Source organism: Phaseolus vulgaris, chromosome 8, assembly GCF_051622355.1.
Source record: "Phaseolus vulgaris cultivar YP4 chromosome 8, ASM5162235v1, whole genome shotgun sequence".
Classification (NCBI taxonomy): domain Eukaryota; kingdom Viridiplantae; phylum Streptophyta; class Magnoliopsida; order Fabales; family Fabaceae; genus Phaseolus; species Phaseolus vulgaris.
The window spans coordinates 6,188,541-6,294,455 of NC_143505.1; the positions used below are offsets into that span (position 1 = coordinate 6,188,541).

The 105,915-nt window shown below is 32.1% G+C and overlaps 10 protein-coding genes and 2 pseudogenes across 13 annotated transcripts; 7 read left to right on the forward strand and 5 right to left on the reverse strand.

The window, feature by feature from the left end:
• Window positions 1-15,937: 15,937 nt before the first annotated feature.
• LOC137823356 (AT-hook motif nuclear-localized protein 9) lies at window positions 15,938-22,268 on the forward strand. 2 transcript variants are annotated; one of them, XM_068628457.1, is made up of 6 exons: window positions 15,938-16,471; window positions 17,317-17,819; window positions 19,116-19,183; window positions 19,742-19,873; window positions 21,151-21,312; window positions 21,712-22,268. In XM_068628457.1, exons 2-6 carry the CDS (start codon window positions 17,399-17,401, stop codon window positions 21,952-21,954), a joined length of 1,026 nt encoding a protein of 341 aa, XP_068484558.1. In that variant the 5' UTR covers window positions 15,938-16,471; window positions 17,317-17,398; the 3' UTR covers window positions 21,955-22,268. The 2 variants fall into 2 exon arrangements, with proteins under 2 accessions (XP_068484558.1, XP_068484559.1); XM_068628458.2 differs by lacking the exon at window positions 15,938-16,471 and adding an exon at window positions 16,477-16,588.
• A 4,176-nt stretch (window positions 22,269-26,444) lies between these two features.
• LOC137827124 (kiwellin-1) lies at window positions 26,445-27,204 on the reverse strand. The gene has a single exon (XM_068633340.2). The coding sequence runs from the start codon at window positions 27,161-27,163 to the stop codon at window positions 26,597-26,599; it is 567 nt and encodes a 188-aa protein (XP_068489441.2). The 5' UTR covers window positions 27,164-27,204; the 3' UTR covers window positions 26,445-26,596.
• A 1,521-nt stretch (window positions 27,205-28,725) lies between these two features.
• Window positions 28,726-29,767, reverse strand: LOC150025360 (putative ripening-related protein 1). The gene has a single exon (XM_090293642.1). It carries the CDS (start codon window positions 29,459-29,461, stop codon window positions 28,895-28,897), a length of 567 nt encoding a protein of 188 aa, XP_090149768.1. The 5' UTR covers window positions 29,462-29,767; the 3' UTR covers window positions 28,726-28,894.
• A 1,498-nt stretch (window positions 29,768-31,265) lies between these two features.
• On the reverse strand, window positions 31,266-36,979 carry LOC137827125 (Ribosomal protein S5 domain 2-like superfamily protein). The gene is made up of 7 exons (XM_068633341.2): window positions 36,514-36,979; window positions 36,335-36,435; window positions 36,044-36,064; window positions 35,087-35,159; window positions 34,931-34,998; window positions 33,940-34,072; window positions 31,266-31,707 (listed from the first exon to the last, which is right to left on the reverse strand). Exons 1-7 carry the CDS (start codon window positions 36,731-36,733, stop codon window positions 31,601-31,603), a joined length of 723 nt encoding a protein of 240 aa, XP_068489442.1. The 5' UTR covers window positions 36,734-36,979; the 3' UTR covers window positions 31,266-31,600.
• Window positions 36,980-39,013: 2,034 nt separating this feature from the next.
• On the reverse strand, window positions 39,014-43,894 carry LOC137825515 (multiple C2 domain and transmembrane region protein 5). 2 transcript variants are annotated; one of them, XM_068631196.1, is made up of 2 exons: window positions 43,611-43,894; window positions 39,014-42,328 (listed from the first exon to the last, which is right to left on the reverse strand). In XM_068631196.1, exon 2 carries the CDS (start codon window positions 42,280-42,282, stop codon window positions 39,244-39,246), a length of 3,039 nt encoding a protein of 1,012 aa, XP_068487297.1. In that variant the 5' UTR covers window positions 42,283-42,328; window positions 43,611-43,894; the 3' UTR covers window positions 39,014-39,243. The 2 variants fall into 2 exon arrangements, with proteins under 2 accessions (XP_068487297.1, XP_068487298.1); XM_068631197.1 differs by having other exon boundaries at window positions 39,014-42,309; window positions 43,611-43,883.
• Window positions 43,895-54,432: 10,538 nt separating this feature from the next.
• Window positions 54,433-61,183, forward strand: LOC137827205 (DEAD-box ATP-dependent RNA helicase 8). Its single transcript, XM_068633436.1, has 10 exons — window positions 54,433-55,404; window positions 56,479-56,539; window positions 57,213-57,447; window positions 58,319-58,557; window positions 59,057-59,308; window positions 59,386-59,566; window positions 59,932-60,020; window positions 60,092-60,165; window positions 60,241-60,355; window positions 60,824-61,183. Exons 1-9 carry the CDS (start codon window positions 55,076-55,078, stop codon window positions 60,317-60,319), a joined length of 1,539 nt encoding a protein of 512 aa, XP_068489537.1. The 5' UTR covers window positions 54,433-55,075; the 3' UTR covers window positions 60,320-60,355; window positions 60,824-61,183.
• Window positions 61,184-63,768: 2,585 nt separating this feature from the next.
• On the forward strand, window positions 63,769-65,538 carry LOC137823607 (uncharacterized; annotated as a pseudogene).
• Window positions 65,539-77,526: 11,988 nt separating this feature from the next.
• Window positions 77,527-79,356, forward strand: LOC137823610 (disease resistance RPP13-like protein 4). Its single transcript, XM_068628817.2, has 2 exons — window positions 77,527-77,647; window positions 77,733-79,356. The coding sequence occupies exon 2, from the start codon at window positions 77,737-77,739 to the stop codon at window positions 79,354-79,356; it is 1,620 nt and encodes a 539-aa protein (XP_068484918.1). The 5' UTR covers window positions 77,527-77,647; window positions 77,733-77,736.
• A 3,673-nt stretch (window positions 79,357-83,029) lies between these two features.
• Window positions 83,030-84,778, forward strand: LOC137823613 (disease resistance RPP13-like protein 4). Its single transcript, XM_068628820.2, is given in 1 exon segment — window positions 83,030-84,778. A coding segment is annotated over 1 exon segment (1,692 nt). The 5' UTR covers window positions 83,030-83,086.
• A 2,298-nt stretch (window positions 84,779-87,076) lies between these two features.
• Window positions 87,077-88,903, forward strand: LOC137823619 (disease resistance RPP13-like protein 4). The gene is given in 3 exon segments (XM_090293617.1): window positions 87,077-87,802; window positions 87,804-88,730; window positions 88,732-88,903. Coding segments are annotated over 3 exon segments (1,659 nt in total). The 5' UTR covers window positions 87,077-87,242.
• Window positions 88,904-90,448: 1,545 nt separating this feature from the next.
• On the forward strand, window positions 90,449-92,152 carry LOC137823625 (disease resistance RPP13-like protein 4). Its single transcript, XM_090293618.1, is given in 4 exon segments — window positions 90,449-90,611; window positions 90,614-91,234; window positions 91,237-91,602; window positions 91,605-92,152. Coding segments are annotated over 4 exon segments (1,698 nt in total).
• A 10,960-nt stretch (window positions 92,153-103,112) lies between these two features.
• On the reverse strand, window positions 103,113-104,973 carry LOC150025361 (uncharacterized; annotated as a pseudogene). Its single transcript, XR_016514558.1, has 2 exons — window positions 103,533-104,973; window positions 103,113-103,251 (listed from the first exon to the last, which is right to left on the reverse strand). The product of XR_016514558.1 is annotated as an uncharacterized LOC150025361 (transcript).
• Between the last annotated feature and the right edge of the window lie 942 nt (window positions 104,974-105,915).

Below are 105,915 nucleotides of genomic sequence, written 5' to 3' on the forward strand. Positions count from 1 at the left end.
TGATTAAGTTAAATTTGACTCAATCCAAACAAACTCATTCTTATATAAATTGGGTGAGTAATGAATTTAGTATGGGTAATCCAATATTCAATTTTATACTTGTCTCACACTCACTCCCACCTAGTATAACCTTAGGCAAACTTAAAATTCTCACATCAACGTGATGTATCTTCCGATATTTTATCTCAATCATTCACGTTTTTAGGTAAGAAATGATTTTTATACTTTTTTTTAAAATTCAAAATTAATGTTAAATGCATAGTTAGATGCAACTATGGCAATAGGATAGGTCAATGAATGTTGGTCATTATTTTTTGTTAAACACCGACTATTATCCTTCCACCACTCTAATACATCTATTTTCTCCACACAAAAAATCAAAATCCAAGACTGATTCATCTAACTATTTGTGTAAAGTATAAACCTTCCTATATTATTAGCAACATGAAGCTGACATATTTTTAGTTAACAACACAAAGGAGAAGTTTAAAAACTAAAAAAAATAATAATAATTTAACTAGACTAAAGTAAGCAATAACACATACAATATCCACATTCGTATACCATATCCAAATTCTAGCAATAACATACCAATAAATACTACAAACTTGTAAGGAAAAGATAAGGGGAAAAAAGCATGCGCTAAGAGAAGAAAATCTAATAGCAAAAGAGAGGATTGTCAGTGTTGTGTATGTGAGGCACCTTGTCCCTATGTTGTTGACAATCTTATTTTGCAAGTTTGAGGGAGGAGGTGAGATAACTTTGTGATCACAAAAGAAAAAATACTAAGTTGAGGAGATATTTGAGATGAGATTAATTGTTTGTGAGTAGGTAGGATGTTGGTTACAATCGTTTTTGCATTGTGAGCTTGATGGAGGAAATGAAATGGTGAGTTTGTTGCGACAAAGAGGAGAAAACATAAGGTGTGGAAATGAGAGTTGTTCATGTGTGAGTCATTTGTCAATCATCGTCATCATCATGTCGCGATATTGAGGGAGTAGATGAGATGATCATCATGTGGTGGGAGGAATGAGAAAGTTTGAACCTTCGTTTGCATGAATGAGTGAATATGTTATGCGTTGTCGATGCCTCTGTATTTACAAGTCCAAAGAGAGTATATGTGAGAGTGAGGTGTCATAATGTGGTATTTTTATTCTTATGTATGCCACATGTCTTATACGGACTGGTAGGTCAGTTTGTCTTAGCCATTTTTAGTCTGCACGAGTTATAGATAATATTAGACAAACTTAAGTAAATCACATATTAAAATACTTATAATAAATCACATATTAAAATGCTTATAATGTTGTCATTTCAAAATCAAACAACTAACAAAACTAAGGAAAAAGAAAGTAGTAAGTAATACATTGCTTTAAATCAAGAGAAGTTAATAAGAAAACAAAACAAATACAAAAATAATTGAATACTAAAGGGGGAAGAGAAAAAATAAAATAAAAAATATATACACATTAAAAAAATATATTTATGACAACGGTAGATGGAAAAAATGAAGACATGTATGAAAATAGTAGAATAAATTTGGAGAGACAAAAAGAAGAGAAAAAAAGAGAAGAAAAATAAACAAATCTATCAACTAAAAATAATATTTTTGATGATAACCAATACAAAAGATACTGGGATATATAAAAAAAAATTAAAAAAAGAGACAATTAGATATTTAAGAAAAAAAAATCTAATATGAAATCTGTAGGACAAAAATAATATAAATAAATAATTTCAACAATAAATAAAAACGGTAAATGGTAAAGTACATTTAAGACAAGTTCGTCCTAACCTGTGTTTATATTTTTACCAATTTATGTTTATTTAAAGTTTTACTTTAATTTTTACCTTTAAATAATACTAATTAGATAAATTAGAATATTAAAAAAATATTAACTAATGATTTATTAACATATGTCACGGCACTCTAATTCTATTTTGCTGTCATTGAAAAAATAAGTAAAAGAAAATTAAAATCGCCTAATTTTAAAATTTAGAATAATATTTTATGAATTTATTAAAGGGAATTAAAATTAATTTTAATCGAAATCACCGAAGCATATATATATATATATATATATATATATATATATATATATTGTAATTGTGGCGATGATATTTTATGCGTGCTTGTTGAGTGATTAATTAGTATAAACCATTGAAGTTATAAATTTTCATATTCATAAAATATTAGTATTTTGAGAAAATTATTTTGAATAAAAAAAGTGTTAACTATGTTTTGTAATTAAAGTGCTTTAAAAATGTATAAATATGGTCTTCATAGGTTTTGCTGTTTGCACCCTGGTGCAGCTTTTTTTCCTGGGCTTTTTCTTGGTGCTCTCCTGCTAATTACTTGGAACACCAACTTTCACAGCATAGCCCAAATTTCCCTAATTTACCTAACTTCTCACCACAGACTGTTTCTTCCTGCACCTCCATAGGTTCTTCTGCCACCCCCCATACACAACATGAAAAATACCTTTTTAACCTTCTTGTGCCACCCCCATAAAATAGCTTCCGGATTATGTAATCCATACATGCATTTAAAAGAGACTTCCGGATTATGTAATCTGGAAGCTAAAAAAAACTTTCGGATTACATAATTTGAAAACTAATCATGCATCTGAAAAAAAAGTTCCGGATTATGTAATCCGGAAGTTAATTATGAATTTAAAAAAAGACTTACGGATTACGTAATCCTGAATATTACAGAGGGGTATTTTTGGAAATATGAAAATGTATGGAGGTGGGAGAAGAATATATGGAGGTGCAGGAAGAAACAGCCCTCACCACAGCACACTTGCTGCAGAATTTTCTTTCCTCTTATCTTTTGGACCACTATGCCATTTTCTCTCATTCCTTTTTACTTTTCTCTCGTTCCTTTTTACTAAGTGTAACACTTGTTATGGGTAGAGGGGTTACCTAAATCTTAAAATGTACCAATAATTTAAACAGTTAGTTCCCAAAAGATAAATGGTTTGCAATGACATAAATTGAGATATTAGAATACGTGATAAATTAGTTTCCAAAAGTTAAAACACATTAAATTATAAAATCAATAAAAATATTAGAATATGAGATAATGTAAAGACTAAATTAATTGAAGTATTTAATAATGTAAAGACTAAATTAAATCAATTATAGATGAAATTTATTAAAGTAGTTTGGTATAGGTTGAATGTTCAAATAATAAAGAATGATTTGAAATCGAAGTGATACTATAATCATTAAAAAGATTAATCCAATTAAGCCTGTCAACATTGCTTGTTGTTATGGCTACTCTCTCTTCTTCCAATATAATAAAATTATTCTTTACTAAAAAAACTATTTAATTCTTTTACTTTTATAGACTAATGTAATAAAATATTATACTTCAACTATTTTCTTAACATACTTACATCTAAAAGCCATCTATGCTATATAGTAAAAAACTTATCTATGTCAAAACAAATGCAAAATCAAATTTAACAAAAATAAAACGATGCATATATATAAATTTGGTATCTTTTATTATTTTATTAAAATTATTTAAAATTAAAAAATATTATTTAATTTAGGTGTAATATAAATGTACTCAATGTGATTTTATATTATATAATTTATTCAATTTTATTATTTTATTATTATAAATTTTCATTAATTCTGTCATTTTTTTTAATTATTATCAATTTGATTTATTTCGTTCATATTGTTAGATAATGTGGTTTGTACCACTGACGGAAGGAGATGCTAATGTAAATATTAAGAAACTTACTTAGAATTTTTAATAACAGAATAATTAAATTAATAAAGTTTATAAATATAGAGACTAAAGAATAAATTTATGCTAAAAAGTATTAGTAAAACAAAATTATACTTTTGTATTTCTTGTTATGCATTAAAAAAAATTCTCATACAAATATCTTCTTTGATAACAAAATTTTCATATTCATTGTACTATGTTTTTACAAGAGAACTTTAATAAATTTATTCAAATCTATAATAATGTAGTTGAAAGTATCTTTTACTTCATGTCTTTCTATTCTTTGACTTTATTTTCTTAATATTTGTGACAAGTAATAGAACATTCTTAATCAATTTGAGGGTTACTTTATTCATTCACTTTTTTCTGTCAAAATTAGCCATGGACATTAATGAGAGTCAACTTCTTTTCTGATATATTGAGTTACCTTTTCTTCAAGTACTTCTTTTTTAATGCCAAAAATTTCATTAACAAGAATAAAGAGAAACTTATAATAACTTAAAAACAATTTCTAATACCATAGTAATATCTCAAAAAATTGTATTACTAATTTTTTTTATTAAAATCCTTCCATAAACTATGAGAGTTCATATTAAATTAACATACTATATAACTTTATATCTACAAGTAAGTTTATAAACCATTACAATATAGATATATAGTTTAAAAAAATACATTGATACGTTGACTAATTTAGGATTTATTTATAGAAAATCCTTTTATTGGTATAATAAGTTTTCATATAGTTTGTTCTTAGAATTCTTTATTAATATGTATAGTCTACCTATATTTCGTTTTTGTTAACATATGAGTTTTGGTCTAGTCTTCCCATATTTTTTTTTCTTTTTTTAATAATATTTTTTTTATGTGATGGCAAATGATTGTTGTTACTCCAGGTGTCAGTCTAGCTGAGATGTTAAGTAGTATAGTGATGCCTATCAAAAAAAATTTATAATAATAAAAAAAAAAAACACATTGAAAGATTTGTGATAAAAGAATGATTAAAACTTGTGATGCTAAGAATCAAATTACATGCTTATGGTTATCATTAGGGCAATGAATAAGAATTCATGTAAGAACAACACAAACACATTAGGTATGAGGGTGAATTATTTTGGTGTGTGGGAAGTTAGATTGTTTGTGGAAGAGGGAAATGTTTTGTTGTGTGAGTGAAAAGATTGTTGAATCATGTGTGTTGTTTGGTGGTTTAATGACCAATTCAGTGCAGTCACATCACATCAAAGGCACATGCTATTGTTTTCTTTTTCAGTATAGTCTTCTTTCACTCCTACATGCAAGAAAACACATTTTACTATTCACCAACATCAATGCAATGAAAAGTTCAAAACTAACTCTTCATAGCTTATAACAAAAATAATACTTTCACACCTAAAACATGGCAAATGTAATAGTATCTTAGTGTATAAATAGATGATTAATAAGTTAAATAAAGTTTTTATCTAGTTATATATTTTAAAAAGTTGTCTATATATTATTTCTATAAAAATAATTTTTTATCTTAGAACTAGTGTGAAACTGATCTTGATGAAGAAAATAAGATTTTTATTCTCTCTATCTTTTTCATTTATATATTTTCAACACCATTGTATCTTTGAGAAATATATTTAACAGCTGGATAAAATATCTGTTTTTTCGACTATTTCAATTTTTTAATTTTAATTTTAATTTAAAAAATAATATACCAAAAGATATTATTTATAATAAATTAAAATATAATTATAAATTTTAAAATGTCTTTATTAAAAGTTTATTGTATAGAAAAATATTTGTTATATATATTATGCATAAAGTATCATAAACAAAAATAAATTTGGCTTTTTTTATGAGATGTGATTTATAACTATCAAGTCGTCAGAGAGAACCAAGTTTCATATCATCTTGTACTTGAATTGCTTTCTAATACTATGAATACTTTTCATCCCAATGCCACCTATTTGTACAAGTACAAGTATACATTTTTATTTTATTAATATAAGATTTTTCAATATGTTTTTTAAAATATGTTAAAATATTTATATCAATTATATATCCTTAGTATTTTTAAAAAACTTTACTTAAAACGTTGTGGTATATTTATGATGGATAGAAGGTTTAATTATCTCATTTTTATCTCCATCGACAAATGAGTATACATATATCATTGTTTGTAATCGATTTTTTACTGTTTTAGTATTACTTAAAAAGTAAAAAATCATAATAAAAAATAATGATATTATCAAGTATTTAATGTTAAAAAAATATTTAATTTTTTTAATATAAATATCAAGAAAAAATTTAAAAGTTATATAAATATCAAGTATCAAACAATAGTTAGAGATAAAGATTAAATAATTATAGAAAATAGTAAAAATTCAGTATTATTAAAAATAAGTTATAAAACTAAGAATCAAATAAAAAGTTAATAAATTTTATAAATAAATTAAAGATGTTTTAGTAATTAAAAAAAATAGTATAAAAATGAATATGAATAATGGAACGAAAATGAGGATGATATGTATATATTTAATTACCCACACTCATACTGAGAACTAATCAATAGGAAAATTCTCAATCAAAATTGGGACGGATTCCAACAATGGTGGGAGGACTCCCTAAGTATATATATTCACTTTCCTTTTTATTTATTTTTTCTTTGTTTTGTTTTTGTTGATTAAATTTCCTTTAAGATGATAAATACACAAAAATAAATTTATGTTGGTGATATAATATCTTTAAAAGGAAATAATATTAAATTATATTATAAATATTAAAATTATTTTTTAATAATTTTCGTAAATTATATAAATTATTTTTGTAACTAATATAAAGATAATTGATGTAAAATTTCTTATATCAAGATATCAATTGAGGCATTCTTTTCTAATTTATTTGCTTCCACTTTCATCTCCTCGTTGTCTCTTCCTATTGTCACTGCATTTTTCATTCCTCTCAAACACTGCACTTTTTTCCTCTTTCTTCTTCCTCATACTACCATTCATCTTCTTGCATTGCATATATTCTTCTCATATACACACGTCTTTAATTATTCCAAATCTATTATGTGCATTTCAATTTTTAGTTTTCTACTATTTTAAATATATATATCGTACTTTAAGTTTTGAGATCTCAACAATTTTCATATCAATTAATCTTGTAGATTCCACGTCGACTAGAGATTAAAGTCTTTCATTGTATATAAATGGGTGCAAACCTCAACCCTTTGAACCGGTTTTATGGAGTTGAGTTAGGTTTAAAGTCCACTTCGTAATATGGTATCAGAGTTATTTCGAACTTATCCTAACGAGTATTTGTTGGGCTTATTAGGCCACTCGCTATTGTACCACCCATAATATCTTATATTATATTAGTAAAAAAGCTTCAATTATGAATCGAGTTAGATTTAAATTTTATTTGTTTATATTTTCCGTTCTGAATACAACTAATTTTTTTAAATAGTCTTAGCTTAATGAGAAATTTGAATATAATGAATTAAATTTGAAGTTCAGAGTTAAACTTTATAATTGTTGGTTAAACAGGATGTACAAATTCAAAATCCCAATCTTTAAACCTTATTAAATCAATATTTGAAAGATGAATGATGAGTTACATAAACATGGCAAGTTATTGGTACGTAAACATAACATCAATGTTTATTTATGTGGTACAATATGCATTTACAAGATGTGGTTGTTATTGTTGTGGTCATAAAGAATGAGGACAATATAGTACAACAAATACTGTAGCCACCTGCTAACCTAGGTTCACTTTGCAGACCACTAAATAGGTACACAAACCTCTTACTCACCTTCAACTACTTTACTTTCTCTTTCTTTTTACTTAATTGTTTTAGAGGTACTAATCTTTCATAATTACTCATAAACACAAATATAGTGATGGTAGGGATAACAACCCAAAGATGTTGTAGAAGAAATGGAAATTTTAGCTCATTTATATTTTATATTTTTTTCTTTCAAATTGAGAATATTTAATAACAATTTCAATTAAAGAAATATTTTTTTAATTTCAATTCATATTGATGTGATCCGTCTAATCCGTCAACCTGATAGATCATGGGTGGGACGGAGCCGACTAACCTGTCTTCTTTATTTTTTACTCTTTTAAAGAAAAATAACATACTTTTAGAATTAAAATTAGTGGTAGTCAATATTTTATACAAAATTTTACTTACATTTTTTTATATATAGTTTTACTAATTGAATTGTTGATATTTACTTTATTTTATTAGATATTAAACATTCTTTAATTAGAATATTAAAGTTTAATTTAATTTTGTTGTTATTCCTTACATTTTTATTTACAATTAACATATGATTATTTTGAAAAGTTATAACATCCATATAAAAATCAAAATAAAAAAGTTATTCTTTTGAATAAATAAATAGAATAATCTATGACAAGAAAAAAAATCAATCAATAGCCAAAAGGGAGAATGGAGCAAAAGTTTGTAGAGCAGCATGGGGATGAAACTAAGAGATAGGGACAACTAAATAAAAAAGTCAGTAAGAGAATCTTGTGAAAAAGTTTACATGACAAAGATTCTAAAATTACCATGCTACTTCACCATACAAATTAGTTAAAATATTTAATTTTATAATGATAAAAATAAATTTGTTTCACTCAATTCGACAATGGGTGGTCCGTTTCGATAACGGGTGATATGATAGGCTCAACAAACACTCATTAGGATAGATTTTAAATGACTCTGATATCATATTACAAAGTGGACTTTAAGCTTAATTCAATTCCATAAAATCAACTTATGAGATGAGATTTACGTTCACTTATATATCATGTCTTTAGTCGACGTGGGAGATGTAGAAGAAACAATAAACTAAAACTAGCATTTGTTTTTGGGAATGTTTTGAGTAGAGGCATAATTAAAGTGCAGCTATAATTATATCATGATTTCTTAGACGAGTACATGTAGCCATATTCATCAGACATAACTACTACTTTGAGAAAGTCAATCACTTTCTTCCTTTGCTTTATACATGACTTTAATTTAATTATAGTTATAATAATTTGTAGCATATTATGTAGTTGTATTTCCATTGCCTTTTAAAGATTGGGTGATTATTTAATTACTGGTAATAGTGGATTTCTTTTGTTTAGTTATTATTAGCAAAGTCAAATTTGGATGGAATTCCTAATAAACAACAGCTCACTCAACCAAGTACTCATATTTGTAGAAACTTTTTCTTTATTGTGCATAATCACACTTTATTAATGCTAACCATTTCAACACCTTTCTTTTTGTTTCTTCTCTATATTTCCCATTACTCAAAATAGGTGAATGATAACTTTTCAAAACTTTGAATTTTATCTTCTAAAATATTGTGTACATTCATTTTTAATCCTGGACTATTTTTTGAAATATACAACTTTTACTCTTTTAAACTATTTAAATAACACTTTATATAAATTCACGGTTACATACACACTTTTTTTTTACTTTAAGATTTTTTTATATGTGAGTCAAATATTAATGTAGAGTTAGATCATTTTCTTAAGAGTCAAAATCAATATATAATTTAAATATCTTAATATAGTATTTTTTTTAAAAAAAATAACTATGTCTATAACATATCATGAATTGTATCACAACCAAATCATCACAAAATTTTATTTATACATATACATTTAATTCAGTTTAAATACTAATAAATTAAAATTTATCATTCATTATATTATAATAATGTTCAAATACAATATATTAGTACAATATAAGAATATAGTAAAGATAAACCAATTTTAGCATTTAGAGATATTTAAAAAACATGTTTCTTCAAGGATCAGAAACCCTCTTGCCATGAGCACTTGACTCGCCCAACGAATTAAGCACATGTTGTAATTTGTTCGGTCACCATTTTTTTCGTCTAACCAAAGGCATTAGTAAAACCAATCACTTTTAGTGGCCTAACGAACCAAACGTTCATCCACTAACTACTACACTGGGATTTTTTCATAAAAGCATTTCGCCCAACAACAATATGCTCGCCTAACGACCAAAACATTAAGAGTTTTTATTTAAAAGACTCGCCCAACAACCAAAACTCTCAGATTTTTCATAAATTGAATTTCACTGAACGAGCAATAGTTGCAAAATTTAAGCATATAACCAAATTGGTTCAAAATGAGTTTTTCCTACATCATTATTCATAACATATTACAAAGTGGACTTTAAGCCTAACCCAACCCCATAAAACTGACTCATGAGGTTGAGGTTTGCACCACTTATATACAATGAATTGTCCTCATCTCTAGTCGATGTGGGATCTCCAACACCCCCCCCTCACGTCGAGAGTGACAACAGCTCGTGCGTGGGATAACATATTATGGGTGGTGGCCTGATAAACCCAATAAATACTCGCTAGGATAGGATCAAACTCGGCTCTAATACCATATTACAAAGTGAACTTTAAGCCTAACTCGACCCCATAAAACCGACTCATGAGGTTGAGGTTTGCACCCACTTATATACAATGAATTGTCCTAATCTCTAGTCGATGTGGGATCTCCAACACACCCCCCTCACGCTGAGAGTGACAGCAGCTCGTGCGTGGGATAACATATTATGGGTGGTGCGATAGCCGCTCGATAGCGGGTGACACGATAGGCCCAACACAATTACAATTATGTAATCAATTACAATACCTCAATTCAAGGTGAAATAATTTGAATCACAAATCAGTTTACTACACCAATTCAATGTAATCTCATTTAAGTCAAAATCGACCAATACAAATATTTCAGGTCACAATTCATTTCAAAACCAAATCAAGATAAACTCATTTAAATCACAACTAAACTAACACACCAATTCCTGCAAGAATTTCAATAGTAGTGGAACCACATCACATTCTCATCCAAATCATTTGATCTAAGATACTAATTCAAATTAAACTAACTTCCCTTACTTGTTTAAGTTGCTAAACACAAGACCAAAAGCTCAAACTCCACATAGCTCACAGACATGTTAAACATGTACATAGAAAGTCCTGATCAACGACCTGAACATACCCATATCATCATTAACTAATAGAGACTCATCTTGACCCTATAAACTCTACATGCATTTAAATTTTTCTTAGACATGCAAAACCTCTCAAAATTGACTAAAAAAAGGAAATGAAAAAAAAAATTACTATAATGAAAATTCTGATTAAATAATGTTACGTTATTCTTCAACACGAATTCTAGTATATGTTCTGATATTACAAAAGATGAACATATTGATCAAAATTTAAAGAAGTTAAATGAAAAAAAAAGAGTGAAAAGAGTTTTAAAAAAATTGTGTTTTATTAAATGAAACTTAAATAACTAATTTTTTTATTTATAAATTTTTCACTTTAATATTAAAATATTTGTGTTTAATTTCAGTTATACTACTTTTATTCTCAAACAAATTTTCAAATCCTTATAAATTCTATATTTAAAAATGTAGAGACTTAAAATTGAAAATAATGAAACACTAAAACTAAACTTCATATATTTAAGAGAAAAGAAAATATAATAATAATAAAAAATAAATAAATAAATGAAGATATATACCTGATCCAAAGTCACTCCCTCTTAGTTATTGTCACAAAGATGTAATAATTTTGTCATATTGAATCGCATATTCTCAAATACATCTACCCAAAATATGGTATTGGTTTTGCAGTTCCTTCATTGATCTTAGTGAGTAATTTTGATATTTGAGTTATAGTTAAACCAAAAGTTCAATAATATTATGATATGAAGATTTATTGTATTTCCATTAAGTTGGTCGATCTATGAGAAAGAAAGTTGTGGGAAATATGGAAGATTAATTGTTGAAATCATAGCTAATAAAAAGGTTGGTTTGACCTAAATAAAGGCATAATAAGGATGGGAACTTGGAAAGTCAATTATGGAAGTATGGTTGGTTGGAGGGTGGGGTGAAGGCTTGGGATGCTCAGTCAAATCAATAAACTTTGGAATTCTATTATTTAGAAAATAATTCACTAAGGAATAAAATAAGATTTCCTTATTTTACAAAATGTTTAAATGCTTTTTCTTTAAGTTTCTCAAATATGGAAATTATCTGATTATGATTTCTTTTAATATAACGTGAGATTATTAAATATCGATAATGTGACAACTTACATGTTCTTATATATATTATTTCTGATCTCTCAAGTATTATTATAACTCTGAGGAATATATATATAGCACAAATTCAGATTGTCTTCTCTAATGAATAAAAGATCATTATTTATTCATAATATGAAATGAATGTGTATGATTTTTCTTTATTTTAATTATTTTTAATAAATATTTATAATTAGCTCAGTAGAATGTTATCAATTTATTAGTTATTTTTTAGAAAACACACAAATTTCTTTTACACAACCCTTATTCCTATTCCATAAAAAAATTGAAGTAAAAGGAATCATTTCCATTCACTAGGGAATATTGAAGTCCAACAATAAGCATAATGGCTTCACATTTATTATGCACCATTTACGGAAATCACATTTATGTCACTATTTCTATTCTTTGACTTTTAACAAAAAGTTGTTTCTAACTCCACCGACTAATTAACACTTTTTTTCCCTTGCAAATTGGAGGGTATGATAAAAAAATTTGATGCGTAAGAACTTCTAATAATTTTGTTTTCTTTTTAAATGAAACACCTTTACGTTCCATCAAGTATTATTTGTAACTTTCTAAAATATTATTTAACAAATTAAATAAATAACCCAAATCACTTGATAATATATTAATTTTATTTATGTTTTAAATTAATTAACTTTAATAAAGAGTGCCCATTATTAATGAATAAAACTTAATTGAAATCTTAAAAACATTAAGGACTCCAGCATTAGTCTCCTAGTTATAAAAACTACTCACCGAAAACACTTTAAGGATCATTAAATTTTGAACTTTTTTAAAGAAATTTGTTGGTTGTCACATTAAATCAGTTCGAATAAAGAAAACTGATTACTTTTTTAGGAATATATAATTATAAAACAAAAACCTTGTCATTTGCCAAAAGGAGTGATAAAAAAAATTAATAAGGACAACATTGGATTTGGTCAGGGACAAGTTCTTCCAATACCATGTAAACACATAAAAAAATGTGTTTGGAAGTTGTAATGTTATTATATTATAAACGGATAATTAGAACTATATCCTAAAATATATTATATATCTTGAAACTATACTATAAACATGGACAACGACTTCATATATTTGCCACAATAGTAAAAAAAGAGAAAAGAGAAAAGAATTCAAAAGTACTAATAAAGACAACCTTAGATTTGCTCGTGGACAAGTTAAGTTATTGAATGCAATATAAAAAAAACATTAAAGATGTCTTTCGAAGTTTGGAAATTATTATATTCATAAACTGAGAATTCGAGTAATTCCATATTTGGATGAGCCAGGAATATGATCCACGTGGGTCAAATCAATAATTTTTTTTAATTATATCTTCACTTTATAGTAGTGATTGAGATCTTGTTATTATTTATATTTTCATTTAATTGAACTCAGAAAAGGTATATACAATGAGACCAAATTATGGTCCAATCTTATAGTATATAATATCTCTTGTATGATTTTACTTTTTGAGTTCTTGAACGATAGTAACATATCACAGTCTCCTTCAACCCAACCACTAACCCTGTCGTAAGTGACAAAATTTTAGTTTCAAATAATTAATGTCAATATTTTTTATATTTAAAGTTAAATTAAATAATTTTATATCAAATTCTACTTAATGGAGTGACTGCATTTGCCTTCACATATTATACAAAATCATCTATTTATTTAAGGAGGAAAAACCGTTAAATAAACATTGATAGTTAATGAAAATGATTAGTTTCTGATTCAACAAACTAGGCAAAGTTCTTAATAGAAGGAAAAAACACTGCTAGAATAAACCACGATAATGTTTTAAGAAATAAGATCTATACCATATACAATGTCTAAAGAAAACGGTAAATAAATTAAATATTTTTCAGAAAAGAATTATATAATTAACCATTATGAAATTATACTTAAATTTATTTGTTATATTTTGTAACAATGATTCGTATTTTAAACTATAAAATACATTGTTATACTACTTGTTATACTACGTATATACACGTCTTATATTGATTAAAAACGATATATTTTATTAATTAGTAATCCAATCTTACATAAACGAGTTATTATTTCCTAGTAAGAACATCTTAAATTTATAGAAATATTATAGTATTGCACAAGTGGAATAACAAAAAATTAAAAAAAAATTACTATTAAGTTTAATTTCAATTCAATCTTATAAAATTTATCTATAAAATAATATTTATATATTATAAATTAATCTTATTTTTTTAAAAATGTGAAATCTATAATAATTATTACAAGAAAAATTTGAGATACTGAAAAAGTAAAAAGGAAAAGCTAGAACTACATAAGAACCAACATTATTTAGATTGATTATTATATAATAACATACTACATATTATATTATATACATAATTTATTTTAGATTGATTATTATATAACAACATACTTACATATTATATCGATTCTTATAAAACCAATATGAAATGTAGTATATTACGTAATTTTTACAAGAATAAATATGAGATGTAATTTTATACAATATGCACAATGCTTTCAAAACATTAAAAAACACCAATTTTTTTAATTTTTAAATATATTTTGTGTTGAGGATTTTTTTATATATTAGTGATAGAAAAATGTATTTGATTTAAAAAAGAGTTGATGGTGTATAATGATTTGATATAATTTAAAAAAATGAAAAAGTAGGTATTAGGGTAGAGTAAGATGAAGATGAGAGAAAGTGCATGCATAGGGTTGAGTGGAGAAGAGATGAGATGATATGAAGAGAGATTCTTTGTGGAAGAGTTTGTGTGATGGAGGGAGCGTTTGGGAGAGGTGGGTGAAGAGTTATGGTTCCTTTAGACAGATATTTTAGGGTTGATGGGGCCATTGCCATAATATGGAAAGGAAAAGAAAGAAGAGAGCCTCACATGCAACACACACAAAGTCTCACCCATGTTCCTTCCTTCTGCTTCTCGCCCAAACAACCCCTTCAAACTCTCACGCGCTCTATCTCTTCTCTTCTTTCAATACTAAGACATTTTTTTTTTTTTATTCTTTATTTACAAATCTTATACTTATAATACGTCTCATTAATTCAAATATAGACTTATTTATTGAATGTCTATTATAAAAATATAAACAAAACATAATTTATCAAAAACATAAAGAAATAAGTGATGCCTTTAAAACTTAAGACATCTGTTATCTATAACAATAATAAAAAATGAATGCATATATACAATTTTTTCTTTCGCAGTTACTTCCAATTATTACTGTTTTTTTTTCCACATAAAAGACTTTATATTTAGATAACTATATAAATATCTAATTAATTTTTAGACTAAATAATTAATTTCACACCTTCTTAATTTTAAACACATAAATTTATACCAAGTAAAGTCTCTCAGTACAGTTCAGTTCACTAGTAACACACTTTTTAATATATTATCTTCAAAGCATTCTGTCATTAGTTAAAACTACCAACAACTATATAAAATTAGAAGATAATAATTATTCAAAAAAGTAAGATCTCAAAAATTAAAATATATTTCAAAGACTGCATTACCTTCTTTATTATTTATCATATAATAATAAATAAATTTTAATTATACATCAATATTTAATATTTTTTTTCTGTTTTTCTTTATATTTGTCTAGATGTCATTATTACTCATCAAACTGATAAAAAAATAATAATAGTAAGTAATGCTAAACTATTTTTAGAGATGAATTTAAAAATAAAAAATAAAAAATAAAAACCGAATTAATATAAGTATTGAAAAATGCAGAGAAAGAATATAGATTCTGAAAAGTTGGATAGATATTTTGCATGATGTTGGGTGAAGGCATTGGGGAACAGGAGGATCTGAGTGGGAGTGATGCAGCAGATTATAAGCTGGGCGCGTGGATAGAGATAGACACTCTTTTCTCTTCACAATCCCTATGGACCCAAACTTCCCCACCACTGTCCCTATTTAAATCTCAAATCTTCACTATTTTTTATTTTTATTCTTCAAATAAATAAATTAATAAATAAATAAATAAATAAACTGTTTTATTAATTTAAAATAAATAAAATATTTCATTGTTATCCAAAACACGAACTGCTTTTTCTGCTGAACTTTGTTTTCTTCCCAACCCCTCTCTTAAATCTCAGAACCATCACTCCCACACAGCATCGTCATCATCATATCACAACTCAAACAGGAGAGAGAAAGTGAAAAAACAAAGAAACTTTTTTAGAGAGAGAAAGAGAGGGTAGCCCTAGAAAAATATGCAAACAGATAAGGACTTTTGCAGCTGAGACACTGCAGAAGAGTTAGAGAGAGAGAGAAACTTAGTCTCTTTTTTCTTCCAATTTTCATGATTTTTTTTTATTTGTTTTAAGCTTTTTTTTTTTTTTTCATTGTTGATAAGTATTTTGCTTCTTTGCACTGACACCGTGGTTCTCTCACCTCTTTTTCTCTGTGTAACTCTGCCACCACACTCTTCATTTTCCCGAGAGAAAGAGAAAGGAAAAAACTGTACAACTTTTTTCTTTTGATTCAATCACTAGCTTCCATTTCTTCACAGGTGGAACTGTGAATGTGCACCACAGCTTTTTGATCCTGTTCTTAAAACGTTAGTATGATTCCTTTTCCCTTTTATTTGTATCTGCACGTTGAAACCCATGTTACATTCTCGCTCTTGTGTTTCCAGGGGTTGAATCTGTCCTACTTATAGACTCAATTTTCCGAAGTTTGTAATTTTTTCCTTAGCAAAATCGTTGTGGTTGATAATTTACTCGTTTTTACTGTGACTTTGCGCTCCCTTTGGTGTGATATTGCATTTTCTGCCCTCTTTCCAAACTGGGTTTGGAAGCTTTTTTATTGCATTTACCTTAGAGTAATTCTTTCATTTTGTTTTTTTTTTCACTTGTTTTTCCTGGGTGTTGGCACTTTAATTGCTTGGTTTTAAAGATTTATGATGGGTGTTGGTTGGAGTGGATCCTTTTTCATGTTCTTCTGGTCCTGTATCTTGAACATGAAGTCTTTTTTGTTGTTTCTCGTAGTTTGGTAAGCTGTAAATAGCTTCTTTTATTTTTATTTTTGTCTTCTCTTAGACAAGTCCATACTGCTGTTAGAGAGTAGTTCTCGTTTGTGTTGATGCCTTCTTGGCTTTCCATCTTTTCATCTGATCTATCTTCTACTTTATGCTTTGTCTTGTACATGTGTGGATGCATTTATGTATTTTATAGAATGATGCCATCAATGAGAAATGTTATTTGTTGGAAACTTAACTATTTTGATATTGAGGACTTATTTTTGTTCTTCTCAAGCTACAGTTACTTACGGCTAATGTAATTTAAGAAGTTTTTTGACACTCTTGTTGGTCATTGCTAATTGGATTTCATTCTTTTTATGGTATTCTGATGTGATGGTGTTTTTTTCCTCCAAAATTTGTCGCTACACTCTATTTTGGAACAGAGCTAGGTGATAATTTTCGGTGTATTGAATATTGGGGTGAAAGTTTCTTGTGAAAGATTCTGAAGGCAATTGAAGTAAATGCATGGATCGTGGGGACCAAATGGCGTTATCCGGGTCTTACTATATGCAGCAAAGAGGAATTCCTGGATCTGGAGCACAACCTGAGTTACATATGTCACCTAACATTCGACCACTCTCTAATCCGAATCTACCATTTCAATCCAGCATTGGTAGTGGTTCCATTGGATCCACATTGCCATTGGAGTCTTCTTCAATTTCGGCTCATGGTGTCAATATGGGAGCTCCTCCTGGGGTACCTCCAGGGGAACCTGTTAAAAGGAAGAGGGGAAGGCCTAGGAAATATGGCACTGATGGAACTGTGTCATTGGCATTGACTCCAACTCCAACATCATCTGGTCATCCTGGATCCTTGACACAGAGCCAGAAACGTGGCAGAGGGCGACCACCCGGGACTGGGAAAAAACAGCAGTTGGCTTCTCTTGGTAAATCTCTTTTGCAATGCAACTCTTTTAGTTTTTCCTTTTGTTACTGATGATACTTATTGAAGAAGCTGAAAGGTTGATGAGTTCGGAATTTTGCAAATCCTTCTCCAAGTGTTATTTGGTCGAAAGCTGTTTTTAGCTGAATATTTGTTTATTGATTTTATATGTTGACATGCTATTATCATCATGATTACCTGAATGAACAATGGCAGAATGGCTTTACATCCCAACATAGTTTTCTATATATTATTAATTTCCTTGTTTTTAATTTGGGTTCTCAAGAGAGATGCATCTTCTTTTAATTTCTTTCCACTATTTTTGTAGAATTGTTATAGAAAACAAATGTGTGTTTTATTTTGCTTATGCTGGAGAATTAATTATTTTTTCCAGGTTAAAAATTATCATTTTCACACAAGTAATCATTCCAAATAATACACTGTAGCCTTAATCACTGCCTCAGATTGTAATAACTAAGCTATTTAAAGAATAAATTTACAACATTCACAAATTAAAAGTTTGTAACCAAGTACACACACATGATTGGTTGCATGTGAGATAAATTATCTGAACTGTATGTTACAATAATTACAGTATAAGAGGTTGAGCATGGGACACAATACAAGCTCATAGAACTGTAGCTTATAATGAGAAGATTTCTAGGGGGGGCTAATATGCACGTCAAATAAAAAATGTTTCTGTTCTCATTTTTTAATTTTAATTTTATTTGCAAAAATTTGACAGTATTTTTCTATGTTTTCAAAGGTTTGCACAGAAAACAGTGAAAACAATTGAAGTTGTTTTTACTATTTCTTATACAAAATTTGAAAACAGAAAATGAAATGGAAACAATGTGACATTTTTGTAATTAAAATTGAAAACAAGAAATGAAAACAGAAAATATTTTCTCAAAATAAAAGGCCATTGGTTTTCTATCTCCTTCTGCAGTTGGATTCTTGAGGTCTTTGTACGCCTCATATTCCTTATATAGATTGTATTTCTTTTGATGAAGATTACAGCTTTTTTTTTGTAGGCCTAATTCCCACTTGTGGGCTACTGGGTGGGTTCCCTAATGTATTCTGAAATTAAAGCTGATTTAGAATTTAATAATATTTGGTGACACTTACATTTAGTTAGAATAACGGTTCATAAGTTTGCTTTGTTCTCCATTTGCACCCTCTAATCTTGTGAGTGTCTTATGCAACCCCCACCTTAGATTTGTCTGTAAAGACTGATTCACCCTAGATTATTGATTTATATACTTTTGTTTTTGATGTTTTGAGCGGTTATTGTTGCCAGGTGAATTGATGTCTGGTTCTGCTGGGATGGGATTCACTCCTCATATCATCAACATTGCAAGTGGAGAAGTATGTGAATTTTTTTTATGAATTTAAATCAAAAATAAATCTCTCTGTTTTGGTGGTGTATGTTAGAGGGAAAGTAGATGAAAAAGAGAGAAGGGAGAAATGTGACTCTGAATGCGGTGATCACTGGCCTAATAAACCTATTTATACTAATTATTATTTGTCAAGTATTAATGCCTATATTAGTGAGATAATAAGATTCATAAAACTATATGGTTCGTAATATATTTTATTTTTTTTGCATTTAGACTAACATTACTCTGTGATTTCTGTCAGTATTTTTGTTCTATGATTTACGTGAAACTATTTATGCACGTGTTTAATTATTTATGCAACCAAGTTTTGGTATCTTTGGCCCAAGAAAGTGACACTGTCTCTCGAAATAATGATAACTTAAATGGTAAATAAATACTAAACAGCCATTCATGTTTGTACTATTTTTCTCTTAAAAGGAAAAGTAGACTTAGTAATGCCAAAACCATGTCGGTTGAATTTGTGCCATATCTTCTTGTATTTATATAAATATTAATAAATTAATCTTCAAAAAAATTTCCCCTGTAGGACATTGCAACAAAAATCATGGCATTTTCTCAGCAGGGACCTAGAGCTGTATGTATTTTGTCAGCCAATGGCGCTGTCTCAACTGTCACACTTCGGCAGCCATCAACTTCAGGCGGCACTGTCACATACGAGGTTTGGCACTTTCTCAGTATTATGTATTTGTTGAAGAAGATACAGATAGAGCATGTTTGGAATATACATATTTATGGTCAAAAGTTACTTAAGAATAGTAAACTTCATACATATTTTTTCTTATCTAGAAAGCTGATTTTCTAAATGTATTCAAAAGAAATTAATTATATAAACTATTCTTTTTAGTAAACTTACCAACTAAAACTATTGTTATAATCGGTTGAACATATGATTGGTTACTAAAATAATCTATTTTTGCAACTGTCTTCTGCACACTCTTATAGGTTCATATGGAACTGTGATCACATAAAGGCACGTTAATACATTTATGCATGCGGCCATGCATCACACTTCACGTAATTAAATGGCAATCCTTTATATGGAAATACTATGATTGATTGATTAAAAATTTGCGTTTGTAATGTTAGAAGAAAGCCTTAAGAACACTTTTCGTGCATGCAAAGAAAAAACTGACTGTAACAGATTTTTTAAACTTGAAGCATGATATTTGTTGGACAAATAATTCATAAATAAATACATTAGAATGTATGTTCATTCATGCATGTATACAAAATGGCTTAGTGGTACCAACAAACTTCAGTCTCTCGGACTATTGAAACAAAAGAATCTTTTGACCTTGAGTTACCATGCCATTTTTGGTTGGTGGGTACTTAATTCCAAGGGAGAAAATGCAGGCTTCAAACAGGGTCGACCTAAGATTTATTTATGCATAAAGCAAACTTTAAGATGGAACTTTTTAAGTCTATAAAAATACGATTGAAATTATTATAATTTTTTTAACATTTATCTGTCAAACATTTTAAAATGCAATTATGGTAATCATTTCCATTTAATTTTTCATTTTTAATCTTAATGAGCAAGATGCAAGCTTTTTACCCAACAGAGGAAAAGATTGAAAAAAAAAACCCCACTGCATGTAAGGAAAGAGAAAATGGCTTTAACTAATGGAGAGAATGAACATATATGTGTCTCTTTATATGGGAAAAGAGAGATACCAAGTAATTACTATTTTCTTAAAATGTTATTTTTAATTAAATGTTACCAGAGATACCAACCATTTTTGACTATCCTACCTATATACTCAAATTTTGATTGAGAAGTATCTGTAGTTGTTAGCCATCCCAGTGAAAATCATAGATTCAAACCTTTGTATTAATGAGTATCTTTATATTTGTATCTTTACACAGTCATCTCTACTATGAGAATGTTTATCTCCATATGTATATTTGATTGCTGGTGGACTTCTGATTTGATAGGGGCGGTTCGAGATAGTGTGCCTGTCAGGGTCGTACTTGGTCACTGATAGTGGTGGCTCACGCAATCGAACTGGTGGACTGAGTGTGTCCCTTGCTAGTCCTGATGGTCGTGTCATTGGTGGAGGAGTTGGTGGAGTTCTCATTGCGTCAAGTCCTGTTCAGGTAACACCATCTTAGTGCTGCCATCAAATCTTACAAAGATAATATCTTGAATTCATTTCTCTGATTCCCACATGTTAAAAGTAAAATCTTTCCTGCTACTCAATCTGAAAGTTATGGACCCATTTGCAACAGTTTTTTTTGTTTTGTTTCGTAAAAGAAATCACTTCTTAAAAGATAATTACCTTTTGAAAGTTTTTCATGTGTTTGTTTCAAGATTTCAAACTTACCAAAAGCTATTCTGAATAGCTTCTCATAAAATCAGCTGTTTCTTGAAAAGAGTTTTTGTTTTTAATTGCAAACAAACATATAAGGTAGATTTCAGATCAGAATCATCTTGGAACTGATTCTATGACCCCAGTTTTCTTTCGGATGGCTAGACTGAATTAGTGTTGGCTATAGGTTGTAGTTGGGAGTTTTCAATGGGGTGGATCAAAGACAAAGAACAAGAAGAAGGAAAGCTCGGAAGGTGCAGAAGTTGCTGTGGAGTCAGACCATCAGGGAGTTCATAATCCAGTGGCACTGAACAGCATCTCACCAAATCAAAACCTTTCTCCAACCCCTTCATCTTTAAGTCCGTGGTCACAATCGCGACCGTTGGACATGCGTAATTCCCATGTGGACATTGATTTGATGCGTGGGTGACAGTTGATTATCAATACACACTAGTGCTGTGTATATATATTTCAGATTCATGGTCACTCATCTAATTTTGTTGTAGTAGTAATGACAGAATGGGAAGTACCAACAACAGAGTAGAGCCAGCTGACTTTTGCAATTGATAAATCTCACCTATCCCTACACCCATGATTATTCACTTGGGGTTGTACTCATATTTTTGTAGCTGTGAGGAATTTTAATTTCAAGATTGTATGTTCTTCTTCTTGATTGGTAATGATACAATTTATGTCCTATTTGGAGAAATAATTCACATTGGGGTAGATGTTTTATGTGGTTAAGGAGCATCGATTGTGACAACAGTATCTATCATGTGATTTTTATCGTAGAACCGTCTTCTAGAAGGCAAAGACAAGAGAAACAAGGAGATTTGTTGCTGTGAATGCATGGTGTGAAAGCGTTTTGTTTGGTAATGTTGTGGGGTAGTGAAGTTGTAGATTCTCTTGTAGCTCAACACATGCATTGTACACTCCATGATCAACCTGCAACCATTCCTAAAAGATGGTGCTAATGAAAAGGTAAAAGGTAAGAAAGGAAAATAGAAGGGTATTGTGATCATGAGTTCCTTTCTGGCTTTTGGGAATACCCGTGTTTGAAAATTAGGCCAAACTGGTTGGTTGAACAGATGGATAGGTCAAGTGTTTGGAAAATCAGATAAATATTGATAAAAGTTGGTCAAAAAATGATTCAAAACAATTTATATATATATATATTACTTTGGACTTTAGCATGTCTAATGTTTAAATTCATTCTATTTATAATTATATTTATTTTTCTCTTACAAAAACTGAAAACTCATATTTTTATTTTTTTCTTAAAAAGTGAAACAAATCATCTTGTTTTGTATAATTGAAATTTGAATTTGAATGCTAGGATGCATTTGTTTTTGTGTATTTTGAATGTTAAAAATTTACCGAATTTTTTAAATTTGGTTTCTAATATTATAAAATTATGAAATTATTTTTTGTATTATTTAAAAACTTTGGACAATATCACTTTTCGACTACGATTTGTGGAGGACATAATATTCAATGAACTTTTTCTGTGTTATGGTTGTTTATTGTGAAGAATGTCGTTAGTAATAACAGATAAGGGTTCTAGATATGCTTGTTAATTAAGTTGACTAAGAGGCAGTGTTTGGTTCAACTTTTTTTTTTATTTCTTTAAAATGAGTTGTTAAAATATAATTTCTATAAAAGTTCTAAAAAAGGAGTTTTGTTTCGAAGAAAACATAAAGAAAATGTTTTATGCAAGTTAGTTTTAGGATTTCACTCCTTCAAATCTCAAGATGCAAAAAGATTTGCTAAACTAGCTAATTCTAACTTAAAAACTCGGAAAGAGAAATTAATTATTGGTACTGAAATTGAGCTTTTGAAAATTTAGTTATGTTAAAAGTTTAAAGATATGGTGTAGTTAGGCATAGTTCTAAATGTAGGTTTCTTTTTGGGTGAAACAATGATTTCTGAATTGTCTTTTTTTGTGTGTGTGGAAATTACAAGCGCAACGTTCTTAAAAATTCCAGTAACTCAAATTTCAATTCCAATCATGCAAACAAACATTTTTGCCCTTGTCAATAAACAAGTTATACTTAGGTAATCTCATACATTTTAAAATTTCAATCTTTTTTATTGTGTTACACAACCAGTTTGTTGATCTGATTTCTGAACGACATTACTTAAAAGGTTGGTCTAAATTAACTATTTTTTTAAAGGATAAAAAGCCTTATATATGTCGACAACATATTTTCCATGGCATCAACAAATAGTCTTATACCTCTCTCATTATCCTTGTGCTAAGATGACTCATAAATCCTCTGCAATTGCAGAGGTAAGATAGATTAAAGATTTTCTGTTATCAGTTGTGCCATAGCCATGCGAAAGTTCCTGACCTTGAAATTTTTGTCTTGTTGTAAGATTCCTTCTTCCGATTTTCCATTCCCCCACAAAAGACCCATGGGCTAGGGTCAATCCATGGCCACTTTTTATAGTAAAAAAAGTTATTTAAAAATAAAAATGAAAAAATATTAAAAAAATCTTTATACACATTCAAACTGTTTATTGAATCTAAATCCAAATCCAAGTTAGGATGGGTAGGGTTATGTGAGACTAAGTTAAGTCAGACCATGTCAAATTGGTCCAAATGAGTTTAAATTTGCTTGAGCTGGTTCGAGACCATGTTAAACTGGTCAAGATTGGTTTAGGTCAGCCTACATTTAGGTCAAGCCATGTCAGGTTGAACCTAAGTCTGATTGAGTTCTCAAAATTGTTCTGAGTTGAGTTAGGATTGGGTTAAGTTAGGTTGGGTTGAGTCCAATTTGCACCAAGTCGGGTCGGATTGATATGAGTCTATCTCAAGTTGAGACAAGTTAGGTTGGACTATGTATGGTCAAATTAGATTGAGCTTAGGTTAAGTCAAGTTAGATTGAGCCCATATTAGATTGAGAGTACCTTATGTCAATATAGACAAACTTGAGTCGGACCCAACTCAAGTAAGGCCAGGTCTAGACCATGTCAAGCTGGTTGGACTAGGCCCAAATCTAAGTTAGGTTAGGTTTTTGTCAAGTAACGTTAGGTTAGACCCATATTATGTTGAGTCGAGTCCATGTTGGGTTAGGTCTAAATCGAGCCATGTTATGTTGGGCTAAGATAAGTCTAGCCTTGGTTCACCTAGTCAAGCAGGTTCTAGGTCAAGTTAAGTTGGGTCGGACCTGTTGAATAATATGTTTTGATGATTTTTAAATCCAGCTTGAAGACTTGAAGAATTTGTTGTTGTGTGTAGTTAGGTAGATTTTGATTTACACTTAGTTATGATTCAAGTTCGTATGATTTGAAATCTGTGTTAATTTTAGTTAGTTGTTTTGTTTTTTAAATCAGCTAAAAACGTTTATGTTCAAGTCTGGTGACTACAACAAGTTTTTCAACATCTTGATTTATCGCAACAACTGATTGAATTACCCTTAAGGTTTTTAAAAAGATCTAAGAATGATTTTTTTTTTTGTATTTTCTAACAAAATCAATTAGTTATTTCGATAAATAAACTTACTTTTGAAGTTAAGGTTCTTAAAAAAAACAGTTTGTTTTAAAAATCAATTAAGTGATTTTAACATAATTCTGTTATGATTTTCAAATGATTTTTAAATGCTTTCAAAAAAAATTATTTAAGGATCAAATTGTTCTAACCATCTTTTAAAGACTATAGACTATATAATCTATTATTCTGAAATATATTATGGATAAAATTTCAATTTAACCTGTTCAAATTTAAGTAAAATATAATGCTAGATTTTCTAAAATTACACTAACATAATGATTTTATAAAAAAAAATCTTGTTCTTGATATTTTTTCTTCTTCTCCTTGAATCTTCTTAATCTTGTATCTTTTGACGACTCGTCTGAGGAGGATGACAAGAGTAGTGAAATGCTGCACTCAATGCTACACAACAACCAGTTAGTGCAGTCTCAAGATCTCAATCTGACACAAGACTTGCTAGAATATCCACGACGAGGTTTCTTGTTGTCTCTCTCAATTTTCCCTTAAGGTGTTGTTATAAAGAAAAGAGAAACAATTTATTGGTGGATTGGAGAGGGTCTTGTTACAATTACAGGAGTGAAAACAGCAGAGGAAGTGTGGAAGATGTGATTGATGAGCTTCTGCAATTAAATGTTATTGTAGAAACACTCCATACAGAATATTCAACCGATTCAATACAAATGTGGGTCATATTTGTGAAGAAACATTGCGACATAAAACATTAAAACTCACCATGTTCTAGACACAGATTAAAAAAAACTGGGGTGTTCAGTTTGCAAATCTCACCATTGATATACATTTTTTGGTACTTTATATACTTAATTTAACAAATATTAAAATTAATTAATGGTTTAGATTTAAAATAGTTCCAACAGTTCTTTTTCCAATTTTTCTTGAGTCTGATCTCTGCAGTTCCTTGATGATCAACTACAGGGCTGTGTACATTTGTCTTTATGAAAGCTATGTGACAACTTTGTCAAAAGAAGCATTAGATATACTGTTTTGCTTCAGAAGTATTTATCAAAAATTTCAGTTACTTTCTAATGAAACTTTGTGCAAAAGAAAGCTTGATGGTTTGGATTTTCTTTTTTGGTCACATTGACATTCCTGCAACTTCGATGAACCTTCAACCTCAATTTTACCATTCTTCATTTTCATCAGATAAACATAACGACTTTTGAATATAAATTCTATTTGTTGGAACTATTAGAGCCTTTCATTGTATATAAGTGGGTGCAAACCTCAATCCTATGAGCCGGTTTTATGGGGTTGACTTAGGCTTAAAGTTCACTTTATAATATGGTATCAGAGCTATTTCGAGCCTATCCTAGTGAGTGTCTATTGAGTACAAACTTCAACCTTATGAGCCGGTTTTATGGGCTTAAATTAAGCTTAAAGTCCACTTTATAATACTATTTAACCAAGCGATGCATAAAAGTTAATATAATACATTAGGATGATAACCTCACACTAACACTCTCACTGCATATACATGATAGATGATACACATAGAATGCAAACTAAAGATCTTACCCAATACACAAACATAGACATTCACTTAAACATTACACTTACAATATCAAGCATCAGACCATGTAATATCCAAGCCACCCCATTCATTTGGGGGCACTCCCAATGCTTTCCAGACAGCTCTGGAAGCATCAACAGTGTTGTTGGGACATGGAGGTTGATAGTCATGGTCTGCATCACATCCCTTAGTTGAGTCACATTCATCAACCACCATAGCCACCACACTTCTGCCATTCCCACTGATGGTGATGTTGTGGAGGCACCTGCTTTTGTGGTTGAACCACCCTGTGGACAGTGCAACGACGGGTGTGTCATCAGAATGGTATTGGTTGTCACATTCTGAAGGGCCACCACCATCTCCACCCTTCTGAAAACTGTTAAGAGTGAGGTAAGCGTTGGTGTGGGTGGACAAAGGTGGTGAACATTCATATGCTGTGTAGAGTTTGCCTTCTTTGCAACAGTCAGAATCATTCTCTTGGTTGCACTGTCCTGGAGGGGCTTTCTTTCCTCTAATTCTCCCACTTGGTCGACACTTTTGAGCCTCAGACTCAAAACAACTTGTTAAGATGAGAGTGGCTAATAGAATGAAGGATGCGTTTGAGCAAAACCTCTTCATTTTATCTATGAGCTTCTCTGTTTCTACTCTTTGTTGTTCTTTTCAGTGTTTGATGCTTGAATATGAAGATTTCCATTTATAGAGGCCTCTTGATGAGGTACATGAGTTTGCTTCGACATATAGGTTTCTTTCTTGGGTCAAGCAATGATTTGTAAGCTGTCTTGTATTGTCAAAATTACAAGCGTAACGTTCTTAAAAAATCCAGTAACTCAAATTTCAATCCAATCATGCAAGTTAGAGTTACATTTTGAACATATATTTGTCCTAGTTACAACAAACAATTTAATTATTCTCAAATATTATGAAATTTCGGTGTATATAAGTTAATTCTGAGGGTAGATGCTCTTCTGGATTGGAAAATTGCACTAAAAGATAGTGGTGAAAAGAAATCGTAAAGTGACTTAGTCTCACCCACTTATATACTATTAAATATTTTTATCTCTTCTCAATATCAAAATTTATGCGTAAGACTATATGTTTATAGATTATAAATGACTCTAATACCAAACTCTCGATAGAATAGACTATAAATGACCCTTATACCAAACTCTCGATAGAATAGATTATAAATGATTCTGATACTATATTAAGTATATTAAGAAGTGAACTTTAAATTTAACTTAAATATTATAAAATCAATTTATAGAATAAAATTTATACTCACTTATATATACTATTAAATATTCTTATTTTTAATCTTTATTTATACTATTAAATGTTATTATTTTTAATGGATGTAGAATTTCAATGAACCACAGAAATTGAAATAATTATTATGGTGCTGACTTTGAAGGTAATAATGTTTAGAAACTAAAAGTTTGTTGTTTGTTATTTGGATGATGACATGTGAAACATTGTTGTTGTAGGAAAAAAATGATTTCTTGATTTTGAATAACGCCAAGAAGTTAGTCTTACTAATAATGAATAAATGACTTTATAGAAAAAGAGAAAAGCCTTCAAAGAAGCAAGATTGATAAACGTAAAACTATGCAGTCTCTATAAGAAAACAAATAAAATAGTCCCACCGTATCTGCGAACTAAGTTTTTATTTTTTTATTTGTGTATGAGTTTATGTTAAGGAAGTATTCTTTAAAAATTGGATCTCATATGTTATACATCACTTGCTACTAAGATAATTTGTCTTTATGTTAAAATTTATGCAACATTTTCAAATAGTATTTTTTAGTTTTTTTTAATCTCTTTAGGGAATGAATTCCAATGTTAACCAATTATCTCAGAATCCTTCTATTCATTACTCTAAATTTATCGACTCAGCTACATTAAAAATTCTATAAATTCACTCTCAATCACCCAATACTTTATTTATTCATAAATAAAGGGAACCATGGTATTTGTAGTTTTTGTATATTTGTGATGTCTATTTTTAGTTCCCACTAAGAGTTTTCTAGTTTTTCTATTTAAGTTTTGGTTGAAAAATTATGAATTATACAAAATCTAAGTACAAAATTAGAATATACAATATATTAGTTTTCACTGGCCATGATTTGTTAAGCTAAAAGATGAATAAGAAAGAATATAAAATCTGAACCATAATTCAAAAGTAAGCTAAAATTTGAATATACTATCAACAAATGAAAGGTTTACATTTTACAGAAAATGATAACAAGATCATATACACATACAAGTATGCAAACTTGTAAATAAACTAAGTTATAGAAGAAGAAATATTACACACACAAAAAATGAAATAGAAAATTGTGCAATCAAGATTTAAGCATGAGACCATGTAATATCCATCCCTCCCCATTGGGTCATGGGAATGCCTAAGGCTTTCCACACAGCCATTGAGGCATCAACAATGTTGTTGGCACAAGGAGGTTGATAGCCACCATGTTTATCACATCCCTTTGATGAGTCACATTCATCAACCACCATGGCCACCACACTTCTGCCATTACCACTGATGGTGATGTTGTGGAGGCACATGCTCCTGTGGTTGAACCATCCACTGGAAAGTGCCACCACAGGTGTGTAATCAGAATGATATTGGTTGTCACATTTTGAAGGGCTGTCACCATCTCCACCCTTCTCAAAGCTGTTAAGAGTGAGATATGCTTTGGTGTGACTAGACACTGGTGGTGAACATGTGTATGTGGGATATATTTTTCCAGGCACACAACATAAATCACCCTCTTCATTGCACTGCCCTGAAGGGATCTTTCCACCTTTAACTCTGCCACTGGGGTGACATTTTTCAGCTCCAATGTTCAAACAGTTTGATAGGAAGAGAAAGACCAAAAGAACAAAGGTTGCTTTTGAGAGGAAATTAATCTTCATTTTCTATGCAGATTGTTTGGTTCTACTTTGTGTTCTTTTTAGTGCATTGATGCAACAAGGAGAAGTTTATTTAAAGAGAGTTATGTTTAAACTATATGACAATTAACAGAATCCTGTAGTTGATTGTTATAGGAAGTGATGCTTTAGAAAAATGTTGGAAATAACTATGTTCTGCTTTGTTCCTTCACAAAATGACAATTAACAGTGTCCAAAAGTTTGATTATGTTTCTCACTGCACTCAATAGGTTGAGGAAACAACTAAAGGATATGTCAAAGTTTTTGTAATAATAGTAACTTGTTTTTCTAAAATTAATTTTTTACTTATGAATAATTTGTGATCCTATTCCATTTTCATGAATTTTATTGATAATAAAAATAGAAAAATTATTTTTATTTTGAATTTTTTATTTAATGACATTTTTATTATTAAACTTTAATTTATTATCGTTAAAATAAAGTAAGAAATAAATATAAACATTAAATTTAAATTTTATTTAAAATATGTTAATTTTAAGTGTATATATATTCGAATTAATTTGATATGATTCCTATAAAAATGAGTTTGTTCGAGTTTTTTTATATGAATAGAAAAATATTAATTTTAATATAATGAAGCATCGTAATTTAAATATAAGAAAATTCAATAATAAAAAAAATAGAAATTTTAAGTTCTATTTTAAATTAATAAATTAGTGGACATCACAAAATTAACAATTTAAATAAATATTATAAACCCGGAAAAAACAAATATCATAATATGTGTTATTCTAGATTTTAATATTTATTTAAAAATATAAAAATAATCATTAAAATATTCAAATTATTAAATATATATATATATATATTTATAATATTAAATTAAATCAATAATTCAAATTATAATCTTAACTTTTAATTTTTATTATTAATTCCCCTCGTAAGTGACTTAACCAATCAAAATTACAACTACCAAAACTTTTTCTCACTGACTGAAGCCAGCTACTTATATCAAATGCAGTTATAATATTTGGTAGTAAACCATATTAGCAAACAAAAATTATTGAGTTTTAGATCTTCCTTAACATACCCCTCTAGCTTTTCACCATCTCTCTCTGTCCCCCATTTCATCTATTCTCCTTAATGTGCATACACACCCTAGGTCTCTTTTCCTGCCTGGTTAAAGAAACACAAAGGGAAGAGACACCCTTTTTAAGACCAAGACAAGGTGCCATGTCATAAACTATTAACAGTCATCTCAATTTGAATTACACAAGAAATGTAGGGTTTTATGCAAACATTGTTTATGAATCAGGGCAACCCAGTATGGGGTACCTGCAAGACAAAATGTTCAGGGTCCACTAGAGGGAAAACCAAGGAGAAATGGGGTTACATATAGAGGAATGTGAGAGGTGTGTAGTGGTGGATTGGGGTTGTTTGTTATTAGGCAGAGAAATAAAGAAATAGTTTCTCTCGGAGCTTATGCTCTGGGATTACAGGGGTTCGTTCCTATGAGTTTTTTTACAAATATGACAATACAGAACTCCGGTCAAAACCTAATTCTATATTCAAATGACTGAGGAAACACCTAAAAACCTTGTCAATGGCTATCTAATCCAAAGAGGAAAACCAAATGTTCATTCTACAGTCTTTCCTTATTACTAAATATGATAGAGTAATTAAAAGCCAAAAAAGTGACTTCAGCAATACGCATGGACAGCAAACATTACAAATCAAAACATAAATCCAGCCTGATATAATAGCATAGGTAAAATAGAAGTTCCCTAATCTTCCATAGCTTGTACAAAAGCTAGTGTAACAGGAGCCATTAAGCGAAGAAATAATAATCATGAATTATACAACTTCTACAAACTATTTGAATCATTTTTCTGAGCACCTCATTGCAATCTTTTGCTTGAACTTAAAAATTCACTCAGAAACACATTAAGGACAGCTAATATACAACTAACCAAAAGACCAGGAAAGGCCAGATTGGCTTTCACAATTTTATAATCAACCGCGAACAAAATCTATCAATCATTTCAATGATAATTTCATGAATGGGGGACATATATGTAACACTACCTGCAGAGATATCCCATCCTCCCCCCTTAAATTAGACACTAATAAACTACATTCAAAAAGATTGGAAATCACCCCACTTTAGATGCCTCCACTTGTAGATTTCAGTCCTACGTTTTTCCTCAAAAATTCAGACAACCTTGTACTGGCAGCACGACCTCTTTCTAGGCAGTGAAGATAATCATCCACTACAAGAAAATTAAACAGAAAACTAATTAGTTCATTGTAAATAAACACCCTATTTTGATTTTATCATGTTTTATTGTTATTATCATTATTTGCTTATTATAGGCCATCAGGCCTACCGCATACATGCATTATATATATATATATATATATATATATATACACACTTCAATGTTTTTAGTCCTTCAATTAGGGAGGGAGTACTATTTTTTTATCCTCCAATTAAAAAAAACGTTTTTAACCCTCCAATTTTTCAAAATGATGATTCTAGTCTCTAGGCTTAGACAACGTTAGTGAGGTAGCTGATGTGACTGATGGTGTTCAAGTCCACAGATGGCATGTGGTATTTCGTTTTAGGAAGTGGAATTTCGAATTATTGTGGTAGATGTCTTAAATAATAAAACGCTAAATGCATCCATTGCAGGCTCTGCCGCTGGCTCCAGACCTTATTCATGGTTTTTCTTATAGCATCCATTACAATAGGAGAGGACCACAAGGTTTATGAATGGTATCTCTTTTCTGGTGGTGTAGTGGGCACATCCAAGGCCTCTGTGCTTCTGCGTCAATGGCTTCATCCACTGGTTATTACTCATGGAGAAGAGGGAAAGGCTATGTTTTATGGTTTTTAACTAGAGTGTGTTTTCTAATGGATGCTTGTTACCTTCCTTTCCATTTGGATTCCTGTTGCAGCTTCTGCAGTTGCTACTGCTACTGCTTTGCCATATCTAGACAAGACAGATTTTCCAAAGCTTCAGAATGGCAGGTGAAGACCACTTTAGCGGACTATCTGCCCCCTCCTTTTTTTCATCTAAAAGAAATTTGTTCATGCCTTCCATTTTTTTTCATTAGTCATTTTAGTCAAAGGATGGTGCGTCCTGTTAATTATGTGGGGAGAGACAGAGACTATGTGCGATGGAAGAGATGAAAACATCAAAACAGGAAGAAAAATATTCTTTAAAGGTTCTGAATAGTTAAAAGAGGAAAACAGATGAATTGGCTGGGCCATTGACAATGGATTGGGATCACAGCTTCACCTTCAACAGTGAAATTTGTCAATGTTTTACCTTGACCATAGTTTGGGATTTACTGTTTTTACCTTCTCCCAACACATCGGAAATGAAATTTCATAATTGTTAATTTTCAAATGCGGATATCTTACTCATTTAATCCATGTCATTGATTTAAACCACGTGGCATGGCATGTGTGGACTTGAACACCATCAGCCATATCAACCACGTAACAAACATTATCTAAGTCCAGGGACTAAGAAAATCATCTTGAAAAATCAAAGGATTAAAAAATAAATTCTTTTAATTGGAGGACAAAAAATAATAGTACCCCCTAATTGGAGAACTAAAACCTTATTTGAGCCAGGGATGAACACCCAGGTCCACCAGAAGTTCTTTAATGGATTCATGACCCAGGCCAATTAGATCTTGTAGTTGTTATTGATTATTTTCTGCATATATCCCATAAAAGAAGAAAGTTTCTTCAAATTTGGGGAAGAAATTTCACAGGTTTCATCTCCCTTTTCTCCATCAATCAAAACTAAGTTAGGAAGGTTAGTGATTTGTGGAGACATGATTATTAAGGGGAAAAGAAATTCAGTAATTAAACTCAGTAAGAGGCATTTCAAGTTAAGTAGTGTAAGAATAAAAGGAGGGAGTCAAAAAAGGAGGGAGACAGGTAATGGTCTTCAGAAAGTACAACCTTACAAGGGAGGAAACAGGCCAAAATAGCATCAATAGAAGAAAAATAACAGTAGAGCAAGATTCAAGGGTACAATCTATTCTGGTAGAAAGCATCCACAAGGGTTAGGATTTCAAGTAGCCAACCATTTCTTTCTTCCTTTTTGGTTTCCTTTCCAACAATTGTTTATGCCAGTGTGGCTCTTCTAATGTTACTACAAATGTAATACTACTTTTGCATCATAATTCAAATTAATGCCTGTAGTACCCTACTTAAATCCCTCCAGTTCACCGGCCATTACTTCATCATGAAACATACATACAAGGCAATATCATTACTAACTTGACGTTTCAAGAGCTAAAGGCGAGCAATAGCATTTTTCTTCTCTCAAAAAAGAGAAAAATATAATGCTTCACTGCCTTTTTTTCCTCTTGTGCTTTGGTGAATATAACTAGGCAATGTTGTTAAAATAGATATTTATGGCACAAACAATTCCCGTTGAAGGAACTAAATATGAAAAGTTAAAGAAAGTGTTGCAAAATACCTGACATAGCGCCTTGCGTAACAGATGTCATGATTCCATGTGCCATAGGCTCAGTACCCACCTTCAATGATCTATCTGGTAGGACTGAAACAATAGCATTTGGAAAAACTAAATTGGCAAATGCTTTTAGTTTCTGCAATAAAATTAGAAAGATTGAATTAGAGTTATGTACAAGAAGCATGAGACGTGCGACTCCAATAAAAGAAATTGTTCATGCTACAGGGACAAGAAAATATTGACTATACAATTATTATGGATTTATGGAAAAAAAAATATCACGTGTCGAGTTCCATTAAGCCTGGCAGCATGTCATTAACTAAACGCATGCATGAATTTTTCTAAGATAAAACACAAATTGACTATTGGACGCACAGTTAGCTATTAGACCAGAATGTGGATAGTTAGCATCTAATTTAACACAGCTGGAATATTGGTTTTGCCCAAGTTAAAAATGGTTGCCGATTTTACAAGGAAAACCAAATTCCCATTAATCATGAATTTAAAGACTCCTATCCTATATTTTTAACAAGGAAGAATAAAGATATGTTGAGTTTACATTGCAAATGAACTAGGTATTACTGAACAATGTGCTTGACCATGTCTTCTAATATCACAGAAGTACATAAAGGTAGAAGGTTAAATAATATTAACTTATAAAAAGTTTAACAATGCTAAATGTCATCAAAAATAAAGTTGCGGTTGTTTCTGTTTTCAATAAGAGCAAGTTAATCACCCCTGGCGTGAGGATAATTTAATTTATTCAAACAAATATAAGTAAAGAAAGAAGAGAGATAGCCTTATAACATCAATGACGAAAGGCTTGCCATGACACCAATAACTAAAATGGGGCAACAAAGGTTTAATGATATTTTCCACAAGGCATGTAGAATACAAATGAGTTAAATGTAGACCAAATTTACTCAGTTGACTAAATTCCCAAGTAATTAGATGAAAATAAAATAACATTTTAACCAAAAACGATTCTACTAACCTCTTCTTCATCTTTGGTTGGATCCAATAAAACACAACCACTATCTGTTACAGAACAGCATATTGCCACTGAAGAGACAAGGATGAGAATTCATTATTGTTAATAGAATGAAAACAGAGAAATAAACCAAGAGACAAATTAACTAGTCTAGATTACCAGCAAGATGCTTTAGGGGAATTCCAGCATCAACAAGTGCAGCACATGCTGCATTTATTGCACATGGAAGAAGCTATATGTTAAGTCAAGAAAAAGGCGCAAAAAATCCAGAAGCATATATTTTAAATTTTAAATATTGATCTCTTTAGGTCTCCACCCCTCATGTAATAAACAATAAAATCAAACTGAAAAGTATTTGATGGAATTGATGGTAATCTAATTTGTTCTTTCGTAGTCCTAAGCAAGTAATAACTCCTCCCTGAACAGAATGACTGAATACCAGTCCACTACCACCCACCACCCATCTAATTTGTTCTTTCAGAAATTGCCATAAAATTGGATTAGAAAAATAGCAGAAATCTTTCACAGAGAAATAAAGAACTATTACAGAATGCATCACAGAGGATTAGTCTTTTCCTCCAATTTTGAAGAGACTATAACAAGATCAAGTAAAATAATATACCAACATTACCCATTTAAAAATTGAAACACAAGTTGCGGTGTACTTTCACCATCAGACTAAAATCCTAAGGGAATACAAGTCACAATGAATCAAATTATAAAGTGAAGAATGCCCCGATATAAAAGGGAGGTTGTAGTAAAAGTACCCAACATCATAACCTTAAGGGTCTGTTTGGTGTAGAAATAAAGTCAATAAAAAATAAAAACGATAATTGAAAAAAAAAAGTGAGAAATAAAGAAAAAAATAATTTTATTTGGTTGAAGAGAAACAGAGAAGAAACCAGGAGAGAGATACACTAAGGTAAAAAAATAGAGTGAAGAAGTATTTGTGAGACAGATTCACCTTTTAATTCTCTCCTACCTATTTCTATCATATACAAAACAACCCATTCAAATTCCTCAACCCTATTTCCACTCCTCCCCTCCACCCAAACATATCATAAAGAAACAATTACCATATCAAACATATCAGAACTGAACATTTAAGTAGGATACAGCACCATCATCGTGGAGCACCTGCAGTAGAATCAATGAGTGAAGAGTTAAGTTATCAGTAAACTACAGATAACATAGGTCATATTTACAAAGAAATCAGCAACGGCAATAAATATGACAAAGGCAAGAAAATAAAATTCCAATTTTAACCGAGAACATTCACACAAAAGAACTGCAGAACAGCATAGTTCTTATCCAAATTAGAACAAAAAACATAACTGCGTTTCTCCAAGTTCTTTGAATCCAAAACATGTAACAAACCACATTTCTAATACTGAGAACAAAACTTGCCTGGACAATAACTGTAGTTGTGGTGTTGGGATATATCGTTCGAATGCAAATGCTTTCAAAAGTCTTCTTCAATATCATCTCATACTCCTTCTCCACTTTTCCTAAACCATGGAAAAAAGATAATTATTATTTTTTATTTTAAAATGAAAAGAACTAGCTGAGTTTAGCATTGTTCCAACCAATTTGTCCACTCTTGGGCTTCCAAATAATTTCAATGGATGCTTTTTCTGGATTTTCATTCTTCTTGGTTCCAGCTTTGGGTCCATAAACTGCAGCAAGTACTTTGGTTTCTCCTTGAGCCCAACTGGAGGAGCCATGAGCACGATGCAGGACAGAACAAGAGCAGGCCAGGGGTCTCAGTTGATTAGCACTCCGGCCGTCAGGTCTGTCAATCTCCATTGAAATCCGAATCCTTTAAGCCCCACCTTGGTTGGGTAACCCAAAAAACTTGAACCAGTGAAATCAAAAACAAGAAACAAGAAGAAAGCTGCACTGCAACTGTAACATGAACGGGGTGTGTCTGAGGCGAGTACAAAACCTAATTCACAAACCCAAACAGAACAAAACGTACTTGATTAGGGTGAAATTAAAAATGCGACACACTCTTGAAGCATACTTTTTCACTATTGGATATTAAAAAAAACCAATCATCTTTGAAATTAAGATTTAAGTTTCATCTAATTTTAATTATTTTTAATTAAATTACAAAAAATATTATTTTATTAAGTATTTAAATTTTTTTTAAAAAACCTAATTTAGTCTCAATTATCAATTTGATCCCTAAACTCTAAATCTCAACTATAATATTACGAACTTTGAGAATAAGAAGAATAAAGTTACAAAACCCTAATTATCTTTAATAATTATCAATATCTTTATTAGTTTAATTTTTTTAATATTTAATGTATAAAATAAAACCATGTCGTTTTTTATAAAGATAATTAAATTTAAAAACTTTAATTTTTCTTACTGTATGCGTTGTAGAGTTCTGTCTGGATGGATAATAAACTGTCATACCATCTTAATTAATCACATATTCAATTGAGAAATATAAAAACTTTAAACATTTAATAAAATAAGTTTTTAATAATTAAAAATACTCCAATTTATAAGAGACATAAATTTTAATTAAATTATTTTCTAATTAATAATATATAAAAATTTAAATAAAAATATATAAATTTAAATTTTTTTGTCAACGTTCAAATTTAAGTTATTTTTTATTTTTAATATAAGTACACATAAATAATGCAATGTAAAGTAACAATTAGTCATCCCACTACACACAAAATAAAATGGTAGTGACTTAATTTGAAAAATATAAAAACTTCAAATTCAAATTCAAAAAATTAAAAATACTGAAAGTTATCTTTTAACTTAAAACTTAATTAAGCCTAAAATTTAGAATATAGTTATAGTTTATTAATATACATATTAAATTATTATGTTAAAAATAAAATTAACTTTATTGATATGTACTCACATAACTTTCTCATAAACGTGTTGGCCATATATAAAAGCCACAACAAATTATCAATAAAGGAATCTAATCATCCAACAAGATATAAGGACCAGTTGTAATTGTGTTTTGCAAGAGTAAAGACTCTACTTCTCTAGAAGAAAAACATTTGAGGTATTTTTCTTTGTGTTTTTAAATTAATTCAAATATGATATTCTAAAAATATGATTAATAGTATTTTTTATGAAATTAAAACAAATAATGAACTTAAGTATTTTTAATCAGTGTAAAAACATACATTTTTTATATTTAAATTCAGAAGAAGTGTTATGTAAGAAAAACATATTGTTCTTTAGTTTTTAGTATTAGTATTTCATCATCAAGATAAATTTATTTATTTTCAATACTTATTTTAACAAATATAATTAATATATTTTTAGTAACTGAATTTTCTTAAATTAATAAAGTAGAAATCCAACTCTTATAATATTTAAAACTAAAATAAAATTTACATGCTATTGGCATAATATTTACAAAAATTTAAATAAAACACGAGATAATGTTTAAATTGAAATTTTAATAATACGCATCAACATCTGTCAATAAAAATTATTATTTTAACAATCACACATTAAAATACATCAATTTATAATTATGATTTAATTAATATAATTTTAAAATTATTTTATTTTATTAAAATATTATTTCTCTTTTCGATTATTATAATTTGATACACGATTATCTAAAACATATCATCAAGAAAATTTGGATGATTTGTTGCAAGCTTAAGGATTAAGAAATTTGTATATTTATATTAAGAAATGTTGATTAGGATAAGTGTAAACTTTTGTGACTTTTCTGCATGTTATGTATTACATCATGTCGGCATTTTCAATATAACTTTTTGTCTTCACCTGTTACGTAATGAGCCATTTGTGATAAGCATACATCTTACTCCAACACACACTTGCACATTAAATTAAATAAAATAATCAAAGTTCAACAACTCAATCTACAAAAAAAATGAAGATGCAGTCTCTTTGAAAAAGTTGGTAAGACATCATACTCCTTGGTCACTTTCAAGAAAGTTATATAAGTGTCTGTTTATTTGTCTATTTAACATCTATTGTCCACATTTTCTTATTCAGTTTAATTTCTTATCATAGGTGATACTTTCTTATTATGTACTGCAGAAAACATTTTAGAGTGCACATAAAGTGTTTACTCAAAAGATTCCAATGTTCTTCTTTTTAACTGTCAACAGTTTCACTACAAGCATCTGATATAATCCTTCATGGCCAGTGCAGAACCAAGGAACAATATTGTAAAATAAAATACACATGTGAATTTTCCACAGCATGTGTACTTCTGTATCAACAATTATGACTCAGGGAACAAAGACTTGCCAAAAGGGCTTACACCAGATTCAAATATTGAGGTCTATATCTATCTACAGCATGGTATCTGTGAGAGCAGGCAACCTGCGGAAGAAATTGACTAGTGGTGCTGGTGTCTTGCCCCTAAGCTTAGGGTGCCTCATTAGGTAAAGTCCAGATACAATGAACAACAACTTTAGTGGTGTGACATACAACACTATGGCAGTGATAAGGCACACCACCATGAATATGGCAGTGGCACGTGGATCCCTCCAATTCAGAAGAGCATGGACTCTTTCTCCTTGAGTTGCTATCTGTCCAACAACACTTTGAACCCTCCCTGCTAAACTTCTCAACCTGTCATATCTCCAACGAACTATATCTGAACTCTTTGTGGTTGGAAAAGAGTCCATCTCCTCATCAAACTCCTCAGAACTTGTTATATCAGCACATGAGAGCTTAGGATCCATGTGAGGAGGGTATCTTGCACGGAACCTCCACTTCCACATCCCTATCACAAACATGTAGAGGAATATTGTCGGTAGAATGAGTTCTGGGAGACACACAAACATTGTGTACAGAATGTGCACCAGCACTGTCACAAAAGAGTTCTTCCATTTGGCTATTTCTCCAAACCAACTTCCAACTGCAAATAGGAAGGAAAACACGTCCCTCAGACGGTTGAAGTTGGCCTTGCTCCGCCGCATGCTCCACAGGTGAGAGTTTGTGTCTGACATGTACTCAACCACTTCCTTTCTAAGAGGGGGTTCTGCCCTGCCTAGTCTAGCTGCCACAATGCGCACAGCCTGGACTCTCAGTCTTTCCTGGTCAACAATGCTAAGGGGCTTTGTGTAGTGCATTTTTGGCAAATGGGGTTTGAAATATAAACCAATCATGTTAACCATTGAGTTGCATGAGAAACGTATGGCCAAGTACACATCACCGTTCTTCTTGAGACCAGAGTTTTGCAGCGATAATAGTGGATATGAGTGAGTGTAAACGCGGTCAGTTTCTAGTGTTGAGATCCTTATCCGAACCTTCCCAATCCTAGAATCGTTGTTACTATTTGAAGAATTGTGAATCTGAGCATTGTCAAATACCCCCAAGGTGAGAACTGTTGCTGTATCATAAACTTCCCAAGTGTACTGCTCATGGAACTTTGGGTTTAGATTGTTAACAACGGTTCTAGTGCGCACCCATTTATGGCCATACTTTGCCACACAGTATGTATCTGATGTTCCCCTTCCATCCCTACTTTTGGGTGGTAACAACACATCAGCATTCAAAATACCAAGTTCCAAGACTCCAATTGGCTTCTTCCAAAGCTGCCTTGTGGATGGCCTCAGATCACTACTGTAATAAGTTGACTCGTCTAGCACATGGTATCCACCATCAAGAAAGGCAACGACATGGATTCTGCTGAAGAACTTGTCCTTATCCTTCTCTTTCTCCTTCATTTTCCCTTGCTCCTCCATAGCATGTGACATGGATTTTTCAAGAAGAAACCAATCACCACGGATAGGCCTATCATCAACGCGCTTATCAATTTTGCTTATCGGAAGAACAACATTGCCTATAGTCTCATCCTTGCCACCGACGCGATCTTCAACTGTAAAGACCAAAGACTCTTCAAAAGGTTCAGCAACAACAAACAACGCATCATGATTCCACTGCGGGTTCACGCCCCTAATTATCTTTGTCTTGGAAATCTGGATTCCAATTTGTACCTTAACACTGACATCTGGAAGTTTAGACTTGTCAGATGAAACTAAGTCCTGTGCCTGTTCCACTTTGACGCGTACATACCATAATTTTGGGGACATGTAAACTTTTGATCGAATCTGAGAGTAGTTTGATATAGTGCTTCCATCAGGGGTGACTACTGCATCAGAATGCCAAGCATCTTGAAAAGCTTCATCAGCTTGTGTGCCTCTCCAAACAGCCAGCATCAACTCCCCTCTCTTTTCTCCATTCTTTTTTTCAATCCTATACCACTGGGGAGCCAATGGACTATCAGGTGGAATACGTTTAGGAATTTCATGCATGTCAAACCACACGCTTCCCACAAAATCATCTGATATCCGATCCTTGTCTTTGACTGAAACTTCTAGAATAGAGGATTGCTGATTCTCCTCGGCAAAGGCAAACACCTTGTTCCATTCAGGGTTTTGGTTTTTTTCAAAGTGATTGGTAGTTCCTTTAAAATTTCCAATCTTGACCTCTACATAAGGGTCAAGGCTACCTGTGAGATCCATTGAAGGAAGGTCACGGGCTTTTACAACTCTTACAAAAAGGTATTTCATAGATTCAACAAGGTCATAGCTGCTGGATGTGGCTGGCTTGCTCCCGCGAAGGACCCTTCCACCAACAACTTTGCCCCCTCCAAGAGTAGGGCTTATTTCTTTCACTCCATACTCTTGTGCACCTGCAAATGCTTGAACAACTTTTGGAGGAGCCTGTGAGGATTTCATCTCATGAATCCCAAAGGTCACACTTGGCTTGGCATCTGCTGCAGGCTTTGACTGCTGTTTTTGTTCCTTACTTGATTTTGCTATGTTATGAAAAGTGTGCCTTGACTCAGTTTTCTTTCTAGACACGTTCTTGGGGATTGAGTTTGTAAATGATACTGGAGGTGGTGTTTGATCTTGTGTTACATCTTGGACTATATCGACAAAGGATTGCACAGCAGGAAGAGGGTTTGACGCTCTTATAGAAGGATCATCTGTAACAAAAACCTTCAAACCAATCTCTCCTTTGGAGCGGGAAAAAATGCTTTTCTTTTCCAGAGGGTAGTGCAAAAGAGCAGCATCTGAATACGTAACAAATGAGGTTCCAGTGAGCCTGACCTTCCCAAGTAGTATTTTGGAGGCATTGCTTTTGTTGTAGTGGAAGATACAGGCATCAAGAGTGAGGCTTGGTAACTTGCTTGGATCAGTAATTGTGAAGTAAAAGCTTTCATTCCACACAGGACTCAGATCTTTATATTTAGTTTCTGTCCGAAATCTCTGGCCATCAAAGTGAAGTTCCACAAAAGTGCTAGATGAACCTTGCCCATCTTTGGGAACAAGGTCATGAGCATTCACAACTTCTACTCCTAGCTTGAGGTTGTCCATTGCCAATGAGTAGCTGCCAGTAAAAGTCTGACGGATACAAGATATACTGATTAATACCAGAGGAAAGAAAAACCAGTTAGGTTCAATATTAATATTATAAGGCATCAATTACAAATTCCAATAGATATTGTATATAAAGAAATCAGAGTTTTACTGCCTACAGTATGAATACTGGAGGGACAAATGAACATCCTAGTTTTTGTTATGTATCAGGCAGTGCATAGGTTACCAAGTGTCAGTTTCAAATTCAGTGGAATAATGGATTTTGATCTAGCATGTTGGCTTAATGAAAGAGGTTAAATGCTCAGAGGAATCATCATAAAGTAAACATGCTAATTGCTTACTGAGAGATGTACTCAAATTATCCTAGTTTGACTCTTACATATATCTGTGAAATGGTCACTTTTTATTTTATTTTATTTTATCTTCTTTCTGTAGCAGTAATAGTTAGAAATCCTGTGAAAGCATAAACTACCCCCAGTCTAAAAAGTTCATATCATATCTAAACTAGGAAGGAAAAAACAACACAGTTATGAATTACTATTATTCCGTTTTGCAATCATAAACAGGAAGCAAAGATGGAAAGACATAACAAAAAGAAGGAAAGGGAAAATTATCGTGAAAAGCAAGTAAACTTAATAAGGCACATTAAAAAGAGTCAAGATTCTAAAAGTATCAACCAAACAATCCCTCAACTGTCTTCTCCGCGACCAAAAAGCAATTTCAGAATAAAAAATAACCCTTTTGTTATATACTTATTACAGAACACTAAAAGACACACTCCTTGTATGTTGATCTCGATACAGGGGATTGAGACAAGAAGCTTCAAAAACATTCCGAAGATTCATTAACTCCAAACGTGGAACTAAACTAGTCCCTTGTGTTCTACTCTAGTTTTAGCCTTCTAACTGAAAACAAACACAAATTTTCAAAATTTAAAAAAAAGTAAAAAGTGGTGATTAGTGAAGCAGAGAAGGTGCTTTTGTGAAGACCTAAAAAATTCCATTGAACCTTTGCAAAATAAAATCTGTTTTACTCATTTTCTGTAAACACAGAAGGCTTTGACTAGTCTCTCAATGACAACAATCCCACCCCTTAACATCCAAAAGCTCAAACTTTTTTTACTCTCACATTTATATTCCTTCTGACACAATCTTATTCGAGGCACGATCATATACTAAAAGTGGATACTTTATCAGAGATTCAAGCTATGAAGATTATGTAACAACAGCCAAAAGCCAGAAACATACTCTCACTAGACACAAAACCCAACTAGAAATCAACAGAATGTTCCACACACCCAGAATGAAAAAGAGAAAGAAACGCACCTGGGTGTTTTAAGTAAGAGCTGAAAGAAAGAAAAACCAGGCTTTTGGGTGGTTGGAAAAAACAGAGATAACAGAGCAAAGACGAAGGCAGAGACTTTAAAAAACAAGGGAAAAGGCTAAGGAAGTGACTTCTGGGATGGTTCGCACGTTAAATGGAGAAAGTCGTTGAAAACGAGTGAAATTGGAAACATGGACGAGGCAATTGAATTTGTCTAATGTCTTTTATATTTGCTGAGACAGAGAAAGAGAGAGAGAACGCAATGGTAAGAACCGTCGTCTGTTTCAGTTTGTTCTGTTGTTTAAGACAACCTTCTTCTTCCTTTCAGTTTCTCTCTCCCTCCCCCTGTCTTACACGTGTCCAACTTATTTCTTTATTCAAATTATTATTACTGTTAATATACTATTTCTTGTTATTTTATATTCACATTAAATAAATAGTTATATGCTTCAAACCAACATGTTTTTGTTTGAGATTATTTTTTAAATCATATTTTTAATAATAATTTTGTAGTCTTTATAAAAAAGATTCTTCAAATTTTATCCCTAAAATATCTAAGATAGACGATTGCTTTTACGTAATAATTTTATTGGAGATGTTATGGTGACTTCACATTGCGTTTCTTTTATTTTAAAAAATTAAAATTAATAATGGTGGTTAAATAAAATATAGCGAGTGGTTTGTAATACATTTCTGTATTAAAATATATGTATAGTTATTTTTAGTATTTATATATTTTATTTTTTAATAATTTATAAATATAATTAAGAGTAAAGTAGTATAAAATATGTATAAAAAATATTTTTATATATTGTTATAATTTTATTTCATTCTTTTATTAAAAAGATATTTTGTTTCCTTAATGCAAAAATCTGCATCTACCATTGTCTTCAAGTAGTTATAAGTTTTTAATAACATAAAATCAAATGAGTACCATGTCGTATTTATCCTTAGACACATGAAAGAAATTTATATCTTTAAAGTAAAAAATATTTATCTACATTAAAATAGAAAAAGATCAAAAATATATAAAAAAACTACAATAAGTAAAACATATTTTATTCTTTTATTAAAAAGTAGCATTAGTTTCCATTTTTTGAGAGATGAAAAAAGAGAAGCATTTTCCAAGAACTAAAACTAAAATTGTTGATAGTATACCAAAAAAATCATTAATAAATTAATTTTAAAGATAAAAAATAATTAGTTATTATTGACTAAGTTAGATATTATTTTAGAAATTAAAAAAAAATATTCTATTTAAAAAAATTATTAATAAAAAATTATAAATTAGTTTTTAAATTGATATCTAATTAGTTATCAAGGTTTTAACAATCAATTAATATAAATTCTAAAGTTGATAGTTAAAAACTTGATTGCTAATTAAATATCAATTTAAAAATTAATTTAAAATTTTTATCAATAAAAAACTATTTTAAATACCAATAATTTTTGTAATTTTTAAAATATATTTAATTTAGTTAATATATATAATGTTTATTTTTTTATTTTTTTTAAATTAGTTTTTATTTAATAATTTTCTTTGTAGTAGTGATATATATAGAAATCAAACACATTTTATGTTTAAAAAATATTTTGATGCTAATAAATTAATTTTTTTGAATAACTTAAACTGAATAACCTCTCAATTTATTAATATAGCACAACACTATGTCTTTTCATGTAGTAGTGTTGACTCTTTATATGCATAAATTGTTTTTGTTTGGTTTATCAAAAGTTTTTGTTTAATTTTCTGTGTTATATTCGTACTTGTAAAAAATAATCCTACCATAAATATATTAGTAGAAGTGAAGTGAAGTTAGCAAGAGTGATATAATAAGAGTTGGTCAAAGATAAACTTCTTAATTAGCATGCTGGACAATGGATTATATTTAAAGAATATTCAATTAAAAAAAATATACCTAAATTTGAAGTTGCTTTCATAAGTTTGTCTTTATATAGAAAATAATAATGATATAAATGTAGGTGGAGTCAACAATACATAGGGTCAATTTTGTGTTGATTTGATTTAAATTGAATTTAAATATTATTTTTGTGCAAGTTTTTTAATGAAAGATTGTTAAAATGAAAACTTATACGAAGAAATTGATTAAGTTTTTTAGACATTAATAATTACTAAAATCAATAATTACCTGTTTTAGCATAATAAAAAAAAGGTAATAAAGTAACTAAAAATGAGTTGAAATTTCGTATAAACAGCATACACAATGATCTTCCCTTCAAAGGTTAAAAACAAAAAATATATTACTTATACAATAATATTTTTTTTATCTCTCATCTAATCACATCATTTTTTTTTTAATTTTAACCATTTTTCTTAACTTACTATATTCTTTGGTTTTGTAATTTCACCCAAAAATAATAAAATACTTTTAAAATATTCTTACAATTTTTTATTCTTGGTAGTCGAATTTTCACAGAAAATATGCTTTTTTCTATTTTTAAATCTCTAATTACATCCTTTTCTTTGATGACATTTTCTATATAGTTATCAAATAAAAATACTGATTGTGTATTTAATTTCTTAGGTAAAATTTCAGATCTAAATTTTGTATATAGAAAGAGTTATAGAATTATCTCCATTATATATACTTGTAACCTTAACTAAAAACTAAAAACAGTAACTATAATTTGCAAATTTATAATATATAGCTCAAGTCTTCTTCCTCTTTTTCATTATTCGGAAATACGCGTTTTTAAAACATTAGGTAAGAACCAAAATATTTATTTTTATAAAAAACGATTTTTTTTCACTAAAAAAAACACACTATTAGTATTAAGAGCAATCAAATTTAAAAATAACAAATATTCTATCACTATTTTAAGTTAGATATTATTTTATAATTAAAATATTAGTAATTAATTTTAGATATTAATTTAAAAATTATTTTATAAACTTTTATTAATAATAGAAATTACTTTAAATATCATTAATATTTTACTTATAAAATATATCTAAATTAATTAATATAATAATTAATTATTTTGATTCTAAAATTCATTTTTATTTAATGATTTTCAACACTTTTCCTAATTTCTAATACTATCCCAACCACAATTTTTTAAAGAAAATTTACTTATTTATTTCTTAATCAAGTTAACATTTATTGGTATATATATGTATATATGGAAATGATTAAGTTATGAATATTAAAAGTTTTGTCGTTTTTTAAAAATCCAAATATAAAATTACATATTATAAACTTTATAATATAAGTTAGGTACCATATTCTTAATCGTGCTAAACGAAAAGTCAAAGTACACCCTAAGTCTTATAGTTTGTCCATTAGCCTTCAAATACATGACAATTTCCTTTAATAGTCTTCGGATTTAAATTAAAGAAAAGGAAATAAAGATAATGTCGATGAAATATCTTAAAAAATTAATGAAAATTTCGTCGAAAACCATGAAAAGATGAAGATTGATGTGGCTTTTTGTCTCCAAGTAACTAAACAAAGACTTAAGCAAAATACTTGCTTCCCTCTTTTAGACTTTATTTTAGTTTTTTTTAACTCTTAATTACACCAACCATCCATGGATTAACACTAAAAATTTATAATAATTAATTCAGCTTTCGTACGTTTAATAAAATGGTTGCATGCTGCATGGTATGCAAAATAATTGGTTAATGACGACTATATATATAATTTCAATTTTTAAAATTTTAATACATAATAAAATCTCAGTTGTTTTCCTCCACAAGTTACATAGAATATAGTACAATAAAAACTTGATAACATTGACTCAAATTATTGCTGCAATTTGTTATGGATAAATATTGTGTGAATAGAAAATCTCACAAAAGCCAGTTGTGTGCAACTTCTATTAAATCAATGTAATAAGTCAACCCTTTGGTGAAAAATATGCAATTCTTGTGAAAATGATATCAGAATAATAAATGAATTTCACAAAATTAAAAAAAAAAAGTTCCTTTAGGTACAGGGTCTATTTTGCTCAATTGATATTTTCTATAAACACAGTGAGGGAATAAAAAATTAGTCAACCAGGTTTGGTAGTTTTAATCAATGTTTAAACTGAACATTGTAAGTAAAAAAAAATGATATAGAGACTCCATTAAAATGATCACTCAGATTTTTTAATAAAGATTAAATAAATATTTCAAACCAATAACACTTATTAAAATAAAGCAGAAGAAATACACAAAGACATTAAAGTAGACTTAGATATATTTTTATGTTTGAGAAATTATTATATAATTCGAGATTATATATTATATATCCATATTTCCATCGATCTTTATATTTGAAGTAATTGTATTTTTTACTCTCTGGAAAAAAATTAATAAAGTTCAGAGAAGATTACTTTGGATCATTAATTTTGAACCATATTATAATTCCTTTTTTTCATAATACTGTGTAATTAAATTGGAATTTTAGGCTAATATTGTATGCAGATTCTTAACACATGTATACAAATATGATTAAGATAAAACTCTTGATTGGACAATACCAAAAAATATTTAAGAAATATATTGAAAGTTTTGCATATATTTTAACTTCTGGATTTGCATTACCCTATTCAACACCATACTTAATATCATTGCACATGTTTTGGTTGTTCCTCCTAATGGGCCAGTAGTGGTGTCCATGGTTCCAAGCTTCTTGTAAAGAAATTATAATTTATAGGTTCTATGAACAAGGTCATGGACTCACATGCTAATATATACTTCTCACTCACACACCAAAGAGATTTGCAGGATATGTACCAGAAAGTTTCATTTTATGTTTAGCTTGTTCACTAGTTGAGTTTATAATATTTTATACCTTTGATTTGCTGATAAATATAATCATTGGCTGCACGTTTGTATCAATCTTGAGAATGAAAAACAGTGAGTGAATTCAATGTCAGCAGTGAACAGTTAAGAATAACAGCACAAGAACATTACAGACTTGGCATAGCTGATGGTGTTATTCCTGTAAGAACTTTGATACTTTGCTGTGCTTCCCTTCTAATGTGATTTGCTTTGTTATCTTTGAGAATTCTGTTTGCATTTCATAGTCATAACTTTTTGGTGTTTTCAAATAATGGGGAACAGGGATGTTACCAGCATGCTCTTTAAAGTACACTTTTTAATTATTGATTCACTATATCTCTTAAGATTTTTTTATGTAAACACAGAAGTTCTTAAAAATCTCAAATGTAGGCCATATTAGTCCTTTTCAAGGGCTAGTGTATACTATAATGTACCACCCTAAATTTCTCAAGGAAAAAAATTATGTTGAAAAGAATCTGGTTAGCTTTTTCCTTTTAAATAATGTTGTTATAATTGTGATATACATGTAGGAACCACTGGGTGGTGCATGCTGATCCTGCATGGACTTCTCAACAAATCAAGCATGCAATCATTGAGGCCATGGAGGTACTTAACAGTTGCCTATGTTTATTGACTCACTTCATTCTTCCATTGCCCCCACTTCAACTTGGTACGTGTGAGAGGATGTTGCTTTTGATCTCTCTATCAATTCCCTAGCTATCTACCACTCAACCAACACTGGAAATTTCCACAGGAGTTGAGAAAAATGGATACAGAAGAGTTGCTACACCACAGATATCTCAAGTTTCGGTCAATTGGACGCTTCCAAGAAGGAATACCTGTGGAACTAGAGAGCATATGAGGTAAACTCATCCAAGATTAGTGACATTGAGTGAGAGATCCAAAGTCTCAAGAGGAAAATTTTAGAAGCAAAGGGACCACCCGAATCTAGTTTATTCTCAAAGGAAGCAATTCAAAAGCTTGTGAATGATGCAGACCAGGAGATAACTAAAGCAATCATTCCAATGGGGTTAGCCGAAAAAGTTCAATATGTGAAGATGAAATCCTCCTCAAACCAACCCCTTATAGAGGAGAAGGTGGAGAAAGTAATGCAAGAAATAAAGACCAAAATTTCTCAGCCAGGGCTTATCTTGGATTGAAACAGAAGCTTCAGAAACTAGCTTCTGAGTTACAAACGAATGTTTCTTCTCTTAAACAAGGAGATCTCACAGTTACTGAATTTTTCACAAAGCAGATCTCACAATTACTGATTTTTTCACCTAGGCTTATATGGGATGAACTTGATAGCTTTAGACCAGATTCTATATGTGTCTGCATCACCAAATATTCATGTACTGTTCTTTCAACCATTGGCACAACGTACACAATTTGGAAGTAATGCACATACCATTAGTGTGTGCTATAGAAACATGGATTTCCTCCTGGATATCAATTTCAAAACAATGTTGTCAACAACATTGATGTTGTTAATGAAATTGCTAATGATTCAACTCAGTAAAGTGCTGCAGGAACTCAGTATGTTCGTTTATCTCAACAATAATATCAAGCTTTTATGTCTTTTTTACAACAGTCAAATAATGGAAGAAGTTCTGGGTCTGCACAAATCAATCAAATAGGATCAAAAATAATTTTCCTTTCTCCCACACACACTGGAAAAAGCAATGAGAATCTTTACCTAACTGATGTATTGTACAAACATGAATTTACATACAATATGATTTCTATATCTAAATTTGTATCTTCTTATAAATATAGACTCATTTTCTGCCCCACTTCTTGCACCATCCAAGATATGAAAACCAACAAGAGGAATGGTATGATTATATTAATGTTGGCTTATATACTCTTAATGTAAATGCTCCTCAAGTTTGTTGTGTGAATTCTGTTGTTGTTACTCCACATTGTACTGTTAAAAAACATTGATCTTTTGACAGGTTATATTTTTTTTAAAACCTATATAGTCAAACAAGAGTTACAACTCTCCTTATGTCTCATGAAAGAATAAAAAGCTTCCACAACCAACACAATCTCTTTCAGAGCCAAAACAGAACTAATCAAAGAAGTAAATTTTTCCTATGCTACCTCTGAACATGCGTTGTGCCAATTATCATACTTAATTTCATTTTTTATTTCCTTTTCAATTGACTAAACATATTATATGACAATCAAAGTCATCGAATAGAACCTGTACTACCGGATGGCCGAGAGGCCGAATGGTCGACAAGGCCGAATAAACCTAAGAACAAACAATAAACATATGATTAACTGTAATTAAATCAGTTTAGTTATAAACTATGATTAAGGCACAATTGGACCCTCGTCTGAAATCCAAGAGTAGACCCATAACACTTGAGGTCCATCCCAAAATTATAAATACTAGAGGAGACCTAGCGTCAAAGGTAATCTTTCCCTCTTAACTCATCGGCATATTGTACTCAGACTAACTTGAGCATCGGAGCGCCTTCGCAGGTACCCCACCCCGCCGTTCTTGAAGAATGACTTGCAAGACAGAGAGACGTCTAACACAGGAGCCGCGAGGACAAAAAGACGGAAGTTACAAAAGTCATTATGAGAGGAACCCGACCTTATTTTCTTTTATGGTGTGTTAGCTTTTGGTTGAAAGTTCTCAAATCACAATCTAAACAAAAATTATGGATATGCTTTTTGTCCAAATCATTATTTGAAGTTTTTCAAACAAAAAGCCAAATATATGGTAATCTTATCCACAACCACTGTTCCAAACCACCCTCAATTTCTGCCAAATATCAATTACTTTTCTTTACAATAACATAAAAGCAAACCAATAATACAAATTCATAATGATTTGTCACTTTTAGTACTGAAATCATTCACACCCAAAATTATTACTCTTTATTTTTATTTAACAGTGTAATGAAATTAAAATGTAGAAATAATGGAATGAAGATAATATTAAGTATTTGGTTGAATAAAAATAAAATAAGATCAGTTAATGTTATCTATTTTTATTAACATTTTAGTTTTCTTCGACTAAATATTTTTAATTTCTCTTTATTCACCTTTTAAATTTTTATTTATTCATTTTTTTCTTTATACTGAATAGACCTAACTTGCTTTAGTTCTTCTTGAATTCAGTGATTTTAATTTGATATACCAAAGGAAGAATTCTTGAGAAAAAGGGAAAAAAGATTATTTCTCAAAAAAGAAAAAATAATGATTACCAAACACGTCATCATTAGATTTGAAAACATCACTTGGATTGTAACATGATAAGTGTTTTCATTTTCTTTTGGGGTGGGCCCCACCCTTCACTAAAAAAAATGCAAAATAAGAAAAATATATTAAAATTTATTGTACTTAGTCGTGTTATTTAGATATATTATTTACGCTTATAAGCGAATAAAGAATTTTGGTTTCTGCGTTAAGGATCTACAAAACGCAATTAAAAAAAGAACAAAAAAATCAAAAGGAATAAAAAACAGTGCATTTATAATAATTTTGTCGAATAAATTAAGGAATTATGGGCTTATTGATTCTCAATACAAAATTCAAATTATCAAAGAAGTTAAAAAAATGCAAATAAAAATTCTCAAAAATCCAATCATATGCCAACAAATTCACATGGATAACAGATTTAAGCATATTAATTAAATGATTTAATTGTTGACTATATATATAAAGTTTTTCAGGATGGAAAAAATTAATTTGAATTGAATTATTTATGTGTTCAAATAAATTAATCTCTAATTTTCTTTTAAATTACATATTTAAATATGAGAGAGAAATTGGAACAATATATATCAATAAAAAAAATAAAAGATCCATACAAATAAGTAATTAACTAAAAATAGTAATAACTATTTTTTAATATAATTTTTAAATATATTTATTGTTATTATCTCTAGGTTTATGAGGAAGGTTTTACTACGTACATTCTTAATTTATATGACTGAGTAGATTTACGTTAACAGAAAATAAAAACGAAAGAGTTGATTTAATTTATTAACAACATTCTTAATCTTAGGATTAAAATATGTTTTTTTTTAAAGTTCAAGTTTGTCTCACTCGAATTTATTGGTGTATCATAAGTTTGACGCATTTAAAATATTTATTTTTCCAAAATTTTCAAAGCATATTTTTTCTTAAAAACCACAAAATCATGTTATTTTTGGATTGGATAACTTTTACACCTCAAGTATCCAAAAATCTTTTATTTAAAATTATTAAACAAATCATTGTTTTAGTTGGGAAACACTCTTTAATAATTGTATGTGATAACAATGTCGTTCATACATATATTTGTATATTATTGGGAAGAATGATGATAAAATGAATTATGATTAATATATTGTACAAATCCAAATTATTGGATAATATTTCGAAAATGTTAAAATCGTGATAAATGACTTTAAAGAAAATTTATAAAAAATGTCATTTTGTTAATAGGAGAGAAAGTGTGTAAATTGTTGTGTATCCTAAGATAGTTAAACAAGCTTTAGAGATATTAATTTTAGTGTTATATGTTTTTTTAAGAGTCTAATTCATTAATAATGATGTTTGATTTGCTTGTTGAAAACTAAATCAACTCCCAAGTACCACTAATTTGAATGACACATTTTATAATTTTTCACTAGTTGTTATTTTGAGTTATAATAAAGATAAACGAGTATAATGTATGATGAAAATTGAACTAAAATTAATATAGTGGAGATATAAATTAATTTGTAACTTTTTGAATAACAATATGTCAATCATTTTTAGAGTTGACTAAATCGAGTAATGTAGATAGTGTTGAAATATTAAGTATAACATCTATTATATTACTATCGGTTAAAAATGAGTTTCGTACTATAATATCAACAAAATATTGAAATCATGAAAAGTCTTTCAGGAGAAGAATATATATTCATCGTCTTTTGTAAAAATATGTAATTCGAAAAGTGTATCATTATCTAGGTCAATGAATGTTTCCTCTTCGAACTTATTATTCTTGAAAAATATATGTTTGTGGGGATAAAGAAATACTATGGTGAATTTTTCACAATAAAAATAGAAAAAATAACTTTTTTGACTCACCAATTATTTGAATTTATTTATTAAAAAATGAAATAAAAATAATAATTTAAAGTATTATAATTTTTTTTATATTATGTTATTTACATAATTAAGTTGTTTTAAAATACATGTTTAAAAAAACAAGAAAAATCTCTAACTCATCCTATAGAAGGACATACCAATGTCCTTAACCCATCAAGATCATTCCACCATCTCAACCAATTCTTTCAAGGGAGAAGATAGGGTGGAGTGGACTATTTTGTCATCCATTAACAAACCAGATGCACCTTTTTGTCTTATATGAATTCTACACATACTTATGCACATTTTTTTTTATAATATTATATCAAAAACTCATGCATTATGAAGTCTTCAAAAACATGCAAACTCATTTCTAATAACATTTTGAACTATCATCTCATCAATTAACAAAGGAAGAAACAAAGGAAATAATAGATTATAGACAAAAAAATGTGAAAAAAATTCAGAAAATAAAAACATATTTGTTTGCCTAATATGAGTATGACATTCCTATTCTTATTTACTAAATTTAATATCACCCTTTAATTTTTTCTACACTTGACAAAATATATTTTAATGATATTTCGTGTATTTGTGACCATTACCTCATTTTGGTGGTTGAAGAGGTGAGAATAAATTTCTCTACCAAAAAAGTCTCCATTTTTTTTATTCAAATTGAATTCCAAGGGAAATATTAATCATAAAAAGATTAATAGCATAATTATATTATTTAATATTATAGGCATTATTGAATATATTTAAAGTTTATCATAATTGTTAATAACTAATTGAATATCATTTATAATTATTGAATAAACTCTACTGTAAAATCAAACATTAATAATTAATAAAACATATTATGAAAGCAACAAATGCATATCAAAATAAAGGTTTGAGATTGGAATTGTAATTTTATTCTAAATTTACATATATATTACCTTAATGATGAAAAAAATGCCTAAAAAATTATAGTGTGAAACCATGTCTTTGTTGTTATTAAAAAAGAAGAAGGAATGTCTCTTACAAGAGAAGAATGATCCATGATTCCACAATCCTTAATATATTGAAGAAAGATGATAAAGAAAATTCAAAGTGTGAAAGTGAAATGCTTGTACTTAATAAATGGAGAGAAAGAGGGGCCATGAAGCAATTATCAGAAATCCCATTTTGACGCCCTAATTTCACAAAATCAAATTTCATTGATTTCATTCACAACACAAAAGAAATTCAAAGAAAGCCACACTCTTTCTTCCTCTCTTCTTCCTCCATTTCCTCTCCACCTTCATCAAATCTCTGCCTCCAATCAAATCAACCCCTCTAACTGCTGTAGATCTGTACAAATTCTTGCTCTAAATTTCAACCTAACCCTACCCAATTTTTTTTGGGTCCTTGTATGATACCCTGAGAAATTCCCGATTTTCCCCCTCAGATTTTGTTAGTCTAGGCACCAATCGCAACCCCATTCCGAGAATTCGCCGTAGACAAACGGGGTTACGAATCCAGCGACCCTCGAGAAACCCTAGCTTCGTGCGATATAGAGTGTAGCAGCATCTTGTACATTGTTTTTACGTAGAAATTTTTGGTTTTTAGATCGGAGGGATGAACAATAGAGATAGAGAAAGGTACCCACCTGGGATGGGGTTAGGAAGAGGGTTGAACTCGAACCCTGGGTTTCAACCGAGGCCACATCAGCAACATCAATATGTGCAGAGGCACATGGTGCAGCACCATCATCCGCAGCAGTATCAACAGAACCACCACCATCAGCAACAACATCAACAGCATCATCAGCAGCATCAGCATCAGCAGCAACAGCAACAACAACAACAGCAACAGTGGTTGAGAAGGAACCAGTTAGGTGGTGGGACCGACACCAACGTTGTCGAGGAGGTTGAGAAGACTGTACAGTCTGAAGCCGTTGACCCAAGGTCTTTTTTGACCTTATTGTTTTTTAGTTTTTGTGTCTCAGTGTCTTTTTATTTAAATTGGGACTTTGTCAGATTAATTTCTTGAAATTAGGAAGTTTTTTTATAATGGTTCATCGCTGCGATTTAGGCAGCAATGTCATGGGTTTTGAACTCTCATGTGACCCTACTGTGACTGCATTTGTCTGCAATTTCTTGATGTTGCCACTGAAATCGCTTAAAAACATTGAAAATCACGTTGTGTGTTGGACAGACACGTGTGTCGTGATGGGATTAATGAAGGATGTTGGATCTGTTGAGCTTTCTGGGGTTGGAATGGGTAAGGTTTTGTGGCATGAGACATTTTCAATGGTTAGTTAGTTGTGTGGGTGAGTGGTTGCCTGTGTGTGTCTGTTGTGGTGTGTAAGAGGATGAGTAACTATTGGAGGAAAGCCTATCTTCTCATGTGGGAGATGTGTAGTTATTGTGGTCTCTTTGTAGTTCTGAGAGTTTTAGAGATTTTTTTTTTCTTTATTGTAATGGTGAAAATAATCCGTCTACAAACAACGTGGTTTAAATAGTTTGGGTTGCTAAAGGGTGGAAATTCTTGGAATTCTTCTTTTGTTTTCTTCTATGTATGGAGATCCTGTTGTTTTATGCTAGGGAATCGGGATTTTTTGTGTAATCATGGATTTTGGAAGATTATGTAATTTATATTATTAATGGTTGTTGGAACTCAAATTTTAGCTGTAAAACTAAATCCCTATTTGCGGTTTTCTGAGGTTCTGATTTTTTTCTTAATAAACTCTTTGTCTGACATGATCACTAATATTTACATTGATTTCTGTTGTGTATTTATGTTTAAATTCAAAGTGAGCTGATAATGTCTAATTGTCCACTATGGGAGCCTAGTTCCTTGGTGTTGCAAATATATTATGGCACTACAGATGTTTGCTCAATTTTGAGAATGGGAAAGTGAAAAGTTCGAAAATGACATGTTAAGTTCAAATATATTACCTGTAGACAAAGCTATTACACTGGTTCTTGCCTAAGGAAATAATTGTTCTAATTTTATCCTCAATTGATTTCATTTGTCAGTTCACAAGATTGGAAGGCAAGACTAAATATCCCTGCACCTGATACACGCTACAAAACAGAGGTATGGTTATGAAAATTATAAACGATTAATCTTGTGGTTGAAGTTGTTGACTGTATGAAATATGCATTATGCTTTAGTCATGTGTTTTGTTTCAGAGATCCTTGGGGTGGTACACTTTATTTGTGATGTTTCTAATTCCATACTATTTTATTTTTATTTATTTGTGAGTTGAAAATTTTAGTTAATATATTAGAATTTTTTGTTGAGCTGATTCTCACATAGGTGATAGCTGGCATTTTGTTGATCAACGTATTATTTAGTACCATATACTCTATTATTTAGGCATTTGAGATTGACATTTTTCATTTATTTGGACAATTAAATTTCCGAATCTCAATCATAATCATACTTTGTTGCAATTCTAGTGATATAGGAAATGTACTCAGATTCTACTCCTTGTAAGTTGTAACCAGTTCAGTATCATTTACTTTTGTTAGGAGGTTTAATTTTGTTTGATGAAATTGAATTTTATTCTAAATTAAATGCTAGATGTATCAGTGTGGTTATAATTTTACTTGATAATATTATAATTTTGTATCTATTTGAAGGTCTAATTAGATGTTATCATCCATGAGTTATTTGTTAAACTTTTTTATTTTATGTGATTAAATACTATTAACTTTATATTGTAGCATTTCTGTCAGTCTTGAGCTTTATTCATTGTTTTTCTCAGGATGTGACAGCAACTAAAGGCAATGAATTTGAGGATTACTTTTTGAAGCGTGAGCTGCTTATGGGAATATACGAGAAGGGTTTTGAAAGGCCATCTCCTATCCAAGAGGAAAGCATTCCGATTGCTCTTACTGGTAGTGACATTCTTGCTAGGGCTAAAAATGGAACAGGCAAAACAGCTGCATTTTGTATTCCTGCATTGGAAAAAATTGACCAGGATAATAATGTTATTCAAGGTTTGACCTCTACTTACATTAAGTATTTTACAGAAATCTCAGAAATATAATTGAAATCATTATGTTTGTTGTTCTTAGTTTGTTAGCCTTTCTTGTAGCCGGCTGCTTGTTGGCCTCACTAAGCAGTGTTTTCTTATTAAAACTGAGATATGCGGAGAGAGAAGTAACTGATATATATGATTGTTGATAGGGAAGGTCCTACTAGTTTAGTAACATTCTTTCCTAGTATTTACTTAAACAAGCTTGATGTAATATTGTTATTTTAATTTCCTTATCTTCTTTCAGCATTTTGTCCATACTACATAAAGATATTAATTGCCCATCTCTTTGATTTTTTTAAGTGTTTTTTTATGAAGCCACGTTTTTAAAAAAATTATAATAATTTTGTAGAAATCTAAAACTGAATGTTTTAGTGCTATTCTCTGAGGCTAGAGGTAGTATTTTTTAAAGCTTAAACAGTCAGCCCCAAATTCTTTGAGAATATGTTAAGTAATTTCTCTTAATTTTAACTAAGTTTTGAACATTTCTTTAAACAAAACTGTTTTTTAGTGGATAAGAAATATTCAATGAATGTATAAATTATGTGAAGGTACTCTAGTCTTTTGCATATCCTATAATTTCTCCTTGTATGTATATATTGATTGTTGTTTAACACGTGGCTGCAAAATTTGTGTTGTTGTCTTGTCCATGTGCATATAGGTTTTGGTGCTGAAGTTTGAAAATAGTATATCTTTGGCTGCGTTGTTGTTGATGCATGATTCATTTATTATGTTATTTGTAGTTATTTAATGTCTATTATATTTTTGAATGAAAATTACTTTAGAATCTACTTATGTCTTGATCATTGCCTTTGTTATATTCTGTCATGCAGTTGTAATATTGGTCCCAACTCGAGAGCTGGCTTTGCAAACATCCCAAGTGTGTAAAGAGCTTGGAAAACATTTGAAAATTCAAGTTATGGTTACAACAGGTGGTACCAGCCTAAAAGATGATATTATGCGTTTATATCAACCAGTTCATCTGCTAGTTGGAACTCCAGGAAGAATATTAGATCTTGCAAAGAAGGGTGTTTGCATTATGAAAGATTGCTCTATGCTTGTTATGGATGAGGTAGTTACATTTCTCTTAAAATTTACTAATTGATAAAGATACTTTAGGTAATTGATACTGTTTATTGCATTACAAAAGGGATTGAAGATGTGGGTAAGAGAGGATTGGATGGTGTTAAAAGAAGCAATGGATTTGTTTATTGTGACTCTGATTCATGTTATAAATATTTATCTTTTCCTTAGTTTCCTTTACATGTTCTGTCTCTGAAACTTTTAACATTAATTCCTCTGATATTCATACCGGTATTGATCAGAGGTTTCTGTTTTTTGGAGACTTTGGTACCTTTCTTCATTTACTCGATGAATTTGGTTGGAATGAAATGTTAGAATGTTTACTGGATGGTGATGTACAAAGAGATTGACTTGGTATATGTCATGTTTCTTGTTCTTAGCTTTCTTTGTTTCCTCTTGTACCCTGTAATTTCTGCACCAATAATGAATTCTTTGTTTATCAAACCAAAAAAATGACAATAATGAGGTTTTATATAATTTTCGCTCAGGCTGATAAGCTTCTCTCCCCAGAGTTCCAACCTTCAATAGAACAGCTGATTCAATTTCTTCCTGGAACCCGTCAAATTCTGATGTTTTCTGCTACATTTCCTGTTACTGTTAAGGATTTCAAAGATAGATATCTACGTAAGCCGTATGTTATTAACCTTATGGATGAGCTAACTCTGAAAGGTATTACACAATATTATGCATTTGTGGAAGAGAGGCAGAAAGTCCACTGCCTAAATACTCTTTTCTCTAAGGTAAATCCATGTCAAGATATTCTGTATTTTCTATATGCTATCTTTGAATATAGTAATAAGAGTAGTGTCTATTTCAGCTGCAAATAAACCAGTCAATCATTTTCTGCAATTCCGTGAATCGGGTTGAACTTCTTGCCAAGAAAATCACTGAACTTGGGTATTCGTGTTTCTATATTCATGCAAAGATGTTGCAAGACCACCGTAATAGAGTATTTCATGACTTCCGCAATGGTGCCTGCAGAAATCTTGTTTGTACTGGTATGTAACAGGCACTTTAGAACCCTTCTATAAATGTGCATACAGTCTTTCTTTTTATTCTGTTGATTGCTGCGCAATGCCTATCCAGCGAGATTTGACCTTTCCTATATGCAACCTTTAATGCCTTTTCATTATATTGTTTCCGAAATCAGTTTTGAATAGATGATGAATAATGACATACTTTGTATATTTGTTTGGTTAGTGTAATTCATTGATGCGCTGGTGGTATTCAGTAATATTTCATGCCACATGCCCTTAGTTAATTATATATGCATGGTGGCATTTGCTAGATTTTTTAATTTATTGTCCCTAATAATTATAACTATAACTTTTCATCTGTCTCCCTTGTTCTGAAACATTTTCAGATCTTTTCACAAGGGGAATAGACATCCAGGCAGTCAATGTTGTTATTAATTTTGATTTTCCGAAGAACTCGGAAACCTACCTACATAGGGTATGCTCAATTTCTGCTTTCTTCCTACTGCGATAATGGTTCTGTGTTCTTATGGATGTTTTGTTTTGTAGGTTGGTCGTTCAGGGAGGTTTGGGCACCTAGGTTTAGCGGTGAACTTGATCACCTATGAGGATCGCTTCAATTTGTAAGTATTTGTTAGATGTCACTTTCAGTCATAATTCCTAAAGATTTCTCATTAGTTTCCATTTATTTTTTCCAGATATAGAATTGAACAAGAACTTGGCACTGAAATAAAACAAATTCCGCCACACATTGATCAAGCAATTTATTGCCGGTGATTGATGGTAAATACCTTGATTGTATTCACAACTGCGGTGAGTAATAGGATTTTTTTTTTCATATTTATAATAGCCACTATTGTTCTTGATAAGGGTTGTGATCTTAAAAGTGAAAATGAATTTATATATTTTTGTATGCAAATAACCGTAAATAGATTTTGTGAACAATTAATCTTTTCCCTTCCCACTAATATAAGTTATGTCAAATTTTTTAGTAACTTATTCTCTGTCTCTTCTCTTTTCAATCTATTTTAATTTCTGTAAGAACTAAAATCAAATTTTAAACTTCAAAGAAAAACAGCTTTTGTTTTCTAATTTTGATTTAAGTATTAATTGTACTTTTGCACCTACTGTTTATTACTACTGCCCTTTATTGGAGCAAGAGGTTGCCGGGTGTTATATCATACCTCTAATTCTTTAACCTTGCCTATTTCTTCATTGCAGTAGAATTCAAATTATGCAGTTGCTTTTACTGATTTCTGTGCATGCATATATTTTTTACAGGTTGATGTGAGTGTTGGTGAAGCAGGTGTGAATACTTTGTATTAGGATGCACTATGAAAATAGGGGAATTGTGAGACCCTTTGTTGAATGTTTTTTGGTTAATTTCTGGCTTTGGAGAGCTCTTGAACACTATTATCAGGACTGTCTGAAAGCTTAATATGAGCTTTCAAATGTTACATAAATGCCGGGTCCCCAGGTTGGGTTTCCATGGTTTACATTTGCAGATGTGTTTGTTACAAAGTGTTGTAAGTCCAGAGTTTGCATTTCCTTAGTAATCCATTTAACTGTTTACTTAGGAATGTACCTTACTATGAAGACATCCCTATCTATTCTACAATAATATGCGGTTTCTTCTGCTCATATATTTGCAGTCACCAATGGTCTGCAATTAATAGGTTTTGGTATTGATGTGTTTTATGGACAGCACTGAACATGTTATAACACATTGGGGTTAGCAAAAGCCACACAGTTGAACAAAATCAAACGAATGGCTTAATTATAATGTTAAAGCATTTAAGCAGCTCCATCTTTTCACGAGATTGACTTCACAAGCAATTAGAAAAACCGAGTCTGTCAGCAATATAAGATAATGATTTTCAGGCACATTATCCGTGCAACTCCATTCCTTCTGCATCTTTATATATATTTTTAATTCTAATACTATCCTTCTCAATATATGTTAAGGGAAGGGTTTCTCTTTTGATGGAAAGTGTAGTAACTTTTTCATTTTCAATTGGTTTTGATTGTTTGTGGTGTGACCAGTTGGTGGTTGTTGGTGTGAATGGTAGTGGTTAAGGTAAATTTTATATTGTTTTCACTTTTTTTGTTTTTTCATTTTGTTTGTATATCAGATTAACATTTTCTTACTATAATATGGGTTTAAGATTAGATGGTATTTTCACGAAATTATCTTTTGTATAATTTTAAATATATTTAATAATTATATTATGGATTGGACAATGCAAAATACATTTAAAAATTATATTTTGGATTGAACAATTGGATTTTGAATTCTACAATTTAGAAGAAAAAAAATTCAAAATGCAAAAATGAGTGCAACGAATAAAGTATAAACAAATTTTTTTACTTACGCGTTGGTGGAAATAATGCAACTGCTTAAGCTTCTTCACAAATAATGCAATGGTTTACACCAGTTCACAAAAATGCAACTGCTTAAACCTCTTCAACTCTCTGCATATAATTAACACTTAAATGCTCTCTCAAAAGGAATGTAATTGCTTAAGCCTCGTCACAAATAATACTTAGTTGATTATTCCTGCACTATATCAATTTAAATTCACACTAAACACATTATCCTAAACACACTGACGTGAAATGTTCGTTATGTCTTAAATTATTTAAAATTTTTGTTTTCGAAATATTCATATTTATAAGTCAAATAACAAAGTTTTGAATAAAATCCAATCCTAATATGTCATTTCTGAATTTTGTTATCCGAAAGTTTATCTGAACAACATAAATGATTTTCAGAAGTCAAGATTCGTAAGCAAACATAAATGAATTCCGGATTTCGATCCTTAACACCATTTGCAACACACCATTTTGGATATGAAAATTCAAAACTCATAACTCACTTTTGAATATGGTCATTTAAAATCTTAAAATAGATATTAAAATCTGGAGTATATAACAATCACTTATGGATTTTTGAAGTCGTAAGCAAAAATGAAGTCAAGGTAATGTTGGATTTTAAATTTTGTGTCGGGGTATATGACTTAAATGATATATTACATGAACAAATTGTCATAATACTTAAATGCTCTCTCAAAAGGAATGCAAATTGCTTAAGCCTCTTCACAAATAATGCATATGTTTAAGCCCCTTCAGCCCTCTGCATGTAACTAACACTTAGATGCTCTCTCAAAGGAATGCAGGTATTTAAAGTTTTTTAAAATGATAAAAGAGTTTATTCACATTTTAGTATGGAGGTGAAGAGGAGTTATGGAGATGGAGGTAGAAAGTGCCTGATTTTCATGGGAAATCAATGTAGAGAATAGATTAAAATTAGAAAAATGAAATAATTTGAAATGATGAATTCAAATTTAATAGATTTGAATGTGTTAAAAACTGTGAAATTCCTAATCCAAGTCGAAGGTTAAAGTTTATATTAAATTTGCAATTGATGAGCGTAATAATTTTACTTGTTTTGATAAACACAAAAATCACAAGTCATGATCTAAGTCAGAGAAGGCGTAGTAACATTCTAACTATCTTTTTCTTGAAATTCTTTTTAACATTCACCGTTACGCCTCATATAAACGTGGTTTTCAACTATTGTTGTTAGGCTGCATAAATTGAAAAAAATTAAAAACTCAAAGAAAAAATCTATAAAATTTATATAAATTTTAATATAAAATTAAAATATGTAATAAAGATTTAGCACAATTAGAATATGGCCGAAGTCATGTTCCTACAAAATGACTAACTCACCACCATGTCCTTCTCCATGATGACATCTCTATGAAAACAGCATACCCAACAACTCTGAAAAGAATCTGAAAATCATAAATGATTGGCCAAGTATCTTCATGAGTCCCTAATGAAATATTCCTTGATTTGAAAGCATAGCAAATATTATAAATTGTCTCTTTCAAGGAAATAAACTAAGAATGAAGAATCCAAAATTGTTTGGAATAATTCAAAGAATGACGTTGTGCTGCAATTCCTTCCTTCATATCATACTAAAACTATATCATTTACCTTCCATCCATATCAACTATAACTATACTTCCTTCATGCATCATCTATCATCTTCCAACAACTTTTCTACTTATGCACACTTTTTCTTTTCTTCACATTATTCTAAAGAGTCTACCATCATTTCCATAACATATTTAGCTATTGCAATTATTATTTTCTATTTCTTCTTTTCTTTCCGTCTTTGCCTCTAAAGGTAGGTGTGAGTGTATACATACACACAAAAATAAATTTATGTAGTACAAAAATTGGGTGACGTTGTATTATTTATTTGTTTGCAGTAAAATGTCAATTCGAACAAACAAGATGAAAGCAGTACCTGTGTTGCTGAAGCAGTTGATGACAACAAGGAACAAATTCCATGAAAGGGGAAGAGATGAATCATTTGAAGGGAAGTTGGAGAAGTTGAGATTGGAAGTGAACAAGATAAAGTATGTATTTGCGAGAGTGAAGAAGAATGAAGAAGAATTGCTTGACACATTAGCAGAGGTGCATGGTCATCTTCGCAAGTTAGACCGTAGGAAGCTGGATGAAGACATGGATGACATTTGCAAGAGAATCATAGATTCTGCTCACAAGTTACTCCCAATGGATGCTTTTGATGATTTATCTAAGGAGGAGGATCACAAGGGTGGCCAAATATTTCACACATCACAACAGTTGCAGCAACCCCATCAGAAGAGTTGGACTCTGGAAGATTATTACTGACTAGACCGTGTATCAAAAGGTTGCTTGTCATCTCTCCTATTTTTACCTGAGAACGTTGTCATAAGGAAAAGTAGTGCAATTAATTTGTGGATTGGAGAGGGTTTCATTAGAGGTACAATGAATAAAACAACACAGGAATTGGGTGAGGATGTGATTGATGATCTTTTGAAATTTAATGTGATTGTACGCTATGGTAATGGAAAGGGTTCCACTATCAATAAATTTCGAATTCATCCTAACTTCCGTCGTCAATCAAAATTGTATGTAGAGCATCGAAAACTTTATTTGGAAGTATCTCATTATGGAGAAATTGAACTAAGTCGGTTACAGCTTAAGCAAAAAGAAGTGACACTAGGTGATCGGTATTTTGGTTTTAGATATACTATTTTCAATGTGGTGCAAGTTATCTAAATTTTAGACCACAATGGGTCAAACAATTTCCAAATTTAAAGGTGCTTCAACTTGGGTGTTGGCAAGATTCACCTTTGCATCACATTGAAGTTGGGAGTGAAGAATTCTTGAAAGAGTTGAGAAATCTAACGCAGTTGAAATATCTTAGTTTCCGTGGGATATCAAGAATATTCGAGCTTCCTTCCTCCATTGCTCAACTTGAGAGACTACTAGTTCTTGATCTGAAAGCTTGCCATAATTTGGAAACACTACCTAATGATATTTCATCAATGAAAAGTCTCACACATCTGATTTTGTCCCAATGTTACTTACTGGAGGGAATGCCAAAGGGGATCGAGAAGCTCACTAATCTCCAAGTACTAAAGGGATTTGAAATAAGCACTCCTAAAAAGACTCCTTGCAGAATATTAGATCTTGTAAATTTGAAAAAACTAAAGGGACTAAGCGTACATATAGGAACTGAGGCCGTGATCAAGGATATGGAGTTTCTAGGTTTGGAAGATTTTTTTGAACTTGAGTGTCTGAAGATATCTTGGAGTGTGTCTGACTCAAGGTATGACAATTTTCAGGCCATTTTGCCACCACGTTTGAGAAAGTTGCATCTTGAATGTTTTCCTGGAAAGAGTTTTCTAGGACGATTTTTGCCTGGCGAGAGGAAAGGTTTGTTGTCATCATTGGAGCTAAATATAAGTGGAGGAAAAGTGGAAAATATGGAAGTAGATTTTAAATGGTGGAAGGTGGACATACTGCGTCTGAAGTACCTTAAGCGATTGAATGTCAACATAGACGATTTGAAATCATTCTTTCCTGAGCTGAAATATGTAGAAATTAAACAAATTTCAAATCATTCATACATTGAGCATGAATGGAACTCCTAATATGAATCACATACTGATTGATAAGAGAGGTTAGATTCATGTCTTAAAATATTGTGTATACTTATTTTGTTATCTGAATATGCTATTCCCAAATGTTTCTATATATAGAGAGTGTATGTAAGAGTGAACAAAAATTAAAAAATAAGAAAAAATAAATGATATGTCTCTCTTATTAAACTTGTTATCTCTAATTAAGTACAACTTTAAAGCTGAATTTTGAACACATCCTTGTCCGTTCCGCATCTGACAAAAAAAGCATGGCCAAGCCCAAAACTAAATAGGACTCGAACCTAAGTCATAGGACACAATTTAATATTCCAAAGAAATTGCAACAACAAAAACTCGAACTCAAGTCCTTCCAGTAACTAGAAAAGAATTAACCACTAAACCAGACAAGTTCTTTGATCATATTATCATTTTTATTATACTTATTATTAATATAATTTATACATATTAATATAATTATTATTATTAATAATAAAATAAATTATACTCATATTATTAATATTATTACTAATATTATTATTAATATTATTATTAACATTATTATTAATATTATTATTAACATTATTATTAACATTATTATTAACATTATTATTAACATTATTAATATTATATTAATATTATTAATATTATATTCATATTATTAATATTATTAATATTATTAATATTGTTAATATAATTAAAATCATAATAATACTAAAAAATTTGCTTGGTGTAGTGGTTAAATCTAACTTATAATCCAAAATATAATAATCAACTATATTCCATGATTTTAAGTTAATTCTATAACTATCATGAAATAACTCATATTTCTCAAATTGCTTATGATACTCTCTTTCAGCCTTTACAATGCACTTCTTAGTTCAACTCCTACCTTGACAATGGACTAAGGTTATTAACTTGTTCATGCTGGGGAGATGGGACCTAGAGAACCATTGAAGTTTTCGTCTTTTTCCCTCAGTCAGGCAGGTTGTTGGGTGCTTGACTGTGGTACTTCTCATCTTCGTGCTTCTCCCTCGGCTCTCGCTATCAGGCGAACATTGGGAATCTATATTAACACACTTATAAAGAATATTGCATATGTGTCACCTCGTTACTTACAACTTAATAATGTGCTTCAGTTGGAAAACATTAATTTCTTTTAAAGATCATACTCAGTAACTATAACAATGACATTTATTGACCATGTAGTCAACTTTGAAACACTTTGGGTATTGTATTAATTTAAGAATTAAGAATAAGTTACTTACTCACGCACTTAGTCTTAATATGTTTGTATCATATACATAATTCTTTAAGATGATCTTATGCTTCATTTATGAGAAATAACATCTTTAAAATTATAATGGATATCAAAACAAAAATCCTAGTTCATTAAGCTATTGCACAAATATAACATTTAAATTTATTTAAGTTACTAATGAAAAGTTTTATCTAACTTTTTTTTTCTTAAACCAAATAAAACATTTTTAGATAAAATTTATTCTCTATTTTTAAATACATCCATTACCATTTGCATTAATTAATTACTTCATTTTGAATTTATATTCTTAAATTTATGTATATTTTATATAATATTTACAAAATTTAAATACGCATTTTTTTTTTACTTTTCTTTTACTATTTTTTAATTAATTATTATTTTTCTACATGTTTTCAAATCTTTATAAACTTTTTAAGATAACTTCATTTAAATAATTTCAAAATTAAACACTTCCTCAAATTAATAAATTTAATTTAACTAATTTATATCATAATTTAAAAAAAAATATTTATGACAATATATAAATAAAATAAATTTAAAATAAATAATTTTTAAAATAATAAAATATTTTATATAACATTTAAATAATTTAAATAGATCTTTTCTTTTACTAAATTAATTTTAAATCAAACACTTAATTAATTTAATAATTTTAATTTAACTAATTTATATTAAAATTTGATAAATTAAATAATTTATTATAATATTAAAGAAATAATTTTAAAATAAATACAATAAAGAATTAAATATTAAAATATTTGTTATACATTAAATAAATTTAAATTAATAATTTTAAAATCCTAAAATATAAACATGCGTGGGTTGTGACGGACGCATATGCGTGGGACGCAGCCGATGCATATGCGTGGGCCTGGACCGACGCAAATTGGACTGTTTAAAAAAAAAACATTAAATCCATAAGTGCGTCCGTTTTGCGTCCATTTTCATTTTTGCGTGGGTTTCTCGCCATTTTAGCCGACGATAGTAGCATCCGAAAATGACCCACGCAGAAATTTGGAAGCTATTTGGCTGTTTTCTTGTAGTGAATATTCAATTTACTACAATAATTTTTAAAAAAAAAAAAATCAATTTGATTCCAAATTTTTAAAAAAATACATAATTTGGTCCCTTATGTTAAATTTCTATTAGTGACATTGTTAAATTTCTATTAGTGACATTCATACTGTTATTGATAAGAGGTTTCTATTTTTGGAGTCTTCGGTACAGTTCTTCATTTACACGATGAATTTGGTTGGAAATGTTAGAATGTTTAATGGATGGTGATGTACGAAGAGAATGACTTGGTATATGTCATGTGTCTTGTTCTTAGCTTTCTTTTGTTTCCCCTTTGTATCTGTAACTTCTGCACAAAATAATGAATTCTTTGTTTATCAAAACGAAAAAAAAATGGCAATAATGAGGTTTTATATAATTTTCATTCAGGCTGATAAGCTTCGCTCCCCAAAGTACCAACCTTCAATAGAACATCTGATTCTGTAAGATAAGAGAGAGAGAGGTGCTAGAGAGAAAGAGTAAACACGTGTGTTGTTGTTATATTGCATGGTACAGGAAAGAAAAGAATATACAATATTTATAGGGATTAGGTAGGCTTTTGGTGCACTCCGTTAACAGCCCCCCGTAAACTTAGGTGGGATGATTTATCAAACACCCTAAGTTTACACTTGAAGGAGTGAAAGGGAGAGCCAGAAAGAGGCTTAGTTAATATGTCTGCAACTTGAAACTGAGATGGTAAGTGAATGAGAGTGAGACTCTTATCAAGGACATGATCCCTGACGAAGTGAAGGTCGAGTTCAAAATGTTTAGACCTAGAATGCATGATGGGGTTTGCAGCAAGTTGAACAGCACTCAGGTTATCACAGTATAGGCGTGGTGTAGGGGAACGGATCCGCAACTCATGCAGAAGAGATTGAATCCAGATCATATCAGTTAAGGCAGCAGCAACACTCCGATATTCCGCCTCTGTGCTGCTGCGCGAAACTACTTTCTGCTTCCTAGAGACCCATGAAACTGGATTGAGGCCAAGAAAGATGCAGTAACCGGTTGTGGATTTGCGGTCGTCTAGGTCAGTGGCCCAGTCGGAGTCGCTGAAGCCGATGATGGAGTATGACGAAGAAGCACGAAGATGAAGACCATGAGACGAGGTGCCAGCTAGGTAGCGAAGAATTCGTTTCACAGCTTTCCAGTGAGATTGCTGAGGTTTGTGCATATATTGGCAAACACGGTTGACAACAAAGGACAGTTCGGGTCTAGTGATGGTAACGTACTGTAAGGCACCGACGATAGAGCGAAAGAGCGTAGGGTCCTCAACAGATGTGGAACCATCAGCGGTAAGACGAAGGGAAGAAACCATGGGTGTGGGTTGAGGTTTAGCATGAAGCATGTCGGTGCGGTGGAGAAGATCACGAATGTATTTGGACTGAGAGAGATGCATGGAATTATGAGCGTGCCAGGTGACTTCCACTCCTAAAAAAATAGTGCAAACGACCGAGGTCCTTTAGGGCAAAGTGAGAGGCGAGTTGTGTGATAAACAGCTGCACCAAGGCATGCGAACTACCAGTGACCAGGATATCATCAACATAGATGAGAATGAACAATGTTGCAGTAGGAGTGAAGCGAGTGAAGAGGGAAGTATCACTCTTGGAAGGGAGGAAACCCATGTGGAGAAGAGTGTGAGACAGTTTCTGGAACCAGGAGCGTGGTGCTTGTTTAAGATCGTAGATGGCTTTGTGTAAACAACAAACTTGAGAGGAATCACTGGAAGAAAATCCCGGAGGTTGTTGCATGTAAACCGGTGAATCAAGCTCACCATGCAAGAAGGCATTGTTGATGTCAAGCTGGTGAATGGGCCAACATGAGGAGAGAGCAATGGTGAGCACGATACGAATGGTGGTTTGCTTGACAACAGGACTGAAGGTGTCGGAAAAATCAAGGCCTTCACGTTGGTGGAATCCTTTGGCGACAAGGCGGGCTTTGTACCGTTCAAGAGAACCATCAGCGTTGAACTTTCTCTTGAAAACCCACTTGCAGCCAACCAGATTGGCGTTGGGAGGCAGCGAAGTCAGTGTCCAGGTTTTGTTGTGAAGGAGAGCATCATACTCAGTTTGCATGGCACGAAACCAAAGTGGATTAGCCATGGCTTGTTTATAGTTAAGAGGTTCAGAAAGGTCAGGAGAAATGGAAGAATGAAATAATTTAGGTTTGGAAATACCTGCTTTGGCACGAGTGAGCATGGGATGAGTGTTAGTAGGTGGTGCAGGAGAAGGCTCGGTAGGAAAAATAGGGGATGAAGCCGAAGGTGGAGAGGACTCCGTGTGACGTGAGGATGTGGGGATGGAGGCACGAGGAGCGGGAGTGGCGACAGGAGGAACGGAAACAACAGTGAGAGATGCAGGGGAAGAAGCAGAAATATCAGAGGTAGAAGAACATAGAAAAGGGTTAGCTGTGAGAGAATAAGGAAACAGAGACTCATTAAACAAAACATTGCGTGAAACAAGGAGCTTACCACCAGTAGTGAGGCAGAGGTATCCTCGTCTGTGAGGATCATAGCCAAGAAACAGACATAAGGAGGAATGAAAATCAAATTTATGTTGGTTATAAGGACGCATCAGAGGATAACAGGCACACCCAAAAACTTTAAGAAACTTATAGTCAGGTTTAATAGCAAGAAGAGTTTCATAGGGACTAATATCATTTAGAACAATGGTAGGTAAAACATTGATAATGTGAACAGCAGATGTAAACGCTTCAGCCCAATAAGTGAGAGGAAGAGAAGCACTAGCAAGAAGAGCAAGACCAGTTTCAACAATGTGACGATGTTTTCTTTCTACAGAACCATTTTGTTGGTGTGTGTGTGGGCAAGTAAGACGGTGATCAATACCAAAGCGTTGCAAGGTTTTTGTTAAAGCAAGAAATTCTTTTGCATTATCACTTTGAAGAGCTTTGAGAGAAAAACCAGTTTGTTTTTCAGCAAACAATTTAAAGCGTAAAAAAACAGAAGTTACTTCAGACTTAGAGTGAAGAAGATAGAACCACGTAAACCGAGAGAATGCATCAAGAAAAGCAATGTAATATAGCGAACCATTTGTGGAGGAAGTATGTGAGGGACCCCATATATCAACAAAAACAAGTTGGAGTGGTGTATTGTAAGAAGTTAAAGAACGAGAGAAAGGTAATTGATGAGCTTTAGACTTAGCACAGGCATCACAGAAAGTAGTAGTTTTATTACAGGTAATGTTCTGTAAACGCATAATATGGTGAACAATACGAGATGAAGCATGGCCAAGACGTTGGTGCCAGATATCATAACTGTTCAGCAAAGTGTTAGTAGAGGCAGTATGAACAGCAGGGTGCATATGAACAGAGGGTGGCACAGAGCATTGTAAATGTGGAAAAACATAAAGACCATCATGAATTTTGCCTTGGAGAAGAATCTCTCTTGTAACCTGATTTTTGACAAAACAGTGATCAACAAAGAACTCAAAAAACACCCCATTATCACGGGCAAACTGTGAGACACTGATAAGATTTTTGTTAACAGAAGGCACATGAAGAAGATTATGGAGTTTGAAAGAGGGAGAAGAGTTGGAAGAAGAAAGAACGGCAGAGCCAAAAGCACGAATGGGCATACCTGAACCATTACCGAGGTGAACGAAGTCATTACCAGTGTATGTGTTGGTGGAGGAGAAAACAGAAGGATCATGGGTTATGTGATGAGTGGCACCAGTGTCGGGATACCACAAAGGATCTTGAACAGTTGAAGGAGTGCCCAAGATGGAAGGTTCAGAATGAGCAGGGTGTGAAGACGACGAAAAGAAAGTTGCATTAGCAGAAATTGGTGAAGGTCCCTTGATATCAGAACGAGTCCAGCAAGTAAGAGCCGTGTGACCATATTTGAAGCAGAGCTGACATTGAACCCGGGCAGGAGCGGTGGAGGAAGACTGAGCAATCCAGGGAGAATGTGGGCCACGAGAAGATTGATACCGTTTGGTGTTGGTATGGGACCTGAAGAAACCGCGACCACCACGCACATTATGGCCACGAAATACAGAAGTAGAGGAAGGTGAGGGGTTCCAGGTGCTGGAAGCAACATTAGCTTGGACGAGAGAGTGCTCAAGAGAGCGGTGCTTCTCGAACCGTTCTTCTTGAGCAAAAAGCAGAGCCTCAATATCCTCAATAGTGTAGGGATCAAGACGTGAGGTAATGGACGTAATAAAAGCATCATACTCTTCAGGAAGACCATCCAAGACAGCATCAATGTGGTCTTCAGCCGTGATAGCAGAACCAGTGGCAGCGAGAGAGTCCACCACTTTCTTGATATCAAGAAGGTAGGCAGAGATGGAGCGATCACGTTTAGGGGTTTTGAGCAGAAGCTTGAGTTTGCGAACCTTGGCGCGAGTGTGGGAAGCGTAGTAGACATTTAACTTGTCCCAGATGAGAGAAGCCGATCGTAATCCAACCATTTGTGTAAGCATGGAAGGAGACATAGAAGCAAGAAGCCAAGCAACAAGCAAATGATCTTGTTGCTTGTGAAGGAGAAAGGCAGGGTTGACGGTGGTTCCAAGAACCCGAGGGGGGGTGAGGGGAGATTCCAAGAACGAAAGAAGATTGAGTCCCTCTACCTGAGCAAGAACTTGTTGGCTCCAAACCAGAAAGTTATCATCCGTTAATTTGAGAGAAAGGGCAGTGGGAAAGGTGTGAAGCTGAACAGGAGAAGGAGAAGGAGAAGAGACTGTTGGAGCAGAGGTGGAAGAAGATGAAGAAGATGAAGAAGACATGGCTGGAAAAAAAAGCTCTGTATACCATGTAAGATAAGAGAGAGAGAGAGAGGCGCTAGAGAGAAAGAGTAAACACGTGTGTTGTTGTTATATTGCATGGTACAGGAAAGAAAAGAATATACAATATTTATAGGGATTAGGTAGGCTTTTGGTGCACTCCGTTAACAGATTCAACTTCTTTCTCGATTTCATCAAAACTTGATAAGTCTGACTATGATACCATATTTAGAAGTGAACTTTAAACCTTAACTTTCATTAAAAACAAACTTATAAGATAAAGTTTAGAACAGAAATTACACAATATTATGCATTTGTGGAAGAGAGGCAGAAATTCCACTGCCTAAATACTAAATACTGTTTTATCTAAGGTAAATCTCTGTCAATCATTTTCTGCAATTCCTTGAATCGGGTTGAACTTATTGTGAAGAAAATCACTGAACTTGGGTATTCGTGTTTCTATATTCATGCAAAGATGTTGCAAGAGCACCTCATTTGTCGTGCTATGTTGTTCTCTTCTCCGGTCATGCAAAACTCACTGATCTTTCGCTGTGTGGTAGTGCATCGTGCTTTCTGGTCGCAGTTCTCTTTGCTCGCGGTTCTCTCTACTCATGATTCTCTTCACTACCAGTTCTCGCCACTCCTGGTTCTCTCTATTCACGATTCTCTTTGCTCGCATTTCTCTCCACTCCCGCTTCTATTTGTAACACTTCAACTACAAATAATGGTTATTTAATTATAAATTGGGAGTAGATTGTTTTATAATAAGATTTTCTTAGATTAATCATAACATAAGCTTATAAATATAAATGTTTCTCAATCTTTATAATTATTTATAGTATATTACAAAACCATATAACTTTTGCATAATAATAAATGTTTACATTAAAGTAGGGAAATATCTATATATTTTAAATATTCTAAATTCTCCTCGAGTCATGAAGATCACAAAAAAAAAAGCTAGAACGCACCACTACTCACCTAAACTCGCCTAAACTGACCCAAGCCAGATGCCTCTAGAGGATCTCGCCCAGACAAGATCACTTTGGGCCTTTTTTCCTGCAACTCGCCCAAACAAGCCCAATAACGTCCAAGGGTCAAGCCTAACTAGGTTAAATATGAGGCACATCCCTCCACATCATTGAGTGGATTAGAATCCAATTGGAATAATAGAAGGTCTTAGACATCCTAGATGTGGCAGCTGTCAAGGAGAAACATTATGATCTTCTTTTCTTGCTCTCCATGCTTTTAACAACCAACATGCGTGACTAATTCTACCATTTGGGATTGAGAGTAATATGTTCAAACTTTTATGTATTGAGGTGATATTTAAAAAAATATTTTATTCTTGATTGATATTTATCATTTTGTTTGTAATGCTTATTTCTATGATCTAGATCCTTAGATTTGCCTGAAAAGTACTTCTAAGTTTCTAACCCAAATGATAATGCTTAACATATTTGAATGTTAGAAATAAATTTGAAATGTTAATTGCGATCAATGTCTAAACATAATGAAAGAAGTTTTTATAAATATGCGAGAAATCAATATTTAGGAGACTTAATAATTTTATATGCGAAAAAATCGATATAAATGATTTTTATACGGGCATCAATATAAATCAAAGGATAAAATACTATCATGTTAATCAAAATACAAAAGAGTAAGAAGGATGAACCCTTAATCCTATTTTTCCAATTGAACCAACAAACTCTTTGACTTTTTTTTCATTTTAATCATTGCAATGATAGCAAACTACAACAAAATTTATTATTTAGTTTTCTATCTAGTGAATCTTTTACTTGATTATTTAACTGTTCCATGTGAGTTCGATATCTGTCCTTAGGGGCAAATTATTACTTATGACAACAGGATGCACTTGCCGTAAAGTAGTCATTAGATGCTCAATATGAAATGTTCAAATATGAACCTTTAATGCATCATATCACTTTTTTCCCCGTTTTAGTTCGATATTTGTAGCATCCTTTGTAGGCTTCAATAATCTTCAACACAAATCATGTTCTCTTGCTTCATGATTTTCTTATTAGACGCTTGATAAGGAAACTTTGACTACCAACTTTATATGCACATTTATGAGCCCTTCATAATTTCTAGAAGCAATATAAGCATGATTGACCATTATAATCAACACAATAAAGCACGAGTATCACTAAAATAATATCTTTAATATTCTACGAATTATCAACACTTTTTTCTCAAGTATTTCACTGTAAATCAATTTTCAAGTACTTTCCAAATTAATATAAAATCATATTTTCAAGTATAATCATATTTCCAAATTTTCAAGTAGTTTCCATCTGAAGCATTCATATGCTGTGAGACTGTTTGATGTGTCTCTTTGTATTTGAACTGTTTACTTAGACAACATTCTTTATTTTGAATGTTCTCTTTATGTCATATGATCACTTTACAATTTGTCTAATGTCAAGACGAAAACTAGATCATCTGATGTGTCTTCATTAGAGGGATTATCTATTGGATTTACTCTATAGACGGTTTGATATGTTGATTCTTTATAGTAAGATCATCTAGTGAGTCTTGCTCATCTTCTTCATTGATATTGACTTATAATTTAGAATGTCTGGCATGTAGCACTCCAAGTATATCGTTTGTCATTGACTCTTTAGAGATTGTCTGATGAGATTAAACAATTTGGAAGGCCTAATGAGTATTTAACTAAATTTATACATTTAGTAGGATTTGTTAGACTTCTTAAGACATCTTATAGTGTTTGTTATCATCAAGATATGTAGACTTTTGTATTAGAGACCATCTGATAGGTGATAGATTGTTTAGTGTTGATTGGACTCTCTAGCGTCTTAATATTCATAACTTGAAAATAATATTGTTTAACCTAAATTAAGAAAAAGTATTGCAAATATAAAATGAAAAAAATATTAAATAACTTAGAACAAAGAATAACATCAATCAAGATCTCCTAAAAAATATTATTAAGATTGATATATTTTAATTTTTAATAATTATTTGATATTTAAATAAATTTTTAAATTTAGTGGTAATTAAAAAAATATCCAAATAAAAGAGTTTAAATTCACTAAATTTAAAGGAACAAAAATATTTAAAAAATAAAACAATTTAAAATTATATCAATTCAAAATTCAATGTTAAAGTTTATATTAAATTCCCAATTGATTACTCTAATAATTTTTCTTGATGAACGCAAATCAAGATTCATGATCTTTGGCGTGGGGAAGAATTTTTTTGATTGGGAGAAGGACCAACTTAGTCAACTCCTCGAGGCAGTGCACGATTCGTGCCCTGTCTTGGTAAAGTTGATAGGTGGGTCTGGAAAGACGACAAGTCTCAAGTGTTTGCTGTTAATTTGGCATATAGGAAGCTTAGAGGGAGGTCTGAGGAGGTGTGGTCGAGGATATTTTGTTGGTTCTGGAAGATTAAGGCCTTGCCTTCTGCTCACGTTACCGTTTGGAGGGTGTTGAAAAATAAGATTGCCACTACGGCAAATTTACTTAGACGCGAGATTGCGATCGAAAGAGTTCTTTGTTGTTTATGTGGGGTAAAAGAGGAAGATACTAATCATCTATTTTTTTTTTATTGTAGAATAACCTGGTTGGTGTGGAACCTTTGTTTTAAGTGGTTAGACATTTTGTCGATTACCCCCATGGTTCTTACTCTCATTTTTTGTAGTTCAGGATGTGTAATGTTTCTGAGTCGATCAATTTAGGGATGAGGAGTATTTGGGTTGCGGTGGTTAGTGAGATTTGGAGTCACAGGAACAAGATTTTATTCAAAGGTGGAGTGTTGGACTATTCTGAGATCTTTTCTTTGGCTCAATTGAAGGTTTGGTCTTGGATTACTTCTAAATTCCCCTCTGCTGTTTCTCTTATTCTAATTGATGCTTTGTTCCTCTGGATTGCCTTGTTTCGCTTTAGCTGTTGTGTGGTTGTTGTTTTTGGCAGGGCTAGTTTTGAATTGTTAGTAGGAAGGTGTGTGATGTAAGGATGTATCCGATTTTTTTATACGGGTTGACTCATCCCCAAAGTGATTCTTAGATATATATTGCTTATTGTTGATAAAAAAAAATCATAATCTAACTATTAAAATATCAAATAAGATTTAGCATGATTATATAATAATTGTAATTTTTTAAAGTATTATGTAAAGATTTTACGTTATTAATTATACCTTTATTAATATAATTTATTTTATTATTTTACTCTTTATATTTTATAATTATTTTTTATGAACATAGTTTTTTATAAAATTTAATAAAAAAATATTTTAATCATTAATATAATAGTTATATTTTTATCTTTTATTATAATAATAAAAATGTGACACATCTAGTATACTTAAATTGGTATTGATAGCATCACGAGTAAATATAATGTGAGAAAATATATTATACATTAACAATACAGTTTTACTCGGTGACAAAAGTTCTATGATTTTTTTTATTGATTAATAGTGTAGAATTTTTTGCTTTGACAACTTAATATCCATTTAACTCTAATAGTTGATAGAAAAGGAAATAAAAGTAAAACAATTTTTTCACAAAATTCATCATGACAACTTAATAAATCACTGTCCACGTTGGCATTTCTATGAAAACAGCATACGCAACAACTCTGAAAGAATCTCCAAATCATAAATGATTGTCCAGGTATCTTCATGAGTCACTAATGAAATCCTTGATTTGAAAGCATGCCAAATATTATAAATTGTCTCTTTCAAGGAATAAACTAAGCGTGAACAATCCAACATTGTTTGGAATGGTTCAAAGAATGACGTGAAAGTTTTGAGCTGCAATTCCTTCCTTCATATCATACTAAAACTGCAAATTCATCTCATCATTTACCTTCCCTCTCATATCAACTATATAACTATACTTCCTTCTTGCATCATCTATCATCTTCCATCAAATTTTCTACTTATGCACACTTTTTCTTTTGTTCACATCATTCTAAAGAGTCTACCATCATTTTCATAACATATTTGCTTTTGCAATTATTATTTTCTATTTCTTTTCTTTCTGTCTTTTCCTTTAAAGGTAAGTGTGAGTATATACATACACACAAAAATGAATTTGTGTAGTATAAAAATTGGGTGATGTTGTACTATTTGTTTGTTTGCAGTAAAATGTCGATTCGAACAAACAAGATGAAAGCAATATCTGTGTTGCTAAAGGAGTTGATGACAGCAAGGAGCAAATTCCAAAGGAAAAGAGATGCATCATTTGATGGGAAGTTGGAGAAGTTAAGGTTGGATCTGAACAAGATAAAGGATGTATTTGTGAGAGTGAAGAAGAATGAAGAAGAACTGATTGATACATTAGCAGAGGTGCATGCCCATCTTCGCAAGTTAGACCGCAAGAAGTTGGATGAAGACATGGATTTCATTTGCAAGAGAATCAGAGATTCTGCTCACAAGTTGCTCCCAATGGATGCTTTTGATGATTCATATAAGGAGGAGGATCACAAGGGCAACCAGATATTTCACTCATCACAAGAGTTGCAACAACCCCATCAGAAGATTTGGAGTCTGGAAGATTATCTCCGGCTGGACCATCTATCCAAAGGTTGCTTGTTCTCTCTCCTAATTTTCCCTGACAACACTGTCATAAGGAAAAGTAATGCAATTAATTTATGGATTGGAGAGGGTTTGATTGTAGATAAAGAGAACAAAACAACAAAGGAATGGGGTGAGGATGTGATTGATAATCTTTTGAAATGTAGGGTGATTGTACGCTATGGTAACGAAAAGTGTCCCCTTATCAAGAAATTTCGAATTCTTCCCAACATCCGTCGTCACTTGAAATCATATACAAATGAATATGTAGACCGACTTGAATATAATTTGGAAAAATCTCGTTTTCAAAAAACTAGACTAAATCGGTTAAAGCTTGAGCAAAATAGAGTGATACTAGGTGATTGGCATTTTGATTATTCTATACATACTATTTTCAATGTTGGTGCAAGTTATCTGAATTTTAGACCACAATGGGTCAAACAATTTCCAAATTTAAAGGTGCTTCAACTTGGGTGTTGGCAAGATTCACCTTTGCATCACATTGAAGTTGGGAGTGAAGAATTCTTGAAAGAGTTGAGAAATCTAACACACTTGAAATATCTTAGTCTCCGTGGGATATCTAATATATTCGAGCTTCCATCCTCCATTGTTGAACTTGAGAGACTACTAGTTCTTGATCTGAAAGCTTGCCATAATTTGGAAACACTACCTAATGATATTTCATCAATGAAAAGTCTCACACATCTGATTTTGTCCCAATGTTGCCTTTTGGAGGAAATGCCAAAGGGGATCGAGAAGCTAACTAATCTCCAAGTACTAAAGGGATTTGTAATAAGTACTCCTCGAAAGACTCCTTGCAGAATATCAGATCTTGTAAATTTGAAAAAATTGAGGCAACTCAGCATACATATAGGAAGTGAGGCTGTGATCAGGGATAGGGAGTTTGAAAGTTTGGAAGGGTTTTTAGCACTCAAGTGTCTCAAGATATCTTGGAGTGGGTCTGACCCAAGGTATGGTAATATTTTTTTCATTTTGCCACCAAATTTGACGAAGTTGCATCTTGAATGTTTTCCTGGAAAGATTTTTCGAGAATGCATGTTTGACACGAGGCTTTTGGAGCAACAAATGGAGCTAAATATAACTGGAGGAAAATTGGAAAGTATGGAAGCAGATATTCAATGGGAGTTCGTGGACATATTGCGTCTCAAGTACCTTAAACCCAAACCCTAAACCCTAAACCCAAGACTATAGTCTCAGCGCGTCACATATTTAGACCAATAACACTGTGTGCGTCACGTCATCAACCGTTAATGTCATTGGTGGAAACTTATGTAAATGACCAAATTGAAGCTTTAGAAAAAAAACCTTGGCACCAAATTGATTTTTTTAAAAACTGTTCTCGAACGGGTTTGGGGACCTGGAGAACGATCGCTCCTGCTGACGTGTCCGGTCAGCTTCACGCTCTTGATGCTCCTTGATGCATTCGCCTTCCAGGTCGTCCAACTCCTCAGGCGGGTGGGGTACCTGCAGAAAGCACTCCAACGCTCAAGTCAGTGGGGTATCGACACTCGGTAGTCAGAGTACTTTAGATCATGACGTACCTTTCTCCTTGAAATGCATGATATTTATATTACCTTGATGGACATTCGCTGTTGGGCTAGGTTAGGGGTTGTTTTACGATTAGGGTTGTGTTAGGTCACCCTTAACCATGGATTAGTCTCGCTAATCCGGTCAACCTTTGGCTTGAGCGTTATGTGTCGGTTGGCCACGTGTGCGACATGATCGACTCTATCGTTTGGGTCACAGTTTGGTCCTCGAGCTGGCCGAGTTGGTGACTCGGCCGGTCGTACCAGTACAGTTGCCCCCCAGGCCCGAGAGGTGGTACAGTCGAAGAGTCTGAAAAGTGGGACTCGGGCGGTTTGTGTAATGATGGGTGAAGTAAGAGTAAGCGGTGTCTGAGCGAGTCATTGGCGCGCATTTATGAGGGGTTTTTTGGGCGCCAAGCGATGTGGATCATTGGATCAAGCAAATCCAACGGCTGAGATCTTGTGACGTTTGGGTTTCCGAGACACCTTCGGGCTATAAATAGGGGCTGGGAATAGTTGCCTCTTACAATTTTAATATTGATTGAGCTCCGATACTTGAACAAATCCGAGCGACCTTAGTCACTTTCCTCGTTCGTCCCAAGGTTAGTTATGTCTACTCATTCGCGTCCGACTTCTTCTTCTACCTCCGCTCGGTCTCCTCTTCCTGAACCTCCCTCTTGTTCATCGTCTTCTCCGTCTTCTTCTTCCTCTTCTTCTTCTTCCTCATCTAATAAGGTTATCTCGGTCGGGGCGGTTGGGGACGTTGCCCCTCCGATTGAGAAGGTGACGGGTGACGACGCTGGTAATGCGTTGGACAGGTCGGCCTCATGTGAGCGACCATGTCCTCACGTGGGGCTTGCTTGGGTTGACCCCAAGGTGTGCGAGGTGGCGTCCATTTTTCGTACGAACGCCTCAGTGGCCGAAATTTTGAACAATGTTCCTGTCCTGGAGGTCTCCGCTGAGTAGTCTCTATTGGCCTTCGGTCCTTGTTCCTTGGTGGACCGTGTGTATAGGGAGCGATCATCTACCGAACCCCCTTCTTTTTTATGTATAGTTTTCTTTTTTTGGACCTCCAAGTGTCCCTTCCTTTTGATGCTTTCACGGCCGGTGTCCTTCGGGAACTTAACGTGGCCCCGATCTAGTTGCATTCCAACACGTGGGCGTCCATGCAAACTTTTCACGTGGTGTGTCGAATGTTTGGGGTGCGTCCTCTCCCTTCTTGCTTTTTGCATTTCTATGTGTCCCATCCGGCCTAGTTGGTCTTTGTTCAAATATAATATTATCTTTTCTACTTGTTCTTTATATTTTCGTTTCATGTTTATTGCTAGATTCTATTTGATCAATGAAGTCTTGATTTTGATCCTGAAATTTAACTGAAAAGTATTTTTAAGGATTTGAAATAGACGAAAATACTTGATAACTTATAATGCTAGGAATAGATTTCAGGTTATTGGTTGCATCATAATTCTGTTCATAAAGCTGGATGATTTGTTAGATATCTGAGGAATCAGTGTTTAAGAAATTATCTTATAAATCTCATCTGTGAGGAATAAGGTGAATGACTTTAAATTACAGCATCAAGAATAAGTAGTTTTGAGTATTATATATTGTATTATTCCAAAATATAGATGACATAGGTAGAAGCAATTCAACCCCAAGTACTTTTATCTATATTTGATAAGTTATCTTGGTTACTTATTGAATCAAATCTTGAACTTTGAGTTACTTGTGAAATCTTTAATTTTATTATGAACCAGTTTTCACAATTATTTTCTATACTTGATTAGTTTTATAACAAAATTTCTTAATTAGAATTATTCCTTGTGGGTTCGACATTCATACTTTAAAGAGTACTATATTACAGTTGATTCGGTACACTTGTCGAGGAAAGTCAACACAAATATATTTACTAAGTCTATTAGGAAAGATCAGTTCATGACTTTGCGAAACAATGATATTTACTCACCAACTTGAGGGACAGTATTAAAATGATTATATATGTATATAGAAAATATATCAATGTATAACATACGTATTAAAAATAAAACAATAATTTAGTGTAATTACTTATAGATAAGTATAACATATGGAACATATCTCTCCAATCAAATTGGATTGTATATAAAGAGTATAATTTTTTTTTATAATATTTAATATTCTAGTCATGTTAGTCTAAAATAGAAGTCCCCAGTAATTGATTATTTTTTTTATAAAATAATGTATAAATTGATAAAATATATTTTTAAAGTAGATCAATGAAATATAACTTTTCCATTTAGTTTGATAATTTCAAAGAATGTCAAACGTTTATTTTTGATTCATGGTTAGCTTCTGTCTTTTAATATAGCTGCCCTAATGTAATTTTAAAGGTGTCATTGTTTTGAAAATATCTTAATTTTTTTTTCTTTTAAATTGATATCTATAAGTATTAATAAAAGAGATTTTTTTTATAACTATTATGTAACGATTTTACGTTACTAATTATACCTTTATTAATATAATTTATTTTATTATTTTACTCTTTATATTTTATAATTATTTTTATGAACATAACTTTTATAAAATTTAATAAAAAAATAATTCAATCATTATTATAAAATTTATATTTTTATCTTTTATTATTATAATAAAAATGCGACACATCTAGTATACTTAAATTGGCATTGATTATAATTAAAATTGATAGCATAACGAGTAAATATAATGTGAGAAAATATATTATACATTAACAATTAACAATACAGTTTACTCGGAGACAAAAGTTCTATGATTTTTTTTTTATTGATTAATAGTGTAGAATTTTTTGCATTGACAACTTAATATCCATTAAACTCTAATATTTGATAGAAAAGAAAACAAAGGTAAAACAAATATTTCACAAAATTCATCATGACAAATTAATAAATCACTGTCTACGTTGGCATTTCTATGAAAACAGCATACCCAACAACTCTGAAAAGAATATAGAAATCAGAAATGATTGGCCAAGTATCTTCATGACTCACTAATGAAATCCTTCATTTGAAAGCATAGCAAATATTATAAATTGTCTCTTTCAAGGAATAAATTTGGAATAGTTCAAAGAATGACGTGAAAGTTTTGTGCTGCAATTCCTTCCTTCATATCAACTATAACTATATTTCCTTCATGCATCATCTATCATCTTCCATCAACTTTTCTTCTTATGCACACTTTTTCTTTTCTTCACATAATTCTAAAGAGTCTACCATCATTTCCATAACATATTCGCTATTACAATTATTATTTTCTATTTCTTATTTTCTTTTCTGTCTTTGACTTTAAAGGTAGGTGTGAGTGTATACATACATACACAAAAAAAACTTTATGTAGTACAAAAAATTGGGTGACATTGTATGTATTTGTTTGTTTGCAGTAAAATGTCGATTCGAACCAATAAGATGAAAGCAGTACCTGTGTTGCTGAAGCAGTTGATGACAACAAGGAGCAAATTCAATGAAAGGGGAAGAGATGAATCATTTGATGGGAAGTTGGAGATGTTGAGGTTGGATCTGAACAAGATAAAGGATGTATTTGTGAGAGTGAAGAAGAATGAAGAAGAACTGCTTGACATATTAGCGGAGGTGCATGCCCATCTTTGCAAGTTAGACTGCAGAAAGCTTGGTGAAGACATGAATGGCATTTGCAAGAGAATCAGAGATTCTGCTCACAAGTTGCTCCCAATGGATGCTTTTGATGACTCATCTAAGGAGGAGGATCACAAGGGTGGCCAATCACAACAGTTGCAGCAACCCCATCAGAAGAGTTGGACTCGGGTAGATTATGAAGGGTTAAAAAATGTACCAAAAGAATGCTTGTCATCTCTCCTAATTTTCCCTGAGAACGCTGTCATAAGGAAAAGTAATGCAATTAATTTGTGGATTGGAGAGGGTTTGGTTATAGATATAGAGAACAGAACAGCAAGGGAATGGGGTGAGCATGTGATTCATGATCTTTTGAAATATAATGTGATTGTACGCTATGGTAAAGGAAAGGATCCTCTTATCAATAAATTTCAAATTCCTCCTAGCGCCTATGGCCAGTTGGAATCACTTGTATCAAAAGAAAATGTAGAGGATCCTGGACAAGATCGGTTAGAGCTTGCGCAAAAAAAAGTGACACTAGGTGATTTGCATTTCGGTTACTCTATACGTACTGTTTTCAATGTTGGTGCAAGTTATCTGAATTTTAGACCATAATGGATCAAGGAATTTATGAATTTAGAGGTGCTTCAACTTGGGCGTTGGAAAGATTCACCTGTACATCACATTGAGGTTGGAAGTGAAGATTTTTTAGAAGAGTTGAGAAATCTAACGCAGTTGAAATATCTTAGTCTCCGGGGGATATCAAGAATATTCAAGCTTCCATCCTCCATTGTTGAACTTGAGAGGCTACTAGTTCTTGATCTCAAAGCTTGCCACAATTTGGAAACACTACCTAATGATATTTCATCAATGAAAAGTCTCACACATCTGATTTTGTCTCAGTGTTACCTTCTGGAGGGCATGCCGAATGGGATCGAGAAGCTAAAAAATCTCCAAGTACTAAAGGGATTTGTAATAAGTACTCCTGAAAAGACTCCTTGCAGAATATCAGATTTTGTAAATTTGAAAAAATTAACTCGACTCAGCATACATATAGGAAGCCAGGCAGTGATCAAAGATAAGGACTTTGAAAGTTTGAGCCAAATTTTTACACTTGATCATCTCAAAATATCTTGGAGTGGGTCTGACCCAAGGTATGGTAATTTTCAGCTCTCTTTGCCACAAAATTTGAGAAAGTTGCATTTAGAATGTTTTCCTGGAAAGAGTTTTCGAGAATTCTTGTATGACATGAGGTATTTGTGGAAAAACATGGAGCTAAAGATAACTGGAGGAAAACTGGCAAGTATGGAAGTAGATTTTGAATGGTGGCACGTGAACATACTGCGTCTCAAGTATCTTAAGCACTTGAAAGTCGATATAGACGATTTGAAATCATTCTTTCCTGGACTGAAATATGCAGAAATTAAACAAGTCTCAGAACACATTGAGCATGAATGGACTTAATATGAATTATATATTGTAAGAGTATGCGTGTAACAGTCAGCAAAAGTTAGAAAATAAGGAAAAAATAAATAAGATGTGTCTTTATTACTTAACTTGTTATGTCCCAATTAAGTTCTATGAATAATATGTTTTACATTGTCTTGTTTGCCAAAAATAACAACTACAACTGTTTGGAAATGCTAATAACTCAAATTCAATTCTAAACACATGTAAACTTTAGAGGTGAATTTTGAACACATACTTGTCCTTGCAACATAAATAATTAGTAACGACTAAATAGATAAAATGGATTTGACGTTTAGGGACGGACAAGGTGGCTTGTGGAAGGATATTCTTGAGTCCAAATACGGAGGTTGGAAAAGACTGAGAGATCAAAGGAATAATGTTAAGGAGTCTCTTTGGTGAAAAAACTTGAAGGAGGTTTGTTGTGTTGGAAAGTTGGGGAAGGAGTTTTGAAGATCGTTTCAAGTGGAAGATTGGTAACGGGACGAAAATCAGGTTTTGGGATGATAATTAGGTGGGTTGTGATCTTTTAAAGAGGGTTTTTTCGAGGCTGAGTACTTTGAGCACTCATTCCGAGCCTAAGTTAGTCGTGTATGGGATTTAGGTTGATGGTATTTGGGAGTGAAATTTAGCTTGGAGAAGGAACCTATTTGAGTGGGAAAAGGTTTCAGATAGTCAACTTCTTTTGAAGCTCCAAGGTTTGAGGATGGAGTGGGATTTGGATGACAAATGGGTCTGGAAGGATGGCAAGTCTTCTTCTTACTCGGTTAATTTTGCTTATGCTTTCTTAAGGGATGAGATAAAAGGGGGAGAACAATTCCATGTATGTAAAGTTTTGGAGGACTAAAGCTTTGCCACCCGCCCATATAACTGTTTGGAGGGTGTTAATTAGAAAATAAGCTAGCCACCAAGAATAATTTGGTGAGGAGAGGTGTAGTGACTGAGAACAATATTTGTGTTTTGTGCGGGATGGAAGAGGAGTCTTGCAGTCATCTGTTCTTCAAGTGCAGGTTAACTTGGCTTGTCTGGAGTCAGTGCTATGCTTGGTTAGGTTTGGCGTCCGTGGACCATTCTGATCTACGTGTTCATTTTCAACAGTTTATGATGTATAACACACCCAAATCCGTTAATGCAGTGTGGGGGACAATTTGGAACGTTGTAGTAAGTGAAATTTGGATTCTAAAAAATAAGATAATCTTTAAAGGAGGGGTGGTGAATGGTTCATAAGTGTTTTCTCTTATTCAATTAAAGGCTTGGTCGTGAGTCGTCTCCAAGGTACCATTAGCTTGTTTTTCTTACTTTGACTGGTGTCTTGATCCTCTGGTATGCGTGAATATGATTTAGTGTTGATTTTGTGTGTTGGATTTATCCTATCTGTTTGACTGGATGTTGGTTTAGATCTTTGTTTTGTGCTTAGGGGATGATTATAGTTCTGTATAAGGGTTGAACCACCCTTGAAGTGGTTCTTATCTATTTAATCTTTATTGTTGATAAATTTTTTTAGAGAAACAAACAGTCACTACAAGAAAATCATGAAATAAAAACTAATTTTAGAGACAAAAAATAATTAGTTGCTATAGTGACTAAATTATAGACCATTTTAGAAACTAAAAAAATGTTTGATTTCTAAATTAGTTTATATTATTGTTAAATAGTTTCTAAATTAAATCACAATAGGGACCATCTTCCGTCCATCTTTCATCTTTCTGTCACTCACTTCCGCACTCAACATACCAAATCTTTTACCAAACAAAAACCCTTAAAAAATGTACCAAATAAAAATAGTTATTTGCGGCTTCCAAAAAATATGATGTTATTACAGAAAAGGGAGTTGAGTTTGAAAGTGTGATTGGATTGAGGGTGAGTATCTGATGTTGCATGTAAATGAGTTCATTAATTGTGAGCTCAAGATGGCCCGTATTGTCATTTATGTTCAAATAGGATTTTATGTCATTTCTCTTCTTAAAATAAAACAACTGTACCTTTTCCATCAACATGTCCTTCTCCACGTTGCAATTTCTATGAAAAGAATCTCGAAATCATAAATCATTGCCCAAGTATCTTCATGAGTCACTAATGAAATCCTTGATTTGAAGGAAATTGTCTCTTCCAAGGAAATAAACTAAGAATGAAGAATCCAAGTTTGTTTGGAATGGTTCAAAGAATGACGTGAAACTTTTGTGCTGCAATTCCTTCCTTCATGTCGTACTAAAATTGCAAATTCATCTCATCATTCACTTTCCTTCCATATCAACTATAACTATACTTCCTTCATGCATCATCTGTCATCTTCCATCAACTTTTCTACTTATGCACACTTTTTCTTTTGCATCATTTCCATAACTATTTGCTATTGCATTTATTATTTTGTATTTCTTAATTCTTTTTCCTGTCTTTGACTATAAAGGTAGGTGTGAGTGATATACACAAAAAAAAAACAGTTTGTTAAATTTGCAGTAAGATGTCAATTCGAACAAATAAGATGAAAGCAGTACCTGTGTTGTTGAAGCAGTTGATGACAATAAGGAGCAAATTCCACGAAAGGGGAAAAGATGAATCATTTGATGAGAAGTTGGAGAAGTTGAGGTTGGATGTAAACAAGATAAAGGATGTATTTGTGAGAGTGAAGAAGAATGAAGAAGAACTGCTTGACATATCAGCAGAGGTGTATGACCATCTTCGCAAGTTAGACCGCAGGAAGCTGGATGAAGACATGGACGACATTTGCAAGAGAATCAAAGATTCTGCTCACAAGTTGGTTCCAATGGATGCTTTTGACGACTCATCTAAGGAGGAGGATCACAAGGGTGGCCAAATATTTCACTCATCACAACCGTTGCAACAACCCAATCAGAAGAGTTGGATTTGGGTAGATTATGACCGGCTAGACCGTCTACCAAAAGATTGCTTGTCATCTCTCCTAATTTTTCCTGAGAATGCTGTCATAAGGAAAAGTAATGCAATTAATTTGTGGATTGGAGAGGGTTTGGTTGTAGATATAGAGAACAAAACAGCAAAGGAATGTAAGCTATGGTAATGGGAAGGATCCCCTTATCAATAAATTTCGAATTCTTCCTAACGTCCGTCATAAGTTGGAATTGTATGTTAGAGAAAAAAATGTAGACCATCCTGGATATGCATCTCTTTTTCGGAAAACTGGAATAAAACGGTTTGTGCTTAAGCAAAAAAAGCTGACACTAGGTGATTGGGATTTTGGTTACTTTACACATACTATTTTCAATGTTGGTGCAAGTTATTTGAATTTTAGACCACAATGGGTCAAGGAATTTCCAAATTTAGAGGTGCTTCAACTTGGGCGTTGGCAAGATTCACCTTTGCATCACATTGAAGTTGTGAGTGAAGAATTCTTGAAAGAGTTGAGTAATCTAACACAGTTGAAATATCTTAGCCTCCGTGGAATATCAAGAATATTTGAGCTTCCATCCTCCATTGCTCAACTTGAAAGACTATTAGTTCTTGATCTGAAAGCTTGCCATAATTTGGAAACACTACCAAATGATATTTCATCGATGAAAAGTCTCACACATTTGATTTTGTCCCAATGTTGCTTACTAGAGGAAATGCCAAAGGGGATCGAGAAGCTTACTAATCTGGAAGTACTAAAGGGATTTGTAATAAGTACTCCTGGAAAGACTCCTTGCAGAATATCAGACCTTGTAAATTTGAAAAAACTGAGGCAACTCAGCATACATATAGGAAGTGGGGTCGTGATGAGCAATATGGATTTTAAAAGTTTGGGAGATATTTTTACACTTGAGCATCTCAAAATATCTTGGAGTGTTTCTGACACAAGGTATGGTAATATTCAAGTCATTTTTCCACTACATTTGAGAAAGTTGCATCTAGAATGTTTTCCTGGAAAGAGTTTTCGAGAATGCTGGTTTGACACGAGCAATTTGCTGCAACACATAGAACTAAATATAACTGGAAAGTATGGAAGTTAATTTTGAATGGGGGATCGTGAACATATTGCGTCTCAAGTACCTTAAGCAATTGAATGTCCACATAAACGATTTGAAATCATTGTTTCCAGAACTAAAATATGCAGAAATTAAAGAAATCTCGAACCATTCATATACTGAGCATGAATGGAACTTCTAATATGAATTTGATTACAAAGGTGAAGTTAATTTCATGTTGTAAAATGTTTCGTATACTTATTTTGTTCTCTAAAAATGTTGTGTACACTTAAATAAATATGATATATCTCTGTTACTAAACTTTTTATATTCCAATTAATGTTATGCATAATGTGTTCTCTATTGTCTCCTTAGCCAAAATAACAATTACAGCAATATGCCAAGAATTCAAATTCAATTCTAAGCATCTAAACTTTAGAGCTAAATTTTGAACACATTTTTCCCCAACATAAATAATAAGTCAATAATGACTAAATAAATATTAATGTTTTTAAAGAAATTATTTATAAAAACAAAAAATACTATCATCATCTTAAAATTAATTTTTAAGTTTAATTTATTCTCATAGGATTTGTCTGCTTTATTTATATAATATAGTTTAATTATATTTGTAATCAAAGATAAATCTTGAACATTATGATTTCACTAAATTTGTTGTTGTAAAGGCTGCAATTGATTTATCCACCAAAATTAGTCACAAGTAGACGTAAAAGATGTAGATCTGTGCAGTTCAGGAAAGAAGAATAAGAAAGCTTTTGTCTTCAGTTTTCCCAATTGCAATCTTTTGTGCAAGACCTCTTTGTTCTTAAGTAGTATTGATTCAAAGAGAAGTTAAGAATTTATACTTTTGATGCATTTACCAATATTGCAGGATTGTTGACAACAATTTACTTGAATAACAATTGTGGCAGATTAATATAATCACCATGAAGATCACTTCTGACACAAATTTCAAGAGTAATTGAACTTTTCCAAAGAATATACAACCTCATCAATAACTAATAATGTTCTTACTATTTTTATAGAAAGATATAATCTAATCAATTAAAAAAATAATCAAATTTGATAAAAAAAAATGAAAATCAACCAAAACTGAATTTTTAAATATCAAACTTCGATCAAAAAAATTAAAAACCATTTAAAAAAATTATTTTTACAGTTAAGTTTTATTTTTTTCCGAAACCAAACAATTTTGCTCGAATTTGAAATTAGCATACTCAACAACTCTGAAAATAATCTCCAAATCATAAATCATTGCGTAAGTATCTTCATGAGTCACTAATGAAATCCTTATTTGAAAGCATAGCAAATATTATAAATTGTCTCTTTCAAGGAATAAACTAAGCGTGAAGAATCCAACATTGTTTGGAATGGTTCAAAGAATGACGTGAAAGTTTTGTGATGCAATTCCTTCCTTCATATCATACTAAAACTATATCATTTACCTTCCCTCCATATCAACTATATCTATACTTTCTTCATGCATCATCTATCATCTTCCATCAACTTTTCTACTTATGGACACCTTTTCTTTTCTTCACATCATTCTAAAGAGTCTACCATCATTTCCATAACATATTAGCTATTGCAATTATTATTTTCTATTTCTTCTTTTCTTTCCTTCTTTGCCTCTAAAGGTAGGTGTGAGTGCATACATGCACACAAAAATGAATTTATATAGTATAAAAATTGGGTGACGTTGTATTATTTATTTGTTTGCAGTAAAATGTCGATTCGAACAAACAAGATGAAAGCAATACATGTTTTGCTGAAGCAGTTGATAACTGCAAGGAGCAAATTCCATGAAAGGGGAAGAGATGAATCATTTGATGCGAAGTTGAGGTTGGATCTGAACAAGATAGAGGATGTATTTGTGAGAGTGAAGAAGAATTGCTTGACACACTAGCAGAGGTGTATGATCATCTTCGCAAGTTAGACCGCAGGAAGCTGGATGAAGACATGGATGACATTTGTAAGAGAATCAGAGATTCTGCTCACAAGTTGCTCCCAATGGATGGTTTTGTTGACTCATCTAAGGAGGAGAATCACAACGGTGGGCAAAAATTTCACTCATCACAACAGTTGCAGCAACCCCTTCAAAAGAAATGGACTTGGACTGATTATCATCGGCTAGACTCTCTACCAAAAGATATCATGAAGACTCTCCTAATCTTCCCTGAGAATGCTGTCATAAGGAAGAGAAATTTAATTAATTTGTGGATTGGAGAGGGTGTCGTTGAAGGTACAGAGAACAAAATAGCAGAGAAATTGGGTGAGGATTTGATTGATGAGCTTTTGTGTTCGAAAGTGATTCTACGCTATGGTAATGGAAAGGGTCCCTCTATCAATAAATTTGGAATTCTTCCTGACTTCCGTCGTCAGATGGAATTGTTTGTAACAAGAAAAGACGTACACCATGATGGATATATTTTCCGAGTATCTCCTTTTAGGAATACTAGACTGAATTGGTTAAAGCTTGAGCAAAAAGAAGTGACACTAGGTGATTGGTATTTTGATTATCTATACATATTATTTTCAATGTTGGAGCAAGTTATCTGAATTATAGACCACAATGGGTTAAGAAATTTATGAATTTAGAGGTGCTTCAACTTGGGCGTTGGCAAGATTCACCTTTGCATCACATTGAAGTTGGGAGTGAAGAATTCTTGAAAGAGTTGAGATATCTAACGCAGTTGAAATATCTTAGTCTCCGTGGGATATCTAGAATATTCCAGCTTCCATCCTCCATTGTTAAACTTGAGAAACTACTAATTCTTGATCTGAAAGCTTGCCATAATTTGGAAACACTACCTAATGATATTTCATTAATGAAAAGTCTCACACATTTGATTTTGTCCCAGTGTTTCCTTCTAGAGGGTATGCAAAGGGGATCGAGAAGCTCACTAATCTCCAAGTACTCAAGGGATTTGTAATAAATACTCCTGAAAAGACTTCTTGCAGAATACCACATCTTGTATATTTGAAAAAACTGAGGAAACTTAGCATACATATAGGACGTGAGGCCATGATCAGGGATAGGGAGTTTACAACTTTGGAAATGTTTTTAGCACTGGAGCGTCTCAAAATATCTTGGAGTAATTCTGACCTAAGGTATGCTAATATTCTTATCGGTTTGCCACCAAATTTGATGAAGTTGCATCTAGAATGTTTTCCTGGAAAGAGTTTACGAGGATGCTTGTATGGCGAGAGGCATTTAGGGAAATGCATGGAGCTAAATATAACTGGAGGAAAACTGGAAAGTATGGAAGTAGATTTTAAATCCTATAACTTGGACATATTGCGTCTCAAGTACCTTAAGAAATTGAATGTCGACATAAACTATTTGAAATTATTGTTTCCTATGCTCAAATATGCAGAAATTAAACAAATCTCAAACCATTCATACACTGAGCATGAATGGCCCTTCTAATATGAATCAGATACTGATTAAAAATAAAGGTTAAGTTAAGTTCATGTAGTAAAATGTTTTTGTATACTTATTTTGTTCTCTAAAAATGTTGTGTATACTTATTTTGTTATCTGAATATGTTAATCCCAAATGTCTATATTGTTCCTATAAGAGTGAGCAAAAGTTGAAAAATAAGGAAAAAAATAAATATGATTTATCTTTGTTACTAAACATTTTACATTCCAATTAAGTGTCATATATAACGTGTTCTACATTGTCTCGTTAGCCAAAACAACAACTACATGTAGAAACTAATTGAAGGAAATAACATAAGGCAAAAAGTTGTAGAAACTTATTGAACGTAATTGCACGAAATTGCAAAACTGTTGAACTGGTGCTTTCATTTTGATTTACTTCAATAATATATATAATAAAATTACAATTACTGGAAGCTATAAAATAGGAATACTAACAGTCTTGTAAACTAACCACTAATGCAATATTTACAGTAAATAATTTAAGACTAATAAAATCTGAATTAATAACCAACATTCTCCCTTAATTCTGATTTGGAACAACCTTCATACCCAACAAATCTCTTAACTTGATAAAAGCATCAATCTTCAATGGCTTAGTGAGAATATCTGCAATTTGATCTTCTGATCTACAGTATTCCAATTTGATCATGTTCTTCCCAACTTGGTCTTGCAGGAAGTGATATTGTGTTTACTTCTTTGATGAAAAACTGGATTCTTTGCAAGATTAATTGCAGAGACATTGTCAACATAAATCTTAATTGGAACATCTAGATTAAAATCAATTTCAATCATGATATTGCTGAGCCAAACTGATTGACAAACACTTGTTGTTGTTGCTACATACTCAGCTTCACAAGTAGATAATGCAACAATTTACTATTTCTTTGATGACCACAAGCAAACAGTCTTTCCGATCATAAAATAATGACCACTTGTGCTCTTCTTCTCGTCTCAATCTCCACCCCAATCATTGTCTGAGTATTGTGCTCTTCCTCTCGTCTGAATCTCCACCCCAATCACTAAGTATCCGATGATCTCAATCTTCTTAGATGAAGAGTAAAATAGACCAAAAGTTGTAGTACCTTTGATGTAGTGCATAATTCTCTTTACAACTTGTAAATGAACTTGTCAAGGTGACTCCATTTATCGACAGACCAATCCCACAACATAACATATGTTGGGTCTAGTACATGTGAGATATCTAAGGCTCCCAACAATCTGCTTAAAGTATGTTGCATCTACAGTTCACTCATCACCTTCCTTCGTAAGTTTAATTTAGTTTTAAATGGAGTCTTAACTGAGTTTGAATCCTCCATCTTAAACTTCTTTAAGAAGTCAACAACAAATTTCTTCTAATGAATGAAGATTCCATCGTCTCTTTGGATGACTTCAATGCCCCAAAAGTAGGACATAAGACTGAGATCAATCATCTCAAATTCCTTCATCATGATATGCTTGAAGTCACCAATTATTTTGATATTACTTCCTGTAAAAATCACATCATCAACATAAAGATATAAAATTAGCAAATCTCCATAATCATTAGTCTTTACATAAAGACCATGATCTGATGCACATTTTTTTAATCCAATGGCATGAAGAAATGAATCAATCCTTTTGTTTCAAGCTCTTGGTGCCTATTTAAGACCATATAAAGCCTTAGTTAGTCTGTACACCTTCTCCTCTTTTCCAGATTGTATGAAACCTGACGTCTGCTTTAGATAAACCTCTTCATCATGTGGGTCGTTTAGAAACATAGACTTGACATCCATTTGTTGAATTTTCCATTACCTTTGTGCAACTAAAGCAATGATTAATCTCACTGTTTCCATTCGAGCTACATGATAAAATATTTCTTCATAATCATAACCTTCTCTTTGCTCGAATCCTTTTGCCACCAACCTTGCCTTGTATCTATCAATCTCACCATTTGCTTTCACTTTAATCTTGTACACCCACTTCACATCAATTGCTTTGTGTCCTTTTGGAAGATCAGTGAGTTGCAATGTATTGTTTTTCTCAATCGCCATCAAATATTCATTCATAGCCTTTTGCCATTTAGGGTGTTGAATGACATCTGCAAGTCTCACGAGTTCTGAATCTGCAAGAAAAGCAAAGTGAACCAATTCTCCATTGTCATCAAATTCATCATCAAAATTTACTTCGTAATCTTGAAGGTGTACAGGTTGTCGTTGTTGCCTTCTTGTTCTCTCCATCATAGTTGCAATTGGAGTTGCAAATTTAGGTTGAATTACAACTTCAGGTTGAACTGCAGGTGCTTCAAGAGTGACTTCATCTTCCACATCATCGTTCAAAACGTAAATATATCATTTTTTCGAATCCATTTCAGTTGTTGCATTCCATTGCAATTCCTCATCTTCGACAAATGTAACATCAAGACTGACAATAACCTTCTTTGTCATTGGATTGTACAGTTTGTATCCCCCATGCTTATATCCAATGAAAATGGTCTTCACTGCCTTATCATCCAACTTTGATCTTGCTGCCTTGGGAACATGAGCATAAGTAATTGACCCAAATACCTTCAAGTGTTGCACATTGGGTTTGAATCCGCTTCATGCCTCAATTGGAATTGTGTTTGGAACACTCCGAATGGGTGATCTGTTCATCAAATATACCGCACATGTTACAGCCTCAACCCAAAAATAATTTGGCATACCTTTCGTTTTAAGCATGCTCCTCGCCATATTATGTTATGCTGCAACCCAAGTTCTTCACAATGCCTATTGAACTCATTAGACTTGTACTCACCCCCTCCTTCAACTCAACATGAGCCTGAGCCAACTCGGCTCGACTTCGGCCCGGTTTGACTCGAATCAACATCAAACAAGACTGACTCGGCTTGACATCGGCCCAGAATATAAGTCTGGTCGACATGGGCCCGGACAGACGCAAATCGACCTTGGTCTAGGTCGACTCAGCTCGACATAGGCCCGGATCGACTCAGTTCGACATCGGCCTTGGGGGACCAAGCTTGACATCGACCCCAGCGAACACAACTCGACATCGACCCAAGCAAACTCGGTTTGACATTGGCCTGGGTCAACTCGGCTCGATAGGGACGCAAGTCGACCTGTCTTGACATGGGCCTAGGTCGACCAGTCTCGACATAGGCCTAGGTCGACCTGTCTTGACATGGGCCTAGGTCAACTTGTCTCGACATGGGTTTGGGCCAACTCAGCTCAACATCGTCCCAGGACAACTCGACTCAACATGGGCCCAGGTCGCCTCGGCTCGACTTCGACCTGGACCGACTCGGCTCGACTTCGACCCAGACCGACTCGGCTCGACATCAACCAGGACTGATTCGGCTCGACATCGGCCCAGACCGAGTCGGATCGAGATGGGGTCGGGCTGACTCTGGTCGACAAGGGCCCGGGTCGGCGCAACTCGGCTTCAGTCCAGGTCGACTCGGCTCAACATGGGCCAGACTGACTCAACTCAACATCGGCCTGGACGAACTTGGATCGACATCGACTCGAGCAAACTCTGCTCGACATCGGCCTAGGCGAACTTGGGTCGAAATTGACCTGGGCGGACTTGGCTCGATAGGGACGCAAGTCGACTTGGCTCGACATGGGTCGGGGTCGACTCTTCTTAACATGGGCCTGAACCGAATCGGGTCGACATGGGCCTGGGTCGACTTGACGTGACATTGGGCTGGAGCCGACTTGACTTGGGCTCTGGCCTACTCAGCTCGACTTGGGCTAGGGTTCATTCGGCTCGAATTTGGCCTGGGCCGACTCTACTCCACTTTTGCCTAGGTCAACTCGACTTGAGTTTGACTCGGACCGAGTTGGCTCGACTTTGGCCCAGACCGAATCGGCTCAACTTTGGCCCGGACCGACTCAAGATGACTTTGCTCGACCTGGGGATAGATTGACTCGGCTCAACCTAGGTCGGGGCCAAGTCAAAATCCAACCCAAAATTCATTTTGGATAATACAAACATGTATTCAATATATATCTAATCCATATCAATTAAATGGATTGGACTTAAAATCCAAAAATCTGGATTTAGATTTGAGATAAATCTATTTAAATGAATTAAAAGTAATATGAACTTGGATAATTATGGATTGGATTTGACAATTTAGATTTTTTTTCCACCTTTAAGTTTAACTCTTTGTTTTTTTTTTTTATTTCCCAAAAATTACCTATTAATATATATGATTATAAACACTTAGTAATATATAACAAAAAGTAAACTAGTTAAATGGACCTGAATAATGTAATCAGTCAGATTTAAGATTTATCGTCAAGTAGTTTAATAATATTGTAATTATTTCTTATATTTTAATTTAATCACTACTTTAGTTTTTATATTTTCAGAGTAACTATTAAGAAGTGGACTTTAAGCCTAACTCAACCCCATAAAACCGGCTCATGAGGTTGAGGTTTGCACCCACTTATATACAATGAAAGGCTCTAATCTCTAGTCGATGTGGGATCTCCAACAGTAACTCATCTTACTTTTTGTACATAAATCCTAAACAAGTAATTGCAAACTAGACAATTTGATTGTTGTAATTCCCTCTTTCTTTGTTTCTCTTCTTTCATTTTTTTACATTGTAATTTATTTTAATGTATTTATCCTTTTATCGTTTATATTTTTACATTTTCAAGTGTTATTGGACGATTCATGTTTATAGAAGGTATAATAGGTATAATATTTATTCTGATTTACTTTTCAGTTAGTTTAATTCCAATTCCTCCCTCTTGTTAATTTGTAAAAGAAATATTACATATAATAAGTTAGTTACACATGATGTTGTCTTTGAATTCAACCTACCTAGGTTGACTTTGTATTATTGATAGTTGGGCAGTTAAATTAAAAAGACTATAACGTAGTCCGTCTAACGCAATGATAAACTATCTAACGATAGTGAGATAATAGTATAGAAGTGGTCAGATGATCCCAAGTCATTTCCTAACAAATCCAATAGTGACTCTATTTAACAAAATTCAAAACCTATCTACAAACAATGAAAATTAACAATAATAGTAAATCAAAAGGGGTTGTGATTGTTAAGCAGGAAAATATAAATGATGATTTAAAAAATAAAGAATGCAGGTTGACTCCCAAGTTCTTCCACCAATGAACTCCTCACAGGTTCTCTAAATATTATTTCTTTCTCAATCCTAAAACAGAGCTAAATCATATTGAACATGTGTCAATTTGATTCAACTAGAAACTCACTAGTAAAACATGTGTCTATTGGTTCAAATGTCTCTCTGCATTGTTATCCAAAGTCAAAAAGGAACATCATTCTGTAGTAGGTTGGATAGGGGAAAAACAGTCTTGATAAAGTTCTAGATGAGTATTGTCTATAGAACCCTGCATGACCAAGAACAAATCTAACCTCTTGAACAAAAAATGGGTAAGATAATTGTGAAATAACATTTAGTTTGGCAGGGTATACATGGATGCCTTTTCATAAATTATATGGCCTAAGACTATGCCTTATAAAATGACATTTTTCATAGCCCTAAACAAGATTATTTTCTATGTTCATGATCCTGAAATTAACACAAATTTGGGAATAAATCATTTTTATTCAAATTAAAATAAAAAAGTATTTAAAGAGATATAAATTCATAAATTAGGAGTTATATTATATTTATTTTATAAATTAATATTCATAAGTGCTTGTATTTTAATATGCAATATTATTAAAATCTGACACTTATCAAATGCTCAATCAAATAAGAAAATATGCTCACATACAAAGCTGGAAGGTTCCAAGGGCATTCTTCTATAAGCAAACTATCTAAAGGGATAGGTAAAGGTGGTCTTGTGCTGATCTTCTGGTGCAATACAAATATGGAAATAACCAAAAAAATCATCCAAGAAAAAAAAGTAATGTATCTTACCTGCTAGACATTCAAGCATTTGATCAATGAAACCCTTCTGTGTGGCTTGATTAAGCGTCTATACTCAATAGAGACATTGGGAATAAGTTCACCACGCTAGTTCTTTATCACTGCTATCCCATATTTCTTGGGAACAACACTCAGGTGCTATTAGAGATAAGGTATATGATACCAACTTGTAGCAATTTGGTGACCTCCTTCCTTACCACATCAAGAATCTGGAGATTAAGCCTGCGCTGAGGTTGTCTCACAGGTTTTGTTCCTTCTTTTAGTTGAATTCTATGCATACAAATAGAAGAATTGATACTTGGAATATCGGTCCGCATTTAACCAATGAATTTTTTGTGCTCTCTAATCACCTGCAACAGTTTTTGTTTTTTTCATCCGATAGAGCAGTGGAAATAATTAAAAGGAGTTTTGAGGTCGACCCAATAACCCTCCCTACCCTTTTGAAGGGGTTGTGCCTCAAAGGTACTCAACTTGCATGACCATGCTGTGTCCAAAGGGTTCTCCTTTGATTTGGTTTGTTATGGTACTTTGATCAACGGGTTGTGCAAAGTGGGCAAAACAAAGGGTGTTATTGAGTTGCTGAGGAAAATGGATAGGGTTGGAATTAGGCCTAATTTGATATGTATAATATGGTTGTTGATGGTTTGTGCAAAGAGACTTGTTACTGAAGCTTGTGGGTTGTGTTCTGAGATGGTTGGCAAAGGAATTTGTATTGATGTTTTCACGTACAATTCTTTTATTCATGGTTTGTGTGGGGCTGGTCAGTTTCAGGGAGCAGTTAGGTTGTTGAATAAGATGGTAATGCAAGAGAACACAGACATTTGGCCGGATGTTTATACCTTTAATATATTGGTTGATGGGCTGTGTAAGTTGGGGATGGTTCGTGCTCTACTAGCAAAATAATATGGATTGTTAGGACCATCTAGAAGAATGATATGACAAGGTTAGATACTTCACTGCTAACTTATGTTATTTTGATACTGTTCACAGCAGCACACAAAAAATAAACGAGAACGAAGTAAAAGAAAGAAACAAGCATCCTTTTATGATAACTGTAGTAATGGCATTGCTAGCAAGTTTCTATCTGCAGTCTTTATTCATAGTAGACTTTCTTGGATTCACTCCAACTTCAGAAGCCATATATATAATGCTTCTCCTCCTCACTTTGCAATTTATATATCATGCTTGTGTTCATTGAAATACGCAGAGTTTTCATTATAATTCTTGATTGTGGAAAATCTGCTGCTGTATGTTTTGGTCTGTAAACTTGTATGTTATTTTGTAATTTTTGTTTTATTCTATTGCTCCCCAGTAATGTTAGAAGAATTAAATCTTTAAAATATATGAAAAAATTCTTTTGGGACAGTAGAAGGAGTCAAAGGTAGAAACACACTTTGCTCTAGTAATTGTATTCATACTGAATAGCAATTGACTTGGGGCCATTCATGTTTTTGTGTTTATTGAATTGGTTCTTGGATCATTCTACCATGGATAACCATAACCATTATTTAATAGCTCCATTCTATTTATTAAAATAAATATGAATTTTTCATTTGTTGTATCTCTTGATTAGAGTTGCATATAGATTATCCCTTGACAACTGATACGCTGTAGCTTAAATGTCTGAAAAAAATATACATGCATGTTTCAAATAAAGTTTTGTTGGGATATTAATATGGTTTATTTGGTGATGTTCAGTACATGGAAAAGTTGCAAAAGGAGTAGTGTTACTAAGAATTAGTTATATTCTTTGAGAACCATTCATGAATAAACTATGAACTAATAATTATCTGTTAAATATATTCTGTTTATGTCTATAAAATTAGTATATTTGCTTGTCTAAAACCTAGAATATTAATAAAATAATGAATAAAAAATATTTAATTATGTTAAACATATAACAATGGTATATATTATAATAAGAGATGAAAAAATTAATGCCACTTTGAGGATGGGATGAGATAGCTCGCACTTTTGATCTGAAGAGAAACAATGTTTGTATTTTGAAAGTAAAAGAAAACCTTAAGTGGCAGAGAAATTGTATTCTGTATCCATCACAAATAGAGAAATTGTATTAAGCTAATTGTTACAGCAAAACAGAGGAAGCGCCTTTTAAAAAGGGAAATAAACGGATGTGATTGTTTTTGGTAACCGACAACCACTAAGGGAATAAAAACAATTAAATAATAATTACAATACCCTCCCCTGCTGGATAATGAATACTCATTATTCCAAGCTTGGAAATGATGTTCTGAAAATTAGAATGATTCAACGATTTGGTGAAGATATCAGTTGGTTGATCACAAGATTGAATGGGAAGAAGATGAAAAAGTCAAGCATTTAACTTCTCTCGGACAACGTGGCAGTCGATGTCAATATGCTTGGTTCTTTCATGAAAAGTTGGATTCAAAGCTATGTGACGGGCAGCTTGATTGTCACAGTATAAAACTGTAGTAGCATTAGGCTTGATATTAAAATCATTGAGGAGATGAGTGAGCCACTGAACCTCACAAGTAGTAGTGGCAAGAGCACGGTATTCAGCTTCAGAGGAAGAACGAGATACGGTGGTTTGCTTTTTGGACTTCCAAGAAATAAGAGAAGTGCCAAGAAAAATACAAAGACCAGTCGTCGATCGCCTTGTATTTGGACATGCAGCCCAATCAGAATCACTAAAGGCCTTCAATTGTATGTTATTGTCAGCAGCAAAAAAAATGCCTTGTGCAGGATTGGCTTTTATGTAGCGGAGAATATGTTGAGCAGCTTGATGATGATGAATGGTTGGCTGTTGAACAAACTGACTAAGTAGATGTACAACAAAGGTGATGTCAGGACGTGTGTTGGTTAAGTAGAGAAGTCGCCCAATTAATCTGCGGTAGGAATTGGCATTGTGAAGAAGAGCCTTGTCTTTAAAAAGAACTTTGGTATCATGAATCAAAGGAGTAGAAGATGGCTTGCTGGCAAGCATTCCGCATTCGTGGAGAATGTCAAGGGCATACTTGCGTTGACATATATGTATGCCTTTTTTTGTTCTAGCAATTTCCAATCCGAGAAAATACTTGAGGTGACCCATATCTTTGATTCTGAAACTGGAATGCAAGGAGTTCTTTATACTGTTGATCTCATCAATGGAATTTCCAGCAAGGATGATGTCATCTACATAAACAAGTAAAGCAGTGAAAGTGCATGCAGTCTTTTTAATGAATAAGGTATAATCTGAACTAGATTGTATAAACCCAACAGGGATAAGAAATGAGGATAATTTGGCAAACCATTATCTACTTGCCTGTTTCAGCCCATACAAAGATTTGGTTAATCTGCAAACTTGGTTAGGTTTAGATGTGATAAGTCCTGGAGGAGGAGTCATATAGACTTCTTCATCAAGATCTCCATGAAGGAAGGCATTGTCCACATCCAATTGATGTAGGTGCCAGTTATGTGCAGATGCAAGAGCAAGCAATAAACGGATAGTGGTCAGCTTAGCAACTGGAGAAAAAGTATCTAAAAAATCTATACCTTCTAACTGATTATACCCTTTAGCTATTAAACGTGCTTTATACCTTTCTATGGAACCATCTAATTTGTACTTTATCTTGTAAATCCATCTGCATCCAATAGAAGTCTTGTTAGGAGGTAATTCAGTGATATACCATGTCTTATTGGCTTGAAGAGCATGGACTTCTCTGTTCATAGCTTCCACCCAATTAGAGTTTCTTATGGCTTCCTCATAAGTGTGGGGTTCAACATGTGAAGAAATAGCCAAAGTAAAATTCAAATGCTTGTCAGATAGGAAATCATATGTCAAAACAGAAGATATAGGATATTTGATTTTGAAATTAGAATTAGAACCTTTGTGCAGATTTGCAATTTGATGTTGATAATCAGCAAGATAGGAAGGAATTTTCTTTACTCTTCTAGATCGTCTCAGATCACTACTAAGGCCATCTTGAATAACAATGTCAGGATCTATATTATTGAAGCTGTTACTTTCTATCAAATTGTCAATACAGTTCGGAATCTCCAAAACAGAATCAGCATTGTGAGCAATTTCTGGTGTGTTATAAGAATTTTGAATATGAACAATATTACCTGAATCAGCCATGGCACTTTCAGTACAACTATTAAGATCAAGTAAGAGATTAGCATCATCATGAATCAAACTATCATTATTTTTATCGTGGTTATTGGTTAGATTGTAAGGAAAAATGTTTTCGTAAAAGATAACATTTCTACTGATAAAAATTTCTCTACTTTTAACATCAAGCAGTACATACCCTTTAATGCCAGTTTTATATCCTATGAAAACACTTTTTCTAGATCTTGGTTCAAGCTTACTGCGATTGTTTTCCAAAGTGGAGGCAAAACATAAGCAACCAAAGGTTTTAAGATTTAAATATGTAGGGGGTTGGCAGTATAACATCTCATAAGGAGACTTACCTTTCAAAATTTTTGAAGGAAGTCTATTTATTAAATGAGTAGCATGACTAGCAGCATAAGACCAGTAGATTTTAGACAAACCTGATTGAAAAAGAAGGCTACGTGTGACATTCATGATATGCTGGTGTTTTCTTTCGGCAACAACATTTTGTTGGGGAGTTTCAACACAAGTTCTTTGATGCAGAATGCCATATTTCTCATACAATTCATTACAATCAAATTCTTTTCCATTACCAGTTCTAATAGTTTTGATGTTTCGATTAAACTGATTTTTAACAAGAATGATAAAATTGTGTAACAAGTTTCTAGTTTCTCCTTTAGTTTTCATAAGAAAAATCCAAGAGTGCCTGGAACAATCATCAACAATAGTAAGAAAGTATTTATGACCGTGAATAGAGCTAACAACAATAGGTCCCCATATATCTATATGTATGAGATCAAAAGTGTTTAAAGAAACAGTATTACTTATTTGAAAAGGGAGTTTATGTTGTTTAGCAAGGTGAATATCACACAACTTATCAGAACTAGAATTAACATAAGGAAAAGTTTTGCAAACTTGTTCAACATGTTTGGAAGGATGGCCTAATCTAAAATGCCATAGGTCAATATCATTCTCTTTAGAATTAAGGACATTACAATTCATCAAATATTTTTCTTCGTGTATGTTAACAGGATCATGAAGACAATATAAACCTCCATGCAAATCAGCTTGACCAATCGTCTTGAATGTAGTATTGTCCTGTATCTGATAGCTCTTATGAGAAAATATTAGTTTACAATTAGAATCATCAATCAACTTAGGGACAAAAATCAATTTAAACACAAAATCTGGTATGTACAGAACATTATAAATGGTAAGATTATTATCAAATTGTATTGTTCCAGCATATTCAGCAGTGACAGTTGAATTATCAGGCAGTTTTATGAAAACAGGTTTAATTCTAAAAAAAATTTTAAACTGGTTTTTATCGTAAGTAACATGATCTGTAGCACTTGTATCGAGAATCCAATGAAAGTTTGATTTACCTGGTTTGGTATGATGTGTGGCCGAGACATCTTTGTTGACACTATGTATTTGGTTTACAGTGTGGTTTGGTGATTCTTGCAGTAACTTCAAAAGCTGTTGAACTTGTTCAGCAGTGAAAGGAGGATTATTTTGTCTTATGTCTTGATCACTATTGTTCCTATGAATTTGACTATCATCACTTCTTTGAACAATACTGCAAGATTGGTCATTGCCTTTCTCCCTTTCAAAATTCTCATTTCTTTGCTTGTACCATGGAGGGTACCCGTGCTTGGCATAGCATTCATAAACTGTGTGATTCAGTCTGTGACAATATGAACATTGTTTCCCTTGAGTATAGCTTCTACCTCTACCTCTTCCTCCTTTCCAGTTGTTATTTCTCCCTTGCGGTTTCCAATTCTCTTGATCTTGCAATTTCCAGTTATTCTATTTGTTAGTGCCATTCCAATTTTGTTGTTTCTCAGCCAGATTAATCATAGCTCTATTATCCAAATTTCCATTTCCATTAAGCTGACGTTCCTGCTGAATCAACAAGGCAAACACACGACTAATGTTGGGAAGGGGTTCCATCATCAAGACTTGGGTTTTCATAGTACTGTAAACCTCATTAAGCCCTTTCAGAAAACATATAACGTACTCTAAGTCTCTGTAATTGTGAGAGATTCTTGACAGATCACATTGACATGTGCCACCACATGTGCATCTTGGTATAGGTCTCAAATATTCTAATTCTTCCCAAAGAATTTTCAGATCAGTATAAAATTGGGTAACATTTCTCTCACCTTGTTTGATGGAGTGAATCTCTTGGAGTAAATCGGAGATCCGAAAATGGTTGCCTCTTGAAAAACGTTCCTTCAAATCATCCCAGAGATTCTTTGCAATGTCGATGTAGACCACGCTTTCGGAAATTTGTGTTGACAGGGTGCGATTGATCCAAGACAAGACCATCACATTACACCTCTCCCAAGCTTCAAACAGAGGATCATGGTGTTCTGGAATGTCAATACTGCCATCGATGAATTTCAATTTGTTATTCGACAAGAGTGCTCTTCTCATATTCCTACTCCAAGAATGGTAATTTTGCTCACTGAGTTGAGGATGAACAAGAACAGCTCCAGGGTTCTCACCGGGATGAAGGTAATAAGCACTAGAAGGATCTCCAGATGGATCCTTGAAAACCTTAACTTCAGAAATCTTGGGCTCGGGGTCATCTTTTTTGACAGGCGAGGAAGCCATGGAAAAGCAAGAACGAACCAAGACACACAAAGAAGAAATAGAAGGATTGACGGTGACGAACGCAGCGGAATCATAACAGGGTTCTGCAACCCGCTCTTGATACCATGAAGAGAAACAATGTTTGTATTTTGAAAGTAAAAGAAAACCTTAAGTGGCAGAGAAATTGTATTTTGTATCCATCAGAAACAGAGAAATTGTATTAAGCTAATTGTTACAGAAAACAGAGGAAGCCCCTTTTAAAAAGGGAAATAAACGGATGTGATTGTTTTTGGTGACCGACAACCGCTAAGGAAATAAAAGCAATTAAATAATAATTACAATATGATCTTTACAAAATAAACTTCGATTATTTATAAATTTTAAAATAATAATAACAGCAACAATAGCATACCCAACAACTCTGAAAAGAATCTGGAAATCATAAATGATTGGCCAAGTATCATCATGACTCACTAATGAAATCCTTGATTTGAAAGCATAGCAAATATTATAAATTCTCTCTTTCAAGGAAATAAACTAAGAAGAATCCAAGTTTTTGTTTGGAATGGTTCAAAGAATGACGTGAAACTTTTGTGCTGCAATTCCTTCCTTATATCATACTGATCAATGTTATATTAGAAAACAAATTCCGCCACACATTGATCAAGCAATTTATTGCCGATGATTGGTGGTAAATACCTTGATTGTACTGTGGTGAGTAATAGGAAATTTTTTATTTTCATATTTATAATGACCATTATTGCTTTTGATAAGGGTTGTAATTTTAAAAGTAAAAATTTTGGTTGCTAATTAGATACAAATTTAGAAATCATTTAATAATAATACAAATTAATTTAGAAATCAAAATTTTTTTAATTTCTAAAATGATTTTTAATTTAGTCATTATAACAACTAATTATTTGTTTTTATAAAATTAGTTTCTATTTCATGATTTTCTTGTAGTGTATATTTTTATATGCAAATAAATGTAAATAGATTTTGTGAACAATTAATCTTTCCCATCCCACTAATGAAAGTTGATGCCAAAAAGTTTAGTTACTAAGCGATCCACATCAATTTTAATTTCTGTAAGAACTAAAATCAAATTTTAAACTTCAAAGAAAAAGAGCTTTTGTTTTCTAATTTTGATTTAAGTATTAATTGTATTTT

Coding starts and splice junctions, on each gene's coding strand:
- LOC137823356 (XM_068628457.1), top strand. CDS start 17,399: ATGGATCGTGGGGACCAAATGGCGTTATCCGGGTCTTACTATATGCAG. Junction 19,874..21,150: donor GCGGCACTGTCACATACGAG/GTTTGGCACTTT, acceptor CTGATTTGATAG/GGGCGGTTCGAGATAGTGTG. Junction 21,313..21,711: donor TTGCGTCAAGTCCTGTTCAG/GTAACACCATCT, acceptor TGTTGGCTATAG/GTTGTAGTTGGGAGTTTTCA.
- LOC137827124 (XM_068633340.2), bottom strand. CDS start 27,163: ATGAAGAGGTTTTGCTCAAACGCATCCTTCATTCTATTAGCCACTCTC.
- LOC150025360 (XM_090293642.1), bottom strand. CDS start 29,461: ATGAAGATTAATTTCCTCTCAAAAGCAACCTTTGTTCTTTTGGTCTTT.
- LOC137827125 (XM_068633341.2), bottom strand. CDS start 36,733: ATGGAGATTGACAGACCTGACGGCCGGAGTGCTAATCAACTGAGACCC. Junction 35,160..36,043: donor TGCTCCACGATGATGGTGCT/GTATCCTACTTA, acceptor CTTAACATATAG/CTTCTTCCATGTGCAATAAA. Junction 34,999..35,086: donor TCCCCTAAAGCATCTTGCTG/GTAATCTAGACT, acceptor TTGTCTCTTCAG/TGGCAATATGCTGTTCTGTA.
- LOC137825515 (XM_068631196.1), bottom strand. CDS start 42,282: ATGGACAACCTCAAGCTAGGAGTAGAAGTTGTGAATGCTCATGACCTT.
- LOC137827205 (XM_068633436.1), top strand. CDS start 55,076: ATGAACAATAGAGATAGAGAAAGGTACCCACCTGGGATGGGGTTAGGA. Junction 56,540..57,212: donor ATACACGCTACAAAACAGAG/GTATGGTTATGA, acceptor TGTTTTTCTCAG/GATGTGACAGCAACTAAAGG. Junction 58,558..59,056: donor CTATGCTTGTTATGGATGAG/GTAGTTACATTT, acceptor ATTTTCGCTCAG/GCTGATAAGCTTCTCTCCCC.
- LOC137823610 (XM_068628817.2), top strand. CDS start 77,737: ATGTCGATTCGAACAAACAAGATGAAAGCAATATCTGTGTTGCTAAAG.